Below are 144,179 nucleotides of genomic sequence, written 5' to 3'. Positions count from 1 at the left end.
ATTGGAAAATGTTAATGTGTTTTGCTATCAGATGGAGCTTCCTGGTAGACTGCTTGTATCGCATATGCAAGTCTGGAAGTCTAATGGCGAGTATAAGCACACAGAGTTTTAAAATTGAACTTATATCAAGAAATACCAAAAGAAACATAGCTGAACACACTTACTGATTAATACGAGGTTGGGTTTGCTCTGACCATGTCAAAGCTGCTTACTTTCTTATTTAAGACAGAACAAAGAACAAAAGAAAAGAAATGGGCTCCTGAGTAGGAACAATGGGAAAATATTGAGCTGACAGATAAAAATGTCATTAAAGATATGAAATTACAAAACTACAAAATGGGAGAAAACTAAATTAATTTAAAAAATATTGCAATTTCTTTCAATATTCTCACTATCCATGAGAAGAGATGAATTAATTTGATAAAGGGCACCTTTGTCAATCTTCCTCTGCTATAAGACACAGTGATACAGAAGACACTAGAAATTGATACCACGTACTTATCCAGCTACTTTCTGATTTTAGTATTTTTGGTTGGTGGTGTAAGTTACAACCAAAACATTCAGAGAAGGCCAGGATGTTTTTTACATGTCTGGGTTCATGTTTGTTAATCTACACATGATTGAGCAAGGCCTAGAGTGAATCTATGAGCAAATTTACCTGGGGCTAGGTCCCTAGATCAAGAAGAAACCATGCTTCATCACATAGACCGTTTTTTTCTTTTCCACTATAGTATGCTACAAACCACAGAAATGTCAAACACCCAATGTTGTGAGGGATGATTCCTTATATTTTTGGTTGTGAGCCTAGCCTTTAACAGCTGAGCCATCTCTCCAGCCCGGGATGATTCCTTAAAACATGCCAGACCCAGATCTCTGGTGGAGAAATCAACAAGTGATAATAATAAAGGTTTCTTAGATAAAAAATTAAAAACCAAACACAAACTATTTTATTGATGATACTGATGATTTAATTTTATTAAAATGCAAAGCAATACACATCTAATTTGCATTTGAAAAAAGCACATAGAAATCAATGTTAAGATCTCCTTTCTCCACAATCCCACTTTCTCCATATTTTCATTCCTAAATGATAGATGTTTTCTCATTTTTTTTCAGTGAACTGATATACCTATTGCCTATTCCCATACAGTAAGGACTAATCTGGGGTATAAAAAACAGTGCTAATTTGTATCCTTAGAAAATTTGTTACCTTCACTATACACCTTCAAACAAATAATTCCTTTTTACTGCTTTTATCTTTTATACCAGCATACACAGATCCACTGTAGTTTTAAATTTTTTCATAGAGAGTCATATGTATTAGTTACTTGTCTCATTGCTGTGACCAAAATACCTTACATGTTAATATAAGGAAGGAAACATGAAGTAAGGTTGACATTTTAAAGGTAAAGTCCAGCATGGTGTAAAAAGCATAGTGGTAGGTGTGTGAAGGAGTTGTTCATATATCATCCATGGTCAAGGAGACAAAGATAGCTGGGGAGAGAGGCAGAAATAAAGAAAGAAAGAAAGAAAGAAAGAGAGAGAGAGAGAGAAAGACAGATAGAAAGAGAGAGATTACGCAGCTGACTTTTTTCTTTCTTCCTTTATTTCACTGTGAACCCCATGTGTTGGCGCCTCATATATTCAGGATGAGTCTTTCCCAGTCTAACCTCTCTGGAAAGGTGTTTATTGACATGTGGAGAGATATGTCTCCCAGGTGATTCAAAATCAATTAAACTTTGTTTCTTTAATTTAGAGGATGCTTGGGTGTGGCATTTTAATATTCCATATCACAATAATTCAAGACATCTATCTGGCTGTCTATTTTCTGTCTATCTATCTATCTCTATCTATCTATTTATCATCTATCATCTTCCATATATGAGCTATCCATCTCTGTCTGTCCTTTTTGTTTTGCAAGCAGCATGCCAAAAGAGAAACTTCACAGAACACAGCTCTCTTGCCCTTGTGATAGCAAAATGGACATTTTACAGCAGTGCTAAGAAAGATAAGAGTAAAGCAGCATAGATTTTAGCTTTTAGCTCCTTGTTCAAGAGGCAGAAGGACCCACAGAGACAGAGTTGCTTCCTATAAATTCATTTAGGTCAAATATGGAATGGACTTTGAGCCATTTAGAGAATTCCTAGCTTTCCCAACTAACTAAATGGGTGATATTTAATTTGGTTGTATGGATATCAAATAATTTGACTTACTTCCTTCTGTTGGACATTAAATTCTGTAAGATTATGAGACAGGGTGCTGGGGATCTAGGCAGTTAGGAAAAGGTCTTCATAAAGGATCCTTACTATTTGGACAAACTCCTGCATGACTCCATTAGCCAAATTTTATGGATAACAGGTCCTGAACTAAAGAACTTTTCTATATCAAGATCAAGGAGTCCAAGGATAGTTGTCTTCTATCCTGGAAGAAGCAAACAAAACCAATTAGCTTTTATTTTCAGTTTTTAAACAACTTAAATATCCTTAAATACTACTGCTTAAACTTACCCCATCAATAATGGAAACCTTCCAGATGGCAGGAGACCTTTGTTACTCTCTAACAAGCTTACTAGATGAATGTTCTTTCTCTCCAGTCTTAAAGCTTGATTTTTTTTCCAGCTGTTGAGACAGGATCCCTGTGTGAGAAATACACAACATTGAAAGCCCATGATGATCTTCCTAACTGAATTCTCAGACCAAATCACAGTGCCTCTAGAAAAATTGTTACATGATTAGAGGTTAACTTGGATAAGAGAAAGGCAAAATAATACATAATAGCAATGAAGACTGCATGTGTCTTGTCTTAGATCTGGAGGTGTAAAGACAGATACAATTGAATTTCAAGTTTTGAAATTTAAGTATATAAGTAAGATTTCAAGCTTACACAAGCGGTGAACTTATTAACAATGGGGGAAGTCAATAGAGATGAAGAATCATAAAATCTTTAAATGATTGTACAACTACATTCTTCATATAAGAACTGAAAATGCCTTATTTTACTGCGGTTATCTAGTTACAAGAAAATGTTACATACTCAATGGATCAAAAGTAATGAAAAACAAGAGGTGTATATGTATGGGAAACATATCTTATGGCCACCTAGGCATGAAGGCCATGAGCAGAGCAGAAAAGGATGAAGGAATAAAACTGTTAGAAACAAGCCAGGTTCTCACTTTGTGTGAGGAGCTGACAGAATTTCAGCCAAGATTGTTGTTCCTTTCTGTGAGTATTTGCTCCTTTGTACTCTTAACACTTTGATGCTGCAACGATAAACGGCACACTTGTTAAGGGTATAGGTAACTGTTTGTTGTAGAAATTACTCACAAGAGAAAAAACGAGATGAGTCAAGCAGTGTTCTGCCACCGAACTGCAAGCTGAAATAGAGTGAGTGCTCTACTGTTCAGTCTTTTATTCCTCCCTCCATACATGCCTGTAGCCATGCCCAAAAGTGGGCCTGGCTAGTGGCATAGTTCTGCATCCCTGTCTCTAGTCATGCCCAAAGTGGGTGTGGTTAGCAGCACAGTTCCGCCCTTTTGTTACCACATCCATATGTGTCTTTAGAGCGCCATGTGGCTAATGGTGGAGTCCTAAGTTTCCCCTTACAACACATCATGGCCATAAATTATTTCTCCTCCTTGGGTTCTTTTGTGTATCTTTTGTGCGCTTTTTAGCGTATCTTTTGTCATTTATTTCAGACGCTAATTGATTAATGTCATTAATATTATTTTTCAAAGCAAAGTAAACTATCTTGTTTACCAAGTTCATATTTCCTGTTCAGGCAGGAAGTACTTAATTACCTTCTACAGTCACCCGCATGAAGGACAGTTTGTGCCACAGTATCTTGTAGAAAGCTACCTTCTTAATATGGACATAATCAGATATTTGAAAGAAATCCTGATAAAGCAAGCAGGCCACAAATTAACTTAATGTAACTAAAGCATTTCCTTAGAACAACTCATATATGATTAAAGATATCATGAATGTCTTTGCTATTATATGTAGTGTGTTGTATTTTCTAAAACAACATATAATTTTAATCCATATGAGAGATATGAGCTCAACTCTGCTTCATGTAACTCCCACAATTCTGGTAGCTTACTTATATTTTACTTACATTCCCTAAGTCATTAATTTAAATGACTGTTGATATGGGATATTCTTTTGTGTTCTGCAAATTTGTGTTGTTTTCATTGGTTAATGAATCTAAAGTAAAATATAGCTGTTTGGAAACAGTTATAGAGAGAAAGAGGGTGGAGTTGGGAGACATCATGTACCCACCAAAAGAGTAACATGCCAAGAGCATCACTGGCAACCCACGCCCTTGTGGCAATACATAGATTAATAAAAATGTGGTGATTTATGAAAGAGAACTAGGCAGGATTATTCCTGGGGCATTGACCAAACAACTATATTTAATGTTCCCTCTGAGTATTATTAAATAAGAGGATGTGGGGACCCTGCAAGTGGGAGAGAAACCAGCCCAATGGGACTGGCCGAGACAGATAAAAACTTCCAACTACAGATTACATATTTTTTGCTTGTTTTTTTTAATGAATGCATCATCTTTTTCTAGGAATCTTCCAATTCTTGGCTATTAGACTTACAGACATAATGCCACTGTGATAAATCTAGACTCCTAGAAACAAAATGTCTGATTTGACATAAGCTTCCAATGACCTGATGTTTTTTTTTTTAAAGGCAGTGTCTTATTATGTAGTACAAATTGGCTTTAGCTTACTACATAGTCTAGGTTAACTTCCTACTCACAAACCCTACTCATTGTCTCTGTAGTGCTTATATTATAGGTATGAACCCCTGTAACCAGTTTGAAATGAGTTCTAAAAGACTCTGAACATAAATTGCCAAATTGTTTTTGTAAAAATATTTGGTTTATTTTATTCTGCTCTTAGAAGGTATGGGGATCTATCATTGTGGTGCACTCTTGCTGTCACAGTGCTTTGGTGGCTAAGGAAGAAATACTGCTCCAAATTCAAGGATAGTGTGAATTACATAGGAGGAAAGAGGTAACCTTCCTAGAGTTTAAGATCAGTCTAAGAATTAATACTGCAATTCTTATCACAAAGGTGACACAAACTTACACCAATTCAGGAAAAGAGGAAACAACAAGATTTGGCCAGCCAGTAAAGTCTATTTGCTGTCAAATAGCTTAGAGTTATAATTGAAAGCAAGGACATGCCATTGAAGGCTGGAGTAAATTAGATGATGTTATAACTATCTAGGGAAAGATATAGACATCTTGATAATGTTGAAGCCCTTTGAATCAGTTGAGAGACTTGATGATATTCAGGAGATAAAGTCAGTGATGGTTATCTACCAATTAGATGTGAGTGCTGGAGAGAAACAGAGAGCTGAGGATTTGGTGGCAGGCTAGTAGTAGACATGAAACCTGTGTTTTGACACAGACAGCTCAGGACATTTTGAGCTTTATTGTTTTAAGGGATTTAAATATAGCCCTAATATGAAACTATAAGAACAATTTGTAGCTTTTAACTGGAATCAAGGATTAAAAAATGGAGATTCTAGGATAAAAATGGAGATTCTATACTGGAGAGATGGCTCATCATTTAAGAACCTCTTGCTCTTTCAGAGCACTAGAGTCCAGTTCTCAGCATCCACATTGGGTGACTCACAACTGCGTGTTATTCCGACTCCATTGGACCTGACACCTTCTTTTTTTTTTTTTTTTTGGTTTTTCGAGACAGGGTTTTTCTGTGTTGTTTCAGAGCCTGTCCTGTCCTGGAACCCGCTCTGTAGACCAGGCTGGTCTCAAACTCACAGAGATTCGCCTGCCTCTGCCTCCCGAGTGCTGGGGTTAAAGGCATTCACCACCAACGCCCGGCCCTGACACCTTCTTTTGGCTTCCTTGTGCACCTCCACATATTCACTCTCTCTCTCTCTCTCTCTCTCTCTCTCTCAATCCCTCCCTCTCCCTCTCTCCCTCCCTCCCTCTCTCTCTCCCTCCCTCTCTCTCTCTCTCTCTCTCTCTCTCTCTCTCTCTGTCTCTGTCTCTGTCTCTGTCTCTCTCACACACACACAAAGAATTAAAAACAAAAGTCGAGTTCCCAAATCACATAAATGGGTCATTTAAACATAGCAAGCGAGGCATAAAAAGTGAGAATACTATTTGGTGAAAAATGGGAATCTAAGAACAGTACACATTTGAAGAATTGTCCAGAGGAAAGAAGCTGCTAAAAGACACTGGGAATAATTCTTGCTCCCAAATAGTCACTGCACTGAATTAGTAGTTGACATTTCAGAAGCTCAGAGTGAAAAGAGGTCAACTTCAACTACTTCACAGGTATCCAGACAAATGTGAAATAAAACTGACCATTAATTTCTGAAATAGGCAAGTTTTTGATCTGTGTTAGTTACACTGGCAATTGAGAGAAATATAAGAAACTGTAAATAACAAATGAGATCATGTTGGCAAATATCGGAAAACAGCTTAAGAATTGACTGTGTTAAGTAGTTTGGGGGATTTTATACTGGAGCAAAGTGGAAGGCTTTAAGAATGTCAGAAAGTGGAAACAATGAAGCTACAGTGAAGGACCTTTATAATTAGTCATAAGAGAGCCTATATACTTGTGGAGAACCATTACTACAACCTAAAATGACAAAGTAAGGAAAAATAGTACTTATGTGGATTCTTTTTCAATACATTTTGTTGATTTTTGTGTTGTGACTAGTCTATAATAAAAGGGAAAAAGGCATAATCCTAGTTATCTACAAAGATTATCTCAGTAGATACTGTATAGAGACATATTTCACCCCAAGAGTCTTTGCCTACATGCCCAAGATCTAGGAGTTCCTGGTACACTGAATCAGTGAGCCTCGGGAGCATCAACCTAGAGATATGACATCATGAAAACCTGTTTCATCTTGTCTAAAATTTGTATAGTTTAACTGAGAAAGGGAACTGCAATTTCAAGATCAAACCTGTAAAGTTTCATAGTGGAGTATTGGTACTAGAGAAAAGATGACGATCACATGGTAAGGAGTCTAGAGGGAAGTGTAGAGATATTTATATCAGTAATTTTCTCCTGTTATGCTACTTACTGCTTCTTGCCTCCTTTTCTGTATTCTCTAATCATCTATAGCCATACCACCTTAACATGCCTGACATCATTGATAGCATTCAACCTACTAATCTCTGTCACCCTCTTCATTCATTTCTCCTACTTCCTTCAAAGTTAGTGAACTTTCATCACTATCAGGTTAGCTAAAGAACAGCATGTGTCATATATTGAAATTACATCTGATTTCCAGATCCATACTGCTTTTATAAACAAGCAGGAATGACTTCTTAACCCATCAAATCTATGTCTTCAATTACATCAATCCAACTTCCTGCTATGGTCCAGGTCCCTTTCCCTTCTCCTGCAATTTGCTGGTCTCTTCTTCCATTGTTCTTCCCAAAGATAATCTTTGTGTCAGAAGGGATACAGAGGTTCCCACCAAATAGTGTTCCTTCTTCTCATGCCTAATAATTGCTGAATACATGGAGAATTCCTGTCTTCTTTCTGCATGTTCACTACAGGCTTCATGACTTACAACAAGGATAAGATAGTTGTGAATTGTGAAGAGTGTTTTCTTTCCCATGTAGAATGTAGGATTCAGGAGGTAACTGATTGACCTATATGACTTATTCTTCTTTGTCCATGATCTGATGTAGCATTTGAATGGACTAGTCATCTGATAACAATTTATTAGATAATAAACAAGACAAATGATGACACTTAAGGAGAGAGCAACAGCAACTTGCAATTTATACAAGTTTATGTGAATTTTTTTAAATGAAATCTTTTGTGGTCATAGTGAAAAAAAAAAGAAATCAAATTCTTCCCTAAATCCCCACACATGGCAATCAATATTGTGGTAAGACCTGGGGAAGTAAAATTTTAATTAGCTGAATCCTAAGTATCTAAAAATGAGAGTATCCCAAAGTTAATAGTATTTTATTGTTTGATGTTAATTACAGAACAGATTTAACTTTAAAGTTATTAGGAGCCATATTTACTCATTGCAATACTATTTCATGCTTTACATATCTGTTTCATCAAGTTTGCTGTGAATTCTTCCATTCCTTGCATTAACTTCTCGGTGGCATGAAGCAGGTCAGAGGTTCCTACTTACAATGTGTTGGACAGTCATGCTGAACCACTTCTGGTCACTTAACATTGAGTGGATTTGGGGTATAGATGCTTTTTAGTTGAAATTGTTATTCCAACGTTTGCTTCTTTAAAGGGAAACTGAGACTTTCCTAGATATTTAAATAGTGAAAACATAAATTGGGTATTTTTGCTTTTTTGGTTTCTGCTAATTGACCAATAATAACTGGCAGTTAATGATGGTTAGAGAGTCAAATGGCTACAGGTAGCAGAAAGCAAGGCAAGAATAAATTGCACACTCTTTAAGGGGAATCACTCAGTTCTCCCCTGAATGTCCAGTGCAGACCTGAGTTCACATTAGAATGTAATGAAGGTTGTCATGACAACAGAATGGTGACACATTTCTGCTGCAACACCTGAAGCACATGCTGCACCTTTTGCAAATTGAATGTGCTCTTCTGTAGTAATTTTCTACATATTCCTATTTCAAATGGCTACAATGCCCTGCTGAGAGCTCCACCCCTTACTAAAAAGGGCAAAGAGCCTCTTGCAAGACTTGTCCAGTCACCACTGTCTTTCCTCATTGCATCAGGGGGATGAGAGGATTTAAAAAAAAAGACTCCTGTGACTGAAGAGAACCTGAGCCACTATAAATGTTAAGGTTTAAGCAGTTCACTGGGAAGGAGAGGGAGGAAGCTGTTGCCTTTGATCTAGGTATTTGCAAGAATCTAATAGGTAACTCTATTACAGTAGCTAAGTGAGAAACACAGTTACAATTTCCTTTCATAAGCAGTTAAGACAATACTATTAAGAGAATGTGGGGGATGAGGAGCCCTGTAAGGCACTAGAGTTCACCTCAGTGATGTTTCTGTAAAGCAGCCAAAATTTTCCAAAGAATGATTATGTCATTTCTATGCTAAAGATAATTTAGTGACTCCCCACTGGGATAAATGCCCAAATCCTTAAAGGGCCCTCTAAAGCTTTTACAAACGCACACCTGCACAGTTGTACAGCTTCAACTCAAAGCATTATTGTCTTTGCTTTTCTTTTAACTTATTTATTTCACTTCTCCAAGAAACCTATGTTCATGTGCATGTATTCACAATTTTTTTTGCCTGATGCTGCTGTTATCCGAGAGGCTCTCTGGAGCACAATATTTTTGGATGACATCTCCTTCATGAGAATACTACTGAGTGAGAGCTACACCAAGCTTACTTTAACTCCTAGATTACATTGGGAATTCCCTTCAGATTCTCATTGTCAGTTATATTGTATTATTTGTTCAAAATATATTCTGTCCTGTAGAATCATCCTAAAAAGATACTCTTCCATGTCTAATTTATAAGAAGGAGGTTCATGCCACCTTGATACCTATTTTTGTCATAAACCTTGGATAGTACAGCCATGTGCTATATAAAATGTTGATGTCATATCTTTACAAAGACAGAAAGACAGGATAACTGCAAAAACAAAAAAAAATAAAGAAAGAAATTCTAGGAGATCCTTTTGGAACCTGTGTTTCAGAATGAAAAGGAATATTCAGCTCAATTGCAGCTTAATTTTTCTCCATGTAATGTGGGACGTCAGCATGAATTATGACTACATCAATCTTTAATGTATAATTCAATGAAACATGTGAGTTTTTAAAATCAATTTTTATTTAAATTAAAAACAATCTTATTTTACATACCAATCCCAATTCCCTCTTCCTCCCTTCCTCCCATTCCCAGAACAATCCCCCTATCGCACCCCCCATCCATTCTTCGGGAAGGATGAGGCCTCTCATAGGGGACCATCAAATGTTGTCATTTCATTTGGGACAGGACTTAGGCCCTCCCCCATGTATCTAGGCTGAGAGAGTATCCCTCCACATGGAATGGACTCTCAAAGCTCGTTTGTGCACTAGGGATAAATACTGATTCCACTGGCAGAGGCTCCATAGACTGCCTAGGCCCCCCAACTGGAAATGTGTGCTTTTTTGTTTTGTTTTAGTATGAGAACAGACATATAATATCAATGTTAGATTTTCCATAAAATCAAGCTTACTATAGTTAATATTGATTCTACTAACTAGTTGTTAGTATACTTAAGTCATATTGTCCAATCTGTCTAGCCTCAGTTATATTACCTATAAAGTAGGAATAATAACAAGACTCTCTAACCTCTAGGTGGTGGTAAGAATTTATTGAGTTAATATTGCTTTTGATTTTTGTTTCGTTTCGTGTTTTTGACTGGTAGGAATTCAAAAGTAGAATTCGAACCTTCTTCACTCATTTCATGACCAAAAGTAACTTTGAAAAGAAAGCATTTATTTGGTTTACAGGTTAAATTCCATCATGGAGAGAAGCCAAGGCAAGAAATCAAGGCAGGAACCTGAAAGAAGGAACCAAGCACAGACCACAGAGGACTGCTGCAAATTGGCAAGCTTCTGAGCTCATTTTCACATACCTTTCTTATATATTCCATGCACCTCCCTAGGGATAGTACTGCCACCATGGATTGGGCCATACTACATCAGTGAGAAATCAAAGAAATACTCCCATTGACATGCTCACAAGTCACTCCTATGGAGGTTTCCGCTTCACACTTATATTACATTTCAATAGAGGTTAAGTATAGGAGAAAAACTGTTAAATTACTTGGGTATATGAGTATGTACTCATGCAAAGATGACTAATGTGGACACCTTCAGAACTTGGCAATATTAGACTAATTGAAGTAGAATGAGCATTGGAGTATGTCAGAGCTGTTCAGCAGTACCTGTGACTCAGTAAACTCACACCAGGGAGATAAAACATTAATAGTAGAAGCTGGTGAAGGGAAGGAATTTATCCTGCAAGCATTATTGAAGAAAATGATTTGAATAACTTGGTTTACAAGGTAAACCACCCCTGTTCCCTGGTGGTTTTAATTCTACAGTGTGTTGTGTGCCTATATTACTCCTATTTACATCATTGATATGCAGATTTCTTGGGCATGGATAGACAAAATACATATACATTCCATTTCAGAGATAGAGAAACAGAAAGATACATGGTTTCTATTTAATTTTGATGTTACAATTTCTACTTACTTCTGATGTTAAATAGTTCCTGTTTTTACTGATGATTTCCGTTTACTTGAGTGCTTTGGACCCTTCAGGGAAGAAAACTGGAAAGATCCCACAAAGGGTAAGATTTGGACACTTTTCTTTTCTCCTTTTTCTTCTCCTGCTCTTCCTTTTTCAACTCCTCCTTTTTTCTTCTTTTTCCCTTCCCTCCTTCCTTTTCTCCCTCTCCCGTTCCTCTTTATTTTGAAATAGAGTCTCATGAAGCTTCAGTTAGCTTCAGATCTTTTGGAAAGGATGACTCTGACCCTCTGTTTCTATTGCCGCTGTCTCTGCACTGCAAGCATCACAGGCATATGACACTATGTCTAGTTTTGTACAGTGCTAGGGCTCAAAGTGAGGACTACCTTTTTGCTCAGCAAGTACTCTGCAAACTGACTGCATTTCCAGCAGCCACTCGGAGTTTTTAACTCCTGGAATTTAAAGTAGGGCCAAGCAATTATTATTTTCTTTAATTTGGTGAAAATGTTCCAGTGTGAGGAAATGAGGATGGAAACAAGCAGGTAATATGAGGAAGCCCAACTTGTAATAAAATGCAAAAACATTTATAAACAGCAATTGATAATGCATAACAAATAATTAGTTACTTATAATATTTCTACAGTATTTAAAGTATTTCAATTATCTTATGTTTGGTGTTTGAAATTATATGCAAAAAGTCTAAATAGCTAAATCAAAATTTTATAACTAATAACATTAATCATCATAATAATATGACATAGTTAGATGTTAATAAAAATGTACAGAAGATTTCTATTAAATACCCTGGTACTCGAAAGAAGGAAACTTGGCTTTGTTATATGGCAGACTTCCAAGGGTCTTTGCAAACCTTTGCAGCTTTCTATTCTCTTTTATCATTGAGGTGACAATCTCAATTATAGTGAAATTATTTAAATAAAATGCATTATTTCTATAATTAATATTCAAAGTATATGGCAATTAATTAAAAATAAGTTCTGAAATAACATACAGTAAACAGGAATTTCTTCAGTAAAGAGTAACAGTTTCAACAAACTAGAAAACATATATTGTTGCTTTTAATAAAATAAAACTTAAAAGTGTAAATACAGAATTTTAAACAAATGCTAAATTACACAGTCCAAAGTGATGCCAAGTTATTATTGTTAATATGGATGTGATTTTCTAAGGAAAAATATCGTCCCCAGGTGTGTGCTGTTTCATATCTTTATCCTACTCCCTCAAGGAAGACTTTGATAAGTCAGATCCATTATGTAAGCCTCTGGCATTACTGCACTTGGAGGAATGCAAACTATCTGTGTTCAGGTTGCACTGAGCCAACACTGATTGTGGACATGCTTCATCTGGGCACAGTATCAAAGAGAGAAAAACACACTCACCAGCTTTCAAAATAAAGTACTCCATCCGTGCAGCCCTGGCACCAGCAGCTGAAGTATCAATTATTATGAACATATTCTGGGCACTTTAATGGCATTACTCATTATTCCTAGTAGAATGGGCGTTTGTGTTTTAGGGAGAAGAGGCAGAGTTGGCAGATACAATGAGAAGCTTTGCAGACAGTCTCCCTTTCAAAGAGATGTCCTGCGGAGAATGCCATAGCAAAACCTTCTGCTTTACTTAATCCATTCCTCTTGGGGTAGAAAAGACAGTTAGCATTTTCCAGTGAACCATTCGCATTGATTATTGCATTGATTTCATTGTACAGAAGACTTAACAAACAACTAACAGATTTCTGTTGTAATGGAAATCACAGTATAAGCTTCAGCAGAAAATTTCCTTCAGAAAGAAATGATGCGCTTGGACTGCCACATGCATTTACGGGTTGGAAACAATGTAAGAAAACAGGACAACTGTGTCCCATGTTCTCCAGGCTAAGCATCCCTTGAAATCCCCCTTGGGGAGAAATCTATGCTGAGTCACACACAGGATTCTTGGCCTCAGGTCCATGTAAAATGGAGGCTAATGAAAAATTGTGTGATTTTTGTATTTTTTGGGGAGGAGATTTATGCAATTGAGACATTTCTGGGTAGCCCACATATTCTGTTGTCAGTGTAGAGTAATGTAGAAAATCATGGGGATAAAACAGCATATCAGCTTTAGACTCTAACAGATCACAAATGATATAGATTTGGAAACTAGAGGAGAGTCATTAAAAATTGTGTGTAATCTTACCACCATAGCTAATATTTTGTTTTAGCTGTGCATGACAATTTATACCTGTGGTCCCAGCACTTGAGAAGTGGAAGCAAGAGGATGAAAAGGTCATGAGCCTATTATGCTACAGAGGGACTCTGAGGCCAGCCTGGGCACATGGAATCCTGTCTCACAACACAACAAAAGCAAATAGAAATGCCACAGACCCTTCTGTTGCAATTCCTTTATGTGTATATGTTCCTCTCTGTGTTTGAGTGCCCTGTTTATGATTTCCATCAGACATAAAGAAGATTTACAAAGCATGCTTAACCATACCATAGTTTCTTCTTTACTCATTATGTCTTGGATATTTTCTGAAGTAGAAATTTCTTCATGTTTTAAATTTTTATATTGGGTAATATAGTAAGATAACATGCATAATGCATATATGTCTTTCCTAGGAGAATCTGAAATTATTGGACTCTGTTTTTAGATAACTGTAGTCAAAGGAATGAGAAGCAGTACAAAGCGGGAAAAATGAGTTTGTGTTTATTTATCTCTGGTCTCTGCATTTAATTTTTTTAAAGGTATCTAGGATGAAAAATGATGCTATGGAAGCTAGCTAGCCTGCCTCCTAGCTGACTAGAAAACAGTTCTTTACCCATAAATTCCTTCTCAACTTCCCTGTGAAACAAGTAACTTGAGTTCCTATCACATGCCTTTCATGGGTGACTTGAAAATGCTGCTTCCTCATTTTCTTACAGCAGTCATTTTTTAGCCTTAGTTTAGATACTTATATGAGTAATCACAGCTGGAAAGGAAAGGGTTGAAATGAGGAGGGCTTGAGGTTCAGAATGACCAGGGCAGGCTACAGGACAGAGGACAGAATGCAAGGTCATTCCATCTTTATGCACACAACAGTGTGACCTGAGAATCCAGAGCCTTTTGGGGACACTTTTTGCTAACTTAGATTACTAGACTTAACTGATCAATCATTTTAGGGAGTTATTAAGAAAAGAGGCAGAGGGAGGAAAGGAAGTTCTTAATGCCAGTGTCACAGCATTCAGAGAACAACTTAGGCAACAACTTGCCTAAGATTTCTCAACTACTCAGGCAGGAGAGCCTTTTCCAACTTCTTCTGCAAGAATGCTTCACATAGGCCCACAAGATTTTCCCGGAGGGCTACTACCACTGGGAGAAGAAGTACAGAGAAATAGTTTGTGTTAGAATATGATGTATTCTCTCATATATGGATTTTAGACATAGATCTGGGGAGCACCAGCCTACAATCCCATGGCCAGAGAGTCTGGGAAACAGAACCTTCATTCAGTGGCTGATGGAAGAAGAGGCAGACTCCCATGGCTAAGCACTGAGCTTAACTCAAGAAAGCAAGTAACAGAGAGGGAGGACTGATGACCAAAGGGATTAGGACTGGGCTGGTTTAACCCCCAGAAATAGCTGACCTGACAAGGGTTAACTCTTGAATCCCAGGCTGATGCCTGGGAATCCAGCATGGGGCTGATGAAGACCCCTGAATGTGGTGTCAGTGAGGAGGCCTAGGCAACCTATGGGTCCTTTGGTAGTTGACCAGTATTTATTCCTGGCATACAAATGGACATTGGGTGCCCATCCCACAATGAGAGATGCACTCTCACCCTGGACTCTTGGGGGAGGGTCTAGGCCCTGCCCTGGATGAAATGACAGACTATGAACACCCCCATGGAAGAACTCACCCTCCCTGGGGAAAGGAGGTGTTATTGGGTGGGTGGTGGGAGGGCGTTGGAGGAGGGGAGGAAAAGGGAGACGGACGTGAGATTGACATGTGAAGAAACCTTGTTTCTAATTTGAATTTAAATTTAAAAATAAAAATTTTTAGTAAAACAAACAAACAAACAGTTCTATGTTTTCTTAGGACCAGGCCAATCCTAACTCCCACAGGCATTATGAAAAAAAAAAGAATATTATGTCTGTGGCTAATCTTGAAATACTGTTTCATGGAGTTCAGATGGAGAAAGGGGTTGAGCTAATTCACTGATTTTGTCACAAACCTACATTCTGTGAATTTAATCTCCTATTTACTTCTTAATAGAAGGCAAGCATTCCTGGATCCTGTGATATTTCAATATAAAATTTGGAGATAGTAGCATGTATCCCCACATTAAAATCAAAAAAGGCATATGAAAATTAATTCATCATATTGACTTTATAATTGTAAAATGTGAAGAATCTTAAGAAATACTTTTTAATCCTTATTCAGAAGTAAACCATGATATCCAATTTTCATGTGTCCCCCTGGCCTCCTTTCATACTGGGACACTGTGTATTCCTCTAGCTACATTACATCCTCTTTAACTTCAAGATCTTCTTCCTCATTCTCTACATAACTTATTCTTTCTTTATCTTTTTCTCTTTCCTAAATTTCCCCCCTTACTCCTCCCCCTCCTTCCTTTGTAGATATAAACCTTCTGTATATATATGCCAACATTTATTGGCACAAGATGCAGATTCATATTTATCTTCAAACAGACATTGTCTCGGAAAACTAATTTGATGTAAGAATGTGTTTTCTCCATTAAATCTGTGTAGGAACTACTTCCAAAATAAAGGAGTATGCATTTCATTCATTTTTTCACTCACATAATCTATATGTTCTGTGTATGTATTTAGTGGGTGCCTAGACTAAAGAATCATTATGCCAGGGTTTGTATTAGTCTCAAAGAAAATCACAGTCTTGGCTCTTGAGGAGACTACAGACTATGATGGAGAGCAACTCAAAGCACAGGCTGTGTGCCCACATGCGACAAAATATACCTTCCTGCATAGTGTTGCTGGAACTCATTGAGTCATTCTTGAAGGTCATTGTTGGTCATAAATAACAGTTTGGAAAAAAAATCACATTGTTAGACCCTTAGTGCGTTTAAAGGGGTATAATGTGTAACAGGATGAGATGAAATGGAGACAGTGTGATGTATTTTTTTTTTCTTCAAAGCAGTGATTCTCAGTCTTTGACTGGAGACCCTTCAGGGGGATCAAATAACCTTTTCACAGAGGTGACCTATGATAGTCAGCAAACACAGATATTTATATTATGATTCATTTCACAGCAAAATTACAGTGATGAAGTAACAGCAAAAATATTTTTATTGTTGGGAGTCACCACAATGTAAGGAACCATATTAAAGGGTTGAAGCATTAGGCAAGTTGAAAACTGCTGCTCTAAATTCAGGAGTCATTTTGGTTCAGGGGATTGTTACAGTAATTGTGCCAAAAAGAGAGTGAACAGTTTGAGATAATCTTGGTCCAATAACTTTTTTAAATCTAGAAATTGAAGCTCAGAGAAGTGGTAACATGCCCATCTTTGTAAGATTAGTTGAATAGAGGCCAGAATTTTAAAATTACATTAGCTACTGTTTAGTATTAGGCATTGTTTTCTGTTTAGAAATTTTCTTTAACTATACTCATTTTTAAACAATGTACTGAAGTTCTTAGATCAAGCAAAATAAAATTAGAGCACGATATGTTAGAAAAATTTTTAGAAAATGAAATGTGGGGTAGTCGGGAAACCTAGTGCAGTGAGAGCTTCCTGGAATCTAAGGAAGGTGATCAGACTGAGGATTCCTAGTGATGAAGGATACAGAATATGAACTGATCATCTTTTGTAGCCAGGCAAAGCTCCCAGTGACAGGATTTGGCTGCATTTGGTTGAATTGTTGGCCTAGTACATTCCATGGAGATCTAAACACCCTGGGCTGATGTTAGAACAGAAGGAACCTGTCTGTAAATGGTGAGTGATACCCTATTGACTAGGGCTACATCCACATAGCTCATAGAATCTGGAGAAGTTGAGCTGGTGTCTGCCTGGAGCCTTCACCACTATTCTCTAGTTTTTTTTTAGTGAGCCCTTGAAAGAAAACTGTGGACACCAACAAAGCTACAAAAGCTCTGACCTACAACCTGTCCTCTGGGGCACATATATGTTGAGGCAATGGTGGTATAGTACTTGCAGAAGTAGCCAAACAATGTCTGATATAACTTGAGGACATGTCACAAGAGGTAGCCCCATGGCTGATACTGCTTGATGTTCAGAAACCATGGATCTGTGTGTGTGTGTATACATACATATATACACACACATATATATTTGAAATATAATATATTTTATGAAATGATTCCTAATGATAGTGTGCTATAGTCATAGATTTGTGCCTTGTCCAGTCATCATCAGTGAGGCTTCCTCCAGCAGCAGATGTGAGTTGGTGCAGAGACCCACATCAGACATAGGGAGAAAGAATCTAAACTGGGGATCTTTATGGGTCCTTCCCTTCAGAGCTTGGAGAATCCTGTAAAGGCAGGGATGAAGGACACTAGGAGAATAGGGCCCATTGAATAAGCTAAGAAGGGTTCACATGATCTCATAGAGCCTGAAGTGGCAAGCAAGGGGACTGATAGGGTGTTCACCAGGTTCTCTGCACATATGTTGTGGCTGTTATACTGGTATTTGTATAGGACTTGTAACTGTGGGAGCAGGCGTGTCACTGACTCTTTTGCCTGCTCTTGGAACTCTTCCTACTGTTGGGTTGCTTTGTCAAGCCTAGATATGAGGGCTTTTGCCGTCTTATTGTATTTTGTTTTGTTCCATTTGGTTGTTGTCACATGGACACCTGCTGTTTTCTGAAGGGAGATGATGGGGGAGTGGATCTGTGGGAAAGGATGGGAATTGGGAGCAGGAATGAGCAGGGGGAAGGGAAACTGTGGTCAGATTTTTTTGTATGAGACAAGAATCTATTTTCGATTTAAAAAGGAAGAAGACTTTTTTAAAAAAATTCTGCTTGTGGAATTAAAGATGGTTAAGATAATTTTCATGTAGTTTTTCATTACTAAAGACATTAAACAAGATTCTATAGGTTTTCCCCTTATTTTAAAAGGAGTTTAACTGCAGTAGAAATAGCAGACACTCACAGTGTTGTTAGAATTTCATCTGAATTATTTACAGATTCTTATGATTATTTATTTTCAATAAAACCAGAAATTCTTTAGTCATGCATGCTATGTCTGCCCCGATAAAAAAAGAAATAAGAACCAGAGAAGTTGCCGGTGAAACTTGCAGAATATATTGAATAGTGTATGACCTTAACCTTACTTAAGATTTCTGTTTAACTTATCCTCTTATCTCCTTGTTTATTTACTCTTTTGAGGAAAAAAAGTACCTCATTGTTCACGTATTGTTTACTCAAAACTAGAACAATACCCATAAAATTATGAAAATTTGATTCACTTGCCCTTTAAAAAATAACCAAGTTCTGAATAACGGTAGAAGGTCCTTAGATACTAAACACTGAAGGATAAATTATGTCTGATGGAAAGTGAATGGAGCTGGATGAGTGTAGAGAGAGGCCTTTTTCTTGTCTGCCGTTTTGGCTTTTTCCCCACCAGTTGCCTTAGCTCTGCCAAGGTATAATCCCCAATGCTGATTTTATTTTTAATGGCCAAAGTACCTGCTTGCATTGTGGATTTGCATTCTCATATGCCAAAGATTCTATAAGGAGTTGCCTAGATTCTGGATTTGCTACTTGTAATTCTATTGCTCTGGACAATCTCTCTAAAAATTCAGTGAACCTTTCCCTTGGACCCTGTACTACCTTGGCATAGGGTTGCATTATCTCTCCTGTTTCAAAAACCTTACCCAAAGCATTCAAAGCAGCTGTATGACATAAAGACAACATGTGCTCGTCACATGCAGACTGAACCTGCGGATCAGCATAAGCACCCTCCCCAAGAATCTTGTCTTGGGGCGCTTCATAACTGTTCTTTAATTCCTGAATCTCTAGGGCTTTCGCCTCTTGCCTCCATAATGCTCTCCATTGAATTTGACAAGAATTTTCGAGCACTGCTGAGGCTAATTGAGGCTAATTGGGCCCTGTCTTTTGGGGTTACTCTATTTGCAGTGGCCCATGAGGTTAGGAGCTCTCTGACATAGGGAGAATGAAGACCATACAAAACAATGGCCTCCTTGATTTCCTTTAGGTCCTTCGTCTGTATAGGTTGCTTATCAATGGGACCATTTGGGTGCTTTTTCGTTGCTGTTTTTTTGGTTACAGATACTGGGAAAACCATAGGTGAATGCATAGCAACCTTAGGGAGATCTTTCCAGCATTTGAGAGGTGTTGGGAAACCCCTGTCCTGACCTGTTGCCTGTATGTCTGATTCTGAGTATCAGATTGGATGTCTTCTAAGACCTGCAATCCATTCATCATTGTTTCTCTGAGCTCTTAAAGTTCTTGGGACAAAGTGAAGTAAGCCAGAATTAGGCAGATAAGCTCATCTGTAGCTCTTCGACATATAGGTAAACATATATATGATGGCCCAGTGGGATGGTTCAATAGGTAATGAGTCTGAAAAACTGAGCTTATTCCCCAATATTGAAAGGAGAGAACTAACTCCTGCCAGTTTTTCCCAAATTCTATGTGCATGCTAAGGCCAGCACACACATATTTATAAGTATATATTTATATAAATATATTAAACCATAAATAAATATATACTATATGTAGTAGTGAAAATTAAAAATAACATGGAAGCACAGGATGATTATTTAAGAAATGTGAGGAGAACTGCAGGAAAAGGAATTGGGGACATTATCAAGATGTATTATATTCATTCATGAAAAACACATATCAAAACCCATTCATTTGTGCAATAAATATATATGAAATGTGATGACTGGTCTTGGTTGCTGACATGACTGGATTAGAGGACACACAAGACTGAGGATACACACCCATATCTTTGGGTGTTTTCTTCTGAGAGAATTGACATATGGAGCAGTAACCTAGAGGAGACAAAAATGAAAAGAAAGTATATGGAGAAAACAGCCTGCTCACACAGAGCCACCCTTCCAATACTCTTCCAGAAAGAGCACACTGCTGCTGGGCTCCCCCACTGGCACCCCACTTGAGCTCCTTAGTCTTCTTGACCTGGACCTTTTGAACACTGGTGACTTTGATGGGAGCCTTCAGGCTTTTCAGTACAGATTTTTGAGACTGCCAAGGAATTCAGCTTCTTGGACTTAATAATCATCGGTTCTGTATGAAAGTAACTCTGAGATATCATCTTACTTCTCTCAGAATGGTTAAAATCAAAAACACCAATGACAGTTTATGCTGGAGAGGATGTGTTGAAAGGGGAACACTCCTCCATTGCTGGTGGGAGTGCCAACTGGTTCAGCCATTTTAGAAATCAGTATGTAGATTCCTCAGAAAATGGAAATAAACCTACCACAAGACCCAGCAACTCCACTCTTAGACATATATCCAAAAGATGCCCATTCATAGAACAAGGATGTCTGTTCCACTATGTTCATAGCAGCATTATTTGTAATAGCCAGAACTTGGAAGCAACCTAGATGTCCCTCAACCGAAGAATGGATAGAGAAAATGTGGTACATTTACACAATGGAGTACTATTTAGCAGAAAAAAAAACAATGGAATCCTGAGATTTGCAGGCAAATGGATGACACTAGAAGAAACCATCCTGAGTGAGGTAACGCAGTCACAAAAAGAGAAACATGGCATGTACTCTCTCATATATGGATTTTAGACATAGATCTGGGGAGTGCCAGCCTACAATCCCATGGCCAGAGAGTCTGGGAAACAGAAACTTCATTCAGTGGCTGATGGACGAAGAGGCAGACTCCCATGGTCAAGTACTGAGCTGAACTCAAGAAAGCCAGTAACAGAGAGGGAGGACTGATGACCAGAGGGATTAAGACTGGGCTGGTTTAACCCCCAGAAACAGCTGACCTGACAAAGGTTAACTCTTGAATCCGAGGCATCAGCCTGGGAATCCAGAATGGGGCTGATCAAGACCCTCTGAATGTGGGTGTCAGTGAGGGGGCCTAGGTAATCTATTGAGCCTTGGGCAGTAGATCAGTACTCATCCCGAGTATACACACCGACTTTGGACTCCCATCCAACAATGTGAGATGCACTCTCACCCTGAACTCTTGGAGGAGTGTCTAGGCCCTGCCCTGTATGAAATGACAGACTGTGAACACCCCCATGGAGGGCCTCACCCTCCCTGGGGAAATGAGCGGATAATGGGGGTGTTGAGGGGGAGGGCACGGGAGGAGGGGAGGGAAAGGGAGAGGGACCTGGAACTGACTTGTGAAGCATCCTTGTTTCTAATCTAAATTTAAACTGAAAACAAAAAAAAAATGGCAAAAAAAAATTATCGGTTCTTTCCACCTCTTCAATGTAGAGACGGCTGTTGTTGAACTGCTAATGTCCTGCAATGTAAACAAAGGTAATAGCACCCTGCCTATGTTGCACATATCATGTGTTTTCGTGGTTCTTTCTCCATAGAGCAGTGACTAATATGCCAATGAGAAAAGTCCAAGTTCTGAGGACTTCAGATGCCTGACACTGAATCTTGAACTGATCTTTGCCAATGCTTCTAACAGTGAAGTACACTACAGCAAAAATTCATCACCTCAGTATAGACAATGCTCATCATACTGTGCACACATTCTTTCTCCTTTCATTGATTGAATAAATCACAACCCAGACACACATACTCACTTAATCCATTATCACAGCAAGATACGCTGAAAACAGGTCAAGGGTATTCAGTAGTGCATATACAGTGAGGCCCTTGTATCCGGTGCCTCACATCTGGCCTTAATTTTCATATGCTGTCTCTAAACTCTGTTTTAGCTTGTTCCCTAGTAGTAATGAATCTCTCCATTGTGAAACTCGTTTTTTTCTTTTCTTTTTTTCCCCATTTTTTCTGAATATATTTTTTATCTAAATTTGAAACATGCTTGCTTCACATGTCGATCCCAGCTCCCTCTCACACCCCTCCTCCCTTGCCCCTCTACCAGCCCTCCCAACCCCCCCCCACCCAATCCCCACACCATTCTCCATGGAGGGTGAGGCCCTCCATGGAGCATCTCCAGAGTCTGTCACTTCATCTGGAGCAGAACCTAGACCCTCCCCAATGTGCCCAGGCTGAGGTTTCCTCCATATGGAATGGGCTCCCAAAGTTCATTTGTATGCCATGGTAAACACTGATGTACTACCCAAGGCCCCAGAGATTGGCTAGGCCTCCTCACTGACACCACATTCAGGGCAGTCTGGATTAGTCCCATGCTGACCTCTCAGCCATCAATCTTGGGTCCAAGAGCTCCCCCTTGTCAGGTCCACTGTCTCTATGTGTTTCACCAGCACTGAATCGACACCTTGGCTCATCACTCCTCCCTCTCTGTCACTGGGTACCAGGAGCTCAGTTCAGTGTTTAGTTATGGGTATCTGCCTCTGCTTCCATCAGTAACCGGATGAAGGTTCTAGGATGGCATATAAGGTAGTTGTCAATCTCATTTTCAGGCAGGGGAAATTAAGGTAGTCTCTCCACTATTGCTTAGTTTTCCAGCTGGTGTCATCATTGTAGATCTCTGGAAATCCCACTAGTCTTAGCTCTCTCCTCAAACCTATAATGACTACCTCTATTATAGTATCTCTCATCCTGGTCTCCTCCATTCTTCCCTCGACTCAACCTTACTGCTCTCCCATATCTTCCTCTCCTCCTCTCCTCCTCTTTTTCCTGGTTCTGTCTCCCCTCCCCCCATGCTCCCAATCTGCTCATGAGATCTTGCTTCATTCCCCTTCTCTTTCCTGCCTTGCATATCTCTCTTGGAAACCTCCCTGTTTTCCAGTCTCCCCATTTTTTATAAAGAACTACACTATGGACTCCTGGGCCATAGAATCTGAACTCATGTGAATAAGGGTCCCTTTGGAAAGTGTGTAACTGATTCAGGCAATATATTTCCCATTGCATCTCTTAGTGAGACACAGCATGAAAAGTTGCAGTCAAAACGGAAACCACATTAGTAGTTTATTTTAGATGTTTATTTATTTTTGTTTTGTGTGTACTCTTTGTCTCCAGCTATGTATGTGCACAATGTATATTGCTGGTTCCCTCAGAGGACAGAAAAAAATAATGGGATGCCCTGAACCTGGAGATACAGACAGTTGTGAGCCACCTTGAGGTTACTAGGAACTTAACCTGGGCCTCTGCAATAGCAGGAAGTGCTCAGTGATTATGCTGAGCCATCTCTCTAGCTTCAGATTTGTGGGGTTTTTTTTTGTTTGTTTCTCGAGACAGGGTTTCTCTGTATTGTTTTGGAGGCTGTCAGTCCAGCCTGGCCTCGAACTCACAGAGAACCGCCTGCCTCTGCCTCCCAAGTGCTGGGATTAAAGGCGTGCACCACCACTGCCCAGGTCAGATTTGTGTTTTACCTGCACATTTTCACGTAATATAATGAATTTTTTCATTTCACTGCTTTTTCTACCTATGTCTTGCTTACTTACACATATGCTTGGAAAGAAGAAAAGTCTATATTTTAAACAGAGTAATATATATCTCCTCAGGAAGCACTTACCACTTTGTTATTAGGGAGAAACTGAAAATGGCATTTAAACACAAATCAAGGGGAAGAACTTTCTAATCAAAATTACATATTAAAGAAAAATCCATGGATTTATAATCTGAGCAGTAATAGATAAGGCTTTTCAAATGTTCAAATACTGCAGCTATTCCATAGTGTACATAAAAACTAAAGACATTACGAAAACACTACTTAATATCACTCCAAATTGCTATTTATCTCAAGTGTACATCTACTTAGTTTATAGACTAGAGGAATAACCTTGAAGTCAAATTAACATTGTTCCCTAATAAAGTTTTAAATTTCCCCAAATACCCATTAATTAGAAGACATTTGTGATAAGGAACAGGTATAATTTGTGCATATTTGTGTTTATTTTTTGCAATTAGGTGCAAAAAATAAAGAAATGTAAAAGCAGAATCTTCATGGAAGACAAACAGCAAGATAATTGTTTTCTTCTGTGTTGGATGTTGTACTGTTGAAGCTTTGAATATGTTATGTTGATTATTTTGAAATCTAGCTGTGATTTAAAAGTGAGTAAAACAAAAAAGATAAATCAACTATAGTCTGCAATTTTCTTTTAAAATTTAGGTAACTTAGAGCTAGACAAAAATGGGTAAAGATAATTGATAAAAGAAAAATTGGTACATCACACTTAGTATTTTAAATTAATTATTGAAGTTAAAATATAATTGCAACATTTTTCCCTTTCCCATACCTTCCTCCAAACACTTCTCCCTCAAGCTTACACATGACTACTCTCTTTTGTCAAATGATGACCTCTTTTTCTTTGATTATTACATACACAGGCAATATATAATCCCAATTTACAAAACACCAAAAGAAAAAGGGAGGAGAAACTACACAAAATAACTTCACTACCAATAAATCAAGCACAAACAAGAATCATCAATCAATGGTCATTAATATCCCTCAATGTCAACGGCCTCAACTTGCCTATACAAAGACACAGACTAGCAGAATAGATACGAAGACAGAACCCATCCTTCTGCTGCATACAAGATACACATCCCAAAATCAAAGACAGACGTTAACTCAGAGTAAACGGTTGGGAAAAGATTTTCCAATCAAATGGACGCAAGAAACAGGCATGTGTAGCAATCCTAATATCTAACAAACTAGACTTCAAATTAAAATCAATCAAAAGAGATGAAGAAGGACATTTCATATTCATCAAAGGAAAAGTCCACCGAGAAGAAGTCTCAGTTTTAAACATCTATGCCCCAAATATAAAGGCACATACATTCGTGAAAGAAACATTACTAAAGCTCAAACTGCACATAAAACCTCACACACTAATAGTAGGAGATTTCAACACTCTGCTCTCACCGCTAGACAGGACCTCCAGACAGAAACTTAACAATGAAACAAAAGAACTAATAGAAGTTATGACCCAACTGGGTTTAACAGACATCTATAGAACATTCCACCCAAATACAAAGGATATACCTTCTTCTCAACGCTACATGGAACCTTCTCTAAAATTGACCACATAATAGGAAACATAGCAAATCTCCACAGATACAAAAAAATTGGAATAAGCCCCTGTATCTTATCAGACCACCATGCATTAAAATTAAAATTCAACAATAACACAAATCGCAGAAACCCTACAAACTCATGGAAATTGAACAATGCACAATTGCACCATCCCTGGGTAAAGGAAGAAATAAAAAAAGAAATTAAAGACTTCCTGGAATTCAATGAGAATGAAGACACAACATACGCAAACTTATGGGACACTTTGAAAGCAGTGTTGAGAGGAAAGTTCATAGCACTAAGTGTCCACATGAAGAAACTGGAGAACAGTCATACTAGAGAATTAATAGAAATGCTGAAAGTTCTAAAAAAAAAAGAAGCAAACTAACCAAGGAGGAGCAGATGCCAGGAAATAATCAAATTGAGGGATGAAATCAATCAAGTAGAAACCAGTAAAACATTGAGAAGAATCAATGAATCAAAGAGTTGGTTCTTTGAGAAAATTAACAAAATAGACAAACCTCTGTACAAAATAACCAAAAGACAGAGAGACAGCATGCCAATTAACAAAATCAGAAATCAAAAAGGGGACATAACAACGGACTCTGAGGAAGTCAAGAGAATCATCAGGGCATACTTTGAAAATCTGTACTCCACAAAATTCAAAAATTTAAAAGAAATGAACAATTTCCTGGATAGATATCACTTGCCAAAACTAAATCAAGAGCAGATAAACAATCTAAACAGATCTATAACCCTTAGTGAAATAGAAGCAGTCATCAAAATCTCCCAAACAAAAAAAGCCCAGGCCCAGATGGCTTCAGTGTAGAATTCTACCAGAAATTCAAGAAGAGCTAATTCCAATACTCCTCAAAGTTTTCCACACAATAGAAGCAGGAGGCTCACTGCCAAACTCTCTTTACGATGCTACAATTACCTTGATACCCAAGCCACACAAAGGCACAACTAAGAAAGAGAAGTATAGGCCAATTTCCCTCATGAACATCGATGCAAAAATATTCATAAAATACTAGCAAACCAGATTCAAGAATATATCAGAAAAATCATCCACCATGATCAAGTAGGCTTCATCCCAGGAATTCAGGGATAGTTCAACATTAGAAAATCTATCAATATAATCCACCATATAAACAAACTGTGAAAGAAAACCACATGATCATCTCACTAGATGCTGAAAAAGCCTTTGACAAAATCCAGCACCCCTCATGATAAAGGTCCTAGAGAGATCAGGGATAACAGGAACATTCCAGAATATAATAAAAGCAATATACAGTAAACCAACAGCTAACATCAAACTAAATGGAGAGAAAATCAACGCATTACCTCTAAAATCAGGAACAAGACAAGGCTGTCAACTCTCTCCATATCTCTTCAATATTGTACCTGAAGTTCTAGCTACAGCAATAAGACAACAAAAGGAGATCAAGGGGCTACAAATAGTAAAAGAAGAAGTCAAGCTTTCATTATTTGCAGATGATATGATACTTTACATAAGTGACCCGAAAAACTCTGCAAGGGAACTCCTAGGGCTGATAAACAGCTTCAGCAAAGTGGCAGGATACAAGGTAAACTCAAAAAAAATCAGTGGCCCTATTATATACAGATGAAGAAGTGACTGAGACAGAAATCAGAGAAACATCACCCCATACAATAGCCATAAACATCAAATATCTGGGGATAATGTTAACCAAGGAAGTGAAAGACCTGTTTATCAAGAACTTGGAGTCTTTAAATAAAGAAATCAAAGAGGATACCAGAAAAATGGAAAGATCTCCCATGCTATTGGATTGGTAGGATCAACATAATAAAAATGGCAATCTTGCCAAAATCAGTCTACAGATTCAATGCAATCCCTATCAAAATTCTGGCACAATTCTTCACAGACCTGGAAAGAACAATAATCAACTTTATATGGAAAAACAAAAGGCCCAGGATAGCTAAAACCACCCTATACAATAAAGGAACTTCAGGAGGCATCACCATACCTGACTTCAAGCTCTATTATAGAGCTACAGTCCGGGAAACAGCTTGGTATTGGCACAAAAATAGGCAGGTAGATCAATGGAACCGAAATGAAAACCCTGATTTTAACCCACACACCTATGAACACTTGATTTTTGACAAAGAAGCTAAAAGTATACAATGGAAAAAAAGAAAGCATCTTCAACAAATGGTGCTGGCATAACTGGGTACTAGTATGCAGAAGACTGCAGATAGATCCATGTTTATTGCCTTATACAAAACTTAAGTCCAAATGGATCAAAGATCTCAACATAAATCCAGCCACACTGAAACTTTTAGAAGAGAAAGTGGGAGATACTCTTCAATGAGTTGGTACAGTAGACCACTTCCTGAACATAACACCAGTGGCACAGTCACTGAGACCAACAACTAACAAATGGGACCTCCTGAAACTAAAAAGCTTCTGTAAGGCAAAGGACACAGTCAACAAGACAAAAAGGCAGTCCACAGAATGGGAAAATATATTCATGAACCCCACATCTGACAGAGGGCTAATCTCCAAAATATACAAAGAACTCAAGAAGCAAGTCTCCAAAACACCAAAGGATCCAATTAAAAGGTGGGGTGCAGAACTGAATAGAGAATTCTCAATAGAGGAGGCTAAAATAGCCAAGAGACACTTAAAAAAGTGCTCAACATCCTTAGCCTTCAGGGAAATGCAAAACAAAACAACTCTTAGGTACGACCTTACTCCTGTCAGAATGGCTAAAATCAAAAACACCGAAGACAATTTATGCTGGAGAGGATGTGGAGAAAGGGGAACACTCCTCCACTGCTGGTGGGAGTGCCAACTCATATAGCCATTTTGGAAATCAGTATGGAGATTCCTCAGGAAAATGGGAATCTATCAACCACAAGAGCCAGCAATTCCACTCTTAGGCATATATCCAAAAGATGCCCATTCATACAACAAGGGCATCTGCTCCACTATGTTCATAGCAGCATTATTTGTAATAGCCAGAACCTGGAAGCAACCTAGATGCCCCTCAACTGAACAGTGGATAGAGAAAATATGGTACATTTACACAATGGAATTTACTCAGCAGAAAAAAAACAATGGAATCTTGAAATTCACAAGTAAATGGATAGCATTTGATAAACCATCCTGAGTGAGGTAACCCAGTCACAAAAAGACAAACACGATATGTACTCACTCATATATGGTTTTTAGATATGGATCGGGATAGTGCCAGTCTGCACTTCCACTGACAGAGAGTCTGGGAAACAGGAAATAACCTAAAAATATTCATGGTGCCCAAGATAAGAGGAATGAGGCAAGATCCTCTGAACAGTTGGGGAACATGGCGAGGGGTGGGGGGAGTGGGAGCTGGGAAGAAGAGAGGGGGAGAAGAGGAAGAGGGAGTAGGTCATGGAGGAACAGCAAGGTTGAGTGGGGGTGGTAGAATAGGTGGAAGAGGGAATCATAGGTTAGAAGACAGATCAGGCATCAGTGTGACCTCCAGTGATCTAAAGGGATGACACCAATTGGCAAGTTAAGCAATAGTGGGGAGACCACCTAGAATGCCCATTCCTGATAATGAACTTGATGTCTACAACCATCTTGGAGCCTTCATCCAGTGACTGATGGCAAACACCCACAGTTAAGCATCGAACTGAACCCAAGGTCTCCAGTGACAGAGAGAGAGGAGTGATGAGCGGATTGGCAAAGAATGGGCTGGCAAAACCAGCAGAGACAGCTGATATGAACAGGGGAGAGTTCTTGGACCCTAGACCGACAGCTGGGAGGCCATAATGGGACTGATCCAGCCCCCCGAATGTGAGAGTCATTGAGGAGGCCTGGGCAACCTATGGGGCCCTGAGCAGTGGATCAGTGTTTATCCCCAGAATACAAACAGACATCGTGTGTCCATAACACAAAGAGGGATCTCTCTCAGCCTGACTCTTAGGGGAGTGCCTGGACCCTACCCTGAATGAAATGATAGACTCTAGATATCCCCTATGTGGAAGGAATTGGCAATAGGGTGGGAGGCTGGGGGGATGGTGGGGTGTGCGGGAGGAGGGGAGGGAGAGGGAACTCGGATTGACATGTAAAACAAGCTATTCATAATTAAAATAATAAAAAACACCAAAAAAGAAAAGAAAAAGAAAAAAAATTTTAAATGTGTGTTATATAAATAGAACTGCCTGAGTCTTCTCTTTGTTATTTGATCAATTTAAAAGTTTAGTGCCACTGTTATTAATGGTGTTTATTTAATGGCTTGATTATGGATGATTTTAGGAAAGATGTGATGCATCATAACTTCGAGTTTCAGGAAGAACCCCACGTTTTTTGGGGGACTGTTCTTTTCTTTTCTTTTTTATTTAGAAACAATCATGTTACATATCAGTCTCCCCATTCCCTCTTTCTCACATCCTCCCATGCTCCCTACCAACCCTGTCAGCCAAGGATAGTGAGGCCTTCCATGGGGGATCATCAGTCTGTATCCTCATTTGAGGGGAGAGCCTAGGCCTCCTCCATGTATCTAGGCTGAAATATTTTCCCTCCATAGAGAATGGTCTCCCAAAGTCCATGTGTGCACTTGTGATAAATACTAGTTCCACTGTTAGAAGTCCCATAGCCAGTTCAGTCCTCCTAATTGGTACCCACATTTAGAGGGTTTGGTTCAGTCCAATGCTGGTTTCCCAGCTTTATGACTGGGGTCTATATGCTCTCACTAGGTCAGGTCATCTGGTTCTGTAGGAGGAAGAACCCCATGATCTTATAGGATTCAAGTGCTCACACTTTCACCTCATCAAGCCAGGTAGTATTAGCAGTAATTCTTTAGATGACAGTCACATTCATAGTCTTCACTGAAATGCACACTGAAAGTGGTGGTTCAGCATAGAATTAGCACTGAGGCACCTGTAAAAAACACTAGTTATAATTTCTGTATGGACAGCATTCTATTGAGAAGGAGATGGTTAAGCGCACTTGATCATTGCTAAAGAAACATGACTGAATCTAAATAACCCTGGTTTTAAGCAAGTTTCATTTAACTATCAAGAACATCTCTTCACTTTTCATTCTGAAAAGCTAGACTTCTTCCTAAGGGATGAGATTTGATGGAGATATCCTATTTATAACCATGTATCCCAAGGTCTCTTGCTTTGCAAAATGTATTGTTGTGGGTCTATGTATTTGTTCCCTCCTGTGGCAGGAGACTTTTCTGATAATGCCCGAATAAGGCATGGATATATGAGTACAACAGGATACCACTAGGAATAACTTTATTGTTGTTTATCTTTAGACTAGTAATACATTTGGTTGTACCCTAATTCTCTGAGCCATGAGGTGCAGGGAACCCTATGGAAGAGGAGGCAAAAAAGAGTAGCGGACAGAGGGGGTGACAGCAAACATCAGGAGAACAATATCCTCTAAAACAATTGAAGAAAGCTCATATGAACACACAGAATATAAGGCAGCAAGCACAGGGCCTACACAGGTCTGTACCACATCCTCTGCATGTGTACTATAGCCTTTAGTTCCATACTTTTCTGGGACTCCTGAGAGTGTAAATTAGTGGTTCTTTGTTTCTTGTGCTTTCTTTTGTATCTCTCACTTTTCTATTGACTTTGCTTGTCCAGTTTTGACATGATGGTTTTTGTTTTATCTTATCATATTTTATTTTGTTATGTTTCAGTGGTATCTCCCAGAAACCTGTTCTTTCTAGTAAGAGATAGAAAGGGAGTGGATCCAGATAAGAGAAGAGGTAGAGGGGAGCAACTAGAATGGTTAGAGGGAGAGGAAAACTGTATTTGGATTAATAAATTGAAAATATAAAATTTCAGATAAAAAAGAAAATGCAGTTCCTGTGGATCAACATATTTTTCAAGATGTTGGCACTTTCTGATTCAGACTGTTCTTCTCAAACATTTACAGGAAGCACTTAAAAAGTGATCAAAACACGTTGTGTACATGTTTAAAGACTAAATCCCATATATTTAAAATAATGAAGAGGCCACATAACATAGGATTTTTCCCCTCTGCATATGTTTTTATTTTGGTGTAGAAAAGGACACCACTGAGCACTACTGACACTGCCTTTAAATTCATTGATCCTAAGATACCATTTCAACTTCTCATTAAGTACATGGAACCCACACAAAGACACAAATGTTCCCCTTCTTTCCTTCCTTTCTTTCTTCCTTCCTTCCTTCCTTCTTCCATCCCTCTCTCCTTCACTTCCCCTTCCTCCCTCTTTCCCTTGAATCTCCTTTCTTTCTTCTTTTTTTGAGGCAAGCTGTCACTATATAACCCAGTCTGATCCATCTCTTTTTTTTTCTTGATTCTTCTATTTACATACCAATTCTAGTGCCCCACTCCTCCCACTCCCCCCACCTTCTCCCCAACGGGATCCCCCATCCACTTCTCAGAAAGGGTAAGATGGCCCATGGGGAGTCAAGGAAGTCTGTTCCATCTCTATGTTAAGGCAGAACCAAGACCCTCCCATCTGTGTCTAGACTGAGCAAGGTATTTCTCCAAAGGAAATTGGCTCCAAAAACAGTTCATGGACTTGGGATTGATCCTGCCAATGGCTGCACAAACTGCCCAAGCCACCCACTGTTACTTGCGTTCATAGTTCGGTGCTATGCAAGTTCCCCAGCTGTCAGTCCAGAGTCAGTGAGTTCCTACTGGATTGCTGACCCATCTCTTGAGATGCCACACTGGAAGGACTAACCACACATCTGCTGTGCAAATAGCAAAAGTTCATACTCTGACTTACCTCCATTATGCAATGTGGTTCAGTATTAGTTCTGACATTCATCAGCTGTGTGACCTTGAGAAGTTTCTGTCCATCAGGCTCTTCATTTGTACAATGGGAAAAATAATTGTGTATATGTGTCAGAGGGTGATGGACATGTATATGTGAAAGTATACAATATGTACTTAACACGGTGACGAAAACAAGGGAACACCTACATGATATACACAGAAAATGCTAACAGTATTGCTAAATTTTAATTTACATTTGGAAAATATGTCTCAAAAATTGAAGTAATGCTAACAAAGATTACTCAGCTACCAAATGATGAATCACAGGCTCACAGGAAGATTGGTTTGAATTCAATATTTTTTTGCTTTGTTTTACATTACCAAGAAATTATAATTTTAGCAACATCTACTACAATACTTATGAAAAATATGATCAAGACTTGTGAAAGAAATAGATTTTTATCCTAATGTGTCTTATGTCTGTGAGACATAATTTATCACATTTCTACATATAAATATACCAAATAAGAGATTGCAAGAAATAACAACCCTGGTCAAAATAAGTGTGATTTTATTTTTCCAAAGTCTCCTTAATTCCCCCTTTCTTAAGGAACAAAAAGTCAATAGAAAGGGTAGAGAGAAAAAAAAATTGCTGCCTGAGCAGCACTGTGTACCTTACACTTAACTTTTACGTACAACAGAACAACGGAAGGAGTTTACAAAAATATCGCTAAGCATATATACTATGTTTTCATAACCCATTTATCAGTTGATGAACATCTAGGCTGATTGTATTTCTTATCTTTTTTGTTTTGTTTTGTTTTTGTTTTTTGAGACAGGGTTTCTCTGTGTAAGAGTCCTAGCAGTCCTGGAACTTGGTTTGTAGATCAGACTGGCTTCAAATTCACTGAGATCCACCTGCCTTTGCATCCCAAGTGGTGTGATTAAAGGTGTGAACCACCACCACCTGGCTGTTTTTCTTAGCTTTTGCCAAGGAGCAGCAGTAAAAATGGATGAGCAGATATCTCTGTAATGAAGCTTTCAATCCCCATCAAACAACCTTATTTTGGTGGGCATAGTGTAGACTGAGCAACTCTGGAGTGTTCAGCCCTGAATGAGCCAGCTGTATCATATAACCCTCCTCTCATGGCTTAAGGAGTCTTGTGAGGTCAGGGTATAGACACTGAGTAACTGTTGTGCACAGTCCTCAATGAACCATCTGTATCATATTCTCTCCTACCATGGCTCATGGAATCTTGTAAAGGGGGGGAGAGGTCATATGAGGCAAAGGTTAGGGACTACTGCTGTAAAACAGTGGTTTCTGGATAGAACAGAACAGTGTACTCAAACTCGCAGTGACTGTGGCTGACTGCACAAGGCCTGTGCAAATCAAACTAGATGTAATTCCAACATAGATGGGGTAGTTCTCATGAAGTCTCCTAGATGATGAACTTTGACAGTTGAAGGATGCTGGGGGGGGAAGAGTAACTGTTCTTCAGGGAAATATCCCACAGTCTAGTGGATTGTCCTAAGCTTAGGTATACATTTGCAGCACTTACTAAACTAAAGAGTTATTAAAAGATGATGAGAAGTGTAAAGAGAAGCTTTTTCTTGCTAGCCGCTTTGGTATATCCCCTGCCAGCCGCCTGGGCTCTGCCGCTTTCTAGTACCCAAATAAACACACAAGACACTGTATTAATTATGAAGCTGTTGGCCTTGCTTGTTTCTTACTGGCTAGCTCTGACTTAAGTAATTACCCCATAATTGTTAATCTAAGTATGTCTCTTACCGGAGAATAGTTCGGGCTCCTACCCCATGGCGTTACATGTTGACTCTCTTGTGTTTCTCCGTCCCAGAATCCTCCTGGACTCCTAACCCCACCTATCTAGATTCCTATTGGCCAGCAGTAATTTATTGACATATACACAGGACTTCCCCAACATCTCCTCTTTTCTGTTTAAACAAAAAGAAAGGTCTTAACTTTAACATAGTCAAATTGTATATGACAGAACAGTTATCAAGTAAGAACACAGTTACAACATTTTGTCTAGTAACATTTAGCAAGATCTAAAGAAAATATCATCCATCCCATCCTTGTGAGTCCAAAGTCCTATATGTAGCTTATCTTTTATCATAACTAAGGAAAACTATAATTATACCTATCTGTCTTCAACTCCATCAAAGACCACAGAAGGATAATATATAATCACTAGGATTGACAGAGACATCTTATTGCCTGGACAGTCACCCGAAGTTCCTCTGTAGCGTTGGGGCATCCATCTTCAGCCCATAGGCCACAATGTGTCTGGAACACTTCTCAGCAAAGCAGGAAATTTCAAACTGTCCATCTGCGCTGGCAGTCTGTCAGTCATTTTTCTTTGTCCTGTAGAAAGTCTCTTAGACTCTTTCATGAAGCAGGAACCCTATAAGACTGAGGTCAGCAGTCACTTTTCTGTGGGTCCTGCATGTCCAGTTTATACACCAACAGTCAGTCTAGGCAAGAGCAGTTTCTTGCCCAAATGGCTAATCTTGCCATGTTGATAGCAAACTCCATAATAAGTTTCTTCGATGCCCATCTTCCTCTCATACATAATTGGTGCTGCCAGGAGCAGACATTTCTCATTGTCAAGAAAAACCCTAAACCATTTTAAATGCCATTTTCTGAAGGTCTTTGAAAGGTTTGAAGACTGTCTGTCTATCTCAAATATATTTCTGTATATCTAGAAAACCTAACTAACCTAACTATAAATTCTATTATCATTAACTATCTATAGTCTGTATTCAATTATGCATTACATTTTAAAAGATCAGTATAAGCACAATACTTAAGAGGAGAAATATACACATCACAAAATTGACCTTGAATTTGTATCAATAAATGAAAAACAATAGCCATACCATAATTCCCCTTTTTATCATTAAAAAGAGATTGGTTGTGATCATTAACCAATTATAAACAGTCCCATTGAAATGAAAACAAAGATTTATAAACAAGATGGGAATTAGGAAGTCGCTCATTCCAAACTGCTTCCTGCTGGAAGGGGGCGCTGTTCACACCATGGGGATCATGACAAAAGTCAGAAACCTGTATAAGTCCGTATTTTCGGGGTCTGTAAGGCTGTATCATCTTAGCTGTCTCAGTCGTTGGAACACCTGGTCCACTGCTTCCGGGGGTCTTGGTTCGTGAAACCACAGAAGCCTGGAAGGAATCCTCAGCTTTTCATTTTCTGTAGAAACATAAGCAAATTCTCCTTTTCCAAGTAACATATCCTTATACTTAAATTTTTAAGTCAAGGCATTTTCAAAAGATAGAAGTTGGATTAATTTAGCAGCATTTATAATCAAGTGTACTTCAGTAGCTGTTCCTTCCTTAGCAATGAAAAAACTGAAAAACATAATAGCGTACAGTATCCAGACTCTCTGTGTATTTTCCATCTTTACGTGGCTTATTTAGTTATATATTATTACTTTATTTACTTTAATTTATTTTTCTCTGAGACAGGGTTTCTCTTTGGAAATCTGCCTGCCTCTGCCTCTGGAGTAAATCCTACCGGCGTGCGCCACCACAATGCCGGCTTTTGTATTTATTTACCACTTTGCCGTTTCATTTTCTCTCTCAATCTCACGTATATTTTTAAACACACTGTAAACCTTTAGAGGCTTTCTTTTATCCAAGTCTGACTTTACTGTAAATCTTTATGTTTTTCTGGCCACGTGTCTTATCTGAAAACCGTGGCTGTTTAAACTGCCAGTTTTTCGTCAAGATGGCGGGCGTAAACGTGACTCCAGCTTACCGCCTCAGTCCATGCTGACCTCCAGCAAAAGCTGCCACTTCCAGCTGTACGTACACACTTTCAATCGTTAGCAGAGTCTCTTTAAAGAACCTTGTTGGTTTTCTTTTTCTTTTTTCTTTTTATGCCGAGTCAGGAAGACTCCGGTAAGCGAGCCACGTGAATCTCGGCTTGTCGCTAGCAAAACAGAGCACACCTGAGAAAAATGCTGCTACCAAAAATCTGTGCTTCTCTCCGTTCTTCTGTTTCTAAAATTCCTTTAAATCTTTTGTTATTTTGCGTGGAAATTCATGATCCCACTTCTGACACCATTATGTTAAGAGAAGCTTTTTCTTGAGAGGAGCCTTCCCGCCCGCCTGGTTCCAGAGCTGCTTCAATCCCAAATAAACACACAGGAGGCTATATTAATTATGAAGCTGTTGGCCTTGCTTGTTTCTTACTGGCTAGCTCTGACTTAAGTAATTACCCCATAATTGTTAATCTAAGTATGTCTCTTACCGGAGAATAGTCCGGGCTCCTACCCCATGGCGTTACATGTTGACTCTCTTGTGTTTCTCCGTCCCAGAATCCTCCTGGACTCCTAACCCCACCTATCTAGATTCCTATTGGCCAGCAGTAATTTATTGACATATACACAGGACTTCCCCAACAGAGAAGTTTGGAAGTGTGTGGTGGAGGTGTTCTGAGCGAAGTCAGGGAGGAAATTGGAGCAGTTATGATCAATATGCATTGTACATTTGTATGAAATTCTAAAAGAATAAATCGTACAGAATAAGCTCTCAGTGTTTAAAAATTGAATCCCCAGCATGTCAATATCATTCCTGAACTGATGATTGCCTCTGTTTCAGTAGCTACTCCAGTTTAAATAACCCCTAAGAGTCATTTATTGATCAAAATTTGGAAAATGTAGTTCATACTAGGTCATATCATGTGTCGTTCTTTGAAGTTATGCCACACATTATATCTCCTTAAATGCAATAGCATTTTGTTGTTTCATGCTCACTGGTCGGCTGCTAGTGTGTAGCACAGGTCCTGAATTTATTTTTGAATTCAGTAAAGAATGAATGAGGCTAAGATATTTCTAAGGATTGTATCCAAGCACTCACAGCTTGCTTATTGTACAACTGGAATTTTCACTGCAGGTTTGACTCCCAAAACTATGGGTATCACATTGTGCCTACTGTTCCACCTTGCCTCCAACAGTTAATGCCATTGTGATCACGGAGAATAAGTAGCACAGGGCATGGAAAATGGCAGAAACGTATGGAAATTTTTCCTTCCTGTTTCTTCTATCTTCTTTCTCTTGCTCTTCCTGCTCTTTATCCTCTTCGTCCTCCTCCTCATCCTCTCCTGCCTCCTCCTCTGCTTCTTCCTCTTCTTCTTCATAGTATTTAAGTTACAGCATTAAGATATAAAGGAACCACCATGAGAATAAGGATAGTCAGTAAGGTTAGTAAGTTAAATGCCCACATGACAAGCAAAAACACGTTATTCTAGAAATAGAAAAGAAATGACAGCATGGTGAGAAATTGGAGATTGATGAAAAAATTATCTGAAGTCAGAATAGAGTAGTAGGCAAATCAGTCCTTGTGAGAGAACTCATATTTTATTTTGGTGCAGTCAGAAGCCCCTGGGTTGTTTAAACAAAAAACATTAACATTATTAGATCTAGGTTTCTGAAAGATCACCCTGGCTAAAAGTAAGTGGAAATGGTAAATATATGCACTATGATTATATACATGCACATGCAAGCTTAAGTTCTACACATTGACTTAGGAATAGGAAAAGAACATTTTGAATGTGTCTGGGCATGTGGTATCTCTCCAAATCTCTGAATGTCTGCTAATATTTTCTCCTGTTACTGTCTTGTTCCTGCTTTCTGAAGTAGCAAGAATGACCGCAGAGAAAAAAGAACCTAATTCTAAACTAGAGATATAATGTCATATTGAAAACATCTGGTCCATGCAGTTTAACCTGCAAACCTGATAGCTATTAACTATGATTTTAATTTTTTACATGAATTCATGAATTCTCCATGAAAAATTCTTGAACTTTCTGTTTTATTTTATTTTGCAGTATAGAATTTAAGATTTTGAAGGAACTTCATCAACAATCATCTTTCTCTCTCTCTCTCTCTCCCTCTCTCTGGTTTTCCTTCCTTGCTCATATGCATACATACATACATACATATATATATATACATATACATACATATACATATATATGTTCACTGTGCTGAAGCAGTAGTTTTGTTATATATATATATATATATATATCACATGTTCATCACATTCTATTAATTTCCTCAACATTTTAGAACTTTTGAGGTATTTTTATTTACTATGATGAACTTCAATTGTAACAGTTCTCATTTTCCCTCAAAATACACTTTGATACTTTCAGGAAATGGTAGAGTCATGCTTTAAAATTTCTCTTGTGTCAAATTCATATATTAATATATATGAATATATTATGTAATTCATATGCATGCATCTTCTCACTGAACTGCGTGTGTTTGTTCCTTATTACTTACAAAGCATGTTTCGTAGATGTAATAGTTTTCATTTGCATGTTATTTCTTATGGATAGCACCATTGTTTCAAAATGGAATATTCTCTTAACTAATATTCTAGGTTAAATTCTGCCCTTCAAAATTTAGATATCTTAATTAAGTGATATAGGTTTGAAAAATAAGTTCATAAAACACCATATAGAACAGTGATTAAATTATAAATATTATAAGGAGTTGTTTTTGCAGATACATGTTATATGACTACGTGCTATATTTGTATGTAGTATAAATAAGCATGTGTGTGCAGATGTGTGTGTGTGTGTGTGTGTGCGAGGGTGTGTGTGTGTGTGTGTGTAAGACCACAATAGGATGTTAGGTGTCCCATTTTATTTTTCTTCATCTAATTCCTTTGAGTCACCGACTCTCATTAAACTTGAAGCTAGGCTGGAGGTCAGAAATCTCCAGCAATCCTCATGCCTAAGTATCTCACAGCAATACAATTACAAGTGCATAGCCATGCTCGAATTTTTACTAATGCGTGGATGCTGACAATTTACACAGCCCATTCTGCTTGTGCTGTGAACACTCCTATTTGTTGATATGTGTCCTCAGACTCATTACAATGCATCGTAGTGTTTTTCATTGTCATTTTGGAATTTTATACTTCTGACATACAAAGCTTGATGTGAAGGGTAGATTAAGGGCAACAAGTGTTTATTTTTATGAAGAGTAAATAACAAGAAGGAATGTGTTAACACATAGTAGACACTGACTTCCTTATGCTTGGATTTAAAAACTTTAAAACAATGTTTTCTCTATAGGGCTGTAGCTGGATTTATAAGGGTTTTACTCAGAATGCTACTGACCTTTGAAATTGGAGGAACTCTGAGCTACAAGGACAAGAACACATTGTTTATGTTTTATAGAGCACTACACTATAAAACACTATGGGCTCTATAAAAAAGAGACCAAGCTTATGAAGGCACGCAGAGAAGATTATCTTTTAAAAAGAGAGACCAAGTTTGTGAAGGCACGCAAAGAAGATTATTTTTTAATCTTTCTTCATAATCCTGGTGATATAAAATACCTTCAAACTCAACTTCTCAATAATTAGGAAATAATCTCCATTAAGAGTTTCAGTGAATGCACTTATTATTCTGTTGGGGATTATAATCCACTTCAGATTTCCTTGTCTCCATAAGACCATTGAAAACACAAAGAAATGGTATTTTTGTGAACTAATTATTCCAGAACAAAAGAAGCAAAATCTCCAACATAGTGACATGGATTTCACAGGAGGCTGGATATTTGTAGGCAGAGTCATTGTCTGCATTCTCCTTCACTTTTGAACCCTGCACCTGAAAGGGGAAGAGAACACCTGGTAAATGTCTGCAAATATGAAACCAATAAAAGCTATCACAAATATCTAACTTAAATTTAAATGGAAATGTGTATGCCCTTTCAGTATCATGCTATCTTCATTAAACCACATATATTTAATATTAAATCTTTTGAAATGACAAATTATATACATCATATGTATGTCATCCAGTTATTGCACCTTGATTTCCTTTCCTAATAAGACACTCTATATACAAATATGTGTCCATCACATTTCATCTTTTCATGGCCTTTCCAAGAACAATATGTAGTTACAGGTGTAACATTTTGGGCACTGGAGCATTGGGTTGGTGTGATGCTCTGTGTTTGTCTATGATGCATGAAGCTCTAGGTACAGTCCCCAAGACTGAATAATAACAAAAATAGGTTAACATTTATGTTTTGCAAAAGTATATCTTAAATAACTCTGTTATAATTTTCTAAGTCACAAAAAAATAAGACAGTTCTGTCATTGGAACCTGTTTCTATTTAAATTTTGTTAACTGCCCGATCCCTCATATTCAAGATTAGCTAGCTGTGGGTTAATTTCTTCTGCTGTGGGAGTGTAGCATTAATGCTCAGGATGCCAAATTTGCCATTCTTTTCTCATTCGCTTACTGTATTAGAATCATGCATTTCAATTGTTTAGTGCATTAGAAGGAACATTGTCATGATTATGTAACATTCTTGTTTTCTCATGAATGCCTCAGAAAATGACTGTAGAACCCTCTATTACATTTGCCTTAATTAACCATACAGATTCCTTTCACTTTCATAGTTTTGTTTTAATTCACTGGCAATCTATTGAAAGAAAAAAATTTATCTCTTATTTATTTATCTGTTTACACATAAACCATACAATCCTTAATAGAAGTCATAATTCTATCTTCATACTCATCAGAGCAATATAAAATCATAAATTCATATGGTATTCAATAAGGTTATTGATTTGTTATAATTTTGTTAAATACTCCTCCTCTAAGCACTTATTACATGATTTTGACATGTCCTCAACAAGACTTGAACAACACCTTAGTGTTGGACACAATGTGATGAACAAGACTCATAATTTCTCTCTAATGTCCAGTGTATCAATTCTTTAAAAAGATTCGGTCTCTTTAGCTAACAAGATCAGGGTGGGAATTTCATGGTTTTGAGACTTCCTCAATATAAACAATTTTATATTGAGTGCAATCTGCTTGATGATTCACTTATTTTGTTTCACACTCTTCCAGGTGGCTCCTCTCCATGGATTCCTAACCCTACTGTTATTGTTTCCAACCCTCATCATCATCTTCCCAGCTTGTATCTAGCAGTCCTTCTCACCATTTGGTAAAACTGAGTTCTTCTATACATATAAAATTAGCCCTGAAAACTGTGTATGAACTGAGTAGATTATATATAGGAATACACACCCCAACACACCCACACAGGGAAATATGTGTGTGTGTGAGTGTGAGTGTGTGTGTGCGTGCGTGCATGTGTGCGTGCGTGCGTGCGTGTGTGTGTGTGTGTGTGTGTGAGTGAGTGAGTTGCATGAAACAGCAGTTAGTGAAAAAAGATGCCTTAATTTGAAAAAGAGTAGGAAGGATTATATCAAAGCTTTGGAGGGAGGACTGGAAAAGGAGAAATGTAATTTTATCATAATCACAAAATAAAAATTTTAAATGATGTGGAAAAAGAGTAAATGGATTTTAGTAACATTTTGATCACTGGCAATTACTTAGCAAAATATTCATTGAGAATGTTTCTGAGACACATTCTAAGAATACCAACAGAAAAAGAAGAGAAACAATTTAGTATTTAGTGCTTGAGTTTCAGGTCAAACTTTCTAGTTTATGCCAAATAAAGAATTAATTCTGTAGGTGTACCAGAGAGTTTATCTCTCTTCAGTTCTTTCTCCTGAAAAATGTTAAATGCTAAAATTATTTTTAATGAACTCAAGCTATCTGTTATTTGTAACTCCTGATATTAGAATAAAAACTTAAGAAGCAAATATTAATTAAACTCCTGTAAGCCTCTTTAGAGAGATTATATAAATTTATACTTTTACAAATTATATGATAATATGTATTAGTTACAATACAAAGTACTGTGTATGTAGGCTGATATACATCTGATAAACACCAAGAGAGAGGGATGTTATTATAAAGTCTCCAACATATTCAGCTCTTCCAATTTGCCTGCAAACATGATGCTGACTCCACGACAACAGAATGGATATATAAATATAATTTCCTTTTCTTTCAAATTTATGCACCATTATGATATTTCTGTTAAAAAGGTCTTATTTTTTTAATGTGATGAGGCCTCTTATAGCCTAGGCTGAGCTTAAACTTACTACATAGCCAGGATGATTTTGAACCTCTGTTTATCCCCCTTCTATCTATAACACTTGGATTATAAATGCTCACTGCCATGTCTGGTTTTATGTCAGTACATAAAATCAAGGACTGATCCCAGAAATTCATTTATGGCATGAAAGAAGTCTTCCCTTTGATGTGCATCTATAACCCTGCATGCGGATCCAATGCCCTCTTCTGGCCTCCACAGGCACCAGGCATGCACATGGTAGACTTACATACACGTAGGTAAACATGCTCATACTCACACACACACACACACACACACACACACACACACGCGTGCGCGCGCGCGCACACACAGTTTAAATAATCTTATTTTTAAAACATGATTGGTCTGAAATATTACTCTGCCTCCCAAGTGAAAATTAGCCTCCTAACATGTCATGATTAGATACAGATACAAGACACTGGGTTAAAAACACAAGACTTTATTACTCACAACATTAGTAATAACCATGTCACTTTTGTGCTAACACATTAGTCCTAATGTTATAAAGAAAAGAAAAAGAGAAAACAATGCTTGCTTACAAAGGTTGTTGACTTTTCTAGGGAATGGTCTGTGCTTCAGGAAAAGGAGTCTATTCTAACATGCTGGAGACTTTGTTCATCTCTCTTTTGAAAGTGAATATTACCTATCCCATAATAAATAAGTCCCTTATCTCTGGAGGAGACAATATGTATTCTAAACCTGTTTAGTACACAAACATCTTTGTAAATATCATCAGAAAAACAGGTAGCAGCTGTGTCTGTAAAGATTTTGAAATTCAAGAGATTTTTAGGAAAACTGATACCTGGCTGTGGGTAGATTGGATTGGTTCAGCATTATTAGCACCATCCCTGTGGACTCTGAGGCTCACTACTTATGTCCTCTGTTTATCATTGCATTTGGCAATTTTTTTATTTGTGGTCACAAGATGTTTGCAATAGGATATATATAAATAAATTTTCTGATTATTATTCAGATTTTATGTTCAATAAAATATCAGAAGCAGCTAACTTATAAACAGTAAGGGTTTATGCAGGCTACGGTTTTGGAGGTTATGGTTTTGGAGGTTCAAGTCCAAGAACAGGTTGGGGTAGACAGTGGTATAGCCTCTGACCTGAGCAGAAGAAGGTAGCATTAGCAAGTGTTTATGAATGACTTTGCATTGCCAAGCACAATATCACCCAGAAGAACTGATTCCATAATACCTATAAGAGAAAGCTCGTTGAAAATGACTTAAAGATTTTCCACTAAACTTCACCTCCTAAATATCTGACATCTCCTGCACAGCCACCTGGGGGAATCTAAGATATTAGTCATAATGTAACATTCTAGTACATTCAGATCACTCAAACCCTAGCTCTTGGCACAAACTAATCAAAAAGAGTGCTTCTTACCTTGCACATGTTTTGTTGGGGAAGCTACATTGGTAATCTTCACCACTTGTCCCTCTGCCAAGCTTAGGCCACACATGTCATCCTTAGTCAATGATTAATAAAGAGAATGAAACTAACTACGATGAAGTTCACCCTTTTCTGTAAAATGTGTTGATGACCATATAGACAAATGAGGTTCTATAGAAAATGCATAAGCAGATGAGGCAGATGAGGTATCAACCAGAGACTGTCAGATTCGTGAATTCCAAAGACATCTCCAATTCTTTACTGAATAACTGTAAAAGTTTGTTTTTTGATCATTTATTTTAGCTTTTTAGACCATGATATGATTAAATCAATTCCCTCTTAAAAACATCCCAGGTACCTCCCTTGCTCTCTTTCAAATTTATGTCTTATTTTTTCATTAATTATATTTCTAGATGCTTAAATGCAAATGACAGTCTATATACTGTTACATATATATATATGCATGTATATATATATATGTTTTCAGGGAAGATTATTGCTATTGGATAAACTATTGACATGCTCTTCCCTGAGGAAGGCTATTCCCTCACTTTTAGCATTCCTTAGTTTTCTATATGTCTCTATCTAGATTTGAGGTGTTTTGGGCTTTTCCCTCTTTATATTATCCATTGTTGTTTTTGTTCAGCTCATGTTTAGGTAGTGATGTTGGTGAGACTTTATGCTTATAGCTTCTCACCTTCTGTAGTAGGAGATACAATCTCACTGCTAACTTTCTGGTCCTCTGGGTCTTAGAATCTTTCCATCCCCCGCTTATGTGTTGATTCCTTGGCCTTATGTACAGATGTGATATTATAGATGTATTCATTGGATCTAGCCTCTATACTTCTGCATTTTGATTAGTGCAGTTTTCTGTGATGGTCTCATTCTGTTAGGAAAAGAAGCTTCCTTGACGAGGCACAAAGTGTACACATATCTGTGTGTATAAAGACAAATGTTTACAGTGTAGTTTTAGATTATGCTGGTTTAGCAAAGTGGCCATTGTATGTTTGCCTTCAGGACACGTGACTTCAAAGGTTCTGTGTAGTTGACTAGGTTTCCAGCGCCAGAAATGATTTCTGTCTTGCTGAGTGTGTCTTACATCCAGTTATAAAGCTGTTGGTTACTGCTAAGGTATGCATGCCACTATTGCGTCCTTGGGGTTATTGTGCCATGTTGGCTGTGGTGGCTCATAGGCATCAAGGTGGATAAGAATGTTGGTTAACTCTCCCCTTTGGAAGTTTACATGGCACCTTCTTATATCACAGATGTTACTTCACAAGGAGAAAACTTTCAGTCAGTTCTGAATCATAGTCATCTGGAACATCTTTTTAAAGTGCATGGTTTCTTTAGCGATAGGGGCAATACCAATTGATTGTAATTGACCCATTTATTTTGAGGAAATACAGCAAAATAGAATTCTACATGGGTAAAAATATAGGACCAGTTGAGAATCTCTTATACTTTGAGAAAATCATCTTCCTGAAGCTGAATAGGACACATACATTCACCTTAAGTTATGGAAGCTTCCTATTCTTACCAAGTTTGTTTTATTATTATTATTATTATTATTATTATTATTATTATTATAGGTATATTTTCCATTGTTAAACTTTCCCACATATTTACACTTTATTATAAGATTAATTGATGCATTAATCTTCCTATGTCATTAATAAACATACCTCAACCTTGTGAAGTGCTGCTTCACAGTTTTGTCTTTATTTATTCTTTGGGAAACAATTTTTTATTATATATTTAAATTTGAAACAAGCTTGCTCCCCATGTTAGTCCCAGGTCCCTCCCCTCCCCTACAAGCCTGTTTCTCCTCACCAGTCCCCCACCCAATCCTACTCCATTCCCTGGGGAGGGTAAGGCCCTCCATGGGGGATCTCTAGAGTCTGTCAATGCATAAACAATAAGTAGTAGTATGCCTCCTCATATTCCCTTGTGAGTCTGTCATTACCATCTTCATCAAGAAGTCATCTCTTGAATTACTAAAGAGCCAGTTTGCATGTTTCTGAGGGCAATTTGTATTTGAATGGCCTCTCAAGATTGACATTATAGAAGAAAAGTGAAAAATGTCCATTTGATTAATTTAATCACTAAAGGTGAAATTAGGCAGAAAAAAACATGGACATTTCCCTGTAGTAGATTGGTTCTTCTTTCTTCTGAGGCTAAGCTTTCCCTACCCAGAGCTCTCAGACACACACCCTGCTGTGATATAATGGGATCTTGAGAAACTGGGTTACTAAGTATTTCTAGAAACCTAAGGAAGATTCTTTAATCTTTTAACCAGCAGAGCCTCAAGTGAATACAGTGAAGGATTTTCTTTTTTGTTATTTGGAATCATATGTTCTCATTTCTTCTTTCCTTAAGAGAAATAACTTCATAGGATGTTCTACCTGATCTGAAAAATTTGAATTATGCAACATTTACTTTCTAAACAAATGACCTTCCAGTATTTGATCTTGGACATTCGTTCAAATGGTGTTTCTTTAGCTGGTTTGTGACACTTAAAAACTAAACAGAACAAAACAAAAAACAAACCGGAGTTATGCCTTCCACCAAAACCTCAAAAAGCAAATGTTCACAGCCTTCTACTCTGTAGAGAGAATCAAAGCAGAACCCTAGCACAGAGTGCTTCACTACAAGTAAATCATCCAAAAGTGTACTACTTACTAAAAAAGTTCAAGTTGGCATCAGAGAGTCCCAGTTAGCTTATGCATGACTTTGTGATTTTTAAATGTTGTTTGATTGCTCAGGGATTTTTGACTACCCTATTTATGAAGTCCATGCATTGGATTAAATGTCCCATGAGAATCTCCATTTTCTGCATATCGTTATTTCAAGATAGTTGATATTCTATTTGTTCTATTAATTCTGTAAAGCACTTTCGGGATGCTTCCTACTTCCTACATGTGAGGGTATACCCATATTCTTTTTAAAAATGTTTTTGAGTGCTTTAAAGGTTAAGTCCAATGATTTTACTGTCCCAGTCTTTCTCTTTTTTCCTTGGGAAATAGCAAAATTGAGAATCAGGGTTCTATATCTTTCTAATACACAAACTGTCTATTGTTGCTTTTCCAAATCCATTGTTTTTATGGAAATAATAATCCAAATTTGAGAGCAGTATAAGAGAAGACAGTTGAATCATGTCTCATAATGGGCTTTTCTGCTGTTTGTATTTATATGATATATGTAGTGAATCTCTGACAAAACAATAATGTTAGCCTATATGGAGGGTACACAATTAACTACTGTAAATTTTTTTCTGTAAAAATCATGGAACTCAAACAGGTGAAGTCATACTTTTTATGAGCATGTCATTTTATATTTTAGAGCAATATATTACTAATATAACTATAGTTTCCTATTAAATGTTTATATATATTAATATTACACAGTATGCAAATACATTATGAAATTTCCCCTCAATTTCTTTGCTGAGTGCCTGACTTCCTGCAGTAAGAATATGATGCCTTCTGCAAGAACTTGTCTTGAGAAATAGTTCAAGACTTATTCTTCTTAATGTAGTGGAAGGAATATGGGCTTCAAGGAAACATGTTTTTAGAGGATTAAAATCAGAGGCAGGAGTATTTACTAAGCCATATAGATGGGATAAAAGTAACATGTTATGCATTTGGAAATGATATCTCCTCACAGTCATTGGTTTCTCCCCAAAACTCATTTGGCAAGGGGAAGATTGTAAGAGTTGTAGTGTGTAAATTGTGGCAAAACTCATGATCATGGTAAGCAAGACAATTACTTTCAGTCCCATGCACAGGAAGACCTTAGTGAAATGTGACTCCTTAGGTGGAAATCTTGTTTTTAAATTAATTAATAAATTTTCCCCCATACAGATCAGAAACTTTCCTCCTTCCCTCCCTCCCTCCCTCCTTCCCTCCCTCCCTCCCTCCCTCCCTTTCTCCCTCCTTCCCTCCCCCTCTCTCTCCCTCCCTCCATCCTCTTCTCCTAGTCTTTCTCCACAACTGCCCCTCTTTCTCTTATGCAATCTTCCTCCTTTCTCTTCAGGAATGGGCAGGCTTCCCATGCATATCAGCCAGCCATGGCATATGTAAGACTCCCCCTCCTATTAAGCCTGAATAAGACAAACTGGTAGGAGGAAAGGGCCCCAAAAGCAGGTAGCAGAGTCAGAGACAGCTTTTGCCCCAACTGTTAGTCCCAAAAGAAGACTAAGCTACATGACTGTAGCATACGTGTAAAATGAGTAGGTCAGTCCTATGAAAGCACTCTGGTTGGTTATTCAGTCTCCGAGAGGCCCTGCAAGCCCAATTTAGTCTATTCTGTGTGTTTTCTGGTGTGTTTTATTCAGAAGCTCTTGACAGCCTTCTATCAAAAGTTGGGTAGTAAACAATACACACTGCATTGATGAGGCCATTTGCTCTCAGCACCAAGTGCTTAGCATATGGGGTAATTTATGAAGGTATAAAAAAGCTAATTAAACTAGATATGTCTTTAAAAATTTTAAGTAAGGAAATTAAGAAATTAAGGGTTCTCAGGGTGTTACTGTGTTCCAGGAAAGGGTGACTTCCTTTGGACACATGACTGTATAGATTCTCATTGATGCAGTAATCATCATTTGTTCTGTAATCTGAGTGACAGAGATTCAGAGAAAAAGCCCTTGGTTTCCACCATAATACTGAAATGTACAGTGAAAGTGCACTATAGTATGCTTCTCAGTACCTGGAATAGAGGAACTGGGGAAAATGAGCTTGCCTGAAAAAGGATACAGAGTTCTGAAGGCTGTGCTTTTAATCCAGGATGGAGAGAGATCAGAAAAGTGGCAGAGAGATCACAAATTTGTTAGCTTGGAAGCTAAAAAAATTTAGTGTGAAGATCAGGTAAAACCAAAACCAGATCTGCATTTCCAGGCAGCTAAGGAAAATACAAATGGAATTCACGTAACTAATTTCCTCCAATAGGAACTTTCTTTTCTTGTTAAGCCTATGATCCCTTAATTCCTGATGTAGTTGATCCATGTAAATGATAGTTTTGTGAATAAATACTAGTAGTTCTTTCTTCTTTAGTCCGGGATCTGACTAATGCATTGTTTGACCTTGGTCTGTCTTAATCCATGTTCAGAATGACGCTAGTTCCCCTACCCCCACATTTAATATTGATGTATCCATTTCTTGCCAATCTTACCTACTTCTCTCAAATAACCCATCTTATACATCCTTCATATTGGTTGCAAAAAAAAGTCATTCAATAAGGTAAATTTAATATTGTCTCTCCTTGCTCACAGCTTCTTAATGAAACCATGCTGCTAAAAACATATAGATCACAGTGTTCACTTAGGTTTTCCCCATCTTTTCCAGTGAACTTTTTCCTAGGGACATATATTCACTTTCAAGACCAATGGGCTTATATTCTGCAGATATAGCAAAGATGATAAAATTCTTGACAAACACATACATTTCTTTTCATTTTATATTTTCTATTTAAATTATTCTTCTCTTTATATACACTTCTTTTTAGAATACTCCTATGTGTCCCTCAAAACTAAGCTTCTTTGGGTTGCCTTGCGTCTATGATATATTCAGTCAACTTACTCTTTTATTTTTCCCAGTCTACTACAACAGGGTAATATATAATAACAACTATTTTGTGTATGTCCTTTTTTGCTTTGTTTTCTGATATTGTTTATTTGTGTCTTCCTCTCATCCTGTCTTTTACATCTTTTTCCTGAGTTAGTTTCCAGTATCACTTTCTTTATTTTCACTCTGTAAAAAACCCTGCCATTCCTTATGCTATTTTCAAGTTAATGGTTTATAAATTACTACAATTTCAGACAAGCTAGAAGAAGACTTAAGATTCCTAATGTCAAAGAAAGGATTTTGTTGTTGAAGGCAAAGTGAGCATAGCCTTTGAGTTAATTACCCTTTCCTATTTATCTTCCAAGGAATTTACCACCAACTCTCTGCAACAATCTAATCTAGCATAAAGGAAGAATATATCCCTGTTATTAAGACAGCAAATATTCCAGATACATTTAGTGGTTGTATCTTAATAGTCTCTACTGTTTTAAATTTCAAAATAATGTCTGCATTGCTCTTTTGGAGGTAACCTTGTGTATGACTCTTCAAAGCATTGGATTGCTCCTGGCCCTCAAGAAACTGGCAGATACTAATTAGTAAGGAGATACAAACCCTCTAGCTCTAAATGAAGTCTTCTGTATTCTACCTAACCTTCATGATGACCACCTTTAAGTAGTGGCTAGGCTAATGTTTCTCAGAGATGTCTCCCTGAACACAGCACTCAAGACTCCTGGGTGTGTTTTGACATATTTGGGGATATTAAATCATATAAGAGATATTAATCTGTGTTTCCACTAGAAAATATCTCCATGTGTGAGTGTTGTTGCTATTTTTAGAGATCAGAATTTCCCTAATCAGAATGCCCTTGGACTCCTGGAACTATGGATCAGAAACATGTTTCTCATAGTAAATAATGGAGTTAGAGTCTGTGTGCAAGGGGTCAGAATTAGCAAGGAAAGCTTAATTAAGAAATTCAGATAATAATATCCAAGTTGTCGAGTTTAAAGCTTTTTGGTAAACTCTGTTCTAGACACAATGGATCCATGGGTGGATGTAAGCTAAAATGGTGTTTGGTCAATTTTGAGAATAGGATAAAAAAATCATTGCTCAACAAAGAAACAGAAGCCAAGAAAGCACACATGATTCACCAACTGTAACACTGTCATGCTTTTACCTATTGAATAAATAAGATTGTCTTTAGTAAGTAGCATTTACACAGCTGCTTTATGAACTTTTTTAGTGGTAACATCAAGTTTCCCTGAGGAAAAAATATTTGATAACATCTCCACAGTGACCTAAGGCTTGCATTATTGATATCTAACCCTACATTACAAGGAATTGCTATAAACTCATTATACAGATTTAGAAGCTGAGTTTCAGAGAGATAGATTCTGTCTTATATGTAACAGTGATAATAAAATATGCCGGATATATTTTCAAGTGTCCAGTTTTGTTGTTGTTGTTTTGGTTTGGTTTTTGGTGTTTCAAGACAGGGTTTCTCTGTGGTTTTGGAGGCTGTCCTGGAACTAGCTCCTGTAGACCAGGCTGGTCTTGAACTTACAGAAATAAGCCTGTGTCTGCCTCCTGACTGCTGGGATTAAAGGTATGCACCACCACAAACTCTGCTAGGTGATTAGTTTTTTGAGACAGGTTTTCACTATGTAACTTTGACTTGCCTGGAACTTGCTGTGTAGGTGATGCTGGACTCATACTCACAGAGATCCACCTTCCTCTGTCTCTCACATGCTGGGATGAATAGGTGTGCTACCAAGCTCACCTCTTACTAACATTTTCATTAAATATAGGTCAGATATTAAGTTAGGCAATTTACATGAATTATATTTTATACCTAAATTATATTGTATAAAGCTAAGCTTTCAATGCAGACAAATAGATAGTTAAGTGTATATTTACATCTGGATGTGTTTTTACCTTCCTTTAAGCAATGATATGAGGAAGTTATACTTTTTCTTGATAATGAACTTAACCTTTATGTCTCTATAAACACTGAGTTGGTATGGTATGTTTTGATATGGCAAAAGCAAAGGAACTCAAGGTTTTTAAACTTATTCTCCATTTTAATTCCCATTCTTTCTGGGAATGTGTGGGAAACAAATACAGATGAGGAAAAGAACATCCTTGGTAGGATTTGGAGCTGTTTTTTTTTTAAACATAATTGTTGTGTAAAACCAGAAAGCCAACCTTATATGTCTTTCCATTTAAGAGATAAAAGGTGATTCGTTTAACTGTGAGTGGAGTGAAGAGTTCCCAGATAGGGATACTAACAGACTTAAACATGTGCTCCCCAGGGTATTTACAAGCATAGAATGATTCCTTCACACACACACACACACACACACACACACACACACACACACACACACACACACACAAAGAGCAATGGCTATACTGGCAGTACTGGCAAAATGATATGGTATTTATAGCACATGCTGGAGTGTATTCCTTACTCAAATAATTGGTCCATTGATTGACAGCTTCTGTTTTCAAATGTTTGGCATTTGTTGTTGAATTTATGGGGACCTATAAATGTGCTTTTTGGGAGAGTCAGTGAGATTCTTAAGTAAGCTTATTTTTGAAGGGATGTGTTACTCCTGGATGACAAAAGAAGTGCGTATCATCTTCTAGCACTATGCAGCCACTTCCTCCTCAGCTTCTCAGGGTGTATGAAATCTCAGCAATTCTGAGAAGCCAGCTCTCCCTGGGTGATAATTATAACAAAACTGTCTTTGCAAAATGTTCAGACTTTTGGAATTTCAAATTAACTCTGGATGTCATTGAATTACTACACCTGTATCAAGAAATTTAAATTACATTTTAATCTTATTTTGCTGTTGTTTTGTCTTTTAAAATTGAAAAAGATATATGCACTAACAATATAGAATGGAGTAGATAAAAGTGTGTGCGTGAAAGGGGTGTAGGGCTGGAGATATGACTCAGTAAGCAAGTACATGACCTTCTCTCCCAGATCCAAGTTCAGTGCCCGGCACTCACATGGAGGTGCTACAACCTCCAGGAACTCCAGCTTCAGTGGATCAGAAGCCTCCAGCACCCCACTTCTTACTGTCACAGGTACCACTACTCACATGTGCACATACCTACCAATCTGCCCAGCCACATATACACAGGTACACATATAAAAGTTACCTTAAAACCAATAGTAATCTCTATAGAACTGTGGTCAGTTTAAGGTATCAGAAAATGTATCCCAGCCTTGGCTCCAAACCAAGATAATCATACCTCTACCTCTGGAAAGTTGGGATGAGAGACAGGCATCATCCTGCCCTGCTTAACTTGTGTTATACAAGTATTTTGAAAATTTGCAACCAATTATATTTGGCTTTTTCCTTTTGAGTAACAATGCGTTATACATACATTTTTCTTGCCAATGAATATTCACTTCATTTATAAAGTTCTGCACAAAATTGGTGATGTAAATATATTCAATAATTTTTCTATTTTTATGCATTTTGAATGCTCCTGTGGTAGCTGCATATTAATATTCCACCTAGGTATATGCTTTCACACTTGAATTAATTATTTATTGAATAGATTACTGAAACCGGATACAGATTTTGAGTTTTGAATGAATTGCCTTGACTACTCACTAAACAACGTACCAATATTGTTGAGTGCTGTTTACCAGTAATTATTAGTTTTTATTATCTAGACAGCCATGGTATCATAAAGCTTCAGTTTGCATCTCCCTGACCAAATTGCAGTCAAATGGTTATTTCTGTGTTCATTGGCCAAAAGCAGAAACTTCTCCTTCTTTTATCATTACATGTTCTAGATTTCTCTTTTTATGAATTGAACTTTCTCTTCCTCTACCAGGAATCCATATTCATTTCTGGGTATTTTAAAGGGTTTAGTTGGATTTGACTTTGTTTGGCTTATTTTACCTTGCAGCCTATATATCACTCCATGTATTATTTAATAAATATTATCAGTTTGGAAATCTATTCATATAGAATCCATTTTTATGTGAGTCTATAATTTTAGAATCTTCATTTCCTAATAACTGTGCAAGTCTCTCTGTATAATAACTATTGAGTTATACTTAATAAGTTTCATGCACATTTTTATATATGATAGAATAAATTTTATTGCTCATTTCCCCTATCTAAAATATTCTTGATATTGTTCGTACTAATTCCTTCAGTAAACTTTTTATTCAACTTTTATTTTTATTAAAAATCAAACTAAACAGATGATTGATTGTGGTTCATTTTATATGAACAGGGGTCTGGATAATCTAAAGCAATATATATCTGCCAAGGGCCACCAGAAAGTGACGTTGTGGGCCTGATTATGGTACGTTTTTATATAGTGTGGTGATAAGTGGTGAAATCTCAAAGTTAGGTTTAGTTTTGGGAGCTAGATAAAAATCTGATCTATGCAAAAGACATTACTGAAATTTTTTTACACAAAAATGAGATAGATTCTCAGAAGACTGAGGAAGGCCAATCTCTGTGAGTTTGAGGCCAGCTTGGTCCACAGAGTGAGTGCCAGGATAGGCTCCAAAGCTACACAGAGAAACCTTGTGTTGAAAAACAAAGCAAAAAAAAATGGCATGGATCATTTTAATTATCTGCATTGTCTAGGAAACATTTAGCATTTATATAAATTTTTATAAATCTTTGACATCATATACTCTGAATATAGATTGGTGATTCATATAGGATGAATTTTAAAATAATAATATTTGAAACGGAAAGATGCTTTGAAAATTAGGGGTCATATCAGATTTTTAGCAGGTTCAAAAGCATCCAGTTCTTAACTGTGGGTCTCACATTCTTCATTTTTGTAGGGTCTCACGATACGAAGAAAAGAAAATGTTGGTCTGTCTTCTGTTGTAATTTCACTATTGTTATTAGTTTGTGGTTTTTCTTTTCCTGGGTTGTAACATATTCTTTAGAATTAAATCATACTTACTTTTATTTTAGGAAATATGAGCAGTGGTAGCCTCATTTTACAGGGGATTCTTTTAAGTCTGTGGAACCTTCACTGAACATGTATATGAAACGTCTGGAAGCCAGGCTTGTACTTGATCCCCCCTTAAGCTTTTGACAAAGTCTTTCGGAACCTTGTCTGACCTTCAACAGCCATGTTCCTCCAAGCCACAGGGCAATTCCACCAAATTCGATGACTTGTTTGGGAGCCTGACAAAAATTTCTCCAGGCAGTGAAATCATGATTTAAACATATGGCTGTCAGACTAACTTAGGACAGTTCAATCTGTAAAATAGCTAGTTTTCCTAGAGGTATGAAGTCTCAAGGTCACCGGAAGAGGAACAAGAATGTTTCAACATGGTTCAAAGACCTAATGGTGAAGGAAAACCCAGAACAGCAGTCTAACCGAGCTGCTTTTCAGACATCCTCTCTATATTCTGGCTTCATTCCACATTAATAAGTGAGAAAACCACAGACACATCTTAGTTTATATTAGTATACATAAAGAAATGGAAAACAAAATAAAAACCATTTTGTTGTCAGTATAACAGTTGTGCTTAATTTCAGGTTCAGGCTATTGATATGTTTCACATGATTTAATATAGAGTGAGTTTCCCTGCTAAAACATTTCCACAAGTTTAAACTAACAATATGGGCTCCAAAATAGTATTCCAGATCCTCAGTTCTGTCTAGCAAAAGTGGCTTTTCAATTTCAATCTAAATGACTGGTCTTTCAATTTCCCTTCTGGACTTTAGTGAATATCTGCTCACTTGAGAAATATCTCTTCCAACTGTCAGAAAAAATAAAAATTAACAAGAATACATCTCCCACCTTCTGATTGACTCATTATTTTATATCCCTTATGTTAATTTTATTTTATTGATTCTATTTTGTCACTTAAACTCTACTGTCTTGCTTTCTTTCTTGAGTAAATACTGGTTGTAGAAACTATTTTGCCATCTGTTGTGGGGTTATTGTTTCATTTTGCTATATTTTCAGCCTCAAGCATTTTATATAGTATGTCTGGCCACCTACAGAGTTCAGTTTCTCTGCGATAATGAATTCACTAACCATGCAAGGCCAGTTCTTCCTTGCTTCAATCTACAACTATGTGGTGAAGAAAGCCAAATGGTCAATTTGCTATTTGTGCAAAACATGTGAATATTCAAGCTCAACTGCAAAGCCTCACAACCTCCCTAACCTTGATTTCAATATTGAATGTTTGATAAACAACTTAAGAAATTCTACTTTCTATAAGACAGCATACATTTCAGAGGCAATGGTAACAGTAAACAAAACAAAGCTGCTAATTGTTGAGATTGTGTAAATACCCAAATGATATTTGGCAGGTATTATCCCACAAATATTTCATTAAGATGAAAATAGGAATCTCCTGTTTCAAGTAAGAAAACTAAAGTTGAAAGAAATCATCAAAGAACAAGCAAGTCACAGAGAAAATAAGACAGGAAGAAAGAAAAAGAAACCAAGAAGATGAAAGAAGGGATAGAAGGAAGGATATATGAAAAGATAGATCTTCCTCCAAATTCCTTTGCCAAATACTATGAAAGACTATTGCCATAAATAAAATATTCATAATTATATTTGTTTTAAATAACTAACCATTCGTGATAAAAAATAATTTGTCATAGTCTTCTTCAAAGACGAAATGAAAGGGATTTACTTGTAATGCTTTGCAGATACAGGGATGAAACTACCAAATCCAGGCCTGTGTGCCTGATAAAGTCACATATACTTTTGGAACCTAGTTTCTCTATCTGTAAATAGCGCTATTATTAAATATGTGATTAGAGATTACATGGAACTAAAACTCAGTACAATATCTGGTATGCTATTGCTTCTAAAGAAGGAAGAGCTAATAATTTCTATGAGCTAAGAAACTACTGTTTTCAAACTCATTCTGTCCTTTATTGTTCTTTTCTTTTCTTTTTCAAGACAGGGTTTCTCTATATTGCTTTGGAGCCTGTCCTGGCACTCACACTGTAGACCAGGCTGGCCTTGAACTCACAGAGATCTGCCTGCCTCTGACTCCCCAGTGATGGGATTAAAGACATGAGCCACCTTCACCCTGCTATTCTGTCCTTTTCTTTTCTTTTTTTTAATTTTAATTTTTATATTTAAATTTAAATTAGAAACAAGGTTGCTTCACATATCAATTCCAGGTCCCTCTCCCTTTTCCTCCCCTCCTCCCATGCTCTCCACCAATCCCTCCAATATACCCTCATTTCCCCAGGGAGTGTGAGGTCCTCCATGTGGGTGCCCATAGTCTGTCATTTCATCCAGGGCCTGGCCTAGACCCTCCCTCTGTGAGTCCAGGGTGAGAGTGCATCTCTCATTGTTGGATGGGAGCCCAAAGTCCATTTGTATACCTGGGATAAATACTGATCTACTACCCAAGTGCCAATAGATTACCTAGGCCTCCTAACTGACACCCACATTCAGGGGGTCTTGATCAGTCCCATGCTGGATTCCCAGCCATCAGTCTGGGATTCAAGAGCTCACCCTTGTCAGGTCAGCTGTTTCTGGGGGTTAAACCAGCCTAGTCTTAACCCCTTTGGTCATCAGTCCTCCCTCTCTGTCATTGGATTCCTTGAGTTCAGCTCAGTGTTTATCTGTGGGAGTCTGCCTCTGCTTCCATCAGCCATTGAATGAAGGTTCTGTTTCCCAGACTCTCTGGTTATGGGATTGTAGGCTGGCACTCCCGAGATCAATGTCTAAAATCTATATATGAGATAGTACATGCCATGTTTGTCTTTTTGTGGCTCAGTTACCTCACTCAAGATGGTTTCTTCAAGTGCCATCCATTTGCCTGCAAATTTCAGGATTCCATTGTTTTTATTCTGCTGAATAGTACTCCATTGTGTAAATAGAAAAGTCTGCCTTATCAGAATCGGAACAATCAGTGTGAGTAAAGGCAATGCAAGTGCAGTGAACTTCTCTCAAAATTTCGATTTGTGTGTTCCAATGGTCATCATCTTCAAAAGCAGTTGAAGTATGCTGCAAACAAAATATCAAAACTAACATTTTCTGGAAACAGCAGAGTAGTGCATGTATGAAGTAACAGTGTTAAGATCTGTGCAAACTTAAGCCAGGAAAAAAATTCTAGCATCAGCAAGGGGTGGTTGTAACATCCCACTATAGCTAAGGAACTGTTGCTTCATGATAGATGCCATGAAAGGGGGGATTGGTTTTCTTTAAGAGTGTTGCTTCAGGCAGAATGCCCATTCTCTAGTGGGTGACCACACAACCAAAAGTGTATAGTTAGCCTTAATCATACTCAGTTCATTAAAAAACAAAGAGAAGGGGCTGGAGAGATGACCCAGCAGTTGGGAGCACTTGCTGCTTGCACTGATTAGCTGAGTTTTGTGGTCAGCACCCACATGTCAGCTCACAAACATTTGTAATTCCAGTTCCAGGGCATCCAATATTGTCTTCTCATCTCTAGTGTCACAAAATTTTGTAAGTATGGGAGGAATGTAGACCTAGGAGGAATTGGAGGAAAGTGGTAAATATTATGTGTGAAATTCTCAAAGAAATAACACACATACACGTCTTCATTTGTCATCTAGATTATTTTATCTCAAATGAGCTTTGAAGTATATGGTTTCTGTTGTTGTTGTTGTGGTGGTGGTGGTGTGTGTGTGTGTACTGATTTGGGAACACTTCTTTCTGGGCCAATTCCCAAGTAACCATGGTGAATTGTCTGCTCTTTTATGAGATTTGTGTAGTCATATCATTGTTTCACAGATAATTATAGACAAGTGAATGGAACTCAAATCTGATGCTCTTAAATTTCCTCATAGCTTTCATATATATATATGTATATATATGTACATATCTATATGTATATATGAAATACACACATATTTATGTGGATGCATATGTATGTGTATGAGAAAGACAGATGGAAAGATGGAGTTTATATCCATATATGTACATATGAACATATGAGATACACATAAAGACACACACAGACATATGCACTTAGAGAGGGACAGAGAGATTGTACTTTATTTCCAAAGAAACATTTTTTGCGAATTCCACTACAAGAAATGTGTTTAGGTTAAAGATCTTGATTTGTATGGATGAAAATTAAAGTAAATAAAACCTAATTTCCACTTTCCACATTTACCACAGGGTTTTAGTTACATTTGGATGTGTTTACGTACAATAATAATACAAATGCATCTACATCCATACACTTGTTTTCATTTCATTCCACACAGCACAATTATTGTAAACATCAAAAACAGAGAGCTGTTGAACAGATGGGGCATTAGTGTCTTAATTCTTGATCTTTGTTCCCACAAATCCTTCCGTTTCACATCCTTTCAACAAATCCTGTGTCCATTCAGGTCATGATGAATAGTTTTTCAAGTGCTGCTGTAATGTTCGTGTCATTTAGTGTGTTATGATTTTAAACAAATACGTAAATGCAGATGTCCAACAGGATAATGAGAACACATTAAAGTCTTGAAATAGTATAAGCCAGACATGTCATAATCCTACCAGAAGATCCTACATAAACTAAGTGAAGTTTCTTGGAACCAGCTTGTCTGTTATTTTATTATTATTACATTTGGTAAGTAAACACTCTAAACTTTTTTTCTAATTAGTAAACACTTAATATAGGTTGCTAATTGAGTATTTCTTAATCTTATTTGTCCAACAAAAGATAGATAAATAGATGTGCATCCATACTCACAGTTAAAGTGTTTGCTTTATATACTTACCCATGTATTTCAAATCTACCAAATAAAATGCATACACATATTTAATATCTTAATTCTGCTCCACAAATAACATATGTTTCTTCATTCAGGCTGTTCAGCACATGTCTGATATTGCACTTCAAAATATCTTGCATAGTAAATATTATAACAGTTGTCTGTTTTAATACCTTCTCTCTGACTTATCTCACTCAAATTGCCAAGTGAGTCTACAAATCTGAAAACCATTCTTCAGTGTTTGGGCACTATGAAGACTTTATTTCTGTTAGAATAAATAAAATCACTTCTTCTCATTAGCTTATCATTTCATTCAATTCTAAATAAATCTGAATTTATCCACTTGAGTTGATGGATTTGACAACTGTGAAAAGTCTTTTAAAGAAAATGTGTGAATCCAGGTTACCTGTGAGTCACAGTATTGAAAAATACCAACAGAGGAAACCTCAAGAGTGTCCTACTTAAATAACTAGTCAATTGTCCCTGGCTCCTGTACATGTATATATGTTATTTTTATCATACCGAAGAGAAGGCGTTTTAAGTTTATCTTTAGGAGAGTCAATGCTTGTGTGAAGTAACTGTGGATGAATCATGTGCTGTGAGGATTCAGTGAGGCCTCATATCTCTCCAAGGTTTTCATTTGGAACTATGCAAAATAATCCATAACTAAGAAAGATTCATTAAGAACAATTATTTGAAAACCCTACATACAAGAACATAGTCCTTGGATTAAGATGGCAAGAGTTACATTCTCCTAATACCTTGCGCGATGACCTCCCTTTTGGAATTTTAGTCTCACACAGAAGTGAATACTGACCCCAGTTCTATGAGTTATATGGTCATTCCTTTAGACGTATACTAAATTCCATTAAATGAATTTATTATTTATAATGAGAGGTATAATGAAAAAAGTGCATTCATTAGATACTATTTATGTTTCAAACAATATTCAAATGAGATATTTTCCCATGAGATGCTACAAATCAAATACAAGGTCTTATTACCTCACTAGAAAATTTCAGTAAATGGTATTTGAAGCAGCAGAGCTGCTGCATGTCAGAGACGACAGGTGTAATGTGTGTGTGTGTGTGTTTACTTAACATATATATGTATGTATATTTACCTCCTTTACAAATAATATTGGGAAACAATGTAATTCTTATAATCTGCCATTGTTGTTGAAGTTACCATTCTCTACTACTAGACTGTAAGACACATATGAATCAAATTAAATAAATGGCTTATTTGACTTTTGTTTTTACATTATATTTCCATATCCATTAATATGTGCAATTATTAAACTATGCATCTAACCCAGAAAAAACTATCTTAGATGACAAATGTATCTTAAATAAAGTACAAATTCATCCTATTTTATAAATACCATTTGTTTTATTTTAGTGCCAATCATATAAGAAGGAATACTCTACATAATATATTTATAAGGTTCATTAGGCAGGGTGGTATATATTATATACTAGGGAAATTAATTAATTTGGAAATATTGTATGTAATTATTCATTATGTATAGATAAATACAGATATTAAAATACATCATCATTATTTTTGTGAATTTTATTTTGTTGTTTTTTTTTTGAGACAGCATTTCTCTGTATAACTTTGGAACCTATCCTGGTACTTGCTATACAGACCAGGTTGGCCTCAAACTCATATAGACTTTGAGGCCAACCTGCCTCCCGAGTGCTGGGATTAAAGGCATGTGCCACCACTACATGACTGCTGTGGACTATTAATCATAATTTATAATGTGTCAATATTGAGAAATATTTCCAGTACACATATATTTGTTCCAGGTTTCAGCTAAAGCTGAGGTTTTTTTTCTTATATTTTATCTTCACCTCAAATTAGTTTGTAAATGTTAAAAAAGGGTCACTGAATAAATGAGAACACTCATTATTTTACTGTCATTTACTACACACTTATTTGAGAAAGTTAAAGCAGTTTTCTATTGAATAGAATTGGTCTGACTACTTCAATTAGGTCAGGGTTTCCAGCCATTTAAAAATGACAGAAAAGGCAACATGGACCAGACTGAAACACTACAGGTAAAACTATTTGGCTCTTCTAAGTTCTCTGGTCCTAGGCTTGACCTCAAATCCCTCCTGCTAAAACTAGTAATTATTAAGAGGTTCTTAGCCACTGACTTCATGAGACAGAGACAAAATAAAGTATAACAAGAAATCTGAAATAAATAGGAAACCGTGTGTTGCTTCTTAACACACAGATTTTCAAAATAAAATCTCTTGTTACTATTAAATCTATCCTTTAATATATATGCATATATACATATTTCAATTTAATTTAGTTCAATTTATATATTTACTTTTCAGTCTTCCTTTAACTGTTCAAAGTAGATATTTTTGAAATTGAAATGTCTATTGATATCAGTGGAAACTCTGTGACTTACATGAATGGTCAAATATAAGTATCAACCAAAAGAAAAAGGACGTTTGTTTGAATACCTGGTCTCACAATAAAGAAACAATAAATGCAAATATGAACAAGTGAGTGAAGATGGAACTCCTAAGATTCAATTTCCATCCTAGAATTGACAACTCATGATCGATGTGACTTTGGGTGTGTGTTTTGATCTTTCTAATCCACAGGTATTGAGAGATTTGTAAAATAGGTATATTAAGGTTTGATTTAAGAACTTAACTGAATGAGCTATGCTAAACAATTAGAACATAATTTTATGAAAAAACATTTAGAAATGCTAAACACCATTATTTATATTTCTTCAATAATTGGCTTCATCAAGTGCATACACCTTGAAAAGATTTATTCCAGACCTAACAGGGAAATTATAATATTATCAACTGTCTTAAAGAACTAATATAACAATACAATATAAAATAAGTTGTTTTCTTCCTATTAAGTTTTTTTGTGTTTTAGTAACTGGAAATATGGGAATATATTAGTATCTCAGATATGAAACAGTAAACACATCCATAACTTAGAATGCCAATTACTGTTTTAGGTGTCATGAAGTTGTTGATATTTTAAATGCATATGTTTTATTTATTTAAATAAAAAATAAAAATATAGGTGTCCTAAAACAAATAATATGTACTTCAAAGTTTATCCAATATATGGGCAGATAGATACATACCAGAACCAAGAATATATTCATTGAAATGATGTGATATATTCTACTTTGCTTTTTATTTTAAAGGGCATTTCCTTTTCTGCACTCACATTCGGCTCTAAAGTTATTCGTATGTATTTCTTTTTAGTGTGTGGAAATGCTGTGTGATTGCCCACAGTTGTTGTTGAGCATAAAGCAGTATGCAATTGGAATTGTTCAAAGAGACTTTTGGTCAAAAGGTAACATTTCAGTGACAATGTTTGAAAATTATAATCAATAGAGATTTGGATGTATGAGGTAGACATAAGACCTAAAGTGTTCTCCAATTTGTTGAGAAATGTAAAAGGAGCTAAAATAATTTAACCTGGAAAAGGAAAGACTTTAAAAATGTCACATTTTATGACTTTATTATTTTTCAAAAGGCACTGAAACTGTGGAATATTATATATTGTGGAGAGATAAGAGAGCTTTAACAGTTCTTAAATTAGGTTTCCAGAACATTAGTAGAGCCAGTTTTGCTTTACAAACTGCTCAGTGAATATGTAAGTTAATTAATAAATAAATGGGCCCAGGTCACACCGGGGAACTGTAGTGATCGTCAGTGTCTAAGAGTGCACTGATGCTTGTTACCTACTTCACTGGCATCGTATGCTGTTTAAAGAAGGCCACCTCAAGTCAGGCTTCAAAACTACCCTCCAAACGTTTATCTTTAAAATATTGGGCTAGTAAACTACCCCCCAAGAGAAAGAGAACAAAGTTACATATGAATGTGGCCTTCCATCCTAATAGGCCACATCATTGCAACTGCCTAGCTTAAGTTTTAATCTTACAAACTGATTTCCTTGCAGCATAAGCTAAAAACACTTGTAGAATACTAAACACGGGTGTTTGGGGCCGGCTAGTTTTTCTTTTTATATTTTTTGGACGACACTCAGCCTCTGTTTCAAATTTCTCCTCTTCGAGAAGAACACCAGAAGAAAATGGCCAGAGGGCTTTACCAAAACTTCGTCCACGAGAAGTATGCTCTCATTTTCAGCGTCTCCTCCCAGTGGTTTTAAAGTGCTGAAAGACAGCTCCTGGCAGAGCTGGTCTTGTCTACCAGCGCCCCCAGGAAGACAACACCCATGACCTGAGCCATAGTCATTCACAAAACCTGAGCAAGAAACCACAGCCATCGTTCATTCTGTGAAAATTCAGTTAGGAAGATGCCGAACACACACACACACACACACACACCCTGAGTGTATAGTTTATCTGTGAGTGAAGAACTCCTAGGGAAGGTAACATAAGAGGGCAGAGAAGAAAAAAAATAAATAAATAAAAGCTTCCACTTTTTTTTTTTTTTTGCCTAACTGCCTGACTTCTAAACATCCCTCCCCCTCCCATTTTTTTTTTTTGATCCAAGAATGGTGGAGTTCACAGCAAAGGCATGCTTCCGGAAATGGAGATATGCCTCTCAAACCCAAAAATGATGTATGTGAAGTTATATATTCCACATTAGGAAATCCAGCAAAATCCGGAGTTAAGGGCTTCTGTGTTTCTTCATGGCAATACATTCAGACAAAGGTTAAAAACCCGGCTCCAAAGCCTGCCTGGCTGTCCTCTAAGCTACAGATGAAAGGCGGGGTGCAAAGCGCTCAGAACCTGAGAAAGTACGAAGGACTCTGAAGCTCGGGGCCCATTCCCTGGCGACCAGGCTTCTTCCCTGCTGTCCATCACTCTTCCTGGCTCTGCAACATGCAGCGATTTAGACATAATGTGTGGGAGTGTCCAAAAGAGAACAAGTAGAGAGGACAGAGTGCTCCCCACACGTGTAAGCCTGCATCTCTCTGCTTCGTAGCTTGCATTCATTCATATGGATGCAGGGGTTAAATATTTGATCGGAGGTAGCAGAGTTACAAGGATCGGTTGTGCTTTAATGAGCACACTTTAGAATAGTGTGCTCTCATAAATCGCAAGAGAGAAGAGATCCTAAGTGTAGCCCCCATGTCTAACCCTTTCTACCGTTCCCTCCCCCCATTCCTAGTCCCAACTCCCACCACCACCTCCCCCCAAAAAAGAAATGCTTGCAGCACATTGAAGAAAGATTTGAGTCGGCAGCAACAGAGAAGGGGATTAGGGCCAGAGAGGTGCAAGTTAAATTGCGCTGCATATAAAAAATGGGCGGATTGGTGTCCAGATCCAGTGGCTGGTACCACCTTCCTTTCTAAAATAAAATCTCTCTGGCATGAAGTCACCGCCTATTTCACATCCGGTTTGCGCTGGGACGTATTACTACTGTCTTGGTACAGACAAATCTTTTGTTGTATAGCCGCAGATTGCATATTGGGAAGCAAATTTGGGTATGAAATCTCCAGTGCAGGAGCACGCAGAGTCCATGATGGCTCAGACCGAGTGAGTGAGCGCGGCGCGAGGACGCCCTCCACCCGGCGCGCCCGCGCTCGCACACTCGCGCAGCTCCGGCTCACTGCGATCCTCTCTCCCACACTTTTCTCCCCGGTCTGGAGCGATCCGGTGCCCAGGAGGGGCCCCGAGGTAAGTGAGACTTCGGACCGCGAAAACCCAGAGCTTGCAACGCGCCTTTGTCGTAGCTGGAGAAGCAGAGATAAATGTTCTAGTGGTGAAGAGAGCAGGAGCCAGCAGGACAGGAGCTGAAGCTGAGAGCAGGTAGAAACAAGGAATGTTTTTCTTTCAGGGTGAAAACTGCAGCGATAGAGGAGCAGAATTTTCTCTCTTCCTTCTCTCCTCTCAGAGGCAGATTTGAATGTACCCTGAGGGGTGGGTGGTGACATGTTGTTTTGAATTTTTTTTCCTGGCCAAGGGGAGCTGGGGTGAGTTGGGGAGGGGCGCTGGGGTTTGCCATCAGCTGAAGTTAAGAGGGTAGAACCGAAAACCTGTCACCCTGTACCATCCTGGGGAAGACTCACTCACCCTGTCTGAACAGGTCTCTTCTCTCCTTTCCAGCGACCCCTGCTGAAATGCCCTTTGGTGTAGGGGTCTCTCATTCAGGAAAGGAGAGGCTGAACTTACTTGATCTGGGTGGCAGGGGAGGTGGGTAGTGGAGCATGTGTCTGGCTGGGGGCAGGATGGAGGTGGAAATGGGTAAGGACAGAGCTCCGTGCTCCCCTTTCAACTATTATGTTTGTATTCGCAAGAAACTTTCTTCCTCCACAACTGAAGTGCCATGGCAGGTTTGTTTTTCCCCCAAATATCAGAGGAGTGCAAAAGCTATGGTGTCTGGGCTTGGGGTTCTGTTTCCTTCACCCCTTTAGGACTTTCTCCCTTTTCTAGAACCAGTAGGAATTAACAGGGCTAAAGAAGTTGTTTTCCTCTTCAGAACAGATGCTATTTTTTGAAAGGGTGGATTATCATTGGATCTAATATTTTAACTTAATGATATTTATCCAAGATGTCATGTCATATTCTACTCCTGTGTGCCAAAATCTGTCATGAAGGGAAAGCTATGATGAAGCTCACAGTTCTTATCTTTACATCATTTCACTCTAAGCAAATTCTGGTTCCTTGCTTACATGCCTGTTTGTGAGGGTTTTTACTGATTGGAATGATCCCGGAGAGAGTGGAGAACATTTTGTTGATGTATTTAAAGGCATACCACATGGAACTAGAGAGTTCTCAACGTTAAAAAAAAAAGATTTTATAATGGTTCCATCTATTCATCCCTGAGCCTAGTAAGGAGTTTAGATTCAGGGAAATGGTAAAACCAAATATATGTGATAGTTTTCATACTAGGATTGGAATTAATTTCAGTGCATTTAAATAACTATATCTGCTTCTTAACCAGTTAGTGCTCAGGCTGTTGAAATTTGACTTAATAATTATGTATACACACAGAATTATAAGAATACATACAACATACACAGGTATATTTCTATAAGCCCTCCATTCTATACTCCTTTATTCTTGCAGTAGCCCCCTACCACATCCAAATTCCACAATTAGATTATGATTGATTATACTTTACCTAAGTGGGAATAAATTTTCCCTTCTTTTCATGCAAAGCAAACCACTTAAGCTTCCATCTGTTTGAAATGAAGCATTTTCTAGCAGCAACCTGGAAGAAATTACAGAATGCATACAAGATATGCGTGGGCATGTTTGTGTGCATTGGGGTGTGTGTGTGTGTGTGTGTGTGTGTGTGTGTGAGAGAGAGAGAGAGAGAGAGAGAGAGAGAGAGAGTATAGCACATGGCCTGACTACAAAGTATATCCTTTAGCTTCACAGAAACATTAGTGAGCATATTTAACAACCACAGAGGAGAAGCACGACTTTGGCATTCAACAGTGTGTTTCCAATGGTTTTTATAAAGGGGTAAATACACTTGCTTCTGAAATCAAGGTACATCCAGAATTCAGAGACACGTTCAATCAACAGGAGGTGTTAGCCTACCGCATCCCACCTACCTACACACTCTTCTGATACAGATACCAAGCTTAAATCTTTCCACACAGGTTCTGACACAGGGACCCAAGTCACAAAGGTCAAATTTTTCAGATGATAAACAACAACAGAAAGGAATAAGTCAGCAAGTCATGAAAATTTAAAGGCTATTTTAGAAAACTCAGCTTTTGTGTTGAGCAATAGTGTTATCTGAAAGCATTGTCGCCTTGTATTCTTTTACAGGATAAACTGAAATGCTGGTATATTTCTGAATGGCGAGATGGTAAGGAAGGTGGAGAGTGGATGGTCCAGGTTTCCATTGCTTCCAGTGAGGTGTCATATTCCAGTGAGGTCATTTCCTGACTTCAAAGCATTCATCTGAACTGCCTCAGTCAGCCCTAGTGGTTAAAACCTGATGTTTCTTGCAAGACACATTGATCTCTACTTATTCCACTTTTCAGTTGCACAAGCCCGTGATGAAGAAAAGTCCGGGTCTCTCTGACCGTCTCTGGGCCTGGACCCTCCTTCTCAGCACTCTGTCAGCAAGAAGGTGGGGCCACTTTATTTTAAATCTGCATGACAATTTCTGTAATTTTTCATTTATTTTGTCAGGGCGAAGAAAATTGTCCACGGATGAATTCATGACTAAGGGAATTCAGAAAACTTTACTGCAATACAAATTTCAGCTAAGACTAAAGAAAAATAGAACATGAAAATAACTTTCTTATTGGGATGTTCACTATAATACACTTAACAAGCTTTGGGGGAGGCTAGGACATGTTCAAGTTTTAAGTCTGAAATTGAACTTTGCAGTTTTCATTTGTATCTGAACAAAGCATGTAGTTTCCTAATTTACTGAAAAGGTTACCTGATTAATTTCTACATGCCCTATAAGTTGTAAATTAATTTTTCAACAAGAAAATCCCTAGCAATTTGCAAAAACCATAGAGTAACTTGTAAAAGCATGGGAGTAGAAAACTTAAAATATTTATAACCTGCATGCCCTGTCTACCAATAAGTGCAATTGTATTTTTAAGCCATGGCTAATAATCCGATAGAGATGAACTATACCAAAAGAATATTTTAAAATACTAGATAAAATTAAACTGAGCTAATCAAGTACTAGGGATAATTATGATGAATAAATTTCAGTAAGTTGAACTAACAAAAATATTTTCTAATTGTCCAATCCAGAATATGAGATATTGTAATTGCAGCTCTAAATGATCAAATGGTTTATATTGTTCTTTATTTGCTTTAGTGGTTTTTGCGTAGTCTATTCTTGTGCCTCATTATAAGGTATCCAATATATCCTAAAATTCTGAACTGCTTGAAATGTAATAGGAAGTGAATCTTTATGAGTTAAAGTTAGAGATATGGAGTCACCTGGAAAGCAGACATTTCTGAGGATTGCTTCTAAAATTTGACTGTGTTACTTTTTAGTTTTGCTACATAAATAAATATCAAATGAATCAAATACACATTACTGTCAGATATTCTTCATTTGAGGAGTTAAGCGATGACTGATTTTTGAAAAATTATATGAAGTGTTACTATTATAATGACCTGTAGATGGAGTTAGTGCACAGTGTTTTATTACAGAGTGGTTCATATGGAATCAAAAGCAGGTTTAGTAACTGACATTTCTCTTCAAAATGCACATTCAGATTAGGGCACTCTATATTGGTATTAGTATTTATACCCCCCACAAAATCATCTTAATCTTTCTCCTAGGGTTCTTATGTAGCAGTTGTAACTTTATATATGGAATGAGAAGTCAGATTGAACAGGAGCCTGAATATAAAATCACAATAAAGAAAAATTCCCAACCCAAATGGGATAGCAGGGTTGGTCTTGTTTGAGAGGGGGCTGATCTCTTTGGTATTTGCATTCCAATGCTAACAATTGCTGAAAGCAAGATTCTTAAACTGGAAAGACTTCTTGAATTTACGTAAGCTGTGGAAACACAGGGAGCATAGTTAAAGGCAATAGTTACCAGTGGTTCTGAGGTTGTATTAGCAGTCTAACCACCCTCTGATGTCATCCTAACTCATCTTTCCCCTCTTAGATGTATTCTTTCTCCCTAAGAGTTTTTCTCTATGGAGTGTTTCCTGAATCCTAAGGTGTGTTCGTATTTCTTCCTCATCTTTATCAAGATGACCTTCCAGTGTCCTTGGAAGATGCCTTTTGGATGGCATTTGGTTTTGTGACAATGAATTTTTATAAATAATCAATTTCAGAAAACTGCTTTTGCTTTTTGCTTTACTACTGTCATCTGCCAATGAGACATGCCGGAAGTCACAAGCTCACTGAAAAATTCGATTTAAAAAGACAAAATGAAACAACAAGACGTTTAACTTTGCTAAAGGAGGTCCTCAATCTGTGCGACGTGGCTAGATTAATGTTTAATTTCAGGGAATGAAAAATGATTTCATAGAAATGAATTCCATATATTTAATATCAAAAACATATTTTACTTAATAACTTTTGAATTACTTTTCCTTATGATTATTGAATTAAAACTTTATCAGCAAAGTAGTCATTTAAAGTATACACAGCTCAGTGGACTTCTGTACAGATAGAACAGGCATGCAGAGCAGGAGCAGTGGAGAGTCACAATGAATTTTACCCTTTCAGTATTGAATATTTTAAGACTTATCCATTGCAGAACTAGAAAAACCAATTATCTTTGTATCCTTAAAGTGGCCATTATCTGCATCCAGGTCTTCCTTATTCCCTTCTATTTAGCCTAGTTAATTTGGTGTGTGATGTTTTTATTTGCAAGTTTTAAATAAAATTTTATAAAATTAAGAAAAATAAAAGTGGTATTTTAAACTTTGCTTATGCATAATTAATTACATGCACGACAGAATTTGCTTCTGACGTGGTAATAGATTATATTTGGCGTTCCTATCAAATACGTGAATTCTGGTTTAAAATGAGATCTTTTGTGTATATTTATTAACTATATAACTACACATGAGTGAAGCAAAAGAATAATAAAATTTAAATGTGAAGTATGTAGATGTGTTGCCCTTTCTTATTTTTACACCCTGCATCCACTGTCTCTTTCCACAAGGTCAGAGCAAGCCCTGTAATCAGTCAGTGAGTATATATTCTTTCTAAGACAGAAATGGCTTCTGTCCAAGGATTTTGAAGTTGTCATCCTAATCGTTATATAAAATAAGATTAAATATGCGTAGATAATAAAATGATTGGTTTAAGAAACACACATTATATAAAGTGCAGCCCTATATGCTTGAAAGCCAGAATAAAAGTACTAAGGGATAGAAGCTATATCCTCAAGTATAAAGAAACAAGAATTGGTGTTCCTTTACAGAGGTTGGAAATAAAGTGGTAGCGCAGTAGGTGAAGAAAACTGAGTTCTGGCCTGACATATGTTCTTAAGTAGTGGTATTTTAAAGCACAATGCCAAGATTTTTTGCACCTTACATCTAGAGTGTTAATCTTGATTTTTTTCAATGGTTCTACTATGTCTGATCCCAGAAATAACCAAAGTTCAGCCACATAAAGGTTTAAATACAATTTCAAAATTTGTTCATACATTTTAGGGGGTGGATCAAAATTTTCACATTGATAAAAATGTAATTAATATAATAAATTGCTTATATGCCTTCCTTTCCTAAATGTCTTAAAAAGACATCCAAAAATCTAAAGCACAAATACATAGAAATGAAATAAGAGAAGAAATCTTGATTGGTGAAAATTTGCATATTCACTTTTAAAGTGAACCTTTAAATTAGTTTTATAACCCAAGTATAGATGTATGTATGTGACTGAACAAAAATATTGTGAATAGGAGGTTCCAAGATGATTTTTATAATAATATTTGTTAATATTCTTGCTTGCTCAGGGAAGATCTGTGTTTTCTAAGACTCTCTACCTCTTGAGAATTCAAAATGTAGACTTAGAACTCATTTTGTATACTAAAATTAAAAGCCTGTCTTCAGTGAGGCCACAAGTGAGAAAACGACACTAGTAATAATTACTCTCAAACTCACAACAGCAAAGACAGTAAGAAAATCTGAGAAAAGGTTTGAATGGTAAGAGGTTTTGTGGAATTTATAATTTTGTGCTATTTTTTTAATTCTTTACTCAGCTATGGACAGCCCTCCCAAGATGAACTTAAAGACAATACCACTGTCTTTACGAGGATTTTGGATCGACTCCTGGATGGCTATGATAATCGCTTGAGACCAGGATTGGGAGGTGAGTTATGCTTCCACATTTTCCTCTTGAGAAATTTTAGTATTGTTAAATCTTTACTTTCTTTTCAAACAATAAATTAAAATGTTAGTATACTTATTGATAATTGATCATATATTAATAGATCGCTCAATGCTAATTCAATTTACTAAGATATTTCTGTGTGCATACATATCTATATATTGAAAGACGGACACAAAATTCTCATAATGACACAAAAGAGATACATATTCTTGACAAGCACAACGGTTTTTCTGTCTAATAACTTGGTTATGTAAAAAGAAAGATAATGTTCTCCCATTTAGTATAAGGTTTATCAACTTGACCAGCATTGCCCTGCTTACACTGAATTCTATCTCTGATTCTGTGCTGGAAATATTTACTTTAGAAGATTGTATATCACGTTATAGCTTTGTGTTACATTACCCCATCTCATGATAAAAGGTAAATAGAATAGATGGTAATGCTTTGTTTTTAATCTGTGCCTTTGAAGGTATTCTCTGATTGTCTTTAGTGAAGTTTATGATTCTTGTAAAACTAGTTAATTGATTAATTGACTAAGGAATTTCTGCTTAGGGAGAAAATAATGTTCAATATTATGCATTTAACACTATATATATCATAGTTCATAGTACCAGGACTTCCAAGTTTATTTGAATAGTCTTTGAAAAATGCACCACCTCATTGTGATTGAGTAAAGGTTAATAAAGTCACATAAAAATATTGATCTTAAAGCAAAACAAGTAAAGCGAGGAAAGAAATGCCATTGAAAGTCTCATAGGAATTCAACATATGACTCTATGATTTCAAGTTACAGCAGAATTGTAACCTTTACAAAGCCACAGAAACCAATAGTAATATTTAACTCACAGTATGAAAAACCACTTCTTATTAAATGAGACAGAACAATTAAAGGAAGCTAGACTTAAGAACTCAAACACTGGTTTTCAAACAACATAGTTAAGATGGATTTAGAACTATTCATTCTTTATTCGTTGTTCAGAGGTGGGACTGGAATGAAAGATTTTGCTTACACTAGTCATGCTGTACTCCTGAGCTATGTTCCCAGACCCAAAGTCTCTTAAAATATATATGATTTACATATTAAAATCCCATGAAAGGAAATCATGGGTCTATTTCAAAGCTGCAAATATTATCCCCAGATAGGTTCAGAGGAAAACACCCCACCAGAGTCATAACTTCATATATGTATGGTCTCACCAGGTACACCCTCTTTCAAGTTTAAACATAATTTCTGGACGTGGTTTCTTCAGATTTAGCCTCCACCTTGTTTTTTTTTTTAAGTTCTTCGGCAGGACATAATATTCTAAAGTTGCTGAATGTAATGTATATAGTAGACTTAGATACTAAGAAGTCTGAGGAAGGAGGGTAAGCAAATTAGGTCTACTGCTTCAAAAGCAGCCTAGGCAGTATAGGAAGCCTCTCTGTCAAGAAAAGTAAAACCTTATATTTGAAATGGAGTATTATAAAATGGACAGCATAGATCTGTTCATAATGCAGAAATATAATGTAACTGAATGTTTAAGCATCTGTATTGACTCTAAGAAATTTTCTGTCTTTACATACAACTTTAATAGAATGTCCAAAAGGATGTAACCACTGGGTTATTGATACAATTTATAAAAAGGAAGGATTCTGAAAATGCTGATGTATATTCCTTTACTTAATGTCTATCCTGTCTCAGATCAACCTTTAGAATAACAGTAGAATGAACCTCAAAGCAAAAGTACAGAAAATCATATTTGATCATTTTTATGCATTTTAGTGTTTATATATTAATGTCCTATAAAAGATGTGCATGTGCCTTTCCATTTGCTAGAGAATTTTATATAAACACACAGACGTTTACGTTTCCTTTAATGATCATTTGTGATGGTACTATTATTACAGTCTATGTAGCAAGGCATGACTGCTAATTTTCATTGAATTGTATATTCTAACTCCTTCAGGAATATATTGTACATACACCTAAATCACAGAGAGCCATGTATTGGAAATGAACAGAAAGCCTAAAGTATACATTCAAAGTTCATATTTCAGAGCTATGACATTGCAAGCTTTTCTTAAACAAATAACTACATTAGTTTATTGGAATATTACTACTTTTAGTCTGGAATTACTTAATCTCTGAAAATAATAAAAAAAATAGACTTGTGGGTTAGGGAACAGAAATAATGGTTAATACCACAAAGATCAGCTATACTCTTGTAAGATAATAGAAACTCATTATTTAAAAAATACATTTTTCAAAAAATGAAAACCTTTTAATCTCTAGGAAAGAATGTATTTTTATATTTCTCACTCATGAAATGCTGACTTAAAGAATATGATGATTATAAAAACAAAGGAAAACATAGTTGAAAACTTTCTTTTGTATCCATTTTAAATTTTGGCTTGGAATGTAATGAAACCAAATGTGCAGGATTTGAGATTTTTTTTAAAACTTTAATATTGACTACCTTATTGTGTATATTTTGAATAAAATATTTAATCTCATATTTGCTACAGATATCAAATAATTTAAAGCATGGCATCATTACTAGCAAATACCTGTAGCAAAATAGAATTTCCACATATTATTATTATTTTACATAACTCATATACTTTCAGAAGAAAAGACTATAGAAAGGAAGCAGAAACTTTATCTTACATGAAAACATGGCAAAAGCTTCCCAGTAATTTTTTATGGTTATATTTGAGATGGCTTTTTCCTGGAAAGGGGCCCTGCTGTTTCTTCACCGTGATAAAACACTGTGGAAAAGATAGGGATGCTTGTTTTGAATGTGTTCAGAAAATAGAGATATAATAATGAAACCTAAGGTTGTGCAAGCAACTTTTAAATATATAAGCCATCATGACATCTTCAGCTTTATTATTTGGGAGTGTACACCTGGATGTAGCTAGGAAAGAAATTCATGACTTATTTGATTGAAATGTTGGAAATCAGCTTGCAGACATCATAATACTACTGTAAAAGGCTAGTCCCTGCTTCTCTTAGCACCAAGAGTCAACCAGAAAAAGAGTAAATAGAACTATCACACGAAGAGGAATCTTCTGATGGGGATTGTGGTTTTTTGTTAATGTTGTTGTTAAAAATGGGTGAACTAAAACAGATTAGAACATGTATAATACTAGGAATTGACTATAAAAAGAACAAAAACTAATGAGCGAGTGAAGTTCACATATCAAATAAAAAGTAATTGCAAGAAATTTGAATTAAAATTATAAATAGTGAGAAAATGTATAGAGTATTAATAATTACTGAATTCCTAATCATTTATGATCTCTTGCTTTTATTGCAAGAAAACAAGAGAATCTTCTTACAACCAAGTAATCAAAGTGTGTTTGACTAACCCAAGTTCAAGTCAAAAGAATGGCATAGTTTGGGAAATAAAGGTGAAAATCAGACAGAATGGAAAGATAAGGAAAAGTAAGTTCAAGAAGAAAGAAAACAAAACTGAGGCCAGGAAATGGGGAATGGAACTGAAGTGTATCAAGAAGTGTCATTGTGACTGAGAGGACCAGAGACAGTTCCAAAGCAGAGGAGGGAATGGGCAAAGTGCAGAGACAAAGAGCTTTTTATGTGTGCCTGTAAACAGGATCAAACTGAAAGGTCTCAAATTCATTTTCTAAAACTTTCCCCATGTGTTAAAATGGATTAAGGATGGCTGGATGTTATCTGCTTTCCTCCAAACTAAACGACTGTATAGACTTGGAAGAAACTTGATTTATTTGCCTTTACATAGGCTTTTTTCAAAATCCAGAAATTGTGAAAAACAATCCACAGGCAGACACCAAATGCATAATTCTGAAGTAAGTTTTCAGAGGTTCTAAGAACAGAGAATATCCTCTGACCACATCCATTCTTTTTGTCCCTTTATAGAGAGAGACCTGTTTAATTTTATGGTGTGCTTCAGTCCCACAATGAACCAGACTGGCATATAGTGAATATACTATGCAGGTTTCTTCATTTCACTCTTTCCAAAATAAGTTTGAGTAAATCCATGTGTAACTAGAAAACAAATGGAATGGAGAACAAGAGATAAAATACTGGTGAAGTCACAACTAGAGGGCTCATAATGTCTTCTTTTTGTTTCTGGTATTTCCTGGAAATACTGCTAACAATCTCTAAATTTATTTTTAAATTTAATTGTAACAAATAATGCATGAAATGATGGATGGCTCCCGAAAGATTTCATCATTAAATTACACAGATAAGGAAAGTCAAGGAAAGAGATATGAGGGAGGGAATATTTCTAGTGTTATGAGCCGAGCTGGGCGAGTTGGAAAGTAAAGTTTATAGATTCATATCAATCCTATCCCTTCTATAACTAACCATATTTAGTTGATCATTTTTCTTTGTGTTATAAGTATTGTTGATCCAAATTTTTTGTTTTGCTTTTGCTTTTTTTGCTAAATAAAAATAAATAGGTATTTAAGGAACTCTTTGAGACATTGCCAAGCTTAGGTACTCAAGATATTTTAGAAATAACATATTTAAGAAAGATTCTTGGCATCTAGGTATATGCACTGGCTACTTTTATGTCAACTTGATACAATATAGAGTCATTTGGAACCAAGTCAATTGAAAAAATGACATCTAGTTTGGCTTATGGCCTGACTGTGGTATATTTTCTTAATTGAAGATTGATGTGGAAGGGCCCAGATCACTCAGGTGGTACTAGCATGGGCAGGTAGTCCTTCATGTTGTAAGAAAGTAGGCAAATCAACATATGAGGAAGCAAGCCAGTAAGAAGCACTCCTCCATGACTTCTGCATCAGCTTCTTCCTCCAGGTTGTCCTAAAGGTAGTTCTGGCTTTGACATTTCCACCCAGTGATAAAATATGGTGTGAAAATGTATGCTGAAATAAACCCTTTCCCCCAAGCTTTGTTTAGTCTTGTCTATCTCAGTAGTAGAAACCTTAACTAAAACAGTACCCATTATCTCTATCATTAGAATTTTCCTAATCCCAGCGTGTGATAGCAAGAGCCAGGAGAATCAGGAGTTCAAAGTCATCATCTGTTTCAAAATAAGTTCTTGTCAGCTGTGTTACAAGAGACCCTGTAAAAATAAATAAAGAAGCTAAAACAAAATAACTTTCCCAATCTTGAGTAGGGGTCAAATCCTCCAAACATTTTGAGCTAATTTTTAACCCAACTATTACAAGAGGACTCAGCTTGAAAGAGCCAACTGGCCTGAAGTTCTTTGTCATTGAAAGAATGATATTGATTTCTTAGGGAATTTACTTGTGTTTTTACTTTCAAATATGAGAAAAGTGGAAAATTAAAGTAAAGCAAATATGAGTAAGTTGTATATTTTGTGCAATAGTTAAAAGTTTAAGTCACCAGAGATGAGGAAGGATTATAGTTTAATTCTTTTAAAATTTAATTTTATTTTGAATTAAAATTAATTCATGAACTTTAATATTTAATAAGAAGACTTGCAAAAAATAAACATCCCCACCCCAAGTTAACCAGGCCCAAAGTCTATGCAGGTCAATGAATTTCTGTTCTTTTAGGTGATGGACATGAGTTGTAAAGGAACTCCTAAAGCAGATTGTTTTTCAAGTTTTAATTCTGTCACAGATTTTTTATTTTGGGTGGTGGATAAATGCATAAAATAGATTTGATAGTGAAGACGTAGAATCCAATGTGAAGCTCCATGGCATCAGAATGACTATTTTAAACATTATTTTTAAAAAATCAAATTTAATTTGCTAACTCATAAGATAGATGGTATTCAAAAACCTTTTTTGATTATTTGGCATCCCAAGTGGTATTGAGATCAGAGAAAATATTATATTCATATATAATGTTGAAATACTGGCTTTGTATTTATGTTTGGAGGACTTTCAAACAGCTTATATTTCTTTCACAATGTAATAGTGTTAGATGAAAAAATATGTACTGAAAAAAATCACAAAATACAAGCAAAAGGCTCTGCTTATTTAATCCTTTCTCATTGATGTTTTATTTATTTTACAAGAAAATGATCTTGAACAGAGTATTTAAAATTTCTACACTTAGAAATCCTCACTTCAAATTTATTTTAATTTTATGGAGTTGTGGAACAGATGTTCAAATATTTGCAAATGCAACGCCCTTGCACAGAAATAGTAAATCTAGATAGTCTATGACATAGTTGTATTTCAAGAGAAAGACAGCTACCAAAAGCCAAATGACATGGTTCAATACACAGAGAACCCCTCTGAATCTTTACTGGCTGAAATCTCCAGTTGGTTCATCAATCCAGCTTATGTAATGAATCACCATGATACACTAAGGATTGTTCTAGCACATTTATAAACATTCTATTCTAGTCTTTCTTGTTGTATGTCTAACATCTATGTGATTAATTAATTACAAGAATTTCCTCAGATAAGAGGAAAGCACTGAGACGATACTCAGGTTACAATGGCCGGTAATGGAAAATGGAAATGGGTAATTTCTTGTACACTATAACTAATATCTTCCTTACCTTTCCGTTTCCCATCTTTATTCCAGTCCCATGGGAGGTCTCTAAAATATTTTGTTTAGATGATTTTATTTTGTGGTAGAATGTGAATTCTCTAAATGAAAATTTTTATAATTTTCCAGAGACAAGAACCTCAGAGTTAAGAATTACAGAGACTATCTTTTGGAAATATTAATAGAGAGCTAGTTGCTATGTGGTAGAATATTACCCAATATTGTTATGCTGTTATCAGATATCTTAAATACTACATGGGGTATCATGCCTCAAAGCTTTATATGAATGTATACATATAAAAAGAACCTCATTTTTTCAAGACTATCATGCACATCCTCCTCTTTAAGTGAATACTCTCCCAGAAGACACCACTCCTAAGACCATCAAAGGATGAAAATTTTCCATGGAAATAAGATGTTCATCATTTTCTACAGTAAAATTAATCGATACCCCCCTACATGGATGCTTGTATCATTTGAGGTCTCTGAACCCTAACTCATTAAGTGGTCAGGGACCTTTTAGAAATCTTAAAGGGTATCTCTTTACCTTATATCTGGATTTAGTAGATAAACACAAACAAGTTAGGATGATTTACAAATTAACCAGGGAAGAGCTTCCATTTCTTTCCGATGGTATTAGGAGGATATCAGGAATGCGAGATCAGTGTTGCTTCAGGCAGTTTGATCTGGGACATGGCCCAGTCTAATGATGGTGTTTATGTGGGAACCCAGGGTATTTCCAGTTCTTAAACAGGACCATTTTAAACTACGAGTTTTGGATTTATTTTATGAAGCTAACTAATGTTAGCCCATTTGGTCTCAATATAGGATTTCATAAATTAAGAGTGCATAAAAACTTTCCCAATGAATTTTTCTGAATTGTTCAATTGACAGAATTTTCATGGAACATGTGGCTAATGCCCCATTAAACAAGCTGTTCTGATCGGTATTGCTAACATGTTGCCTACAACTCTCCCATCTCCCTTTTCTTTTTATTATAGTCCCTTTTATACTCCACTATTCACACAGTGTCAGTTATTTTCTGGAGGTCCAAATAACATAATGTTACTTCTGTACCCCAAGACTTTCTGTAGCATTAGAAGAAAGGAGAAAGCACAGCAGCTCTCTGCCATCCACAGGGGCCTTCACTGCAGTCCCACTTACTTCAAAGTGTAATCTCATCCTGTGATCATCAGCATTAGCAGGCTCTAGACATGCCAACCTTTTTCTTCTGTCCCCTATATCATCTACCTGCCTTCTTTTCTATCTAGTATCATCTATCTATCTATCTAATCTTGGTTAAATATGTTTTCATTTATAAATCTAAGAGATGTGCTATAGAACAGAAATGTTACTTGTTTTAGCTCACAGTTTTACTACTGTTATAAAGAATTGTGTTTAGCCAGCACATTGAAAATGAGAAATAAACAAAATTCACACACACAGCAAATGCTTCTTTGGCCCTACAATCTTATTTTAAAAATCATTTCAATGATGACTCATTTATTATTTCTTTAATCGTAACATGAAAAAATGGATTTAGAAAGATGCAAGCATGGCACCTGAAATCACGCAGCTTTTACTAGAAGAAAATCAGAGTTAAGATCTGGGCACTTAAATTCAGTCTGATGCACAGTTTACTTACTTTACTATACTGTTTTTCTCTTTTATACCTATCTTATATCTTATATCATAAGTTTGAAATATCACTTCAGAGCCTCTAGTATTTCAATATGGTCTCAATATTGAAGGAAGTCTAGGTCAAAGAGACTTCTTGTATGGCACTTATAAGATGATGCACTATTTGTGTATGTTTAAACACAGTACAGAAAGGTGGATTTTTTTAAAGACTAATTTTAAAATATAAATGTATTACTTTGTTTTGTTATTATGCTCTCCAAAACTGTAGAAAAATCATCATTGTGATCCTATTTTATATGAATATATAATATATTTTTCCCTGAGTCATAAATATATGGAGACATTTACCCTTAAAAAATCCATTGAGTTTCAGTTACAATGTCTGTTCCAAGCCTACTGTGAAGCAAACACCTTTGGGAAAATTATTTGAATATTTAAATATTTGAACAGTTCTTCCATTCAAGTTATTTTAACTGATTTCATATTTTTCAGCCAATTCCCTCATTAAATAAGGGACTTGGGTATATTTGACTTTTGCTAGGCTATAAGTATTTTTATTTAAGTTTCTTTTAAGGCTCCTGATTCCTGATGATTGCTCTCAAGAATAAGGTATTGAAACATAAAGTGTCTTGACTTTTTGTCATGTGATCTCTAGAAAAATGTCTGGCATCATCAAAGTATGCTTAATAAAATGTTAGTGTGTTATTAAATCAGTAAATTCTGGAATTAGCACATATGATTTAATATTAATTTTTCTTAATTTATATAGATACTAGATGACAGATAAATAATAGATGATAGACAATAAGTAGGTAATAGGTAGATGATAGATGATAAATAAATGTTAGATAGATAGATAGATAGGTGATAGGTAGATAGATGACAGGGAGATGGCAAATAGATGTTACTTGGGAATCTCATTGAGGAGAAGGATCTGGGAGGAATAAAATTTCCAATTACATGAGCAAAATAAGGTTCTTTAGCCATGTTTCAAGATCTCAACTAGAGCACCAAGAGATAAGGATTTTTTCATTTACCCTTGATCCTTAGCCTAAAGAGGCCTTAATGTCAAGTCACTTCTCATAGGTAACCATGCCACTGAGTTTTTCTGAGATTCATTTGCAGACATGCTTTCTCTTGAGACTCTGTGCTTGGGTTTATGAAGACAGAGCTCTTAAAGCATTCTCACTATCTGTGACATGTCTGTTTTGAATTCATGCTGGGCTGAAAGAAATATGGTGTAAGGAAAGCCAACTCTTCATATCTTTTTGAGATTTCTAAACTTGTTCACCGTAGATTTTACTACAAAACATCATCTTTTGGCCTCACACTCGGCATGAAAAATGTTACATGATTATGAGTATTCCCAAAGATCTTTGGAAAACAAAGTCGATAAGGCTGACTATATTTACTTGAAATACAATGTCTTAGAGTCACTTAGAAGGAATAAAGCTGAGAAAATCTTCATTTGTCTGTTGCAATTGCTCTATAATACTCAACAACTGAGTGGCAGGCTGTTTCACGTATTGTGCTTTTTCCCTCTCCTATGACATCTCTCATGCTTCCCATACAGTAGTTACTCGTTTCTGCATTTCCTCAGAGGCATGCTTCAGGTTTGCAAGCTCTGTCCCTTCCCTTTCTCTTTTTTTCTCTTCCTTTCCCTCCCATCCCTCCCCCTTTTCCCTTCTTCCCTTCCCCTCAACTCTCCTCCTCTTCCCTTCCTTTCCCGTCGATTCTCTTCCCCACTCAATTCTCTTCCCCTCCTCTTCTTTTCTCTTTATCCATATACCCTCAATCTCTGCCCACCTTTCTCTCTTCTCCATTTAGATGCTAAAACAAAACATCAGAGACTTAACAGTCAGATCCAGAAGGACAACTAGATGATTAAAAATATAGTGAGGAAGTCATTTCAGATTCTTATGATACAGGGACATGAGGTCAGATTTCTTCTTTTGGAATATGGCTAAAGTGACTGCTGGCAAATCTCAGAGGCAAGTGGCTGTTAAATAGTAAAGTGAAGTATCTGAAGGTTATGAACTGATGTGATAAATAAGTCGCAGGCCTAGCATGGATAAAAGATGATAAAATTTTTAAATGTAGTTATAAATTGTTAAAATTAAAATGTAGTTATAGTCATTCACATAAATCCCTTTCCATTTTCATCTAAGCTTCACATGGCCCAGATACAATTATGCATGACAATAAATTACCTAAACTTAACTATGTTTGATGTTTTACTCATTTGGCATGATAGTCTTTATAAATAAGATTTTAGGCTGAGCAAAGTACCCCATCATAGGTATTTTACTCCAAAAAGTCCATTCATTCACCCAGGATAAATCTTGGCCCCACTGTCAGACCCCCCACTCGCAAACTGTCACTCTCATCCAGAGGGCCTAGCAGGTTCTGCAGTCTAGAGTCCTTTAGCTTCCACTCAGTCAGCTTGGTCAGACTTGATACAAGAGGGAAGGACTTGGTCCTGCCTTGACTTGGTATGACAGACTTTGTTGACTCCCCATGGGAGGCCCTAATCCCTCTAAGGAGTGGATGGGCAGTGGAATAGAGGGAGGTGAGAGAGGTGGGAGAAGGGGAGGGAAGGCAATTGGAGTTGGTATGTAAAAATGAAAACAAATGATTTTAAATAAAATTAATAACTAACTAAATAAATAGACTTTAGAGCCTCAAAATTGTTGATTAAGTAGCTGGTCATCTATTACCCATGAATCTTAAAACAGCAGAGAGAAAATGGTACCTGTATTCTATAAGTTTTCATCTAACTTCTTCAGCCCACTTCATCATAAATGATGATACAAATTGGTTGATATTTAAAAAAATGCTAGTCCAGTTTCCTTAAACTAGCTACCTTGTGGAATTTTCATAATCGGAGTTTATTTTCTTCATACACAAGGAACATACAGTGGTGACATATATTTGCAAGAAAATGTCCCAGGTTGACAAATGGATACCAAGATTAGTCACCATTCCCTAAACCAACATACATCTCAAGAATGAAAAGTAAAATGTCAGAACAGACATAACTTTGGCACTGCATGCCACTAGGTTGCATAAGATGCTTACTATAGATCACATGTTTAATAGTCACCATACAATAAAACTTGAACCTTGGAAATGATATTAAGTCAACTCAGTTTATGAAAAACGTATATACAACAGGAATATCAGATCATATGATGAGGAATTATTAGAAAACAAATTTAGTTACTAATTCCTGTTGCGCAACTTCAGTAGGATTTAACAGTACACAAGTAATTTATAAATAATAAAAATATATTCAATAAGAGACATACTTTGTGGGAAATAATTTAAAGTGTAAATTTTCCTAAGGCTGCAATATCTACTATCTTTATTTTTGTACCTTTTCGTGATAAGATATGTCTATTTCATTCTATCAAATAAAATCTGTGTTAGATACAGAAAATAAGAATTAAAAGAAATCAGTATTTATCCCTGGCATACAAATGGACTTTGGGTGCCCATCTAACAATGAGAGATGCACTCTCAGCCTGGACTCTTGGGGGAGGGTCTAGGCCCTGCCCTGGATGAAATGACAGACTATGGACACCCCCATGGAGGGCCTCACCCTCCCTGGGGGAAATGAGAGGGTTGGAGGGATGGCATGGGAGTAGGGGAGGGAAAGGGAGAGGGACCTGAGATTGACATGTGAAGCAACCTTGTTTCTAATTTAACTTTAAATTTAAAAATAAAAATTAAAAAAAAATAATTAAAAGAGGCACCATATAATATGATAAGCTATAGCTTTTATAAATATGTGGCATTGATTTTACTCTTGTTATTGCTCATTAAAATTGGTCACAGCATTGTAATAAAATGTGACTAACTGAAGGAATCTTAGGATGAACAGAATACACACACATGAAAATATTGTACTGAAATCCATGATATAATTTTTAGTTAACATATAAAACAATGAGGTGTTTTAAATCAGAAAAATAAATATAGTGAAAAATATATGGGGGAAAAAGTCTGTGACAGAGACAGAGGTACATTTGAGGGTGGATGCTGGAAGATGCAGAGCCAAGGATATAAGAGGAGAATGGGTTATATAGCTGAGGCACGTTGCTGAGTACCTGCTTGTCTTCAACTATAACCCGATAAAGCTGAGGTTAGAATTGAGACCTAAACACAACTCTATGCTTGTTTTTTTTGTTTGTTTTGTTACAAGCTATAAAATATTAAAGCTGCTTAAAGAGGGTAAACCAGAGGTAAGTCCCAGATGAAGAATTTTGTTAGGTTGTTTTAACATAAAGGAAATATTTTGCTCAAACAAGAAAAAGTGAAATGGTTGTCTCAGACACTATTTACTCCTCTTCTTGTTTTTGTTGGTTAACTTCCTTGTAATGAATTTATTCTGACATCTTGAGTACCCACAAATGATTAGCTTAAGGAGACAGGCTAGCTCTTGATCCTCAAAAGATTTTACTGTTGCAGAAATAGGGTGATGTTTTCAATGTCCTACAGTAGAGAGAGAAATGGAAGCAGATATGATACGAGTACTAGTGAGACTGGACTCTCATTTTCCAGAAAGCATCTGAAAATTATATAGCCCTCTTTCCCATTCTCTTTCTTCAACAAATGATTTCTTTTCGGCTAGCAATGTTTTCCTGTTTCTTGGTTTGCAACTATTTCTTCGAAAAGATCTGTGTTGTCACAAACCTGCAATAACTATAGTTTATTGGTTTATTTATAGGCCATCAGAGGCCACTATAATTAAAATTAGATTCAGCATGAAGACAACATGCTAAATTAACTTTTTCAATGCCGCAATATGTTCTTCTCCTCATCAAAACTAAAAGAATGCCTCCGTCAGCTGTCATGTTTTTCCCAGGGAGTAATTTGGATAACTCAGTTATGATTTAGTAACAGAAAGCAATCATTCGTAAAGCATACACTGAGACTTTAAAGAGTCCATAAAGCCTGCTAAGCTCTCCTCCCTACCTCCCAAGGGTAGACAATGTACTTGAGAGGTCTGTCTAACTACGTGAAAATATTTAAACTTCAGGCATACTGCTATGCTAACATATTTCTTTTTACGATGTGAAGTGGTTCAGTATCACTTAGACAGGTGTGTCTGTTCTTCAAAAACTCATTAAGAAGCCGCTGAGATCTCCTGAAAATCAGTCTCCCAAGGTGGCATATTTTGGATTTTTTTCTATTGAAAATATTAGCTGTGAAATTTCATGTGTGAGCAGTCAATTATGAGAACTACACAGTGGACAAGTTTTAGAAATGGCTAATCAAAGCCAATAAATTCCCTATTTGGGTGTGAGTATGTGATAGTGAGCTCTATTAAGGACTGTTGATAAACACTCACTGGCACAATTTCCTGCTTCATCAGAGCGTGTAACCGAAGTGAAGACTGACATCTTTGTCACCAGTTTTGGACCTGTTTCAGACCATGACATGGTAAGTGACACTATCTTTGATTTGGGGGGAGATTTGTCTAGGTTTTCAAAATTAAAGCATAATTGCATCATTTCCCCTTCCCTTTCTTCCCTCCACTCCCTTTTAAGTACCCTCTCCCTTCAAGTTTGTATGTGAAATCCTGGTATCCTTTTCTTTGATTGTTATTGATATATATGCCCAATAATGTACATACAGTGCTCGGTGAATTTAGTGTTCCTTGTGTGTGTGTGTGTGTGTGTGTAATTTCAGGGCTGATCACTTGGTATTGGATAACCAATTAGGGAACTCATTCCAAAGGAAGACTAATTCTCTCCCTCTTAACCTTCTTTCGTTGCCTGTAATTCTTTGTCTTTTGGTGGATTAACCTTTCATATTAGCAAGATTACTGGTGTTGTACTTCTGTTCTTGTCTAGGCAGATGCATTGTTGTATCACGAGTGAAACTTACCTGACATTTCTTGTATTGCCATTTCTAGAACTTTTAAATTGTATGCTTTAAAAGAAAAGTATATACTATTTGAGGAACTATTTGAAAAGCCTTGGTTGGTTATATTTTTGTGCCTTTGTGTATATTATGGCAAATACATATACTGATAATATATATTTTGTAACATAACACACACACACACACAGTTTCTGTGTTTGTCAACTAACCACTACAATGTTCCCCTTTTCACTCCTTAAATGACTGCTCTACTTAGCTTCTGTCCATAGTACTCACCATGCCTAATACCTTTCACTTCACTTGTGAGACCATGGTGATTCAGTGATGTCAAGCTTTCAGATAAGCAGTGCTATTCCAGAGAAAGCAGCCATATGTACTACCATGCCTGAATCCTTTTTGGGTATATATGGAAAATGAGTATAGAAGTTGAAAGAATACTTGACCTTAATTAGAAGAAAAGAATACTTGAAAGGGAAAAATACAGGACAGAGAGTTCTTTGTTGCAAAATGCACATCAAATTGTTTCCAAAATTAGAACTGTGTGTGTCTGTCCTTCCTTTTTCTGAGAAACATCTTTGAAATTTCAGGAATTCTATCAATATAACCAAACCATTACTAAGAGGTCATGAAAACATAACACTATGTCTATTTCAAAAATATGTTATTAGTTTTAGTTGTCCTTTATTAGTACTTAATACAAATTGCTTAGTAGCTCAGTGAGAACTTAAATAAATTTTACTGATTTTTCCTGTTTTAAAAGAAAACTCAAATTGTCCATTCTGGATTTCATATGATACATAATTAATCTTGGCATTCCCTCTCACTCATTCACAGGGTTAACTACATGCATATTGTCATTGTACTGATTATTATAAATAGATACAGTCTGTGTTTTCTCAAGTCTGGGTCTAGGAGTAACTATGGCTGAGTTAAAGTCTCTCAACCACCCACAGTCTGCCGTCCAAAGTCAATATAAAATCACATGCATATAAAACATGATATTAAGTATTCAGATCAAAAATTTAAAAACCAAAGGCTCAAAATCTCTAAGATGTCTGTGTTACTATAGGAATCCATTCATGTAAAATTATGCATGACTTAAATCACACACACACACACACACACACACACACACACACCTTCCTTTCAAGAACATTTTCTCATTGCTACACTCATCTAAATCCTATATTTCCACAGGGTACCACATAGAGAAAGAAAAACTTGACATTTATCATTGACACAATACAAAATTAACTCTTCCTATTTGTGTTTCAACCAAATTCCTGGGGGGCATGGGGGGATGGGAGGACCAGGGAATGGAGATTGATATGTAAAATAAGATTATTTCTATAATAAAAGAAAAAATTCAACACTGTTTTTTTTGCTGCATGCATAGTATTGCTTTGGTGAAGCTATTTTGCAAATTAATGTCTGATTTTCTTAAAATGATGACAAAAGTTGCAAAGAAAAATATGTCTTACAGATGTCACAGTGTCAGTGCATTGATAGTTTAAAAGGAGTAATGAATTACTGGTTGCTTGATGGCAGAACTAGAAGCTCAGTTCCTTTTAAAAAAATCAATTTATGTGGGCCAATGTAAACCCTCCTCCTTGAGTTCTGAATATTTTGATAGGAAAGACAATGGAGTAAAAGACATGCGATTAGAATACATTGTTTTTATATTTACTTTTATGCAATAAGTCTGCTTTTGTCTCTTCCATCTGGCAGAGTGCCTCATGGTGCTAAGGGACAGGCCCAAAGGAAGCCAAATGTAAACAATAAATAAATTCCCTTACAATATTTTGTAAGCTTTAATTGTTTTTTATTTTAAACTATATGTGTATTCATTCTTTTAAGAATTTCATGCATATATACAATGAGCTTTGATCAAATCTGACCCTGTTCTTGTCTCTCCCCTTTAACTACTAGCACATTCACCAAGGGAGTCTTCCTTTCTAACTCCATGTTCTCTTATTTTGAATCCACTGAGTCCTATGTGTACTGCCAATATTTATGTTGTAGGGCCATCCAGTAGAGCATGGGCAGCCAAACAGGGATCACATTCTAAATGAAAACAGATTTTTCCTTCCCCCAGCAGTCACTAGTTGCCAATAGCTTCTCAGCTAGGGGTTGGAATTTATAAGGTCCTCCTCCATCCCTGGTGCATGTTGACAGCCTTGACTAGGTTTTGGAGTTAGTGACTTAGCCTAACAGAAATTAAAAGGACCAATAAAGTTGTGCTTTTGGCTTAGAATAAAGGTACACAGTAGGATTATGTTTACTTGACAGTATTCCGATAGGAGTCAAAATTGCATTTCACATACAAATTTCAGATTTAAAAAATTAGAAATTAAAAACAGAGGGTGAGCAGAAACCGATCTTTCTCATTGCCTATAATTTCTGAAATAGCATTCAAGGTGTTTTCTGAAATAAAAAATTAGGTTTCACAACTGATTTTTAAAGTGGGTCCTGGAACTTATACCAGATCTTTTGCTATAGAAGATTATTTAATTTGTATTATTAGAGATTAAGTATAAAAAGGAGTTTAATTTAGAGAAAGTCAAAATTCAAAGACAGAATTATCATGTTACTTTTTGAAAACAGCAAAAGCTTTGTCCAGTTTTTAAGCAGGAACTAATAAAATATCTAGTTAATAATGACCGTATTTGAACTTGTTGTTACTTGGCATTTTCCAGGTTCTAGTACATTTTAAATGTTATTCTATCTATTCCTCATTTCAAACTTTCAGCTCAATAATATTCTTATCTGCATACTGTCAGGAAAGGAAAGTGACCCACTAGCAAAGGGTACCAGTTGAAACTTGAGCAGTCCATCCCTGAAGACTACTTAGCTCCCAAGGCATCCAACTTCATCTAGAATAAAAAGCAAAATGAGGTCAACTTAAGCTCATTTTAAAAACCATTAATTGGCCATCAAACAGTACATTCCCAGGGCACTAGACTCTGACAGAAATATCCATGCTGTGCAGTCACACAGCCTTGTTTTCTGTGGTGCTTAAATGTATTAAGTCAAGGCACACACAGATGTCAATAGATGGCATGAACCGGATCACATCAATATGGTATTTATTTATTACTCAGTATGACGCTTTCTCCCAGATCTTGAGAAAAGGGCTCATATTCTCCTATTGGGCAGAGAAACTTGAGAAGAATTTTCTCTTGTGAGGTGGGAGCTGTATTTCTGAAATGAATAAATCGTTCAGAAAAATCTTCGCATTTATTCAGTCTTTTCTACTGGGTCCTATCTTTTGTATTATACTTTTGTTTTTGTCTTGGTAATGACTGCTTTACATCTTCTTCAAGTTCCCATCCTGCAAGTTTTCCAAAGTCACCTCCATTTTTTGATCGCAAACTATAAAGAATTCTGGTTTAAAAAATTGCATTGATACAATTGGAAGACAAGTAATAGGAACTGACTTTATCCCCATAGTCACTAATGCTACAGATCTTCCCTAAACCTTGTTTAGCTTCATGAAAAGAGAAACATGACTCCTATTGGCTCAAATGGCCTTTCTTGATCAAACAAATTTTGGTCATGGAGGCTAAATCTTGTTGTAAAAGGACATCCTGGAAGTTGCCTACTGCTACCAAGTCTACCACATCGAAAGGTTCAGAAAAAATGGGGCACAGTGTTTCTATTTGTGGTGACATGGAATATGTTCAGAGTCAACCGCTTTTATTTAGGTTTTATTTCTAATCTAACAGAGAAAAGGAGGAAATAAATTTTACTTTCAATATTTCCCTCTCCCTTCCACTCTGCGCCCTCTCTGTGCGTGTGTGTGTGTATTATATTTGAATGAAAATTGTCTCAAACAAAATTTGGGAAAAGGAGTTTCACTGTCAATCTTTAGCACATATAAATAAATATGAATGAAAATATAATAAAAACATAAAGGTTAGGACATGGGCAATTTTGACATAATTTTTGGAGAGATTGCTTTTGGACATTGTCTCACTGAAAATTTAAATTCAATCTATTTTAAGTTTAATTTACATTTAACACTTACTAGGCTTCCAGAAACTAACCAAACACAAACAAGCAAATGGAATCTTCCTTAGAGCTAGCAAGTGAATAGAGTGTTTTGATTCCTGGGAACATGATTTGTTTAAGCATGCTTGGAATCTTGATTTACCTATAGACACTCTAATATCATTCAGTTGTATGGAGAGCCGTTGGCTGTAGCCAGATAAGATAAAAATGAATATGAAGGCCATCAGATATCATATCTCTGTCTCAGACGCCTGTCTGTTATTCAGACAAGGAGACAGATGCACAAGAAGACTAAATACAGCATGAGTGATAAGCATTGTTTTTGTGTAATATTGCCCCTGAGTTCTTCCAATAATATTCAAGGCTTAATAAATTCTCCCTCTCCTGAGTTCAATAGATGCTTACAAATGTTTGCTGTGAATAAATTTATATCATGTATCACAGTGACTTTCATTTGACAGAGAAAAGCCTAACAACAAACATTGTGACTTGTCTGGCCTGTATCAAAACAATAGCATCATTTTGCTCACTTCCTTCTTTATATATCAGTTACCAATTAGCCACATGGTACATTATAAGGCATCCACTAATAATGTAACTGCATGGATCAGTCATGGCTGAGCACTATCAAACCTCTGCCAGAAGGGTAAACATACACTCAGACTTTATTTCCTAGTGTTTAAATCCTAAGAAAGAGACAGGTAGTTAAAACCATGTATAAAATGCCTAACGGCAGAAATTATTTATTTTGTATGTTCTAAGGATGGCATGTATAGAATTTAAAAGCAGCTGCTTTAAGAAGCATCAGGCTTCACAGGATTAGGGAAACGTGGCATAATGTTTTTCAGTTAGTGCCTCCCCCTCTTTCTGGTTTTGAGTATGCTAAAATTGATGGAGAATGTGGTAATCTTTATTTCAAACCATTGAGTTCTAAATTTAGAGCCAAAGTAGCAAGTACTGCAAGGAAGATGAACACTATCCTTTTCAATTTCAGGAGCTGGTAAGTCATATCGCTTGTTTTTAGATGAGCAGATGTTCGTCTTTGGAATGCCATAAGGAATGCTCTACTTATTCAAATAAATAGATTCCCTGGCTGTGAGTGATGATGAGATTCACACATCTCTTATGTGACATACACACACGTGCGGTCACTAACACACACATACCTCCATACTTTGCATTCTTCTCTCTCTCCTCTCTTTGGAAAAAAGTCCAAATTAACAGTGGAAATTGATTAGCTTATTCCACATTTTTATAGTCTTGCTCACTATGTAGGAAAACTGGAACTCTACATACATTACTATTGAATAAACAAGAAACAAAAAGTCATTTCCTTAGCCAAATGATGTTTGCATCTACATTAGCACCATGATTGGCTTGAGTTTGATCATGAGGAAATACCCAGGGGCCTGTAAAATGCTATGTTGTTTTGTTATTATTGCTGATATTTATTAGTTTAAATATTCTCCTTTACATACATCCTGAAAATATGAGTTTGTTTTTAAACTGTTATTTATTGTTTTTATATTACTATAGTTATCTGTTTTACTTTCATCTACTTAAGGAGAAAATTGAGAAAAAATTTTCCACAAGTTTGGCAGATTTGTGTGTGTGTGTGTGTGTGTGTGTGTGTGTGTAGGCATATGCACACATATATATGTGTTAAATTTATAACAAAAGCCATCAATGATTCCTCTAACACTAACATCTAAGTGCCACCACAAGTTTACTTCTGAGAATGTCACCTAAGCTTCATTAAACTGCAGGGTTCCCTCTGCAGGTATAGCAGAGGAAGAGCTGTTCCAGCCAGTCTCTTCCTGGGGGCTGAGAGTGATGGTGAGTGTCAATGACTCAGACCCTCCCCCCATTAGTTACCAGGGAGAAAAAACACACACTGAATAGGATCTCGATTTATTCCAACAGGCAGGAGCTTATATAGGACTGAGGTAGGGGATGGGAATCTTAGGATAGGGTAAGGTGATGTGAGGAGTTAAGGACCAATAGTATTCCATGAAGCAGGCAGGTAGTTAGGCAGGGGACAATCTTGGCATCAGGTCTGGCTGAGTCACCCCCCATGTGGAGGTTACAGGTTAGAGACAGGTCGCCAAACTCTAGCCAGGCTCAGGAGGTTACACTGGGCCTGGCATCCAAGCCTTTTTTAGGCTCAACATATACCCCTCTTGTTTTTGTAAGAACTCGGGAAATCATGGCCTCTGTCTTAGGTTGTCCCCCATTGGGAACTTTACCTGTCCCTAGGTACCATGTATCCAGCTCATCGAAAGACCACATCATGACTTGTCTTAGGACGTCCCAGTCTGACTGAGAAGTTGCCCATCACTGGTCAGGTGGAGGATGGGGAGGGATGCTCCTGTGAAGACTGCCAGTCACAAGGAGCCTGGCTCCTGAGTAGCGAGCCTATGATAATAACTTCGACATGATGAAGTTTTACTGCCTCTACCTTTTGGCGAATAAGTTGCATGGCCTTATTAATCATGCCGGGCCCAATAGTGAGGAAGAGGAGGGGGAGGAGAGGCCCAAGCAGGAGGAGGAGATAGGGTAAGAAGCCATTTAAGCCAGTCCACAGCGGGTTGTCCCAGAGGTCCTGCCATCTGCTCTCCAAGTCCTCCTGAAGCCTTTTGATCTTGTCCTGTATGATTCCTGATCTATTGGTGTAAAAACAGCACTTTTCCTGTAAAAACAAGCATATGCCTCCGTTTTTGGCTGTTAATAAGTCTAATCCCCTTCGGTTCTGTAAGACTACATTAGTCAGGACATCAAGCTGCTTTTGGAGATCACGGATAGTACTAGACACAGCCTTTATATCATTAACCAATTGGGCTTAGAGCCGTCTGTGGAGCTCAAATGCCGTGCCTAGCCCTGCAGCCTCAGTGGCCATACCTGCAGATATTCCCAAGCCAGCAAGTAAAGGAATCATCGGTATGGCCCTCTTGGGTCTCCCACCAATATAATCAAAAGAGGGTACAGGGAGAGCCTCATCCCAGGGAATAATATCCACATCAGGAATCAAGGTGGCTGGGTCACAAAGGCCTGACCACTTGGCCAGCAAGAAGTCATATGCCACCCCACCTCCACAGACAAAGACCATTCCAGAAGGTAGGCAGCGCTGAGCATTAGATTTGGTTGTATTTGAATTACAGAAAGATGGATCAATGTAGCTCACATCTATACTGGATTTATCAGTAGTAGGCGGGGCCCAAATGCAAGCCCCAGAAAGTGCCATTGGGAGGAGCTGGACATGGATGGGAAATGTGGCCGAGCAATCTTTTATAGTAGCAGGGGCATCTTTGATTGTATCATTAAAAACCACTGCAAGCGGCCGAGGAAGTCCAGATTGGAGGCAAAGCCTGCAATCCTCCTCAAGGGAGGGAGTCATTTGATTTAGTAAGGCCAAGACCATTTGTAGAAGCGACTCAGTATGGGGGTCGAGTGCTAGCTCACCCCGATTTTCAGAAGAGCAACAGGGTGATAGTTGAGCTCTGGGTACTGGGCCAAAATAAGTTGTTCTATTTTTTTTTATGAACTTCTTGTTCCCTAACTTGATCTTGAACTCCCCCACCATCTGAATAACCGATAGGGGGCGCATGTTCCCAGCAAACAGTTTCACCTGGTGCTCCAAAGCAAGGGACAGAGGCATGCCCTCCATCTCTTACAATCCAACCACCCTTACCCCCAGAGAGCACTCTATTTCAGACCCCAGTCCAGTAAGTCCTTTTAGTGGAACTACTGGTGCACATTTGGGCAGTGCCATAACAGGCCAAATGCATTGTTGGATAGAAAGCAGTACAAGGACAGGGTCCTGGCTTCCCATCAACCTGGGGGATAATCTTGGGCTTCTTCATGCATATCCACTTATTGGAATTTGAAAAAAGGGATCCTGATGTGTCAATCATATTGACTGCTATCTTGCTATCACAATCTACCTGTTGTATGGCCCATCCACTAAAGGGAGACACCATGTATGTTCCACCCTGGCAGTCACAGGGTTTCCCCATCAGGCAAGCCAGGATAACTTTGATGTTGTGTGGGTTTCCAAATCCTCTATCACTGGGCAGGATAAGCATCATTGATATCAGGAAGAGTAGCATCACCCACATCTTCATTCGTTCCTGGGGGGGGGGGACAGAGACACAGTTCTCAGGGGTGGAGCACTCCCTGGAGAAGTGATGGTTATTGTCCCCTTGTTGGGGCAAATATTTTAGGTCTCTGGCTGGTACCCAAATGGGTCTTTTTTCATTTTGAGGGAAGGCACATCCAAATCCTCTCCCTGCTGAGAGGAGAGGGTCTGGTCCTCTCCGGACCCCCATCAATTTAACTGGGTGGTATATTGATGGTGGGCTAAGCCCTGGAGGATAGTCTCTGCCCAGGGGGAATTAGGTCTGTCTTCTGACCAGATCTCTATGAGTTCCTTTAAATCATGTGCTTCCCAGGGGGTACCAGGCAGCCTGGTGGTTGCCACCAGGGTTAACATTGACAGGAAAAAGATTGATCATTTCTCCCCCAGAAGCATCCTCCCTACAATAAAGTGGTGATGCGGGGGGGGGGGTTCTGGAAAGGATTAATAGGGGGAACTGGGAGCAGTGTGACCTTAGAAGGCCAAGGAGCCCTTTCAAAAGGGTCTACGGATGGATACAGGGGCACAGGGTGGTGTGAGGTTTTGGCTTTGGTTTTCTTGAGTTTCTTTATCTCCTTTTGTCCCTTCCTGGATTGGTGCCTCACTCTTCTCCCTAGGTGGTCCAGGGGGGAAGCAACCCTTTAAAGCAGACACTGTTGGGAGGGTCCCCAGAGCGGGAATCTCTCCCTTTTCCACCTGAGCTCTCCCAATTAGGGTTTCAAACATATCCCAAGTATCCCAGTCAAAAAGATTACTCTCTGGCAGCCAGGGAGCAATCTTGAGCAAACAGTCCCAGGCCTGGAGAGCCTGGTTATCAGAAAGAAAGATTCTAGAGTAGGGTTAGATTTGGACAAAGACTGCCCCATAATTTATGGGGGTACACTCACCCACAGACCAAGTGGCCCCTCAGCGTTCTTCCATTGAAGAGTCATTTCCTCATATGTGGCACCATCTCTGCAGGGTTCCCCCTTCAGGTAGAGCAGGGGAAGGGCTGATCCAGCCAGTGTCTTCCTGGGGGCTGAGAAGGATGGTAAGTGTGGATGACACTGACCCTCCCCCCATTAGTTACCAAGGAGAAAAAACACACACTAAGTAGGGAGTCTGTCGAAGCAGGATCTCGGTTTATTCCAAAAGGCAGGAGCTTATATAGGACTGAGGTAGGGTGTGGGAATCTTAAGATAGGGTAAGGTGACATGAGGAGTTATGGGCCAATAGTAGTCCACGAAGCAGGCAGGTAGCTAGGCAGGGGACAATCTTGCCTCAGGTCTTGCTGAGTCACCCCCCACGTGGAGGTTACAGATTAGAGACAAGTTGCCAAACTCTAGCCAGGCTCAGGAGGTTACACTGGGCATCACAATCGAGACCTAAACTCAAGTCAGTCTCAGGAGCTTACACTGGGCCTCGCATCCAAGCCTTTCTTAGGCCCAACATTAAGCTTCCAAAATCATATTTGTATGGTGAAATATAACACTGTGAACACTTCTCTTTTCCAAAATTCCCAGGAATATACAATAGATGTGTTTTTCCGTCAAAGCTGGAAGGATGAAAGACTAAAATTCAAAGGGCCCATGACAGTTCTTCGGTTAAATAACCTCATGGCCAGTAAAATCTGGACTCCAGATACGTTTTTCCACAATGGAAAGAAGTCTGTGGCCCACAATATGACCATGCCTAATAAACTCCTGCGCATCACAGAAGATGGCACGCTGTTGTACACCATGAGGTAAGGACAGTCACGATTCCCGAAGGAAACTGTCTGGACTTCTTGTTCTGCTACAAGAAGTAAATCATCAGGGTGATAGGCCATGATTGGTCTTTGGGTTATCGGTTTTTAAGCATTAAATTTATTCTGCTAAGCAATCATAATGCTCTGAAATATCATGCATGGATGCAATGTTAAATAAAATGTGAATGAAATCTAGATTAGCTAATACAATGCTGCAGAGGTGTATTTCCAAACTGTTTTAATTTTGAAAGAGGACGCTTTAATCCCTGTTAAGAATATTTCCCTGCATTGTGATAAGGTCTAGTTAAATTTCTAGAAGCTATAAAATGGTAGACATTCAAAAATATTTCTACAGAAAAGGAAGACAAAATGAAAAGCATGATTATACAAAATTATTTTAAAAACTCACATGGAACTATGTATGTACTTAAATACATGATTTCTCAAATAGTATTCTTAGCTACAGACACTTAATTTGGCTTATCCTGAAAACTGTATGTATATGTGTGTAGTATGATATAAAAATGACTGAAAAACATGTCATAAGTATACAATGCCTTAGTGATGAAATAAAGGAAGCATGGATCATAAAAACAAAACTAATGAATAATTTTTATAAAAAGCCATTTTAAATACATTTAACTTGGAAATATTCAGTGGTCTATTATTTATTTTTGATTTTTTTAATGAAAAAAAGGATTCATTTTTGTTCAAATAAAAGCTGGTTACCCAGTATAACTGTTTATTGGAATGGTCAGTGTTTCCTATATTTGGTTATTTCTTTCATTAAAATTTGGCACATCTGTCTTCTGTCCCTAATCTCACAGTACTTATGACCAACCATTTCATTAAACTGAGATATGAAATCTAACACTGCCCATCCCTAATTTCATCTAGCAACTGCAAAATTGTTTCTCTTCTCACAAATAATTGAGAACAAAGGTTTGCTTCTAATGTAAAATTCTGGCTTTTCATATCAAGCACATGAGATAACCAGGTAAACTCTACAATTTACAACCCATGCTTTCTTTTACTGCTTTTGCAACTAAATGCAAACACACATTAGCAGGGTTGGCTAGTCCATCTGTAGGAGAATGAAAAACTACTAAAAATATCTAATTGTCTAAAGCCATCGGAAGAAGTCAGTGAGAGCTTCATTCAATTTTCATTAAAATATGTGGATTTGCACATGGAAGACATGCATTTGCAATATTTCTCACTCATAGAATCTTTCTTGACCTCCCATCTTTATGAAATTTCCATTCTGGTCAAGTATTTCTGTATCCCAGGGAAAGCTATGATTTCATGTGCGCTACTCCTTAGTAGCTCTCTCTTTTCAAATTGCACTGCATGTTTGTAAGCTACTGGAGCTTCAACTGTGTTAATCATGGTAGCATCAGAACTGGAGAGATCTCCTTGTATAGAGCAAAAGGGAAATAATTCACAACTAGCACAACCTGAGCACATGTTTCAAGTTAAAGTATTAAATAAATGGGATTTGTTTTGAGTAAGGGAGCAAACAAGAAGAAAACGTCTCAACTCTGTACTTTGCATTTAGCATGGGATTGGAGAGCCAGTATGCCTTTGGCAGATGCTGCTAGAATGCGTAGATTTTCAAAAGCAAATATTCAGGTGAAAATGACAGAAAAAAAGTTTAAAAATTGCTGCAGAAATTGAACCCATCTAGTCAAAATACAATACAACTTAAAGATTATGGAGGAAACATAACAAGGAAAAGGAAAATAGAGCACTGGAAGACATAGCTAAACTATGGCAGCATCCAAGCAGGACATAAGCATATTGCAAATTAAAATTTGCTTTGGTTACAGACAGGCAACTCTGCTCTCCCAAAGAGTCCACTTGTGTTCCACCCTAAATCCAATGTTTATTCCTTTCATGTGTAATTATGTACAGATCCTAAACGGTTTAGGATTAATGTTTTCTGGTGGTTGTAAATTTTTTATGATAAGTGACACATTCCATTAACTAAATTACTCACCACTTACCTAGTGTTAGTAACTTTTTAAATAGTTGAGCATGCAATATAAACATTAACATGTTTTTACTGGCTATAAAGTCATCCTATTTGAACTATTTAATAGAAAGGGTAACACAGGATTTGCTAAAAAATCTTTCCAAGATTTTGGCTGTGTAGTTCAGTAGGTACGGGCACCAGATACAGATGGTGGAAGGAAAGAACTGACTCTTGGAAGTTGTCTTTGGATATAAATACCAAGGGATCTTTGCATTCATATCCATGCATACACTCAAAAATGTTTATTTTTAAATCTTATGAAGAAAATAAATACAAATTTCCCCACAGTTCTATCTGCTACTATATTATATATATACATAATATAAATATATTCCTATATTTCAATGAATTAGTTTTTAGCACTAAAAAAACATGAATAGAATGTCTGAGCAGTGGTGGCACATGCCTTTATACCAGCACCTGTGAGGCAGAAGGATGTAGATCTGCATGAGTTCAAGGCCAGCCTGGTCTACAGAGTGAGTTTCAGGGCATCCAGGGCTACACAGAGAAAGTCTGTTTCAAAATCGAAACAGACAAAATATGAATAGAGTTCACATTTCCAGAGCATATATGACATGGCAATGAATAAAATTAACTGATGGAAAATCAGTCATACTTCATGACAATCATCAAAGAGGTGTTTATACCTTGCATGAACCACAGTCTCACAAAGCCCAGGGACACTTTCTCCCTCACCTGGTCCATTTCTGTTCCATTTGTTGGTACTGTTCGGGGAAGAGTTCACAGAATGATTAAGACAGGAGGACTATTCTTGGTATTGTTGCCAATGTCTTCTTCTCAATCAAGGTTGAAGTGGCAATCGTGCATGTTCTTTTATAAGTTGTTTTGTATCTTTCACCGACAGATAATAAATACACATATTTATGACTTACAACATGATTTCAATTTTGGTATATATTGTGTAATAATAAAATCAGGCAAATTACTCTATCCATCATTTGGTTTTGGTTATACAATTATATATTTGATTATATCTACTTTAATTACTGGAACAATTCCCATGGTCAGATGGATTAGTGGAGTGATTTTTGTTATGAGAAACACCAGTAATATTTTCCCCTTCTTTAAAATCCAATCTTGTCAATTTTCACAAAGCAAATAAAAAATTACAGAAAGCAGTCATGGTAGCTTATAAATCATTCTAGATAAGTTGATTGTTGGGAATATAGCATAGGGGTACATTTTATGTCCATGTAATCTGTTTTGTCAATGTATTTGCTATAGTTAATAATACCCTGCTCTAATTATCAGCAAGCGTCTAATCTATAGAGCTTTTGTTGTATTCTGTTTCCTTAATTAATAAGGCTGACAGTGAGAGCTGAATGCCCAATGCACTTGGAAGACTTCCCTATGGATGCCCATGCTTGCCCGCTAAAATTTGGAAGCTGTAAGTAAATTTACTTAAAATTATCATTATTCTTATGTCATATCTATGAACTTAAGCAAGAGATTTCCAATTAGTTGTGGTCTGTTGGAAAGTTACAAATACATCAAGAACATTCAGACAGCAGTATAAGAGTTGCTTACGAGCAGCAGCCTTTATGCATTTTACGTTTTTACTTAAAAAAAGACTTTATATTCATTTTTGTGTATGTATGTGTGCCTATGCGTGCTGGCTAATTTTATGTCAGCTTACCCCAAGCTACACTTACCTGAAAGGAAGGAACCTCAAATTGAGAAAATGCCTCTGTAATATCCAACAGTAAGACATTTTCTTAGATGGATGTGGGCTCAGCCCATTGAGGCTGGTGCCTTCCCTGCTCTGGTGGCTCTGGATTGTATAATAAAACAGGATGAGGAAGCTGAGGGAAGCAACCAGTAACCAGCACTCCTCCATGGTCTCTGCTTCAGCTCTTGCCTCAAGGTTCCTGATATATGGATGTGTAAGCTGAAATAAACCATTTCCTCTCCAAGTTTCTTTGGTCATGGTGTTTCATCACAGCAATAGTAGTAACTCTAACTAAGAGACTATACGAATGTACATCATGCATGTGTGTGCACCTGTGGAGGTCAGAGGAAAATATCAAATCTCCTAGAGCTGTAGTTACACGTGGTATCAAGTAGTATTTCTGGGAAAGGGGAAAGAATCTTGAATCTAAAAAATATGTTTCCATCCCAATAAAAAAGGAATTACCATATTTGGCCAAAGACAATGTGTAGGAGTTTTTTCTTGATAGATGCATGTTAAGGGGATACCTAGAAAACAAATTATTGTCATTATCATCTCTAAAATTTTCCAGGTCAATATGATTCATGGAATTCTTGAATGTGTTTATCTTTTTGCTTCCATTTTATTGTATCATAGACACATCTCCATTGTGTCGACTTTATGGATCTACACTGTTTGAAATCATCAAGGAGTTCCTTTGGGGAGACAAAGGAACTTTGGGCTGTATAACCAAAGCTTCTGAGCTTCTCTCTCCTCTTCTATTTCTTACTATAATGCATACATGGAGCAAGGATAATGTATTCCTGGCTTCCTGTAGGGAGGGGTTCAGACAGGGACTGAGTCAATCCCAATTTACCTAACCGGTTTACTGTTCCCATTAGACAGGCAGACTGAGCAACTATTTTGGTAAAATATGATTCATAGAAAAAAATAGTGATAGTGTAGGCTGATAGCAAGCAAAAAAATAGCAAAGGGCTTTCATGAGTTTAGCAGCTCTAGTGATGGGGAGATATTGTTCTCTATTTATAGATCACATTCTATCCTGAAGACTCAAGATTAATCTCCTGCAAACCTTCCAGATAAACAGGACTTTGGGAGAAGACTGGCTTTTTCTACCCCTTTCTTGTACTCTTTACATGGTGGACTCTCCTTTTTCTCCTGAGAGGCAGTTCTATTTCTTACAGGGATGTTATTATTTGTTACTTGGATATCCAATAGTGCATCAAACATAGGATACTTTGTAAGTTCTACTAGTCCGCAATGTAACCTTAGGAGGAAGAAGATCAGCCACTATATTGTTCCTGAGCCAGTACTGATCCATTACCACTATCACAGTATCAATATCAGTAATGTCCCTAGAAAGTATTTTATTCCCAAAATCAAATCAAATGTGTTCTTATTTGGTCAGTGAATTACAGCCTTGCACTTTCATATAAGATGTATAAAGGTCATTGCTGGTCAATGTCTGCGTAGTCCCACATCTTTAAAAAAAAGGTGTCTATACATGAGGTTCCTCATCACAAAATGACATCGCAAGCACTTGCATCTGCTTTCAGGGAGATGGGAAATTGTTGGTAAAGGAAATAAGAAATTAGTGGCCACACAGATCAAAGCTTTTCCTAAAATCCTAAGCATCATCTACCTACATGTCAGTATAATGAAATGTGTTTTATTTTGCCTATGTTCTCATAGTTGGTTGAGAAGATTATATTTTCACATAGACACATTTTCATTTGAAGATTTTGGGAGGTATTTTACAAAGAAAGATATGGATCATGAGGAGAAAATAAATAGTGTACCATATGAGAACAATGAATTCAAAGAAAAATATACAAAACAGCTTTCCACTTGAGTGTTTTGCCTGTGATCTTTCCTGTCTGTGTTGCTCGTCTCTTTGTAGCATCTGTGGATAGCCTTCTCATCTTCCACATCTCAGCACAAAAAGCACCTCCTAAGTTCTTTCCCGATGATTCTGTAATAATTTGCATATGGTGCTATCAATCTTCTTGATGCTTTTCCCAGTCTACTTTATAACATTTGTCCATGCATTTATTATCATTTGTGTTTATCCCTGAATACTTTTTATTGAATGCAGACTGCAACTTTTTAAGAGCAAGGTATATTTTAGTTAGCATTTTTTGCTGCAGATGGTAACACAATTCAATAAATAAGTATTTATTGAATGATAAAAGATTATACTACCCAGATATTTGGTGGCTTTTTGCTTTTCAGAATTTGAAGTTCTGAGGAGAAAGATGGAAGAGGTGTGATGAAAACATGGAAACCTGGGCATTAAGGCTTGTAACAAGCACTGTAACTTCATTCTACAGTTTCTTTCTTGACATTAAACCTAGGTTTGCATGCATTACTAACACTAGGTTATTTCATAACCTCAACCAATGCCTTTGGTCTACCATTTGTTACTAGGGAATATGATTCCTTTGAAATCATTTCCTAAAGAATGTGATTAAGCAGTTTAAGGCATTTACCAACTTTTATTTCCTTACATCTAAGAATTATCAATACACATAAACTATTCTCATGCCTTCCGTCTTCTCTACCACAAGACATCAAGGGAGTGAAAGCTTTACTTGCAGAAATTTCAAGGAGAATCTCTAAGTAGTAATTGTTGTAAACCTTCACTGTACAGTATAAGAGGGCTTATACATGTTCACCCACCATGCTACTTCTAAAAAGAGATGCACAAGGCACTAAAGATAGCACACTTTCCCCGCTATAACTATATTAGCATTCCAGAGACAACTCAAGTTATAAAATGATACCATTCAGACACTGTTGCCAACAACTATACAATGTAGTAGCAGGAGATTTAGTTTGTTCCAAAATGGCATGAGCTCTAGAATTAGCTTCCTCGACATTTACACACCCAGCAAACTTCCTTGGCTTATGTACAAAGTGAACTTTTTTTCAAGAAGAAATATTTCAAATGAGATGGAGCAGAATGAAAAGTATTTTAAGCTTTTGTCTCTCTGTCCCCACTAATTAGTGGCATGCCATGAAGCAAGTATTTGGGTCTGTGACCCAGTTTACTATCTATAAAATGTGGTGAAATCATGTGGCCATTGAGGATTTTTCAAGAGGTACATTCAGTCAGTTCACAATATAACAAATACACAGTGTCTGCTTCAGTAAAAAAACAAGAATTTGCTATGACCAAAAAAATATTTTTCAGAAACTTCCTACCTATGAATTGTTAAGAAATATGATACTTCTCCAACTTGTGCATTCTGCCCTCTTCTAAGGAAATTTCTAAAGTCTAATTTTATACGTTTATACATTGATAAAATTGTCCTGCCTGTATAACACTGAAACACCTTATTTATCTTGGGCATATACATATTTGTACACAATTCTCAAGCCTGAGTCTGAAGGTTATATTGAACAGGCCAATTGTTAAGAAATCAATGAGCTCTAAGCATTTTTATCTTTTGGGGGACTCATTTCTCCAAAACATAATTCAAATTATAGTTTATAACTGTTAGTATAAAGATGAATACATGCCAGTTTAGGTTATATTGATCTTAGATCCTAAATAAATTAAAACCTTTTCATAGCCTTTTGAGAGTGGTTTGGTCCCTGGGAGGGGTGCCAAATGTGACTAATGGATGAGCTGGCCGTGTGCCAGTGAATCAAGCTTGTATCATGAGGCTAACCTTTGTTATCAGGCCCTCCCATCAAATAATCTCAAGCAGTTCTGCTTTTCCTCATCTGATACTTCTTAAAATGTTAACATCATTGTGCATCTAAACAGAGGACAGCATTGCAGCCAATGTAAAGTGTATCTTCTTTGACTGCAAAACAGAAATTCTGTGAAATCTTTTCTTCCTTGCTACCACCTTCTTTTAATTCCTCCATCTATCCCCCCCCCACTTCCTTCTTTCCTTCGTTTCTATACACTCCTCTCTAATCTGAATGGATTAAGGATTTATGAACCAGATCCTCATATGGGAGATATCTTCACTAACTTTGCTAATGAAAATTAGTGAGAAGAAAGATTTTGTAAGGTAACTTATCAGCATCAGAAGAAGCAGCATAATTGTAAATATCTATACAAATAATCATTTTAAGAGGATGTCAGTGCAAGCCTCTTCTCCAAGGCTTCTGCAGCAACATTTCTTGTGTTACGTTTCTATTTTTCTGTAAGCTTCCCATGGTTCAACATCATTGCTACCCAAGGTTGTTGGCTCTAATCTCAATTTAGGTCTCATGGTTTCTACTGTGGATATACTAATCTTTTTCAACTGAGTTGTGCCTTTGCCTGAAATAAAATAAATAAACAATGACAACATCATTGTCTATTGAACAAGTTATTTCTTAGGAACATCTTCTCTCTTTGGATCTTACATTTATAAAAGTGTTGACTTTGAGCCTCTCCAAGTCGTTTTCCGTACCTAAATTCAGGCCTTATCCCTCCAACCCATCGCCCAGCAATGCATGACTTTATTGCATTAAACAATCGGTGGAATTACATCATTATTTGGATTTCTGTTTGTGTCTCTGTTATGCCACTGTAAATCACATAAAACTGGCACCCTTGCATATGTCTATTATTGCAACAGCTGCACAGTGCTGTATCCTTTGTATGGGTTTAACATGTTAAGAGTGAACAAATGTGATGAGCAAATTGGCAAAGAATGGGCTGGCAAAACCAGCAGAGACAGCTGATCTGAACAGGGGAGTGCTCTTGGACCCCAGACCGACAGTGGGGAGGCCAGCATGGGACTGATCTGGACCCCCCAAATGTGAGTGTCAGTGAGAAGGCCCTGAGCTGTGGATCAGTGTCTATCCCTGGTATACAAACTGTCTTCATGTGCCTATAGCACAAAGAGAGATGCTGTCTCAGCCTGGACTCTTAGGGGAGTGCCTTGACCCTACCAAGAGTAAAATGACAGACTCTAGATATCCCCTATGTGGAAGGATTTGGCAATAGGGTGGGAGGGAGGGGGGAAGGGGAGTGCGGGAAGAGGGGAGGGAGAGGGAACTGGGATTGACATGTAAAACAAGCTATTTAAAATTAAAATAAAAAATGATAAAAAAGAGTGAACAAATGATTGAAATAAAACCTCAGAAAAATGTGTATTTATAGCACCAAGCAACCGAGCATGAACTTTCATTTTTTAGCTTGCCACCTGCAACAATGTGGTAGGAAATGTGAAGCTGATGAACAATCAGCTCATTAGAAGGAGCAAAGAGGCAGGATGCATAACTATGCTCTTTTTCTCTCTCAGATGCTTATACAAGAGCAGAAGTTGTCTATGAGTGGACTAGAGAGCCAGCTCGCTCAGTGGTAGTAGCAGAAGATGGGTCACGCTTAAACCAGTATGACCTTCTTGGACAAACAGTTGACTCTGGAATTGTTCAGTCTAGTACAGGTAAGTTCCATTTTATTATTCTGAAGACAATTAAATGAAAAGAAAACATGTATAGTGAGAATGTAAAAATCTGTGACTCCCCTAGCAACAGAAAAGTCTGAAAAGTAGTGAAACCTGGGCCTACAGTGTTATATTTATCTGCTAAAATATTTGTCAAGCTAATAATTATTTTTACACACATCTTACAAAATTTTAATTTATTTAGTGCACTTTAATTTGTGATTTTGAAAAAGGGACTTAGTCATGTACAAAAACAGTGATGCTAATTTCATCAAGAAACCACCATGACCAAAACAGTCACCAATTAAAGCAAGAACAAAAGCCTCCTAATTTCAGATTTCATTTTGGGACCCTAAGAAATTTAACATTTTCAAGTAATATAGGTCAATCACTTAGTTTTTATCTAAGATGTGACTTTTACTTGTTTATAAACACCTGTCACTTCCTCAGGAGCTAAATAGTTATGCTTCTTGTTTGATAAGATGAAGACTTGACCTCAGTTTTGCCCTTATTAGAAATGCAGCAGCAGAAATGCAGCAGCATAATGGAAATTCTGTTTCTCTACCATGAGAAGGATGTCAATAAACATCCTTTTGCTGTCACCAAAAGCCTGGGGATGTTAGTCCAGTTCTTTCTCCTGACAGAAATATTTCCTAAGGAATCAGAATAGCATACATTGCAGATGAGATAGTGATTGTGGATGTAGTTCCATGTGAGGACACTTGCATAGCATGCATCAGTGTCTGGGTTCTATCCTTATACCTGAAATGTAACAAGAAGTGGGAGTGGAGCTCTAGTATAAAACACTGGGGAATATCACAGGAGATGCTCAAATTATTATGCAATGGCTGTTGCTCCAGCACTAAATTCTTTTCTTCTTCTTCTTCTTCTTCTTCTTCTTCTTCTTCTTCTTCTTCTTCTTCTTCTTCTTCTTCTTCTTCTTCTTCTTCTTCTTCTTCTTCTTCTTCTTCTTCTTCTTCTTCTTCTTCTTATTCTTATTCTTATTCTTATTCTCCTCCTCCTCCTCCTCCTCCTCCTCCTCCTCCTCCTCCTCCTCCTTCTCCTCCTCCTCCTCCTCCTCCACTTCCTCCTCCTTCTCCTCGTCCTAGTCCTCCTCTTCCTCCTCCTCCCCCTCCTTCTTTTCTTACAACATGTGCTTAAGATACCCAAATTAGCTCTGGTTACTTCTTTAACGTTGTGATAAGTCAGGTATCATGACTGGCACAGAAGTTTCAATGATGGCACAGCACAGACCTTACTCTCATGGAAGGTGAAGTCTAGAGTGGATGAGCACATAAACTATAATTATCAAAATGGGTGCTAAGTGCCGTGTTAATGCTTTCTGAGGGCAGAGATCACGGCCATTATTTTATCCCTATTATTTTCTGGAGTAGCTATGTCAGAGGAGGCATTGAATAAATATTTTGAGTAAACAAGGGACAAATGTAGCTTAGGTTAATTGAAAGGTTGCTACAGGAGACAGTTTTTTATGTTGACAGTGTATACCTCTGCTGGAAAACAGTAACCAATATTCTAGATCCTGTGCATTTATTATATATGGAGACACATTTAATCTTTTATGATGGGTGGTTGATGATATCAAGGAGACAATCGCATTGCAATAATTCACATAAAACAATGTATACAAGTCTGTAAGACCATTTGGAGAAAAAGAACTCTACTTTAATTCTATCCTTAATGACTGTGAACATATTCTCTCCAGGTTGAGATACTATGTTTTTAAACTTAATGGTTTTGTGAAATGACCTTGTGCTTCCTGAGGAGTATGCCAACAAAATTTCAGTTATTCAGAGAAGAAAATATAATCAAAAAAAGAAAGGTGAACTGAGGTAGTGAGATAAAAGACCAACAATTGAGTCACTGAATTGGTCAACCCCATAGGTTGGGCTTACTTGGAATAGTCATTCTGTAATTGAACATTGAGTATACCTGAACAAGAAGAGGCAGTCCCCACTTATTATTAAATATTGGGGAGCAGAGGGAATGACAGCAAATTATCAAATAGAGTAGCACAGTGTACTGTCCATCTTCAACACTGTAATAAGAAACCAAATTATACATCCTGTGGCACCACTTGAACTCACTAAGAATGCATTTCTGCAGGTTTTAGAAAAAAAGTAACAAAGGTTTTGCTATATTTTACACTTCATTATGGAGGCCTGAAAATGTTAAGATAGATGACATTGAGTGCAATTCCTTCTCTGTTTCTTCCAGGAGACCAGAGAATGAAGGTACTAGAACACAAAACAATAATAACTAGATAGAAAAAAGTCTTTGTCCACCTTAATATCCTTTGAGTGGCCTAGTCAATTCTAGATGACTTTTGCAAGATTAGAAAGTGGTATCCTGCATGCCTGTAAACACATCATCCCAGTGACATACTTCAGGTCCAAATACCTCTATATAACTTCAGTGATATGAGAAAGATACTACCACAATATCTGAGAATTTAGGTCACTGGATAGAAGCCATATACAGAAAAATGAAATAATTGTATTGGCCATTGGTACAAGAGTAACATCAATATCCAGGATAGAATAAGAAAGTAACTCTTTTTTAAAGTGTTCAAGGACAGCTTGATGCTGCCATGTTTTCCAAAGCAAATTTGATCACAGAGTGTGCTGGCAAGTTTGGAAAGTGAGTTGTTTCTTCTGAATTACTATCTTTTATCCTTAGAAAACTGACTAAGAAAGATTGCAGAATCACCTTTCTTACATAAGGAGACTTTCCTAGGTTTCATCTGAAAGATACTCTCCAAGGTTAATACCATCAGGGATCATCTTCTCTCACTGTGGATTGAAATGTGATAAACATTCAGGGATCCCATCTGTAAAGCCCAGCGCATGATCTCCAGAGAAAAGACTCCTGTGGTTTTCTAGTTAACTAATTCATATTTCAAACAAGAGAAAGGGTCTAGTTAGGCTAGGAGTTCTATTATTCATTCATGATTTCTTATTTCCATGGAATGTGGAAAAATGTTCATATGGACTCAATATTCAATAATATTTTGCAAGTTGATTGAGGGTTAATTTCCCAAGTCAGAAAGAATAAATGTCTATTGCTCCATCTTGACACTGTCAATCTGCTAAGATTTAGGATCATACATATTGTCACACATGCTATTAAGTCTTATCCTCAGAACATTCCAAGTAATAGGCTGGTTCAGTAGTGTCATACGATATAGACAATAGAAAGAGTGAAGCCTAAGAAAACTAACCAATGTGTTTAGCAAACATTTGAGAAGGCCTCCTCTAAATAAACAGCAAATGCCAATATACCAAATTATACCCACTTTCATTCTTGCATTTCCTTATTCTTATTCTGTAATATATCAGGAATTTTGTCGTTTCTAATTTACAAGTTTCCCTCAGGTTTAGATGATCGCTGAGGCTACGTAACTTGCAATTCTTCTACACACTTAATTTGATATGCTTAGTACATACACATTTGGTGTCTAGACTTCCAATCTACATTAAAATATGGGCTTTTATTTTTTGTTTTTCGTTCATTTTTAAATTAGTAAATTTTGATACTGATGTTGCTGCCCTTCTGCTTATTATTTGAAAGTTTTGGGCTAATGCTCTTTAGATTTTATTTAATTTGAGATGCTTTCAAAACAGTGGAGGGCCTCCTGTTCTTTCCTAATCTCCCAGGAAAATGCATTGTTTATAATAAAGAATAATGTCAAATAGTACTCCCTGGAACCATATTCTTTACAGACTCTTCACAAAAATGTCACAGTGCAAATGACAAAAGATGATGGAATATATGTAGATACTCATCTTCCTGACATTTTATGAAAGATGGGATTTTTTTTCTTTTTGCCTTTAAGCTGATGGCATTTTTCAGGCCACAGTAGAATGAATAGTTAGGAATAACAAAATGTACCCCTGGGATGGGAAAGCAGAATTAGCATGTCTATACAGGGTGGATTTTAACAAAGGTCTCAGAAAACTCAATTTTTATCCTATTAGGATCTCTTGCTTTTCTTTCTCTTGACCTTGAAGACATTGCCAACAATATATAGAGAAATTAAAGTGAAACTGTTGTGTATAACATTCAAAATGAAGATTTTAAAATTCAAACATAGTTTTATTACTGAATATAAACAATAGCTATAAAGAAATTGGTAAGTGTTCAACATATGGAAGTTGTCATTAATGGCAATTGATAAATGGTTTCCTTCTGTAACACTTAATTGATTTTTTTGTCAATACTTGTCCCAGTTCTGGTATGGGCAAAGAGTGAAGAAAATGGAGAAAGTAACTGAAATTTATTTTACTGTTCTTATATAATGTCCTGTTAGAGCAGTTATTCTTCATTCAGTTACATTGTAGCTCTACTATTGTACAGACAGGAAAACTGAGAGTAAGAAACTCTACATGAGGTACCCAAGGGAATGCAACTAGAAAATAGATTTGAGTATTAAACTCAAATAAACTCATTTCCTTCCAAGGCTAATACAATTTTCCCTCAGGACGTGTCTTGCTACCCTGCTAAGGACCTGGTATTTGGGCTTTTCTCAACCGATTGATGAACAAAATGTTCGGGAATAGATGACAAATAGAGGTTTTTGGCCAAGGTACAAAGATGTTAAGATGCATGGAAAGACATGAGCCTGTATTGTGGATTAAACATATAGTGTAGGGGAGCTTTGAATTCAGGGAGCAGATTGTTTCTTACTGTGTGTATTGTGGACTATTTCTATCCTCATTTCAGGGAAGGATGTATAACCTAATGTTGTTATCTACTGGTTAAATTAACAGGTGCTAAAGTACACAAACTCAGTGGCTTTTTTTTCAAATATTGCAAAGAAATTAGAAAATAGAGGTTGATAGAGAATTAATGTGGCTAAGACTAGGGAGAACAAAATGTTCTTAGAGGCTGTCTCTCCTTAGCAGGACTACAGTTTTACAGAGAAGATGAAATGAAAGCCAGGAAATAGTTACACATTGATTTGCTAGCGATTATCTGAGATAACCTGTTGGAACATGTGAAATTATCTCTGGCAGGCAAGTTCCTCCTCCTTTGAACCAGAGTTTCAGCTCTTCCCTCCTCCAGTGTATGGTTATTTGGGAAATTTAATTCTGTGGAATTTATTGTTTTAGGATCCCTGTTTCTGATAAAATCTAGAGATAAAGTGAAATAATATGCAATGCACAAGATGGACTTTAACCACAAACAATTATTTGATCCCAAAAGCCAATTGTAAATTTGAGAAACTCAGATGCAGACAATGGTATATGTTAGATTTCTATTACTATGAAAAATACTCAAGGAAAATATTTAAATGTCAAAAAGTATGGCTTGACTCAGGACTTTTCATATGTTCATCCATGGGGCATGTTACAAAGTAGAATACACGGCACCAAGCCCAAGGCAGGTAAGATCTGCTCAGCTCAAGAAGCTTGAAGTCTCAGAACAAGAGGGACTTGTGTTTATTGAAATTCTCAGGAGTGTCACTATTATAAGTCATTCTTCCAGAACTGAAAAAGTAACCTAATGCCTGTAAGCTAGGACAGCAGCAAAATCACTCTAAGACAGAGGTGTGCATATTTACACACTTGAGTTTCCACCTTCTTGGACACTGGGTAGTTTAACCTACATTTGGAGTAGATCTTCATTTCTTAGCTTAAGTTATTTCCCATCTTCAGAAACACCCTTGCTGATATTTCTAGAAGTGTGCTGTATCAATGCACTCAAGTTGGTTATTAAGATTAATCATCTCAATGGGAATCTGTTTAGATATTTTAATTAAGAAGGGTGTTATAATCACAAGTTTCTCTGTACATTTAAGAATAAGAAAAACCTGGAGGTAGATGTCACTGGTGGCACATAAGACAGCTAATAGCTTATTGCAGTCAGTGTACAAAAGAGACGGGGACAGTAACCATGAGAAAGGAAGAAGAAAGAGAAAAGATGCTGCGAAGGTGAAATCAAATGTGGTGATAGCATCCTCTCCTTCTTAATCAGCTTTTAACATGATAAGAATAATCCAATATATCATTATTGGCAAAGATTAGACACATATGTGCAAATCAATCTTTTTGAGGGAAAGAGCTTAGTGTGATTTGTTTTTTGCTATGTAACCCAGGCTGGACTAGAACTTTCTGTTCTCCAGTATTCAAATATTGGGTACACAACTATGCTAGGTGAACTGCAGTGTGAATTTTAAACATAGTTGTTGGTGAAATATGAGAAGCTATTATTTGTCTTCTTTGAATTCTGGGTTGGTAGTCTTTATTTTTAGAATAAAATTAGTTTCCTTGCAAAATTGGAAGGCATTTTCATACCCCCACAAAGCCAGTAAGAAGAGAGTTGTAAGGTCACCTTGTTCAACCAATTCAGATTAAGGGAGGGAACTGAGGACAGAAGCATACCTCATTTACTTAAGAATAAAAAGGAAAATAATAATTTGAGATGGAACTAGGTATTTTATAAAGGAAATGATCAATGAGTTGTTAAGAGAACCCAAGACAAAAGTTAAATGCAAAAATAAGTAAATAAAAGATGGTTGTGAGAATGTGTTATCAAGAAGGGAGATCCACTACTAAGTTCTATGAGTGGAGTAAGCAGCAAAGTATGAAATTGATGGATACTGAGTCATGAGATTTGGGTTATGGAGGAGTTGCAGTCACATACAGGAGTTTAAGCCAGATGTCTATGGTTTGTTGTTAAATGAGAAATCTAGTACTGGGAAGCTTAGAATGGGAAGAAGGGGACTAGTGGGGAACTCTTCTAAGTTGCATGAGGATTTCTTATTGTGGACATAACTATCTCCTTGTGGTTTCTTCCACACACAGATTCTATATGAATCAGGCTGAACATTTTGAAGATTTGCAGTTGAATAAGATTAACATGGATAAAAGTCCACCCTTCTGTAGTTTGTGATGTTTAGCTACTGTTTCAGTCCAATGAAACAGAAGGATCTTAGAGAGTGCCTAGCATTGTTTCTCAGGTCAGCCTAAGGATGGAAACAAACTCCAAGGGTGGTTATGGATCTGTTTGTACAGTGTAGCTAGAGGACTTGCCTTGCATGTGTGATGTCCTGGGTTTCATCCCCAGTAGTGAAAAAATTAATAAAAGGAAAAAAGAAAAGTATTATTAGCAGTATAGATTTCATTGTAAATTCAAAGAATGCTTTTATATGCCTAATGACATTTGTGAGTTACGCCTTCCCAAATATTGACAGCTGACTCTGGGAAATAAATTTTGAGAAACAATGGAGTTTAGCTAGCTGTTAATTTTCTATTTCTGACCAAACTATCACTAATCTGAAGTCCAAAGAAGTCTTGGAACTAAAATTTAGATGCCCCAACTTTAATAACAAAGCATCTTCAGTTGACATTCCAAATTTGCTTTGCAAAGTCAAACTGTCCGGTTTTGTTTGTTGGGATCATTGGATCTAGTACATCACTTTAAGGATCAATATGGAAACATCTCAGCTTTATCCCTTAGGTATATGATTCAGAAATGGTAAAAGTAAGGAATCTCAAGATTCTAATAGTTTACATTATCATCAGAGAAAATGTTTCTTTTTTCTCATGGACAAAGACTTTGCTGTTTATTATCTAGATGTCGCACGGAAAACAAACTGAGGCTAACCCCTAGAACTTTGCTTCCTTTGAAACCCTAGGGAATAACTTCTTTGCAATGACAAATTATTCAAACTCACTGTTTTTATCACTATCTAGGAGAATATGTGGTTATGACTACTCATTTCCACTTGAAGAGGAAAATCGGCTACTTTGTTATTCAAACTTATCTGCCATGCATAATGACAGTTATTCTCTCACAAGTATCCTTCTGGCTCAACAGAGAGTCAGTACCAGCGAGAACTGTCTTTGGTAAGTGACAATCAATGTATGTTTGTATGAGTCTTAGAAGGCAGCTGTTCCATGATTGTGAGATTGCAAAGAGAAGCAAAAAATGTTACTACATGTTCAAAGTTGAACCTTTTATGATAACAATTTTTGAAGAATTATCATTTCTATTATGCGATGATTTAAAAACCAGTGTCTTTATATAGAAAGTTGTTTGTTGATACAGGTAGAATGGCTTGATGTAAATATAATTTGATGTTTTGGCATACATGACAGTGAAACAGACATGAAAATCACTTACTAGATAAAAGTATAATAACCTAAAATTGTAAATCACATATAGCATATGAGTTTTTAGAATTTTTAAAAAACAGCAAGAGAGTACTTTTTTAGATTGTTCAAACAAGGATTACCTTAAGTAGGGAGAGGTCATTACTGAACCTAGTAATAGATAGATACTTCCTTTTACCTCTCAAGTGAATTCCTAAAGAATTAGAAACTGACCCTTTTCTATTGGGATCTCTAAAATAATCTGAACATTGTAAGTCAAGGCATTGTAATAGAAAAATTGCTTGAACAGTGAACACCCGTGTATAGTTTGAAAACTGACCTAGAGTTCACATTTCATAGAAAGGAGTTCTTCCTGACTGAATCCCAGCCACACCACCTCAACTGTACTTTTCAGACTGATCAAAACAATATTTCTGGCAGTAAACTTATCAATTCATTTAATCACTAAGTTTTTAGAAATGTACCAAGTTATGGCTCTGTTCTAAAAATAAATGAGGTATTAAACTACTTGCACACTATTGCCTTCATGAAATACATGCTTGAACATGGAATTTTAATGACCATAAAATTACAAATAGTTTTTATGTGATTCACCATATTATATTATTTAAACCTAAAACATCTTATAAGCTACTATTATGAACATCTTATTAACTTTAAACCAAATTAACACAAGGTTACATTATTTATATCAGGTTAGGAGCTACTAAGTGAGGTGCTGAGGAATCATGATAAGGTTTGAACTCCAGATTCCTTGTATTTGGTGGTGGCACATAGCCATCACCTTTGTTTCACTCTGCTACATTAAGCTGACACATAATGGGTTCACTTGGACCATGTCATTCATTTGGAAATAATAACTGCATGCTCATTGGTGACAGGTATATTCACCTAAGCTTCTTCTACAAGCAACTGCGATGTACATGATGTGTTGAAGGCCACATGTTCCACATGGAAAACCTTTTAAATGTTTGCAAATTAATTCATATGCAGAGATTCTGCTGTCCTAATACCCGTGGTGTTCAAAGGATAACATAACAGTTCTCTCAAAAAGGGATGTTGACTCTACTCCATCTACTTAGTCATGTCTTGTCTTCTGAGCTTAGCAATGCTTGTAGCTGGAAAATCTCCTAATCTGTTCTCTGGTCTTATGGCAACAGTTTAAGCACGCAACTAAATTAACCTGCAAAATTATTTCCAGCTGCAGAGTAAATGAGCAGTTCACATTAGATTCATTTTTCTTTGTACCCATTTGTCAATTTTAATAACTATTAAATACACTAAAGATTGACCTCTTAGGAGATTCTTGCCATTGTATGGGCATTCCATCTGAGCCCTCATCACACCAGGAAATAAACATTAAACACATGATTTAGGTTTTGAGTTTTGTTTTACTTTCTTCAATAGAATGAAACCGGTACTATATTGAAAAGACTTTTTCCTACCTTTTCCCTCTCTTGCTCCAGTCAAGACTATCATTTCTATTTGGAAATTTGCCAAAGCATTTCAGTGTTTTATGAGTCCAAAACATAGTTTATAACATTTTCAGTGATCTTATACCACAACGACCAATGACCTTTTGGCGAACATAAGTGTATAACTGTAAACTCAGCTATAGCAAGTATTTCTGTGTGCAAAGTCATATATTTATGGTGTTTAAGTTCAATATAAATCACAAGCACATTTTTCCTAGCCCTTTAGCCCTTTAACATTTATTCAGCACATGTTTCTATTCTTTTAAGCCTGAACTTAAAGCTCCTCTGAGCTCCATGGATGCCTAAGCACGTCCCCAATATGTAAAGAAATATCAAAAGAGGGGAAAATAATCTCACTACAGTTATAACAGTTTGATACAAAGCAATTCAAAATTATGCAAAGGTTTTCTACTTTATGACCTGAAAATATGATCTGTCTTTTCTTCCCATGCTCTCTTATTTGCAGTGCCATGTAAATTTGCTGCTAAAAAAAATCCAAGCTTTAGGTTTAATTTTACCCAGTAACAGCTATATAACATTGGTCTTTTAACTCCATTAGTCTGAACTCCCATTTCTAGTCAAATGCAAGTACAAGGGAGGAAAAGCAATGTTCAAATGGCTTCATAGGAAAGGTAAAATATATTAATCATCAGACTTAGCCCTTGGAGTTTAATAGCCATGTAACACATTTTTGTTCCTTTCCATTTTTATATGGCAGTGATTTCAAATACACACACACACACGCACACACACACACACACACACACACACAATGTAAACTATTCTGTACTATTCTTAGCTTATAGAGTTTTGGGGGTAAGATAATTTCCAGATTATTCTTGATATTTGCATATCTAAACTGAACTTTAGAAAACTGTAGTTTATGGTAGTAATGATACATAAAATAGAACACAGACATTTTCCTTCAGGGTTATTAGTATTTCCCTTAACCCATTGGCTAAGAATTAAATATTTATTATATTATCTTATTTAATACTCCCAATAACACTGCGAGTTAGAGTTAATAAAATCAATTAACAAGGAAGAAATTAAATGCAACAATCCAGACGCCTGAGATTGTGGGGAAATTGTCCCAAGGTCATCCAGCAATTATAAAGTTGGGATTTGGAATTGGGCTGCTCTGTTCCCCAATTACTGACTTTTAATTACCTTGCTATCTGCTCCAGTTAATATTGGTATGTAAATCTGGGGGCAGTTTGCCAGCTAATATTCTTTAGGTTGGTTATGTAATAAGGAACTTGCCCTAGAATTTTCTGAACTCTGTGTCATCCAAACTTAAATATATTTTTTTTAATCCTAACCATAGGGCAAGAATATCATTTAGCCGATACTGTACTATATTTCTTCTTAATTATGTTTTTTGAGTGTAGATAAAAGACCATATACCTTGATATTCCTGGAAAACCTAGGAACACTTGTTGGTTTAAAAATTACAAAATTGTTTTGTCATTTGTGTTGCCCAGTTGATTTTTTAAAGCTATCAACAGGAGGAATGAATGCCAGATCTGAATCATGGATTGACAGCTCCTTCCTTGGCCATGCATTAGTTATCATCTTCACATTGTTAAATGTAATCCTCACAATACTGTTGTGAGTGATGGTGTAACGATTGTCCTTTCTGAGAATTTCAGTGATGGCATGGACAGTAAAGAGATTGAAGATGAAATTAGCCATTTTACGGGCTAGTGACTGAGGCCCGTGAATTCGTTTACCATGGTGATAATGTATCTAGTAGATCAAGGCTATCTAGTCTCTGACTCTTTCTGACAGAATTGCTTTGAAAAATTTAAAACATTTGTAAATTTTTCTAAAGAGTCTCAAAATGTCAAAACTCAGGATGTGAAACCAATACAGTGTGTTTCCTATGGTAGTTCAATAAACCTACACTCTGTCTCATTGAAATATCTAAATAAATTAAAAAGAACCAACTTAACAAACTGTTTTGACTTTGAGAATAAGTCACTTAAATCTTTAGGGTTTGGAGTGTAGAGAAGATGAAGTAATATTAGAAAAAAAGGAAAAGACTATGGACATTTGAATCAGGTTTGTTTTAAAGATGAGTTTTGCTACCACTTAGTCATTTGATTTTAAACAAGATATAAAAAAGTCCATATTCAAGTATGTGTACATAGTATTTTCTCATAGTAACTTTTACATAACTTTGCTACACATTTATTCATACATGTGTTGTTTCCAGAAAATGAGTAGATCTTTTAAATGAGAAGTAGTATAGGAGAAAAGTATCAAAGGTGGTAAATCATCATTCTACAAATTCTTACTTATCTTTCTGCTCCCAAGGACTAATGGAATTTTAGCTTTCTGCATTTGTGACAATTACTATTAAACAAAACTGCAGATATTTATGGAATATTACAGCCAGTAGATACCTAAGAATTCTATGTCAAGAGTTGGGTGCACTGAATAATATTGTCCCTTATCCTACTCAGAATACACATACAAGATTTAAAGAGTTCCACTGTTTTAGCAACAGATTCTTGGTTAGCAGAGTAGTTTGTTTCTTCGTAATTAACCCTTAGTACTGCTGGGCTATTGACCTCAAACTATATTGCTACATTATGATTCCTCCACTACAAGTCAAACTAGGTGAATCCTAATCTGAATACGATGCTATTGGTACCTTTTAATCAGGGGAACCAGTTTAGGCCTGCTGTTATGAAATGTTCTACAATAAACCAGCATATTGACTTAGTTTCTCTCCTTACAGGCGTGACTACTGTTCTGACCATGACAACCTTGAGTATAAGTGCCAGAAATTCCCTCCCGAAGGTGGCTTATGCAACAGCTATGGACTGGTTTATTGCAGTGTGCTATGCCTTTGTTTTCTCAGCTCTAATTGAGTTTGCCACAGTAAACTATTTCACCAAGAGAGGCTATGCATGGGATGGCAAAAGCGTGGTTCCAGAAAAGGTAAATACTACAGTGGCTCTTTGTTGTATCAGGATTTTGAGGCCTTAAGCCTTTTAGATGGAATATGTTGGTTTGTGGAATTAGATGAAAGAAGGGAATGATGAGAACACTTTCTTAATTTTTTAAGCTGTAAATAAGGAACTGCACTGGAGTAATTATTTTGTTATTGTTTATAGTGAAGATTGTTTTTATTGAATTTATGTGCAGGTAGAGAGTAGGAGAAAGGAGAGACATTCAAAGATAAAAATCTCATTTCAAATGTGCCTTCTGCAGTTTTGAATACTATTTTTATTATGTTTGTTTCCTAAACAAACAAAACCAGAACCTGATATCAAATGCAAAAACAAATACATTATCTTCTTAGTCTTATAGGTTTTTTTAATTAAAGAAAGCATATCCCTCTGACTGTTTTCTGAGCATAATTATTTACATGTTTTTGTTGGGTTGTATTTGAATAATTAACTACCCTCAGCTTCCAGTGAACTCAAGAGTAGGCATAAGTTTCATGTCCCAAAACAGAGATTTCCTTGTTTTAAAATGTGCCCAAAGCAATGGGAACCATTCTTCTATAGCTGCTGCCCTATAAAAATGCTGTAATGCACAAATGTGAACCACACAGAAATTTCTAGTAGCCTTATTTTAAAAGTAAAAATCACCAGGTCTTTAATTCCAGGACTTGAGAGGCAGAAGCAGGTGGATTTCTATGAGATTAAGGCTAACAAAAAACTGTATAGTGATACCCTATCTCAGAAAAACAATAATAATAATACATGAATAAAGTATAAACATTAATCATAATGATGAATATATTTATTTCCAATATACACAATACAGAAAACATACTGGTTTTATTGTTGCACTATATTATGTCTTTATTTATAAATTTTCAAAACCCCGTCCATACTTTTGACTATAGTACCACTCAAGTCAGTCTATATACATTTCAAGAACTCAGTATCTACACGTGGTTAATGACAACTGTGTAAAATCACTCCAAAAAATGACAACTGATTAGGAAAATCTCCTGATGGAAGAACCTATGAAGTAGCCTAAAACGGCAGCCAATTACCTGCTAGTGATTCTTAATTTGTGGTTGATAACAACCTGGAGCATTCCTTTCATGTAATCTGGGCTCGCTCACATGATTGTGATTAACTGGAGTTTCCACAAAAATTGGGAAACCCTCAGCCTCCTCATATACCTGAGGTCTCAACTGGCTGTTCCAGGATCTAGAACTCTACCAACTTTCAGTGTATTCTCTAGTCTATCCTGAGCTTTTTTCTTGTCCAGGAAGTATGTAGAAGGTGGAAGCTGAGAATGAAAAGAATTCGAGTCCAGCGTCCCAAATTTGCATAACGTCACTTCTATAATCCCAAATCTTTTTGCATTTAAAGGTTACAAACATATCTGGCTTTTCCAATGATCACAGTATGTGAGTCATAAATTACAGATTTCTGATTTTTAAATCAAGCAACGACCTTGGTTTTGCAGCAAGTGCTGTTTTGCTAAGAAACTTAAAATTTTCTCACTGTTAAATAATTTACGTTTTCTTCTCCAGCCAAAGAAAGTGAAGGATCCTCTCATTAAGAAAAACAACACATATGCTCCAACAGCCACCAGCTACACCCCTAACTTGGCCAGGGGTGATCCCGGCTTGGCAACTATTGCTAAAAGTGCGACCATAGAACCGAAAGAAGTCAAGCCTGAGACAAAACCACCAGAACCCAAGAAAACTTTTAACAGTGTCAGCAAAATCGACCGACTGTCAAGAATAGCCTTCCCGCTGCTATTTGGAATCTTCAACTTAGTCTATTGGGCCACGTATTTAAACAGAGAGCCTCAGCTGAAAGCCCCCACACCGCATCAATAGATTCTTTTAGTTTCCTTGTGTTGTTCAGTCGTCTGCACTGAGAATCACTTTCTGTTCTCAACGCAGTGATTCCTATCTGCTTTACTGCCTCTGTCTTAAAAGAATCTGAAGGTTTCCTTATTTCCATATTTTATATAAGAACAAGAGACCCCTGTCTGACAGTTCAGAGCAGAGCAGAGTTTTCAGCTTGGAGACAGGTTTCTGAGAGGAAACCAGGGAGCAAAATCATGCCAGAAGGTGACAGGCATGAGAGGAAGGGGGAGGGGAAGACGGTCGGAAGACAGGATGAAGAGTAGAAGAAAAGCAGAGCTTACTATAACCACAGAGTCATTTGTAGATATATATTTCCAAATATTCTCAAAAGTATTTATGTCAAAATATTTTTGTGTGAAGGTGTTTAAAAAGGATATAACAACAAGTCTTCAATGAACTTTAGATCTATGTCTATTGCACATGTGATGGTGTGCTTATGTTTTTATGTGTTTTATGTTTGAAGCTGATGCATAGATTTAATGTCTAGTTTGTCAAACTAAAAATGCCGTAGACTTTCTCTTTTTAAATCTCACTACATATTATTTTGTTGTTCAATGCTATTTTAGAGTTTATGAAAATCTAACAGGGTAAGATGCTGCTGTCAACGTAGCACTATGAATCCAGTAGAAAGAAACCCTTTCAACAGGCTGCATCATTGTCATCTAATCTTTTACCAGTAGACTATGGAGTTCTGCCAGCCTAACACAGATGTTTACTTGGTAGAAGAGAAAATAAATAAATTGAATAATTTAAAACTACCCTCCCTTTCACTCTTATTCCCAGATATCCTATTCATCCAAGAGTCACTCTATTCTTATGATGAAGATTTTTCAGAAGGGCAAAACTATTTTGCAAGCTCTAGAATTGTTGAATGTATTCTTTTATATAATTACATCAAAAGCTTTAGACTGAAGTTTATGACTAGACAACAAAAATAGAATATATAAATTATATATGTAAATATTCAGCATGAGATTGTACATTGAAAAATTTTTTAAAGTTCTGTTCTTAAAATATCGATGAATCTCCACTTTTAGCTGTTAGAATGTTGTTAAATGCTATGGAAATATATATATATATAGAGCCTGCATTTAAGAACAGAACAGCCTGTAGGAGACAGACACCACTTAAAACACATTGAGTATGAAATTCAATTATATAGAGAACGCTCATAACTTCACTGTTGCCCAGTGTTCAATAGAAGATCAGTTGCTATCTGCTAGAGTTCTGTTACACCATATTTTCCCTACTTTAGGCTATTGTGATAAAGAAAAACAATAGGGAACAGCAGTTGGCACTAGAAAACCAACTGTATATCATTTCTCTATTTGCTGACACCAACTATTTCAATAAGTGCTGTACCATATGTAGCATCCAATATAAAATACATGAAAGAATGTACAGGAACTAGCTTTTATTGAGTAATATTATTACATTTCATTTATACTGCAGCAATATATTTGTAGGTATACTATGTAAGGGCTTTAAATAAAAGAGGTCCATTATTATTCCTTATAAAAATTCTAACCTTTCATTACTGCCCAGATGTTTTAGAAGTAAATATTTATGAAGAAGGTATTTTTGAAGTCTCCTTTTGTCTGATAGATTTTCACAGATATTTAACCTTAGTGTTCAGAATCCACAGATCACATGGTCTAGTCATATTTACAAGACCATGACATAAATCTTTTAGCATAATGGCCAAATGAGACAATTAGAATCCAGATCTGAGTTTTGAATGATGTTTTTCTCAAAAAGCTGCTATCCAATGATGTTGGAAAACACACTGCTTGTGTTTCCCTAAAGGTGACAAATCTCTGGTTTCATTTTAAATGTGCTTCATTGTTTGATTTGGTCCTGCTGAAATTTCATGAGCTACGCCAAAAATGGCTGAACCAAGGACATTTTGTGTGTAGACGTGTATAGAAAATAAAATAAATTATGGCTCTAACATCCTTTTGTGTTGCTGTTTATCTTGTTATTTTCCCGACGTTAACCTAACATGTTTAGTGCAAGCATTTTATCTTCCAGACTCCTCCTGTCCAGTTTTGGGTCTGTATTTTGCTCATTAGATGTGATTATCTCTTTATTAGTCTGCTTACTGCTTCCCAATGATTGCATTGCCATCATTTCTTAGTTTGTTAGTACATGTGAGTATTATTCAATTGTATAAATTGATTGCAAACTTATCAAAGAGAAATTATTCTATGTAGCTTTACAACAGTGCTTTGCTGAACCATGTAATACTAGTTAAGTCTTCCTTGAAAAATAAAGATACACTCTTATAGAGGGCAGTTCCTGTTGACTCCCAGGACTATTTTTAAAAGATGACACTGAATGTTTACGCACCTTAGTGCAGTGAAGTGGCAATAAACCCCAACCCGAGTCAAGATTGCTCATGGCAGCTGCATGTCTCGCTTTACAGCGTTTAGCAAAAGCTTTTAATCTCATGTCTCACTGTATTCTATTACAATAATAAAGCTTACATTATTCAATAATAAACCGGAATACTTGATTCTGTTTACACAACATGAAAAGGTCTCTTCATTGTCCCGTTTAATATCTTTTTGGGGTAGAAACACCAGCAAATACCAAGTTTCAACAGCAACCTGGCCACTCAGAAGTGCTTTTAAAGATGTGTCAGTAGTTTGATCTTAGAGTATTATTTTCAAAGAATTCCTTAAGAACTACTATTTATCACATAATTGCTGTTTGATATTGCTAGTAACACGATCATTTATGAAACATAAAAGGAACTGGACAAAAATCCATCATAGAGATAAAATTGTATTTTATGATAGATGAGATAATGTGATGTGATCTGTCAATGATGATAGGACCAAACAATGTAAATTCAATTATAACAAATAAAGTAGCCTTTTTAAACTTAAAAGAAATTAGAAATATTAACCATGCTATATAATATACAATAATATATATTAACTGATCCAGTAGCACCTGTCCATGTTAACACCGTAACACCTGTCCATGTAAATAGTGTAACTGTCCAGGTTTGTTAATTTCTGAGCATATCTAGGAAGAAACATAGTGAATGATAGTTATTTGGCTAAGAAACTGAGTTCATGTCAAGGCTTCTCAAAAGCATCAAGGGAATAAGAGAGGCCTAGCATCATCGTCAATCATCTGTTCATTGAAGTGCTTACTTGGAGATCCTTAAATTTATATTCCATTTTAAACAAACTCAAATATCTGACCTCATTATATTTAAACATGAATTATCCAAAACAATTACCTTTCGGTGTTGATTTAGTTCGTTGCAAGACCTTGTATGAACATTTTCTAAGACTTTTTACTGTCTACATCCCTTCTACTATGCTAGAGATGGTGAGATGATAAATATTCCATGTTCTTTTCTTCTTTTCACTGAAAATTTACTCTTGGTGATAACATGAAGTTATATTTCCTAAAAGAATTATAATTATTGCAAATATATAAAGAACTCATACTTCAAAAATGATATGAAGACAATTCTTAAATGAATGTGTTTCCTAGATTGGATTTTGAAAGATAAATGGATAGTTATCACTCACTTGGAAGAGTTGTGAAGGCTAATAAAAAGAATACATTTTTCACTTAAAATTATCCCATTGAGAAGGACCTAGGTCCTGCCCTGGATGAAATGACAGACTTTGGAGATACCCCCAAGGAGGGCCTCACCCTCCCTGGGGAATGATGTGGGGATTGGGTGAGGGGCTGGGGGAGCTGGTGGAGGGACAAAGGAGGAAGGGTGGGAGAGGGATCTGGAATTGAAATGTGAAGTATTCATGTTTCTAATTTAAATTAAAAAATTAAAAAATAATGCATTAAATAAAGTACTGCAACTTGTCAAAAAAGTGTCCCATTGATGAATTAACAAACAATGCTGAAATACTACTTATCCAGTCCATTAAAAGGTAACTTTTGTCATTTGTGACAACTTGTGTGATATTGGAAGATATTATGTCAAGTGAAAAATACAGGACAGAAAAACAAAAAGTACAGGATCTGACTTACACATCAATTTTAAGCATTATTAGACTTATACATCTGAGAATAGAATAATAATCATTGGGAAGATAGTGTCCAAATGATACAAATTTTAAATATGTGTTGTATAACAAAGTGACTATATTTAATAACAAAGTTTTCTTTTATTTTAATAATATAATCATGACATTTCTCCCTTCCCTTTCTTCTTCCAAAGATTTGTATATTCCTTACAAATCTATTTCAAATTCATGACTCCTTTTTCACTAATTGTTACTGCATGCATATATGTAAATAAACACTCACACACACAAACACACATATGTGTATATGTATATATATATTCCTAAATATAATCTACTCAGTTGGTATAATGCTACTTGTTGACAATTTAACACGCTATATTTTAACTCTTCTTGTCAGAAAAATGATGAATGCATTTGAAGATGAAGATGGTAAGAGGCTCAATTTTGATGTTCTATAATGTAAAGATTTCAAAACATGTGCTGTAATAAAATGTATATTTTAACTAGTTAAATATAAAAATATTTAAAAATATAATTTTAAATGTTGAAACTCCAAATCAAAAAGGCAAAACGATTAAAGTTATACTAAAATAATGATTTAATCCCCCAAGACAATAAAAGAGGTATATTACTAAAGCATCTATTGTATTATTTTATTTTAACAAATTAAAACAAAGCAAAGAGACCCAAAACTGTAACAGATCTACAAAAAAGACATATGGTAAAAGTTTTCATGATTTTGGATAACTCAACAGTTCTTGCAAACTTTCACAAAAAATATATTAAAAGAACAGTAATAGAAAATTATACTTCATTAAATATTAAAACACTATGCTTTGAAGACAAAATTATAACAACAAAGAAAAACATAAGCGTTGAAAAAATTGTCTGAAAGAAATTTTATCTGTTATTAGATAACTATTCAGAATATATGAAGAACTTATGGAAGCACACAAATGTACTACAAACATGGATATTAAAATAGTAAGTGTATTAAGTGATGTTTAATAACTAATATTATTAGTTATTAGAAGGAAGTAAATTAAAAACATAATTCTGAAATAGTTTATACTCATGAAAGGAATGAAATATAATATAGGCCAGGAAACAAACTTAGAAGAATACGGAAAATTTGAAACCTCATACATCTAACAAACAAAAAATATACAACAGTGTGAATGCTGTGGGAAATGTTTTGGTTTCTTTTTAAAATATTTGATATCAGATTACAATTAAGTGTTCATGGTTTAATGCCCCATAAAAATAAATATATAAATCCCTGCAGAAGTATGTGTGAATACTGATGGGAAAATCATTTATAATCACCGAAGCTTGAAAACCTTACAAATGCTGACAAAACTGATGAATACCAAAAATTTTACTCAGGAAAGGTGAGGAGAAAGAGGTGTTTCCAAAGGGGAGAAGCTGTGGGGCAGATCAGGCTCCTTGAGTGAACTGAAAAACATGCAAAGGGAAAGAAGCTAGAAACCAAGGACACCGTTTGAAAGACTTCCATATACACCAAATGTCCTGTGCATCTATGGCATCTACTGGGTCTTTTTGATACAGTGAAAGAGTGTTAACTGAGCTTTGGTAATTGCTATATATCATCAACTTAGCAAAATTTTTACAACTCTATATTTTTGATAGTTACCTATTACATTTTTTAAGTTATCTTGTAGCACAGCTGTGAAAATACTAACAGTTGGTGTCAAGAAATGATCCATACAGTGTGTGCAAATGACTCTGGCAGACTTCCTGTCTTCGATTGTCTAAAAGTTTTTGGTTCTTTATTAAGATAGAGCCATGGAAGCACTGGGATGAGCTCTCAGAGTCCAGTCAGAGTAGGAGGAGCACTATGAGCAAAGGGGTCAAGACCATTTTGGGGATACCCATAGAAACGGCTGACCTGAGCAAGTTGGAACTCACTGAATCAGAGTGAGAGCTGGAGAAACTGGATTGGGCCAAAGTAGGCCCTCTGAATGTGGATAACATTTGTGTGGCTTGAGCAGTCTGTGGGGCCACTGGCAGTGTGACCAGGATTTATCCCTAGTACTTGAACTGGTTTTCTGGAGCCGATTCCCACTGGAAGGATACCTTTCTCATCCTAGTTATAGGTGAGAAGGCCTTGGTCCTGTCTCAAAGTGATGTGTCAGACTTTGTTGACTCTCCATGGGAAGCCTTACCCTCTCTGAGGAGTGGATTGGGGGTGGGAGGAACAGCAAGAGGGGAGGGAGTGGAAACTGGGATTGGTATATAAAATTAGAAAAGATTGTTTCAAATTTTTTTAATGTTTTTATTTAAATTAGAAACATAAATGCTTCACATGTCAATCCCAGCTCCCTCTCTCACCCCTCCTCCCTTGTCCCTCCACCAGCCCCCCCAGGCCCCCACCCAATCCCCGCATCAATCCCCTGGGAGGCTGAGGCCCTCCTTGGGGGGATCTCTGAAGTCTGTTATTTCATCCAGAGCAGGACCTAGGCCCTTCCCCATGTGCCCAGGCTGAGAGAGCATCCCTCTATTTGGAATGGGCTCCCAAAATGATTAAAAAATAGAGCGGTGGGGCAACAAATAGTTGAACATAAGAAGATAAAAAACATCAGTGGAAAATCCAATAAAAACAAAAGAAAGTAGGAAAAAATTAAATCTTTTAAATTGTTAAGGACACTGTGAATCAATGTATGCAAATAATGTGGTCCTTATAAAGAAGCTGGTGACCTGTCCAAAATATTGATGGAGCAATTTATCCTGCATCTGCATGTACAGTGTTCATATTCCTACACTTAAAGAAATTCTGTGAGAGAATAGGATCATTCAACTTGAGGATTCTGGAAAGCAATCTCCCAGGGGCCTTCACATTCAAGCCTACATTACAGTGCCCAGAAGGGCTTTGTAGAACTGATGGTCTGATATAACCCATACTTTCCAGTTCAGGAAGTCTGGATAGAGCTAATGAATTTATATTTTTGAAAAGATACTACTGGATAATGGAACACTGAGCAATTCACTGGTGGGATCAGCATCATCCACAGCTTATGCTATGGATTTTACAATCCATGTGAGTGGGGAAAGAGGAAAAGAAGAGTGGGGGGAAAGGATATACATTTTTTACTGTTAATGACAAAGAATTCAAAGGTTTGTTGAAATACATGCTAGTGATTTTTATCCCACTCTGCATAAAACTGGTAACAGTCAAATTTCTACACAAATGGAAAGACACAAGCAACAATGGAGGAATCAAATACAGTTAACCTGCTAAATCAGAGGGAATGCTTTTCTTGCATAAGAAAACTCAATTACTGTTGAAAGCAATGTTGTTTTGCTCAGTTTCAGACACCATAATTGAAAGATTTTCTCCTTCCTACATTTACAGCCCAACTCCTTATAGGTTAATCAGTAAATGCAATAAACTCCCTTTATTTGTGTCTCTGTCTACTTTTCCCAATAACTCCAATTTTGAAATGAGTTACAGGTAGGGAAACATTTGGGGATATTTGCACTATTATCAGCTTCCACAGTGTTGAAAAATGAATTGTGGATCTCAATGAGAAAGATCTAGTGTTCGAGGTCAGAAAATGTGCAAGCTGTACGCAACAGTGTCTAGAGGTGTTTATGAAAACACCTTGTTAAGTATAATTTGAATTTCTGGATCCCTACTACATCAGAGTAGAGAGACAAAAGGATTCTCTTCACAATGCTATCGAATGCTTCCCTTCAAACTACAGGCATCCAGGCAAGAGACTATAATGACTTAAGGATGTTTGTATTGATATTCAAAGCTTCTAGTTCAACAAAACAATCACTATTTTTTTACAGACTACCACTGAAGGTGGATAAATTCCAGAAGCTTATTATTCTTATAAATTTAGCCTTATTATATAAATAAAATATAAAGAGAGCTACAATGGATAAGCCCTTCAATGAAGGTAGATCAGAGATCACCATGCACATTTCTTAAATCTTCTAAGTAATAGAACAAAATCTTAACTCTTTCATGTGGCACATTCCACAGCACCATCCTTACACTTCACTCTTCAACTTTATGAGTAAGAAAGCGATAATTGAATCAGAATTAGAAGTTTTTTAAAAATAGAAATAATGATACAGCTTTCAGGTTGGAGTTATTAAAACAGCTTATTGAGTAGATTTATGTTGTGCTTCTCTTTCAGAAAATTGGCTTGGCCTTGGGGATAGAAAGATGTGTACAATAGGTCCTTTACATCTGCAAATGTCCCTCCCTCTGATTAGACATAGGTGGCATATAGAGTAATAAACTGGAAGTTTTTGGGTTTTGGTTTTTGGTTGTTTTTTGTTTGTTTGTTTGTTTTTTTGTTTTTTTTGTTTTTTGGTTTTTCAAGACAGGGTTTCTCTGTATTGTTTTGGAGGTTGTCTGAAACTCACTCTGTAGACTAGGCTGGCACACAGAGATCTGCCTGCCTCTGCCTCCTGAGTGTTGGGATTAAAGGTGTGTACCACCAATGCCCAGCTGAAATAGCAGTTTTATAGAGCACATTTGTATATAGTTTGAATGCCTTGGATGGTAGCTATACAAAAATAAATATCAACATTTCTCAAACCTTAAATTAATTTCTATTATCTATTGCAGTGTTTGCAAACATAATTAAAAGCCTCAAGAAGATATCATTCTCAACTATCAATCACTGAGTCAAATGACAACCACTTAATGTTCATTATGTTATGCTAATAGCACAGATAAGCTTGACTACTGGGAAATGGCACAGGAAGGCCATAGAAGATGAAGATCTGATTGGAGTGATGTGCATGAACTCCTGATGCCTGTAGAGTTGGAAAAGACATGAAAGTATTACCCTATGAATTGTGAAAAAAGTCCAGCACTAACAACATTTTGAAATCTCTGGAATGTTGAGAAAAGAATTCTGTTGAACACAATCATCTGCTTGTGCTAATTTATTACATAAGAAATTAATCCAGAAACATCTAGTTCTAGACTAAAGTATGCTTCTTTCTTATAACTTAAACTCCTTTTACTTGTTATCTGAATACCAGTATATATATGTTTATATATATAGCCTTCCTATACCAGACATCTATTAGCTAAAATAATGTGCTAGTGAAATGGCTCAGCAAATGAAGGTAATTTTCACCAAATCTGATGACCTGTGCCCAATTTCTGAACCAAAGTGGTGGAAAGAGAGAATTTACTCTATAAATTTTCCTATAACCTGCACACTAATGCTATAGCATTCATAAAAACTGCCCCCATACACACTTACATACGCATACACTCACAAGTATAATTAAAATTCTCTACAAAGAAAGATAGATTTATTATTCATCTTGTGCACTAAAAGAAGTTCCTGTCTTCAATCATTTCTCCATGAAGTACATCACAGTAATCCATAATGACATAGTATGATATTGATAGTGTTCGATATATATGCAGCATGCCATTATTTAGAACCAGATAATTATCATGAATGGAAAAAAGCAGAGAAAATATTATTTATAAGTTTAAATTTCTAATAAACATGGAAAGCACTGTTGTCTTGTTTTGTTACAAATACATACATATATGTATGTATGTTTGTATTTTTGCATGTATACCTGGACCTTTCTGGAGATGAGACAACATATTTGGTCCAAATTAATGTTTTCATCCTTCATCTTTATCATATTCATCATCATCTAGCAAAATTATGAGTTGTGTATATGGCTGAATAAACATACCAACAGAGAAGTACTATTTACTTGTAAGAAAGAGAAGCATAAATAAACCCTAATGGAATGTATTTAAACATTAATATAGAAGGAACCAGAGCCACTTATTTTAGGAATGAAATTTAGGTCATGGAATTGGAAAGGCACATCCAGGGCAGCAGCCTCATTTCATAGAGGAGGTCAGAGCAGCAAAGCAGTGAGTTACCTAGTTAGCACAGCTTACAGTAAGAGTGTTATCTGCATGGAATCAGTCCTCCCTAGGCACAGTTGCCTCAAGCTGCTTAACTCACATCTCCATATAAAGAGCAAAACAATATCAAAGTTACTAAGAAAACTGATAGTTAATTATAGAGATTGATTTGAGAGAGGAAATTAGTAATCATTCTGTTTTGAGCATGCACACAAATGTCACATACACATGCACATAGTGACCCAACTTATACTTAATGGTCATAGATGCACAACAGTTGTATTTTGTTGGCTTAAAAATAATATGATGCCTCAAGACATGGTACTTTTTAATGGATAACATCAAGATGATACTGAATCTGGGTGTTACCTAACTTAGGGTATACATTAAAATCCACAGAATGATATCCAGCTAAAAGCCTTGTCCTCCTAATGTCTGTGAGGCTATTGTGATCATATATCTGAACAGTACATCCTTTTCTAGTCACCTAGAGGTTTACAGATGTTTTCTATCAAAGTAAAAGTCACATTCCTTGCAATATACATAATACAAAAGTACTTAAAGCATCCTTTTCAAGTACCAATATTACACAAGTGAGGGAGTAGTGTTCAGTTGCTTTCCTCACAAATATCAGTTCACCAGAGAAGATATTATAATGGGCAAAGTAAATTAAATTCATCTTCAGAAACTCACTACTGAACTCTTACAAAGTAATTTTTGATAGGGCTATAAGGACTAGAATATTACTCTGGTGGGCATTTGAAACAATGCTTGAAGATGTTTAATCACCAGACAATTATGCCCACCTTAATTTTAACTTCTAAAAAATATCTTTCTGGAATTAAACTCCATTCTCCACAAAGCACATTGCATTATGATACTCTCATTGCATTTGACAATGAGTCATTAGATTTGAGATACTTTTGTTCAAGTAAAAGTGAAGCTTCTGGTGGTCTGTGGAAGAGAATTCTTTGTATATTAGAGAAGGAACAGCAGACCATATGTTAAGTCAGAAAGCTGTTGGTTACCCCATGATGTAAGTGCCACTTTTGTACAATGGGGAATATGTTGCTGGACTGGACCTAGTGGTTAATAGAGGAAGGATAATACATAGGGAAAAATAGGAAAGAGGGGTATATAATGCTAAGGATGTTTGAAAATGCCACAAGGTAACATTATTTGTATATTCTTACCCTAAACCTATGCATACACATATTATCTACATATATAGTTTAACTGAAGCTGCTCTCTGTGATGTGTCTCCCCCAAATAGCTACATGCTATCTAGCAAAAACCCATTGTAAAACAATACAAATAACCCCTTCAAGTTGTTGCATAGAAAACCCACCAAAATAATGCCATTGCTCTTATTTGACTCCTGGAACTTGAACGTAAGACTGTACTGCTGAAGACATCACATGTGAAGATACTGGAGAAGTCAAGCTGGTATTGTACTAGATGCCTCTTCTGTGAGTACTAGTGTTCATAGTGTCGGAGTTATTTTTCCAGCTTCTAAGAACAGCAAATAATCAATAACGCTACCCAGATATCTCTATTTTTTACTATGGCCAAGAGCATCAGTCTATCCATAGACTATTAAATATTCATCCTTGCATTTGTTTTTCTATAAACAAGAAACCTGAAACGATTTACTTATTATGTAGCCAATAAAATCTACTTGTTAGTTTTATCCAAAAAGCACAGACCAATATTTGAAGTGACTTTTATTTGAACAGCAAGTTAAATTCTTCATTCTAGTTTCTTTAGTAATATAATTTTGTGTATCCAACTGAGAAAGAGTAAGATTTATTGATCTTTTCTCAGTTTTAACCAAGCTTTGTTTAAATGGATGTAAATGAAATAAGAATGAAGATGGGATTCTTTAAATGCAATAAGATCACTAGCTATGCTATGTGGAACTCAAAGATTTCTTTAAAATATTTAGAGGTTTAGTATCAAAGGATGCTTGTCTGTGTTTCAAAGAAATGACATCTATGCTGAAGATGTGATAGCATCTGTGATTCATACTGTTTGCATTTCAGAGTGAATCAACATAAACCCTGGGTTACTAGGACCTTGTGTTGTTTATCACTCTACAGCACAGGGAAAGCACAGTCAGTTGTACTAAGCAGTGTCCTTGATATAACAGTAAAGACTATTGATTTATTAAATATCACCGGCTGAGTTCATGCCTTCTTTGTATTCTGTGTGCTTAAAGGGAATTCATGGAAAAGATGCCTTTGCTGCTTGATAAATTACCATGATGCCTCAACAAAAAGCCCTGAAGTTTTTAAATTTCCATGAGAAAATCATGTGTTATAAAATATTTTCACTTAAAAACAACGTGTAGGTGAAAAGCACACATTTCCTCAAAATGAATAAACTAATACAATCTCTTGAAAAAAAACAACTAATGAGTTTTATCACTCATGGAAAGATTTGAGCTTTTAATAAAGATTTTCACAACTCATGGAAAGACCAGTCTCTCCAAATAGCTGGAATGTAATGGTAAAAACCAAATATGAAAACTTATCTACTCACTATCACACAAAGAATACTGAACTTTAATGTATCAAAGTGAGAAAAAATGAATGATATTGTATCTTCTACCATGTCCTTTTCCCATTCTGTGGGCTGCCGTTCAGCCTCTGAAAAGTTCCTGCAGGGCAAAGGACACTGGTGATAGTACAAAACGGCATCCCAGAGAACGGGAAAAGATTTGTACCAACTCTACATCTGAGAAGGCTAATAGCTAAAACGTATAAAGAACTCAAGAAAGTACACACTAACAAACTAAATAATCCAATTAAAAACACTAGAAATCTAAACAGAGAATTCACAATAGAGGAAATCAAAATGTCTGAGAAATGTTCAACATCCTAAGTCATCAGGGAAATTAAAATCAAAATGACTTTGAGATTTCATCTATATCTATTAGAATAGCTAAGATCAAAAACACAGGTGACAGCTCATGCTGGCAAGGATATGGAGCAAGGGGAACACTCCTCCCTTGCTGGTAAGAGTGCAAACTTGTATAATCACATTGGAAATCAATTTGGTGGTTTTGAAGAAAACTGAGAATCAATCCACCTCAAGACCCAGTCAAACTACCACTGTCCTTATACTCTAGGGAAGTTCCATCCTTCCCCAAGGATACTTGCTCACTCTGTTCATAGCAACTTTATTCATAGTTGCCAGAAACCTATTTTTTTCCTTCACTGAAGATTGGATAAAGAAAATGTGATACATTTATACAATGGAGAAGTACTAGGCTGTTAAAAAAATGACATCAGGAAATTTGCAGGCAAATGGATGGAACTAGTAATAAATTATCCTGAATGAGGAAACCCAGACCCAGAAAGACAAACATGGTATGTACTCTTTTGTAAGTGGATATTATAAAATAAAACATAATCATGTTAGGGTCCACAGACACAGACAGGCTAAGTAAAAAAGGATGTCTTAAGAGAGGGACAAAAGAGTCTCCCTGGGAAGGACAAACAGAATAGATTTATTGGGTAAAATGGGGTGTTTGGTGTTGGGAACAGGAGGGACCAGGTTGATAGGAGGGAGAAAATGCCGGGAGAAATAACTAGAATGGGAGGACATTTTCTTGATGAAGTAGAAACCTAGTACACTAGGAAATCCATAAAAGCTATGAGAGTAACACCAGAAAAGGCTACTAGTAATGGGGCACACAAGAGTTTGAACTGGCAATCTTCTGTAACCAGTCAAAGGCCTCAAGTAGAGGGATTAGGATAGCAACCCAGCCACAAAACTTTTGGCTTATGGTTTGTACTGCCTGCAGAGTGTTCTGGTTCTAGAACCTAACAAAATCCTCACAAAAAACAAAAACAAAAACAAAGACAAAAACAAAAAACAGGGAGTCTCCATCCAGCAGCTGACACAGATTCCCACAGCCAAATATTAGACAGAGCTCACCGATACCTGGGGAGGTTAGGGAGGAAAGATCTGAGGGAACAAAGGAGTCAGTGACACCACGAGATCATGACCCACAGAATTAACTGACTTGGACTCATGGGATCTGGCAGAGATCAGAGACCTTGCAAGGGTCTAACCTAGGTCCTCTGCACATGTTATAGCAGGGTCGCTTGGTGTTGTTGTGAGATTCCCAACAGTGGGAACAGAGACTGTCTCTGACTATTTACTTGGTTTTGTGAACATTTTCCTCCTACTGTGTTGCCTCGTTAAGTCATGATGAGATGGTATGTTTCTGGTATTGTTGTAATTGTTATGCCATGTTTGGTTGATGTCTCTAGGAGGCCTGCTCTTTTCTGAGGGGAGCCAGATGGGAAAGTGGGGATGGCATATAAGGTAGGTATCATTCTCATTATTGGAAAAGGGCATTTAAGGTAGTTTCTCCACTATTGCTTAGAATCTTAGTTGGAGTCATCCTTGTAGATCTCTGAGCATTTCCCTACTGTCAGATTTCTCTTTAAACCTATAATTTCTCCCTTATTATGATTTCTATTTTCTTGATCCCCTCTATTCTTCCCCTGACTCAATCTTTCTGCTCCCTTATGTCCTCCTTTCCCTTCCTCTTCTCCCCTGCTCTAGTTTCTCAACTTTTATGAATTTCATTTTAATTAGAAACAATCTTATTTCACATATCAATTCCAGTTCCCTCTCCCATGCCCCCCAATAACCCCCATCCCATCCTCCATCTACTCCCCAGGCAAGGTGAGGCCCTCAATAAGGGATCATCAAAATATGTCAACTATCTAGGCAAAGAGAGTATCCCTCCATGGGAAACCGACTCCCCAAATCCTTTTGTGCACTTGGGATACATCCTGGTTCCAGTGCCAGAGGCCCTGTAGACTGCCCAGCACTCTTAGCTGACACCCATATTCAGGGGGCCTGATGTGGTACTATGTTGGATCCTCAGATATCAGACTGGGGTCCACGAATTCTTACTTGCTCAGGTCAGCTGTTTCTGTGGATTTTCCCAGCATGGTCTTGACCCCTTTGATCGTCTCTCTTCCCTCTCTGAAAATGGATTCCAGGAATTTGGATCAGTGCTTGGCTGTGGATCACTCTGCTTCCATTAGCTACTAGATGAAGGCTCTAGGATGGTATTTAATGTAGTCATCATTCTCCTATTAGGGGACAGGCATTTAAGATAACCTCTCCACTATTGCTTAGGATCCTAGATGGGGTCATTCTTGTGGATCTCTGTACAATGGCCTAGCACCAGATTTCTCTTTAAACCTATAGTGGCTCCCTCTATTGATGTGTCTCTTTTCTTGCTCTCCTCTATTCCTCTTGCCACTCAATCTTCTTTATCCCTCATGTTCTCCTTCCTCCTTCTGTTTCCCCCTCCTCTTTCTCCTTCCTCCCTCTTTCCTCCGTACATGCTCCCCGTTTGTTTAGGGGCTCTTGGCCCTTTCCCCTTCACTGTGGGACACTCCTCCTTGTTTCCTATCTTCTCTGGAGGTGTGGATTGTAGGCTGGAAATCTTTTTCTCTATGTCTAATAACCATATATAAATGAGTATGTGAGTACATACCCATTTTGTCTTTCTGTGACTGGCTTACCTCACTTAGGATGATTTCTTCCAGTTCCATCCATTTGCCTGCAAATTTCATGATTCCATTTTTTTTTTGTTCACTGACTAGTGCCACATTGTGTAAATGTACCACATTTTCTGTATCCATTCTTCCACTGAGAGGCATCTAGGTTGCTTCCAGGTTCTGACTATTACAAATAATGATGCTATGAACATAGTTGAAGATATGTCCTTATTGTATACATGTGCATTCTTTGGGTATATGCTTAAGAATACAATTACTAGATCTTGAGGTAGACTGGTTCCCATTTTCTGGAGAAATTGCCATACTGATTTACAAATTGGCTGTACAAGTTTTCTCTCCCACCAGCAGTGGAGAAGCATTCCTCTTTCTTCCCATCCTGTCCATCATAAACTGTCTTTGGTGTTTTTGATTTTAGCCATTCTGACAGGTGTAAAACGTTATTTCAGAGTTGTTTTGAATTATGTTTGCCTGATAGCTAAGGATGTTGAGCAATTTCATAAGTGTCTTTCGACCATTTTAGATTCCTCTGTTGAGAATTCTCTGTTTAGTTCTGTACCCCACTTTTTAGTTGAATTATTTGGTGTTTTGGTGACTAGCTTCTTGATTTCTTTATATATTTTGGAGATCAACCCTCTGTCTGATGTGGGATTGATGAAGATCTTTTCCCATTCTGTGGGCTGCTGTTTAGTCTTGTTGACTGTGTCTTTTGCCTTACAGAAGCTTGTCAGCTTCAGGAGGTTCCATTTATTAATTGTCAATCTCAGTGTCTGTGCCACTGGAGTTATGTTCAGGAAATGGTCTCCTGTGTCAATTCATTCAAGGGTACCTCCCACTTTTCCTTCTAAGAGGTTCAGTGTGGCTGGATTTATGTTGAGGCCTTTGGTCCATTTGGACTTAAGTTTTGTGAATGGAGATAGATATGGTTCTATCTGCAAACTTCTACATGTCTGCATTCAGTTATGCCAGAATCATTTGTTGAAGATCCTTTCTTTTCCCATTGTATGGTTTTAGCTTCTTTGAGCCACATTCCCAGTGAAACTTTGTTTCAATTGCTAATTTCCAGTAAAATATTTTCATGCCTAATGAGGTTATTTTAATGTGTAGATAAACATTTAAACATTTTCTCATGCAGCTTTTTGCTAAAGCAAATACCAAGGTTATAAAACACACATGAAAATCCTTGGCTTACTTAGTACTTTATTATGATGCAAAGAGACGTTGAGAGCAAAGTTTTAAGTAATAATGCCAGATAATAGAAGGCAGCTATCAAAGGCAGCTATCATAATTCAAGAGGGTTTTGAGAGCAGAACTGGGAGAAATAATGATAGATAATAGGTATATCTGTATTGCGTTAGAAAGAGCTATACAGCATAGCTAAAAACCCTCCAATGTGAAATCCTCCATCTCATTTTGTAAGGCTTTACTCCATGTTCTTATGGTCCCATGGAGACTCTTATGGTATTTACCAGAAATTTCTAGGACATATCTGGTTGAATTGTTAAAATACCATTAGCTATTCTTTTCGGCTGTCTACTTGTGTAACATTGTTAAACAATAGTAAAAAATAAGTTTATAGATTTAAAATTGTAGATGTTATTTAATAGAAAATGTTGCTGTTGTGATATGGAACTAAATTTTGTCCAAAATAAAGGATGCTAATTATATACATTTTTGCCACTGTGCTTACTTTTTAACTATTGATATACTCCAGAGAAATGACTAGCATTTATTTTTGTTTTGTTTTTAAATTGAGGGACCACACTACAATCTTTCAGAACTGAGGCAGGTGATTTGCTGCTGACCTACTTTCCAACCTTGAAGACTTTTCTAAAAAGAAAAATCATCATCTTTAAATTTAAGGCTGCTTATGGAGAAGAGGAATAGGAAGGGTGGAAATGAGATGAGAGAGCTGGACTCAAACTAGGCAATTTTCTGGTAAAGAAATACACTGTAGACTATGTTTCAAAGGCAAGATTCAGCCTATGGAATTACCATCCCCAAGTCAGTAGAACTAGCATGCATTCTGGTAGATCAGCATTATTTGAAAAGAAATAACAGATACCAGCACTGGACCTGTATCTGTCTGACATTAGTGAACTGGAGACCAATTGTTGCTGCCTGGTTTCTGATTGGGCATGAAGTATTCAGTTCTTCATAGGCCCACCTATCCTCTGATACACCTTGATAGCCATCAACTGACTTGGTGGTCATCTTTTCAGCCTTGTAGGAATAGGAGACACCTGTACTGTGTGGTGTTAATGAAATCTGAGCATCTAGACTTGTAGGTGTAGTGTCATACAGCTCAATATTAAGTTCATATTAAAAGATACTTAAGAATATAGGAATACATTTGTCTCCTCTGTCTCTCTGTGATTATGCCATTATACCTCTCTCCCTTTCTTTCTCTGTTTCTCTCTGTCTTGCTAACATGTATGGGATGGTAGGGTTACATATGTTCCTACTAATGGCCTTGGTTTTAAAATACTGTCCCAACTCTCAGTACTCTGTAAAAACAGACTAAGCAGAATAAAAAGAGATGACCACTCTAAACCTACATGTTATTTGGTCTAGAATTGTAGTGAACCTAGAGGTGCTCTGGATTCTTAGAGATACCATCAATTTACTTCTTGCAGCGGCAGAGATACTCATTAAAAAATAAATAAAGGGAAAATCTTCTCTGTTGTAACCCCTCAGCCTTGAAGCACCTGTTTGCTTTAGCTATTGCCAAAGGTTATTGGGACACAGCAGAATGACAGATTGTCTGGAGACAGCAAGGCTTCTTGCAGCCTAGAGCGGTCCAGGTGGCACCAGGGAATAGCCTTTCACAGACTGCCAGGCCTTGTGCTCTTTAATCAGGACTACTAAATGATCCAGGTGGCAGGGAGCTTGGGCACCTTGATGCCATACAGGGAGAATAAGTGAGCATCCCTTTCCCAACTGTTCCATTGTCCTGGCCTCCTTGAATAGAGATGTCCTCTAGAGCAAAGTGAGACTGCTTTCAGGGAGAGACCACACATCCATTTTATTTGATTGATAAAAATTAAAAATAAAATACAAATCCCTGAACACACACACACGCACACATACACACACACACACAGTCACACACACACACAGTCACACACACACAACAGTCACAAGGTAACCTATTGTTTTAGATTACTTTGTAGTTCTCCACCTATTTAATTACAAGTGTGTCTTTTCTTGCTTTTTTTTTTTTGGTCTTTCATATATTACATACTGAACTCAGTTCCCGACCCCCTTCTGGTTCCCCTTAGAAAAGAGCAGGCCTCCCAGGGATATGGACCAAACTCACCATAACAAGCCACAATAAGACTAGGCACATACTATCACATCAAGGAAGGACAAGGCAACATAGCAGGAGGAAAAGGGTCATCGACAGCTCTCGCTCCCTCTGTTAGGAGTTCCACAAGCACATTAAGCTATTTATCTATAACTTATATAGAGAGGACCTAGGTCAGACCCCCTACAGGTTCCCAAATCTCAGTGAGTCCCCAGGAGTCCATGTCAGTTGATTCTGTAGGCCCTGTTCTCATGGTGTTCCTGACACCTCTATTTCCTCCAATCCTTCTTGCTTCTCCTCTAGAGGACTCCCCATCCTCCACCTAATATTTCACTGTGAGACTCTGGATCTACTCCCATTAGTTTCCTGATGGAGTCTCTCTGGTCTCTTTGATGATAAGTCTGCTAGGTTCCAGCTAGTGAACATTCTGCATGCAGGACAAACTGCAGGTAGAAAGTTTTGTGGCTGGGTTGGTGTCCTAATCCCTTCATTTGAGGCCTTGCCTGGCAACAAAAGATGGCCAGTACAGACTCTGTGTATCCCCCATTACTAGAAATCTTTCCTAGGATTACTCTCATAGATTCCATGATGTTCCCTCTCCCTCCCATATTCCAATGCCCCCTACTCACCCCCCTATCCCACTCCCATCCACTTCCCTGGGAGGGTGAGGCCTTCCATGGGGGATCATCAAAGTCTGTCACATCATTTGGGAGAGGGCCTAGGCTGTCTCAAGTGTATCTGCACTGAGAGAGTATGGCTCCATGGGGAATGGGCTCCCAAAGTCCATTTGTACACTTAGGATAAACACTTGTTTCACTGTCAGAGGTCCCATAGATTGCCCAGGCCTCCTAACTGGTATCCACATTCACAGAGCTTGGTTCAGTCCAATGCCGGTTCCCCAGCTTTAAGATTGGTGTCCATGTGCTCTCACTTGGTCAGGTCAGCTGTTTCTGTGGGTTTCTCCAGCACATTCTTGACCCCTTTGATCATCCTTCCTCCCTCTCTACAACTGGATTCCAGGAGTAAGCCTCAGTGCTTAGTCTACTTTTGCTTCTATCAGCTACTGTCTCTAGGATGGCATTTAAGGTTGTCATCAATCTTATTATGGTGGAATGGCATTTAAGATAGCCTCTCCACTATTGATTAGATTCTTAGATGGGGTCATCCTTGTGGATCTCTGGACATTTTCTTAATGCCAGATTTATCTTCAAACCTATAATGGCTCCTAAGTCAGGGTAAGAATAGGGGAGAAAATTCTGTTTTGATCCATACATTTTAAAATTGCATTATTTAGTTTGTTGATGTCTAGTTTCTTGAGTTTTTATACATTTTGAATACTAGTCCTCTGTCAGATGTGGAATTGGTGAAAAGTTTTTCATATTCTGTGGGCTCCTGTTGTGTCCTATTTGTAGTGTCCTTTGCCTTACAGAAAATTTTCAGTATCATGAGGTTTCCATTTATTAATTGTTTATTTTAGTACCTATCCAGTTGGTGTTCTGTTCAGAAAGTTGTCTCCTGTGCCAGTGTATTCAAGGCAATTATTGAAGTTCTACTATTTTAAAGAAATGTATTCATTATTCTTTATTGATTCTTTGGAAATTTCACATCACACACCCCAGTTTTACTCACCTCCCAGTACTTCCATATCTGTTCCTCACCCCTTCAGTATTATCCCCCAAATTAATTAAAAACTAACCAAACAACCAACAAAGAAAAGAACACATCTTGTTCCTCCATCTTTCCAACACCTCTTCATTCTTCCTTGTGGTAACAGAAGCTGGACTGTGTCACGGGGTATACCCCTTTTCTCCAATCAGCCCCATGGAGGGCAACCTCATTTCTTTTCTGTCAAGTTCAGTGTATCTTGCTGTATGTTGAATTCTTTGATCCATTTAGACTTGACTTTTATTCAGAGTGATAGATGTGGATATATTTGCATTCTTCTGCATATCTATACACTGACATCCAGTCAGATCAGTACCATTTGTTGAAGATGCTGTCTTTTTTTTCCTATTATATAATTCCAGCTTCTTTATCTAAAACCAGATGCCCATAGGTGTGAGGATTTATATCTGGGTCCTTGATTCCATTCCACTGATTGCTGTGTCTGTTATGCCAAAACACATACAGCTTTTATTACTACATGTAACCAGCTTGAAACCAGGGATGGTGATACCTCCAGGGTTCTTTAATTGTTCAGGAATTTTTTAGGTCTTCTGGGTGTTTTGTTCTTCCATATGAAGTTAACTATTGCTCTTTCAAGTTCTTTAAAGAAATGTGTTGAAGTTAGGATGGAAATTGCTTTGGATATGTAGATTGCTTTTTATAGGATGATCAATTTTACTATGTTAATCCTACTGATCAATGAGCATGGGAGATCTTTTTATATTCTGATATCTTCTTCAATTTTCTTCTTCAAATACTTGAAGATTTTGTCACATAAGTCTTTCATTTGCTTGGTTATAGTTACATCAAGATATTTTATATTATTTGTGGCCATATGAAGGGTGTTGTTTAATTGATTTCTTTCTCATCCATTTGTCATTTGTATATAGTAAGTTTCCTTATTTTTTTTTTTGCTGAAGGTGTTTATCAGCTGAAGGAGTTCCCTGATAGAATTTTTGTGTTCACTTATATATCTATCATCTCATCTACAAATAGTGATACTTTGAGAGTGGGCAGTTTTGTCTTTTTTCTGATTTTAGTAGAATTTTGTTTGATTTTCTCTCCATTTCATTTGATACAGACTTCCTGTAAATTGCCTTTATTATGTTTAGGTTTGTCCCTTGTATCTCTGATCACTCAAAGACTTTTGTCATGAAGGAGTGTTGAATTTTGTCCAGGGAATTTTCTCTATCTAATGTGATTTTTTTCTTTTGAGTTTGTTTATATAGTGGATTATATTGACAGATTTTGTTTTATGATGAATCATACATGCATCTTTGTAATGAAGTCTGTTTCATCATGGTTGATGATCTTTTTGATGTGTTTTTGGACTGGGTTTGCAAGTGCTTTACTGAATTAATGTTCATGGGGGAAATTAGTCTATAACTCTCTTTGTTGAATCTTTATATGATATGTGTAGCAGGGTGACTGTGGTCTTGAACAATGAATTTGGGAATATTCTTTCTGTTTCTATATTGTGGAAAAATTTAAGGATTATTACTATTAGGTCTCATTGAAAGTCTGGTAAATTTTTGCACTAAAACCATCTGGATCTGGGCTTTTTTGTTGTTCCGAGAGTTTTAATAACTGCTTCTTTATCTTTAGGAGTTATAGTTCTATTTGAATTGTTTACCTAATCTTGATTTAACTTTGGCAAGTGTTATCTCTCAAGAAAAACTTCAATTTATTTTAGAATTTCCAGTTTCGTGGAATACAGATTTTTGAAGTATTACCTAATGATTCTCAGGATTTTCTGTGTCTATTCTTTTGGACCCCTTTTCTTTTCTAACTTTGTTAATTTGGATATTTCCATCTGCCTTTTAGTTTGGATAGGAGGTTATCAATCTTGTTGATTTTCTGTTTGTTTCATTGATTCTTTGCAGTGTTCTCTTTGTTTCTGTTTTATTGTTTTTCAGCTCTGTGTTTGATTATGTCCTGTCATCTACTCTACTTGGGTATGTTTGCTTCTTTTATGAGCTAGAACTTTCAGATATGCTGTTAGGTTGCTAGTGCATGAATGGACTTTGGGAGCCCATTCCCCATGGAGGGATACTCTCTCTCAGTCTAGATACACATACATACATGGGCTAGGACCTATGCCCTGCCCTAAACGACCTGACTGCCCCACCCTGGGGAGTGGATGGGGAATGGAATGGAAGGGTTGGTGGGGGCCATGGGAGGGTTGGAGGGAGAAGGAACTAGGATTGATATATAAAGTAATGATTGTTTCTAATTTAAATAAAAGGTTATATGAAAATATTATTAATATGACATTGCTCCAATTTCTTTATGAAGGCACCTAGTACTATCAAATTTTTAAGCATCACTTTCACTGTGTTCCATAACTGATGTGGGATTTCCTTCTGTATGCTGCGAATATACATTGCTTTGATTTGTTGAGAGAAAAAGCTGTTTTGGCTAATGGACAGGCAAAATAAAGTAGGTGGGAATTCCAAGCAAAGATCCTCAAACAAAGCTGTATTTTCTATAGTTTAAGAGTAGGAATAAAATGTAGCATATATATATATATATATATGGCTGAACAAATGAATATATGTAAATCACAATGAAGTACTATGCCATAAAATTGTTTAGGAATATATTGTTGTTAATTGCTGAATAAAGTCTATATTTACTGGAATATATTATAGATTCTATTTGATGTACTGGGCACTAGGATTCGAAGCTTGAATAAAAATGGGATTTTATATTTATCTTTTTTTTACTTTATTACATCATTTCCCCTTATCCTTTCCTACCTCCAACAATTCCATATAACCCTTCTGTTTTCTTTGTAATTTCTGGCCTCAGTTTTCATTAATTGTTGTTTGAATATGCATATGTACATACACAGATGTATGTATGTATGTATGTATGTAACCAAGGAAAGCTGAAAATGACAGAAATAGTTTTCCCCAGGGAAAGCATACCAATTGCTTATCCAATATAAAAGAGATAACTATCTTTTTTTTGGATAATATTTTTGAGAATTTTATACAAGAGCACTGCCTCTATATCACTTCCATTCTTCCCTCACCCATCCAACTATTTCTGTGCCTTCTCACTCTCTCTAATCTCTTCAATAATTATTGTTACATAGATATACACATTTATAAATATATATAATAGAAATCATCATTTATATATAACCTACTTAGCTCATTTAGAGTTGCTTGTATATGCATGTGCCCTGGGGAAGTTAATAAACTCTTTTAATACTATATCATACTAATGATATAGTATTAATAATTAATAATGCTATAGGGATATGAGCTACCACTAATGATGAGAATTTGAGGATATGAGAACAAAGCACTTGTTTTGTGTCTGAAAGGCCAGGTAATGTTTCTATGCAACAGATGATAACCCATAAATGCACCTTTACACAGCCAGAAAATTCCATGCGAGCTATGACCAACAGTTTAGAATGGTTCAGTCAACTATTCTACTGAAGAGTACATCTAGTCAGTAAAATGAATGGGGATACAGAGTTTTCCAAGTTTAGACAAGTCTGATGTCAGTGGAGATGGAAGAGGATGTTTTTCCTCTGGGAAAAATCACAAGGAAAAAGAATAAGGAAGGAACATAGCTTTATGGGTCGCTTTGTGAATTGCATGGTACTGAGAACAGACGGTTTTGTGTGCTTTCTTGTCTTCATGGCTTTGAATCAGTTGACTATTTCAATTTTCATTTTCTTTCTTAGCTGTAAGATAATATTGAAAAACAAGCACAGACTCAAGGTAGTTCTTAAGTAAGGAGATGTGAATGAGGCAATAACTTCAATGCTCTTTATAAAATAAGTGAGAGCACTTGCTAACCCTCTTTACCACTGATTACTTTGTTTTTAATAGTTTTGGATAAGAGATTTTTGTGGGGTTCTAAACCATCCCTCTGTCCCTTCAATAACCCATAGGATTCTAATATGGCTTCATTTTTGTGTTACTCCAAGTATGGAGAAGTCTGTGTTAAAGGGGCTACAGTGCAATGAATAGCTACTCCTGAATACTCAGTCACCTTTTTCCATGAAACATATTCACTTTTATATGTAAGGTCTCGGATGGTGTTCAAGAGAGACACTGAGAAGGATTATTGGACATATGCAGTTTATCAAAACAGTCTATTATGCTATGTACAGACACACAGCTAGATAAGTATGGAGGTCTCTGAAAACAGAAAATCATTAAGGAAGTAGGAGATATCTTCTTGTAACTTTCAGAGGATGAGCATGGAGTAGCAGGCTCTCTGATTCCTAGGCAGAGAATAGAAAAGGAGATGGAGAGCAGAATGTGTTATCACAAATACTCCTTATGATGTAAACTCACTTCCACAGGTGAGACAACCTGATATCTGGGATTCAGTTAGATAAGAATTTAAAAACAATATCTGGAGAGATTAAAATACAAGGGACATACCAAAACATAATAAAGGTAATATACAACAAACCTGTAGTTAGGATCAAATTAAATGGAGAGAAAATCAAATCAATTCCACTAAAATCCTGAACAACACAAGGCTCTCCACTTTCTCCATATTTGTTCAATATGATATTTGAAGGTTCAGCACTGGCAGTAAGACAATGGAAAGGGATCAAATGGATATAATTTTGAAAAGAAGAAATCAAAGAATTATTATATGCAAATGATAAGATAGTATTTATAAGTGACTTTGAATTTCTACCAAGGAACTCCTAGGTGGTAAACACTTACAACAAAGTGTTAGACACAAGATTGTTTCAAAAAACAAAAAGCAGTAGACCTCCTATATACATGACAAATGGACTGAGAAAGAAATCAGGTGAACAACACCCTTTACAATAGCCTCAGATAATATAAAATATCTTGGGGGTAACTCTAACCAAGTAAAAGACTTGTATGATAGAAACTTCAAGTCTTTGAAAAAAGAAATTGGAGAAGATATCAAAAGATGGAAAGATATCCCACGCTCAGAGATTAGCAGGATTAACATAGTAATAATGACCATCCTACCAAAAGCAAGACTGGGTTGCCTTGTCCAGCTTGATATCAGGGCTTTTGCCTTGGCCTATTGTATTTTGTTTCGCCATGTTTGAATGTTGTCTCCAAGGGGCTCTTTAGGGAAGGAAATGAAGTGAGAATGTGTTGGGGAAGTCCTGTGTATATGTCAATAAAGTACTCTCTGGCCAATGGGGAATCTAGATAGGAGGATTCTGGGAAGGAGAAACACAAGAAAGTCAAGATGTGACGCCATTGGGGTAGGAAGCCCGGAAACCTCTCCGGTAAGAGACATACTTAGATTAACAATTATGGGGTAATTACTTAAGTCAGAGCTAGCCAGTAAGAGACAAGCAAGGCCAACAGCTTCATAATTAATAGAGCGTCTTGTGTGTTTATTTGGGGACTGCAATGCAGCAGAGCCCAGGCGGCTGGCGGGGGATAAACCAAAGCGGCTAGCAAAGAAAAAGCTTCTTTTAACATAATGGTGTCACGAGTGGGATTGAATTTCCACGCAAAACAACAAAAGCTTTAAAGGAATTTTAGAAACAGAAGAACAGAGAGAAGCACAGACTTTGGTAGCAGCATTTTTCTCAGGTGTGCTCTGTTTTGCTAGCGACAAGCCGAGATTCATGTGGCTCGCTTACTGGAGTCTTCCTGACTCGGCATTAAACAAAAAAAAAAACAAAACAAAACAAACAAACAAAAAAAACCAGCAAGGTTGTTTTAAGAGACTCTGCTAACAATTGAAAAGTTGTATGTACAGCTGGAAGTGGCAGCTTTTGCTGGATGTCAGCATGGACTGAGGCGATAAGCTGGAGTCACGCT

The 144,179-nt window shown here is 36.8% G+C and overlaps 1 protein-coding gene across 2 annotated transcripts; it reads left to right on the top strand.

Annotated features, from left to right (window-relative positions):
• Window positions 1-63,810: 63,810 nt before the first annotated feature.
• Gabra1 (gamma-aminobutyric acid type A receptor subunit alpha1) lies at window positions 63,811-120,459 on the top strand. Of its 2 annotated transcripts, none has more exons than XM_005071937.4 (10): window positions 63,811-64,398; window positions 66,723-66,811; window positions 70,382-70,491; window positions 83,997-84,064; window positions 94,154-94,374; window positions 97,738-97,820; window positions 103,352-103,495; window positions 111,211-111,363; window positions 115,852-116,054; window positions 117,613-120,459. In XM_005071937.4, exons 1-10 carry the CDS (start codon window positions 63,850-63,852, stop codon window positions 117,922-117,924), a joined length of 1,932 nt encoding a protein of 643 aa, XP_005071994.1. In that variant the 5' UTR covers window positions 63,811-63,849; the 3' UTR covers window positions 117,925-120,459. The 2 variants fall into 2 exon arrangements, with proteins under 2 accessions (XP_005071994.1, XP_012970250.1); XM_013114796.3 differs by having other exon boundaries at window positions 64,391-64,530.
• Window positions 120,460-144,179: the final 23,720 nt, after the last annotated feature.

Source organism: Mesocricetus auratus, unplaced genomic scaffold (assembly GCF_017639785.1).
Source record: "Mesocricetus auratus isolate SY011 unplaced genomic scaffold, BCM_Maur_2.0 Super-Scaffold_100007, whole genome shotgun sequence".
NCBI lineage: Eukaryota > Metazoa > Chordata > Mammalia > Rodentia > Cricetidae > Mesocricetus > Mesocricetus auratus.
The sequence above is the reverse complement of the archived record's forward strand: the minus strand, read 5'-3'. Positions and strand labels throughout refer to the sequence as shown.

Coding starts and splice junctions, on each gene's coding strand:
- Gabra1 (XM_005071937.4), top strand. CDS start 63,850: ATGTCTAACCCTTTCTACCGTTCCCTCCCCCCATTCCTAGTCCCAACT. Junction 70,492..83,996: donor CTTGAGACCAGGATTGGGAG/GTGAGTTATGCT, acceptor CTGCTTCATCAG/AGCGTGTAACCGAAGTGAAG. Junction 97,821..103,351: donor CCCGCTAAAATTTGGAAGCT/GTAAGTAAATTT, acceptor TTTCTCTCTCAG/ATGCTTATACAAGAGCAGAA.